The sequence below is a fragment of the Gavia stellata genome, chromosome 5 (genome assembly GCF_030936135.1).
Source record: "Gavia stellata isolate bGavSte3 chromosome 5, bGavSte3.hap2, whole genome shotgun sequence".
Classification (NCBI taxonomy): domain Eukaryota; kingdom Metazoa; phylum Chordata; class Aves; order Gaviiformes; family Gaviidae; genus Gavia; species Gavia stellata.
Genome location: NC_082598.1, coordinates 16,170,548 through 16,314,726, shown reverse-complemented (window position 1 = coordinate 16,314,726; position 144,179 = coordinate 16,170,548). Strand labels below are relative to the sequence as shown.

The following is a 144,179-nucleotide window of genomic DNA, read 5'->3' as shown; positions in this document are numbered from 1 at the left end:
AGTGGAGGTTGGTTTTTTCCACTGTTAAGACATCTATGATTTTATTTTAAATTTTTTTCTGACTTTTTTTCATACAAAGGCTTCAGATTTTTGTCCTGCAGTCAAGCTTTGCAGGTATACATTAGTTTGCCTTAGGCTGGCACTAACAGACCAAGGAGCCTCTTCAAGTGTAGCCAAGAAAGGAGAAAGGCAGCTGTGCCATATAACACATTCACAAAGCTTTACTGTTACAGACATAGTGCTAGTTTCATTTTTCTTGCATGAGCAAAACACTGTCCAGTTACCGTTACAACTTCGTAATAGATGTTCATGCAGTTTTATTGTATTTTCAGAACTGGGGAAGTTTTGCTTCTGAAAACAGCAATCGGATCAGTGTGTAAGTACTAAGTACTTAAAGTATAATTGGATAATTTTTGCTACTATGATTATATACCACAATGGCAATAATCCAAAATGGAATAATCCATCACAAGTGACACAAAGACAAGCAAACTTTACCACAGTACTGGATGTGGGGCTGTGTTGTACTGAGGCACTCTATGAGGCAGAGAAGGAAAATTCTTCCATTCCTTCATAGCTGCCTCCCTTTTAAGAAAATAATAAATTTATTTTCTTTTTATTTCACTTTTCTAAGTAAGTTCACCTATTTCTTCTCTTGGGATTTGTACATTTGATTTCTTAAAATAATGGGATTGTTCAAAGACAGTGAACACAGGGCATCCTTCCCAGATCTCATTCCTTTGCTCCTCTCCCTCTTTTCACACCTTTCTCAAATTTTCTCAGCTGTTATCACCTCTTTTCTTCTGTAAAAAAAAAGAAAGAATGGGAAAGTGACTGGCAGCTTTTAAAAAAGGGAAAGGAGTCCAGTTACTTTTGTTTTCACTCAAGGGCATCAAACTTGAAACAGTCCATCTGCACCAGCTCTTCAATGTTCATTGACCGAGGGAGAGAGATGGTGTGGAGCCAAAGCGCAACATATCCGTTGGACCAATATTTGCTCTGTGCTTGCCCAACAGCTAGAATATCGTGTCTTGGTCTGGTTGGGATCTGGCAAGGGCGAACATACTAAAATATAATGAGAAAAACTTTCAGCATGTTCCAATAACCTGTTAGGGGCCAGAATCATTACAAGCGAGAGGTGAAGGTCCTGGTGCTGCTGAACTCCTTCGAAGCGTTGCTGTTTTGCCAGTAAGGGAGCAAGCCTTTTCCCAGCAGGGCTGAGGTCTCACTCGGCTGGTTTTGAGACTTGCCCAGACTTCTTCTCCTGCAAAATCCACACCCAGACGGCAGGCGAGTAACTCCCCTGATTGCAAAGCGAGGCCAAACTCTGTGCGTGCTACAGAAAGGGAAGTCCATTCTCCATTATCAGACCCTCTGTTTCTGTGCAAGTCGCTCAGGAGGCTTTGGGGAACAAATAGTGCAATTCCTCCCTAGAAAAGCAATTGCTGGGTTGCAGGTTGGTTGGAAAAAAAATTGTTTTCTGCGCACAGATAGTCCTAAAATAGCCACTAGATGGCAACTGGTGCCTGCCAGGTAGCGCAGCGCGCACCGGGCACGCACACGCGCTCACGGCCCCGCTCCCGCCGCGGGCTGCCCCAGGGCCTGGGGGGGGCTTAGACCAGACCCAGGGCCTGGGGGGACATTAGACCAGACCCAGGGCCTGGGGGGGCTTAGACCAGACCCAGGGCCTGGGGGGACATTAGACCAGACCCAGGGCCTGGGGGGAGCTTAGACCAGACCCAGGGCCTGGGGGGGACCTTAGACCAGACCCAGGGCCTGGGGGGGACATTAGACCAGACCCAGGGCCTGGGGGGACATTAGACCAGACCCAGGGCCTGGGGGGGGCTTAGACCAGACCCAGGGCCTGGGGGGGGCTTAGACCAGACCCAGGGCCTGGGGGGACATTAGACCAGACCCAGGGCCTGGGGGGGCTTAGACCAGACCCAGGGCCTGGGGGGACATTAGACCAGACCCAGGGCCTGGGGGGAGCTTAGACCAGACCCAGGGCCTGGGGGGGACCTTAGACCAGACCCAGGGCCTGGGGGGGACATTAGACCAGACCCAGGGCCTGGGGGGACATTAGACCAGACCCAGGGCCTGGGGGGGGCTTAGACCAGACCCAGGGCCTGGGGGGGGCTTAGACCAGACCCAGGGCCTGGGGGGACATTAGACCAGACCCAGGGCCTGGGGGGGCTTAGACCAGACCCAGGGCCTGGGGGGACATTAGACCAGACCCAGGGCCTGGGGGGAGCTTAGACCAGACCCAGGGCCTGGGGGGGACCTTAGACCAGACCCAGGGCCTGGGGGGGACATTAGACCAGACCCAGGGCCTGGGGGGACATTAGACCAGACCCAGGGCCTGGGGGGGGCTTAGACCAGACCCAGGGCCTGGGGGGGGCTTAGACCAGACCCAGAGCCTGGGGGGGGCTTAGACCAGACCCAGAGCCTGGGGGGACCTTAGACCAGACCCAGGGCCTGGGGGGACCTTAGACCAGACCCAGGGCCTGGGGGGATATTAGACCAGACCCAGGGCCTGGGGGGATATTAGACCAGACCCAGGGTCTGGGGGGGGCTTAGACCAGACCCAGGGCCTGGGGGGGGCTTAGACCAGACCCAGGGCCTGGGGGGACATTAGACCAGACCCAGGGCCTGGGGGGGACATTAGACCAGACCCAGGGCCTGGGGGGGACATTAGACCAGACCCAGGGCCTGGGGGGGGCTTAGACCAGACCCAGGGCCTGGGGGAGCTTAGACAAGACCCAGGGCCTGGGGGGACATTAGACCAGACCCATAAGGGCACGACAGAGGCGCAAGGAGAGGCTGGCATGCGACGGTCCTGGGGCCACCGCTGCCTGGACACCCTGACCTGCCCTTCCACCAGCTCCTCCTGAGTCGCTGCGCTGCACAGATCAGCACAAGCAGCATGCCACCAGTTTCGGCAGGAATACGTCTTTCCAACTCTATATTCATGAATATTCTGTGTAGCATAGCATGCTTATGTCTAAATCCATCTAGTGTTATGTTTATAGATACAATATGTGCATATTAAATTCCATATAACATGGGTCTATGTTTATAGGCACATCAAACTTCTTGAGGAGCAAGATCTGGAGGTTTATTAGAAGCTATCCATTCCAGTCACAGGTACCTTGCCCAGACCTTCCCATTTCTCCCATTTTCCAGCCCCCTGTTCCTAGCACTTTGCCGATCTAATTCCCTCCATCTTCACTTCTCATCTGACCTGTCTTTCACTGCTCAGCGTCCATTTGTTCCCATCCTGTGCTCTCCAGTTCCCTCACAGGGTCCCTCTCAGCTCTCGGTTCTCCCTTCCTTTCCTCTCCCCCTTTACTTTTCCTTTCCCTCATCAGTTTGTGGCATACTCTTGGATCAGGTAGGCCCTGACCTCTCCCTCTGCCCGTGTCCTCCTTTTATTTCTTCAAAAGTCTTTCCTTCAGCTCCATTTTTCCTTCCTCTCGATCTTCTTGCCATGACCAAGAACTTTTGTGGATGGCAAAAGTACATGGACATACTGACATCCAAACAGGTTAGGCACAGGTTAAGGGGCCTTTACATATACTCTTACTAGCCACTGAGACTAAAGATGATAAAAGAAGTTATGAAAATATCAATTAGAGCAATTATAATCCCCTTTTCATTAGCCATCCTTATTCCTCATTTTTTGCAGTTAACTCTGATGTGACTGGAATTACCTTTCAGCCTCACAGGACCCAGCAAGCAAAAACTGGGACAGAGTCAACATCCAACACCAGCTGAGCCAGCAGGTGCGAAAATAAAGCCCATTCTTGAAGAAAATCATCAAACACTCTCTGCATCTTAGAGAAAATGCACAGGGGATTTCTAGATCTCAGCTGGGGCCCAGATGCTAGGGCGCATGATAAGGGACGTATATCAAAGCTAGCTACAGCCAATAATGTCCCAATATTTTCATAAGCCGGTCTTTTCATGAGGCTCAGAATCAACACTTTTTGAAAAGAAGTTTATTGAATGCAAGAGTATGGCACTGAGATGTTCATGAGAAATACCACTACCATATACCATGCCCAAAGGGTATTGAAACGAAGCAATGCACAGACTCCTGTCATGACATTGATTTGTGGATGACAGGCTACTTTTCAGCTACACAGGTGGTAGTCTTGTCTTCTCCTCACTGAAAGAATCTCACTATCTCATTATCCAGGTGTTCCGACATTTAATATGCCCTCCATAAAAGCAGCTGCTACCTTATACCAAAGCAGTTACATGACCTGCCCAGGCCTGCTTCTCTCAAGTCACCATGTGCTAGAAAGTAGCTCTAGGAGCTGTAACAGCATGCCTGGCCAAATGCAAACCAAGAAGTAAAGCGTTTGTGGTTGGAAGGTGGAAGTTCTTCCATGCCAGGCATTGCCATAGCCCCCATAGACTGCAGAGATATCAGCTCTTCTCTCCAAGGGTGCTGCTGCTCTTCCAGAGTCTGCCAGAAGTTCTCAGGGCTTCAGGGTCAACACACCTTATGGCTGCAGAGTTTTCCTACAGTTAACTCTCAAGGAGCCACTAAAATAGCTGAATTAAATCCTGTGAATGAAGTATTATTGTACGTGAAGGTCCTTTGCCTTTGGATGATTTTTGTCCCCTCCATGATAACTATGGGCAAAGTCAGAGATAGGAATATCAACAGGAGCACAACTGACCAATGTGCATATATACCATTCCTGGTTGGGATGGTCAGTCAAGCAGACAATCATCGTGTCAGTACAAGTTGATTAGACTACAAGGACTTTGTTGCATGTTTTGCGGAAGACTATACTGCAGACATCTTTTTGGAGCTATGAAGCATAACGCTTTGCTTTGTTAAGAGCTGTATTTCTTGATGAGGGAGCATATCTAATGCAAAATAGCACATTCTCCTGCACAATTTATCTCAAAAGGAGTCCCTTCGACACAGAGGTGTTGCACAGTGTATACTATGTGAAAAAAATACAGCCACATCAGAAGTCCTCCAGAGATATGGAAGGACAGTTGATAGCACCATTTTTGGCTGAAGACCGGGTTTTAGTTCTTCCTACAGGCAGCAGTCTACAGTGGTCCTATATGGCATTGGAATGCTGAGTGTATAGAGAAAAGGATGGGGTTTTTCATCAGCTCACATAAAATACGGACAATACTAAAAAGCACCAGAAGGCCACACCATACACTACCCTCTTTCCCAAGCAGGGAAAGCAGAAAGCTCTCATTCCTCCTGCCAACAATAATCTCATCCATAGTGCAGGAAATCACAACTTGCCATCTTGAAAGTATTACGAAAACGTCCTTCCAGCCAGCACTCCTTTGCCTTCCCTTTTTCACTCACAGGCAGATTTCTGCATCCTTTTGCTGTGAAAAACCTCCTGGAGAAATAAAAGGACTTTCTTGGTTTTGCAAGGGATTCATAACTGACATTTTGTCTACCCACATGTCACATCACAAGAGTTTTCCACTAAGTCACAGGAGTCCTTTAGTACCGGAGACTTCTTCAACCATCCCTTTTACTCTTGTTCACGTAATGAGTAGGGTGCAAACTGCTTTTGTCATATTACACATTTTTATTCTTTGTCATCTGTCTTAATATTTTTTTCTTCTGTTAGGTAAATCCCAAAATGTGTCTGGCTAATAAATTGTGGAAATAGCTATTCTATGACAGGAATACCCTGAGAACCCACTCAGGCTGTGTGTGGGTTAAATAAAAATGCTCGGGAGGAGACAACCTATAGCTCAGAATCTCTAAATTTAGGCGAAGGCAACGCTAATGAAGACGGGAATTCTGAGAGGAGAGAATGAGTGTCATAAGGACAAGACAGGGTGCGTATTTGCAGTCATCCATAATTGACATGTTCAAAGTCTCTGTTCTCTGAGATAGCCACAGAAAATATGAACAATATCTGTATTGCCTGCAGACAACTTGTGCCATGTTTGCTAATGTTCATGCAGCCAATTAAATTTACATGTGAACTGAACAAAACAGAGTCATTAATTTATTTGAGAGTTCATGTATTCGTATTCTCACTGAGCAAGCCAAAAGAATTAGTGATTTAATATAAAACCTGTGTTCAGGCGAAATGTACAGTCGCTGTACATACAAAATCATTGCCAGTGGAAACAACTCACACAGTGAACCTGCTAATTGCCCTAGCTTCTTAAACCCAACACTGGTCTCTGTGTTCAAACCGCTTGGCTTGGCTGCTCCACTGTGGGTTATCGGGCGTGGACTGCGGCAAGGCCAACACCATGGCCGTGTAAGGCAGCTGCAGGCATGGACTCCCCTGTCACGCAGCACGTAGAGCTGGGGACCTTGTTTGTTTTCCACCAAAGGTGTCAAAAAGCTCCCAGAGAGGCTGGGGTCCCTTCAGAGAACAGAGCTACCATGGAGCGAGTTGCTCGGTCTAACTTGCCTGGCATCCCTCTCTGCTCAGCGGAGCGATGGGTACGCTCCCGGGGACCAGACCAACCACCCTGTGCAATTACCCGGTGAACTCACACCTCTGATTTCTCTTCAGACATGTGAAGTTAATCGCATAGGCCTGGATCCAGAACCAGACAGACGTACCACGACTCTCATCTCTGCAACACATCATGTTTGAGGTACCTGAGTCCAGTATTGGAGCTCCTGAGTCGGATGTGCTTCTCTGAGCAGGGACCCCTGCAGCCGGCACTGGATGCTAGAGGCTGCCCAAGAAATGCACAGAAATGCCACGTCTGACCTCCACAGTTTAGGCTTCCTATTCAGTGTGAGGAGGATGTGAAAAAAATCAGTCCTTGATCTCAAATTCTGAAATTTTTGAGTAATTGTTGATCTGTGCAAATTTATAATGGATAAGTCCCAAACACTCCCAGGTATTGCCTTTGATGGGTGTCTACTCCTGATATGAATAATAAAGAGATAGAAAAATTAATATAAAATGACTGTTGACTTGCTATCAATAAAGATGTGACTCTTAGACAAAGATGTGAAATCAGTTTATAAATGTAAACAGTTCCGGTATCCTGAGAGGCCAGAAGGCTTACTTGATTTACCTAAGCATCAGAAGCAATAACAATATTTAAATCTTACCCCAGTGTAGCCATTGATTCAATTACCAAGTTAGTCCATCATACATGAAAAGTGAGCTCAACTATTTCAAACAAAAAGCAGGAAGGGTTATTACTTATTTATAGATTGAGGAGCAATGGTAAAGGAAACCTGGACTTCATATGGTGGTGTACCAAATAAACATCAAATCATTAATCTGTGCTATGAGTGTTCTTAAAAGCCTAGAGACCTGCACACAGCAAACGCATCTACTGTAATATGGTGAATATTCATTAAAATATTATAGTAAATAAGAAGGAAAAATTCAGAACAAGTAGATAGACCAGATACTGTATGGATAACTCACATATGTATGACTTTGGCATAAGTCATTCAATCTGTTTCTACTTCAATTCTTCTATCAGAGAGTGCAAATAAATAGACTAGCCCCCCCCCCCCCCTTTTAAAATTGCTTGAAACAGACAAAAAGCTAAATATAGGGGCTAAATATCACAATATTTATTTCACAGAAAAACTCAAAAGCTTTAATTAATGACTATGAGATTCATCCAGCCATTTGGATACGCTGGTTTGCTTTTTATTAGTAAATCAAGTTAATCTTGTCCAGGTTGTGTTTCTATCCTACAGATAAATACATCAGAAGATGAGGAATATATAGCCATTTACTGGGGTAGTAGAAAGCCTAGCATAAAAATAAGGAAAGAGTCAAGAAGAAGATTTATTTCAAAAGACGGTCTCGCCTGAGCAGAGTTGCAGGACAGGGCTCTCGGTGCGTACACAGCCAGTGGCCTCCTAGCACTAAGCAGAGGAAACAACCATATATCCTCACTCTTCCTTGGGAGTGTGATGATTAGATAGTCCGTATGTCTTTTCCTTTTCAGGGTCTTGCAAGGAGGAATAATTCAGGAGAAAGACTGCCATGCAGTGAAATGAAATGATGGTAGTTTTGTTTTCGTGCTTGGTACTCTGCATGCCAAACCTTCACTTTTTATAGTAAAGATGAAGCAAGAAGAGGGAGGTTTGGGTCAGCGTTCTCAGAAACAGCAGCTCTGAGCAATAAAACCGGGCCAAATCATGTCACCGTATATATGCAACCAGCAAGATTCAAGCGTTCCTTTCAGTTTGGTTGTAAACTCCTACAGGAGTGTTTGTGTTTGAGCCTCCCAGCCTTAAAGGACATGGGCTTTTCCCCATATAAGGAATATGAGCAGAGAAGGGGATTGCAAGCCAGCTATTAAAACCTACTGGGCTAATTTGCTAAGAGGTTTTCAAGTGAGTAAGGTTAAAGTTCTCATTGTCAGCATTGTATTTGCACATTCTCCAAGTTCAATATTCAGTTGGATTCTAAAAATAATTCAGATTTTTCTCTTAATTGTAGGCAATATATCCTTCTCTCACTGAAGTCTGGAAGCATCTTACAGCTGACACCTCGGCAACACAGGATCCTGACGTCAACTACAAAAAGCAATTTGAAGGCTGATAGTTGCAGCAGCTACTTACGTGAGGTCCTTCACAAAATGAATGGAGAAATCCTGCTAGGAACTTGTTTGAGAGATGCACAACTGTCACCTACCATGTAGCTATGGTTACATTTGCTTGGAAATAAATTGTTATAATTTAAGAAATAGAGTCAAAACCTGTTCAAAAGCAGATGACCTGAGATTTTCCTGCAAAACCAGCAAGTTGGCCAGGACACATTTATGTGCCTTTGCTGCACAGCCAGGGAGGAGCTCAGCCGAGGTAAAAACCATGAACCAAATCTTCCCCATCACCAACCGCGTCACAGAGGATTAAAATTCCTTGTAGGAGGAAGCACTGTTTGTACCATTGCCATCTTCCACCTAAGCTCCTGGAAGACCCAGCAGGAGACTCTGCAAGGATTTGCATCACTCTGTGTGTAGCGGGAGGCAAACTAGGAACAAGTCTGGGGAGACAGCTCCCGTCTAGGAAAAAAAATATCACCTCTAATTAGGTATGGCAAAGGTATTACCTACCACCGTGCAGGCTTTGGGAAGTGCTGCCAAGAGGGCTACAGTGCGGGGTAGCCCTGGGCCGTGAAACTCTTTGACCTGCCTCAGGGCTGAGAAGGGCTCAGGGGGCAGATAGTCGGGACAGCAGCGGGACTGAGCTAGTCTGGCTCTGCCTGAGAGCTGGCGCTTGGAGGCTGCATCATTAATTAATTTCCCATACTGGGCAAATCCTACCCTGAAGGAAAGGTTATAACATTTCCTTTTCCCAGTGCAAGCTACTCCCACCCAGGGGACCAGCTGGATCTTTTTATACAACATTATACATTGTATAAAATGTGTCTGCTCTTTACAAAGGCTTTTTTAAGGTTTTGCAGCCACCTTCGTGTGTGTGCGCGCTGCCTTTCACGTGTTTATCTGATGCTTTCATAAGCCGCCCATGAGCAGGACGCATCCTTCCCTGTTCCATCGCCCCATGCGCTACACGCAGCGCTTCTGTGAGCGACTTTCCTCGCACCTGGAAAGAAAACCGGCTCAGGTGACTGCAAGAAGCCACCTCACGCTGCAGCCAGGCGGGCTCCGCTCCCGCTTTCCCTGCCCGCGCCGCGGTTTGTCACTGGATACCGGGACGGGGCACTGGGGCTCTGCCTTTGCACCGGTGTCCCCACATGGGGTGGCCTTGCCCGCTCCTGCCCTGGCCCACCCCGGCCCCCGACGCCACCACGGACCGGCTGGGCGCCCAGGGCTGGGAAGCGCGGCCGAACCCCCCAGCCCCGAGGGGCGGCCGAGGCCGGGCAGTGCGGCGGGGACGCCTCTAGGTGGGGCAGCCCGTCTGCCGGCAGCGCCGGGCCGGCTCCGCCGCGGGGCCGGTCGGAAACGGGAGGGCGAGAGGCGGCGAGCCGGGCTCCCCGGCCGGGTCTCGGATGAAGAGCCGGGGGGTCTGCGGTGGGCGCAAGGGAGGGGCCGTCATGGGGCCCGGCGGGGTTTGGGGTTTCCCCGCTGCAGTGTGATACACGTCTGTAAAACGGCGGATCCGACACAATGTATGGGTTTTGGCTGGTTCCAAACCGCGCGGAATGGGGGGTGCGGAGCCTTTCTCGGGGGTGGGGGCAAGGTGGAAATCGTGACCCTGCCGACATCCCCGTTTCAGGCGCTGCCCTGCCCGCTCCGCTGCCTCCTCCCGTCCCCTCCGAGCCTCCTCCTGCGGGGAAGGTTTGCGCCCAGTTTCTCCGACACACGCTCGGAGGGGCCCTTGTGCCCGCCGCACGCCGTGGCCGGGGAGCCTTTGCCCTCCGGTGCTGCCCCGGCTGACGGCTCCCGGGAGCCGGCTGCGAGCTCTCCACCCGGGCGGTCAGTGCGGAGCAATGCCGGGCCGCCGCTCTCCCCCCCATCCCTCCCTCTTCCCTCCCGCCCGCTACCCGTCGCCCCCGGCGGGGCTGGAGGGCGGGCGCGGCGGGACCACCCAGCTGGCCCCCGGCCGCCGCAGCCCCGGGACCGCCGGCCCTGCCCGGCCTCCCTCCGCCGCTCCCCTGCGCCTTACCCCCGCCGCTGCTCGCTCTCCTCCCCAGGCATTTCCTCCCCCAAACAGTAGTTTTCTGGTCGGGAAGGGGGCGCGGAGATCGCCCCGGGAGGCGGGAGAGGGGGAGAGAACAAAAAAAAAAAAAGACGAAAGAAAAAAAGAAAAGGAGGCGGCAGGGAGGGAGCTGGGTAAATTAGCAAAGAATTACAGCCATTGTAAACTAACCGCAGGTATTTCCAAGAGCTTGGACGTGAAACCTTGTAAATCAGGGACTTCGCGGGCTGGAAACCGCCTGTGCCGGGGCTCGGAGGGAGGCTGCCCGGGGGAGAGCGCCTCTTCCTCCTCCCCGCCGCTTCCCCAGCCCCAAAGCAGCCGCCTGCTCTGCCTCCTGCTCGGCGGTCTGCCGCACCTGAGCAGAGCCCGATGAAAGAAGTGCACCCCAGAAAGCTGCCCCGGCCAGCCCTGCCCGGAGCTCCCCGTCTCCGCCGTGCCCAGAGCCCTTCTCCGGCCGTCAGCCCAAAACACGGCTCCCGCGACGCGCACCTCCAGCCTTTCCCCTTAGAAGCGCGGAGCCCTGCCTCTCTCCCCACGTCTCCATCCACGCATCTCCTCTGACACCCCAAATTTCATCTCTCGGCTGTTTAGCACCCCTTAAAATGCTCGCACAGGGCGCCCTTCCTACATCTCCTACGTACGTCCTCGTAAGTGGATTTCTCGCAGCTTCCCCAGATGCCTCTGATTTCCCTCCAGCTCTTAAAAAAATCCCTTTTGGATATTTCCTGAGTGTCTCGCGGCACCGAAGTCTTGGGTGGCAGAAGCGATGGCTTTCCCGGGAAATACCTGGGTGGGAAAAAGGGAAAATGAGTGAGTCGAAGCAAGGTTATTAAAACGGGCTGAACTTGTTCAGAAGGATAAAGCCTGTTCTCGTTCGGTCCCGCGAAGGTGCTCTCCGGCTTCATGCTGCGTATGAAAGCGGCATTACTTATTTTATTCATTTATTTTCCGGGTGAGAATGATGATGGAAAACATCTAATTCGTGCCAGAGTCGTTGATAATTAATTTCGGTGGCTGCGTGGTCTACTGCAAACAGGCGCTCGTCTCTGCGGGATCAAGTAAGGAAATGTCGGAGGTGGACGCAAGCCCGTGAAGAAGGAGGTTAACACCCTACGGCTTGGGCTCACCAAGCAAAGCCGAGTTTGGGGGTATCATTTTGACACGCTCTACCTCGTTACACCGCCGCGTCTCCCCAGCACCAAAAAATCACGGCCGGGAAGCGCTGGCATTTCATTTCTCGTGTACCTGCTTGATGCCCTCGCCGGGATATTTCTGTTAGCTCTGAGAATGCCAGTGATGTCTGAAATAAAGACGAGCATGATGCTTGGGGGCAGAGTGTTGTTTTGGCAACGAGTCGCATTTACACAATTCACGTGCGAGCAATAGTTTCCAAAAGCTTCTTGTTTAGGGCCATTTTCTTTCAGGGAAAGCATCGTTTCAGGGAAAACAGTCTTTAACCTGCGAGAAGTTGCCCTCCTAAAACGGTCTTTACAAGCCCCACGGGCCGAAGACCGACCCTAATATAAACCCGAGCACGCTTTTGAAAGAATGAACGGGTGAGAAGCCCACTTTCGAACAGCGGTCGAGGCGATTTTGCATTTCCACCCACAGCGGGGGTTTGGGCGCTCTCCCCGCCGCGCAGACGGCCCCGATCCCGGCGCGGCGCCGCGGTCCCCGACAGACCCTGAAATAAGCGATCTCCCGAGGCTCTTCCCCGAGCAGCACGCAGCAAATGCTTGCCGGCCTGTGGCGTTGTTCCCGTTCCCCCGCGACGTTCCCGCCGTGACCGGACCCTTCCCCGCCGCCGCGCTGCAGCGCTCATTGCCCGGCGCAGCCGAGGCGCGGGCGAGAGGGGCAACACCCTGAAACTGCCATCCCTCCCTCTCCGGGTGGAAGCCGCCGCTCTCCGCCGAGGAGAGGGACCCTCCCTCCGAGGGTCGCCTCCGCCACGGGCGGCACCGGCCGGCAGCGGGGCACCAGGGGCGGCCGGCGGGGCCGGGGAGCGGGGTGTGGTGAGGGGGGGAAGCCCCGCGGGCCGCAAGGGGTTAAGGCGCCGCGCGCCCCGCCGCGCGCCCCGCGGAGCCGCATCGTCCCGCGGCGGGGAGCCAATCGCCGGGCGGGCTGCGCGGGCGCTGCCCAATGGGAAGGCGCGGGGCCGGCGCTGTCAGCGGCGGTGAGGGATGACAGCGCCGCCGGGAGAAAAAGCGGAGGGCGGGCGCGGGGCGGGACAGAGCGGGGCGGAGGCAGCGCCCGCGCCGCCAGGGACCCGCGGCGGCGCCCGGCGGAGCGCGGCGCGGCGGCCCCGGCCCTATGGGCGGGCGGGCCGGCAGCGGCGCAGAGAGGCTGCCCCCGCTGGCGCCCGCCCTCCCGGCGGCAGAGAAGGGCCCGGCACCGGCGCGGCCGTGGCCGGCGATGCGGTCGCCCAGCTGAAGGCGCGGCGCGGTCCGCTGCTCGCCCGCGGGGCCGCCCGCCGCCGGGCCATGGCCGTCCGCGGCGGCAACGCCCTGACGCCTTTCTCCATCCAGGCCATCCTCAACAAGAAGGAGGAGCGCGCCCGCCACGCGGCGGGGCGGCCGCCGCCCCCGGGGGCGGCCGGCGGCTGGCGGCTGTGCGGAGCCGCCGAGGGCCCGCCGCTCCCCTCGCCCGCCGCCGCCGCCGCCCGCGCCCCGGCCCCGCGGACGCCGGCGGGCTGGGACTCGGACTCGGCGCTCAGCGAGGACCCCGAGGGCGAGCGGCGCTCCGAGGAGGAGGGCGCCGGTGGCAGCGCCCGCCCCGCCGAAGCCGCGGGCGGGGTGCGGCCGGCAGCGGCGGAGGAAGCGCAGCCCCCGGAGGCGGCGGAGCGGGACGCCGCCGGCCTCAGTGACAGCGAGATGTCGGCCGCCGTCTCAGGTAGGGGCGGCCCCGCCGGCGGCCCCTCCGCACCCGCGCGGGGAGGGCGGGAGGGTCCCGGGGGGGCTGAGAGCGGGAGCCGATCGGGGCTTTCGGCCGGGCCCGCGGGGCTGTGCAACGGGCCCGGCGTGTGCCGGGGGAAAAAGCCCCCGAAACTCGCCCCGCGGGGCGAGAGGGGCCGGAGCGGGGTGAGCCCTTTGCCAGGCCGAGCCCGCAGCCCGGGCGGGCGCCCGGCCCTTAGAGGAGAGCGAGAAGCCGCGGCTACTGTCCCGGCGGCGGGGTGGGCAGCGGCTCGGCGGGGCCCGCGCCCGCCCCGTCGCTGCGGGCTGGCCGCACGGAGCGCGCCCGGCCGCCTGCGCGGGTGCGGGCCCTCCGAGGAGCGGGGCGCGGGGGATGTGGGGGTCCCGGTGCCTGCCTGCCCTGACCGCCGTGCTCTCGCCCTGCCCGCAGATCGCAGCCCCCCGGAGGAGGACGGAGCGGGCAAGTGCGGGAAGCTCTTGCCGGGGGAGGAAGAGGCGGCGGCGCCGAAGCCGCGGAAGAAGCGCTCCCGCGCAGCCTTTTCCCACGCGCAGGTCTTCGAGCTGGAGCGGCGCTTCAACCACCAGCGGTACCTGTCGGGGCCCGAGCGGGCCGACCTGGCCGCCTCCCTGAAGCTCACCGAGACGCAGGTGAAGATCTGGTTCCAGAACCGGCGCTACAAGACCAAGCGGCGGCAGATGGCCGCCGACCTCCTGGCCGCCGCCCCCGCCGCCAAGAAGGTGGCCGTCAAGGTGCTGGTGCGCGACGACCAGAGACAGTACCACCCCGGCGAGGTGCTGCGGCCGCCCTCGCTGCTCTCCCTCCAGCCTTCCTACTACTACCCCTACTACTGCCTGCCCGGGTGGGCTCTGTCCACCTGCGCCGCAGCCGCCGGCACCCAGTGAGGGGCACACACACATCACCCCTCCCCAGCCCCCCCACCACACACACTGGCAGCCAGGAAACCCACCTCCCCTCTGCCACCCCCCTGTCCATCCATCCATCCATCCATCCGTCCATCCATCCGTCCATCCATCCATCTTCTCAAATCCAGAGCCCCAGCTGCAGCTCTCAGTGCCTCGGACAGTATTTATTATTATTTTATTGTTATTTTTATTATTAATATTATTTGGATGGTTCCTCACTCTCTCCTCTTCCAACGTAGGACTTCTTGGCCACCCCCGCCCCGATCCTCACCCCGTCCCCACCCCGCCAGCCGAGGACTCTCGCGATTCGGCACGACTAGTTCATGGTATCCATGTTGTCAGTGTATTTGGTGTAGACTTTTTGTTTGTTTGTCTTATTTCGCTTCGGATTGGTAGAGACTCGATCTTGTATGGGAGAGAGAAAGAGAGAGAAAAAAAGGAGAGGAAAGAAAACCTCAACCCTCAAAACCAAATGCAGCTCAAAAGAGGAGATCAAGGACTCCCTCGGTGGATTGTAAGGAAGATTATTTTTGACGTCTGTTTGAGTCCTTGGTCTTCCAACTCGTTGCAAACTGAGTGTGCCTTGTATGGTGCTGAATGTAAGGAAGCCTCTTTCAGATCCCCCTGCTCTTGTTGCCCATGTTATTCCTGTACTCCATGATCCCTGGCAAAGGATAAATAAGTCACAAAAGGGTGAGACTTATATCGAAACTCCAGACTTCTTCTTTTCCTTTTTTCCTGAGATCTTTCCGTGTTCGGGGAGGGAGGAGTTACGGATTTTTCGCACTTTCCAGTTGTATTAAAGTTGTTATTATTATTTTTATATTCAATGTGAATATTTCTAGGCAGGCTTTTTAAGAAATCGATGTAACGGGAAATTTAATACCATCAGTGCCTTTTACAGTTCTTCTGCAGACCTCTCCTTCAGGGGCGGGGATTTCTGATCTGCTCAGCAATGTAATTACAGTCTCTTTCTTTCAAGGTAACTCATTGCTTTTTTTTTTCCTTCTTTTTTTTTTTTTTTCTCCCTTTCTCTTTTAATGGCACTGTGCACTCAACTAGATTATTTACTTCAAATGAATTGTGAATGTTTGTAAGCTACCCGCTGTACTTTTTTTTTTTTTTTTTAATTTATAAACTTTAGTCTAACAGTTCGCTCTGCCGCATGTGTCGTTTCTGAGAGCGGACACGGGTGTCCCCAGCGACTTTTTCCCCGCAGCAGACTTCGGGCTGTAGCTCGGACCGCGTCCCTCCTTTTCCCACTCGCGCGGAGGATGGCGGTGGCTCCGGTGGGAAATGGCAGCTCCGGCGGTGGGGATCGCGGGGCCTGGCGGAGATCTCGCCCTCCGGTCCCAGCGCCGCTCTGCCCCTCTGCACCGTGCAGCGCCGGTGCCGGTTGCCTCCGTGGGAAGCGGAGGGGGCAAAGGGGCTCGGGCCGGGCGCCTTAAGGAGTTCTTCCATGACGCCTGTCCGGCATGGAGCGATCCCCCCTTCTGCCGGAGAGCCGGGATCGCTGGTTTAATTTGCAGCCGCCCGGGTCACGGTGAGGATGCGGTGCGGTCGGAGGAGCCCCGGCGGCATCAAATGGGTTTTCCCGTGCGAGGGCTGTCTCGCTGTGCGGGCTGGAGCGGGCGGCCCGGCAGTCGCCCGCTTCCCCGGGCCGTGTCGGTTTAAAACCTTGGCAGCTCCCGGGGCAAGTGCGTGGGCCGGCGGATTGTTTCCTCTCTGCCGGAGCCCGGCGGGGAGGCCGGGGCCGGGGGCCGCGGGCGGGCGGGCGGAGGCTCCGGCTGGGGCTGCAGGAGGGGGCTTCGCAGTCCTCGGCGACACGGCCGAGGCTGTTTGTATCCCGACACAACCGCGATAGCCGCTTGGGGCAGCCTCCCGCCTCGGACTGAATCCCCTCCAAGCCTCCGCGGCGAGCCCGAGCCCTCGGCACGGTGCTGGCAGCGCATCCCCGCCGCCGGCTGCCGTCCTCCGGCCTTCCCCGCCGGAGCTAGCGCTGCCAGACGGGGCGGGCAGCCTGCGCTGGGGCGCGCAGCTCCACCCGGGGGGCCGGGGCCGGGCAGTGGCGCGCAGATGGACCGGACCCGGTGGTGGCCGCGGTAGTTTCTCCACGCCGGTGGAGCCCTACCGCGGCCCGCTCACAGGCGGCCGCGTTGCCTGGGCGCCGCCGATTCTCCACCGCCGCCGGCTCCTTTCCCTCCCCGCTGGGTCGCACGGGCTTCCCTCCGGCTCCCGAGCAGGGAGTGGCGCGGAGGAAGCCCCTGTGCCCCATCGCCCCACGGCCGCGGTCCTTGCGAGCCGCCCCAAGAGGCGGCCGGGCTGTTTCCTCGTCAGCCCCCTCGCCCCGGCCCTCCCGGCTGTTATTTCGCGCTCCCCAGGCTCGGGCAACCGGCGCTGCGGGCGGGCTGCGTTTGCGCTGCGGGGGAGATGCACCCGGGCTGGCACCCCCCGCTGCCCTCGGCGGAGGGGAGAGGGGCGGCGGCGGCTCCCCGGGGTCTGCCCCGGCCCCAGCGCGGACTCGGGGCGAGCTCTCTGCCTCTAAAGCCCTTCTGGCACGGGGGGCATGCTTTGGGTTCGGTTTCGTTCCGCCGGGCGGGTCGGCAATCCTGTCGGCGAAAGGAGCGCTCCAGATGCAGCGGTCCTGGCGAGAAGCGTGCTCTGTAGAGCAGAGCTTGGCGGATGCGGGGGGACTGACATTTATTAGGCCCGATCCTGAAATCCTTTTTCTTTTTTTCTTTCTCCCCCCCCCCCCCCCAACTATTTCCTTCCGCCTTTCCCACCGCTTTCCCTCCTGGGAAAATGAAAGTTTTGGATGGCAGGAGCAGGGCCCCCGTCCACTTGGGAAGGTGAAGAGGAGGCCCCGCTGCCCCACAGACAGCTCAGTTTGCTCCTTTTCTTGCCCCCGGGGCTGTTTCTCTGCCTGCGTCCCCGTGTGAGGCTTGCAACCCCAGCGGCACCAACATCGGGTCGCTGACTCCGATGGCTTCGATGGGACCCTTTACACCAGCGGGGGCTTTGGCCCCGGCGGGCATGGGGGGGCAAGGCGGGGGGGGTGGCTTTCGGCGAAGCTGGTTATGGGTCCTACTGGGCTCCCTGTTGTGGAGGGAGGATTATTTCGAAGCCTTCTGTTTTCCCGTAGGACACCGTGGTTTATTATTTTGCTCCGTGCTCGCTGACGGATGTAGCGCTGTAGGAGACCGCCTGATAGGAAAAGAAAGCGTCGGTCATTGGAGCTTCCCCGGGGTTCCCCGGGGTGTCACACTGGATAAGGCGTCAAACTGTTCTTCTTTGAATCCCGTAAAACTAAGGTGCATTTCAGCGATTGCTGAAAAAGACGATCCGAGAGAAGTTATTTGGAATTTTAGGATTGTGTTTAATACCGAACATTTACGCATCGAGAGTGTCTTCGTTTGACGTTGACAAAACCCGATATTTGAGAAACGTCGGTATTTTGCATCGGGAAAATTTAATCGATAATTTAATAGGATTTTACGGGCGTTTCTATTCCTGTTTTTATGGACAATTTTACGATTTGAAATATAAAGCAAACGCTCTGAGTCTTTCTGGTGTTTCTTAATGACAAAATCCCTAGTAACCCGCCCGTAGCTATACCAAGGCCAAAGGAATTAGTCTGGATTTTCGGCGTTTAAGTCATCAGCAAAACCTGGGCTCTAACACACTCTCTCCATCCCCCCCGAACACTCGTGCAGCTCATCAGCACATCCACGGCTGCAGCATGAAAATAATCCCCCTAACGATACGTCCCAACTTCGGCCTCTCTCCCAAACCCCGAATCCGTACGGGAGCGGTGGGAATCATTTTCCATCCGGCCATGGACAAGCTCCAGTCTTAAAGAAGAGAAAACAGTCGCACTAGAAGGAGGGAGAGAGAGAGAAAAACTACCGCCGCTACAAGAAATTCGATTGTTGAAACGAAATGTAAATTGTGTATATCTTTGCGTGTGTCTCCATAGGCGCTCGTGGTTGTGCATTAAACACTCACACAGGCGCAGAGACCAACTCTGCAGCCGGGAGGCTGCCTATATTTAGATACCTCCCGCTCGCTCGCAGGGTAATAAAACAGGAAACCGCGCAGATTCCTTCTCCCCCCCCCCCCCCCCCCCCCCCCAACTTGTCAGGTAGAAATCAGCGACGCTTCCCGGGGAGGAGGAGAAGCAGCAGGAGATGCCGGCGCACAGGCTGCCCGCCCGGCAGCGCAGCACCTGCCCGGCCTCCCAGGGGCTCCCGGGAGCAGGGGGCAAAGGTGGCCCGGAGGTTAAGGGCCTCTCCCCGGCAGGCCTGGGGCTTCGGCAGGCACCTCTCCGCTCCGCTTCTCCTGTCAGTGGGAAGGCGACGCGCCCCGAGGGCGGCCCCGGGCCGGGGGCACGGACAAGCCCAGCTGCCCTCCCGGCGGCCTCCCCGGGTCTGCGGCACCAAACCGCCGGAGCAAGCAGCTCTGCTTGGAGGGCCCCGGCGCCCAAGGCCGGGATGCTCCCGCCGCAGCGGGCCGGGAGCCCTGCCGGAGCGGGGCTGACCCAGGCGGCCGAAAAGCCGGACCCCCGCGGCCAGGGCAGCCCTATGGAGGCGGCAGTGGCGGCTCCAGAGCGGAGCCTGTTTTTTCCCGAGGTGATGGGAAGAGCAGGTTTTTCTGCCCCGGCCACATCCTCGGGGATGCTGCCGCTCCTCGCCTGTCCGAAAGCTCCCCAAAAGCAGGGTCTGCCTTCGCGTTGTTCGCTGCTGCTGCTGCGGGCAACAACGCGATTAACCGGGGGGCGAGGTGAACCGGGGAGCAAATGAAACATTTCCCAGGCAGGTCGCACGGCGGCCAGCGCCGGGACCCCGCACCGCTCCGGGCCGGGGCAGCGCTCCCTCCTCCGAGGGCGAGCAGAGGCGCCGGTGGGCGAGGAGGCTGTGCCCGAGACTCCCGGCCCCGCCGGGGCCGTCGCCTGCGGGGCCCCGCGCACCGCCCTGCCCCCGGGAGCCGCGTTTCCCCCCGCACCGCGGCCGCTGCGCACGGCGGCTGGCCGGTGCCTTGCCGAGGGAGCGGGGGGACTCTCACCCGCAGGTGGGACTTGTCCTTTTTTTTTTTTTAATGTGGTTGGTATTCGGGTTTTTTTTATTTTTAAAGGGAAGGAGAGAATTTCGGCAATCCGCACGCAAACCCTCGCTCTCTCCAGAGGGATGGAGCGGGGCGGGAGGGCCAGCTCACGGGGTGAGGGCCGGCACCAGCCCGGGGCAGGCCAGGGGCGAGGGCTGCCCTCCTCCCGCCGCCACCGCTGACACCGCCTTGCCCAGCTCCCAGCCGGGTCCCACGGGCCCCAGCGGAAAGCCCTGGCCGGAGGATGAGGGTTTTGACGCCGCTGCCCGGAGCCCTTGGGGCGGCCGAAGAACCCTCCCCGCCTCTTTCCCCGGCTGTTTTCCCAGCCCTGTACCGGAGCTGGGAGAGGTGTTAGCCACAAGGCTGGTCCCAAGCGATGCTGGCGATGAGTGCAATTGTCGGGGCGCTCCTTGACAAAATAATTGCGGGGAGTGGTGGCTGCAGAGCCGCAGGTGACGCCGTTTTGGGGCTCTCAGGTGCGCCCGTGGCTTTCTGCCTACAATATGAGCCGGTAGTAACGAGGCCGGCGCTTGGGCTCCCGAAGGACACCGCTGGCAGCCAGCAACGGATCCTCCGCTGAAACAGAAATGCCGCTGAGCCAGGGAAGCCTCTCCTCCCCCGCGGCAGTAGCTCGGCTCCGGGAGGGCAGGCGAGGGGCGGCAGGGCGGCTGCCCCGCTGCTGGCCACGGGCGGAAGGCGTCCTGCAGGGACTACCTGCTGTCTCCAAAGGGCTGCAAGTTGCCCCCGGGACTGGTGACTGATGTCCTTCCCACCAGAGCAGGGACACGGTTATCAATAAATGTATGGATCTAGGTAATAGTGCTCGTAGGTATTTCAAACGTTTTTTCCCTTCTTTCTTAAAAGCAAGAAGAAAAAGGAAGCATGGGAGCTAAAAAGGCTACAGGCAGCCTTTTCACGCACGGCCGATTGACAACCAAAACAGTGCTTCCACACCGAGCAAGAATGGCCAGAAAACCATCAAACGCGTGGAAAGGCAAAGAAGGGGCTGATTTTCAGCCTCTCGGGGCTGGAGGGCATCAGCGTGCGAGCAGGGGCGCCGGCGGGCCGGGGCAGAGGGGCGGCGGGGGGGCGGGCGGTCGCCGGGCCGGGGCTGGGGCCGGGGCTGGGGCGAGCGCCCACGGGGCAGGAGCCGGCTGCTCGGGGGGGCGCGGGTTACTGCTTTGTTTCCTCAATTGCTCTGCGGGGAAAGCAAATCCTGCAAGCGGTGTTGGCTCAGAAAGGCACCGTCCCCCCTGCCCGCTGCTTCGGAGACCGACACCGTCTTTCGGCTCTGGCGGTCTGAGGACCCTGCTCGGCACCGCTGATCTGCTCCCCCTTAAAGCCGCCCGACGGCCGGACCCCCCCCGCTTTTCTCCCGGGTAGGGGTGGAACACTTCGCCCATGGATCTGCGCTGCCTTGCGCTTAAACCGGCCGGGGAAACCCGTTGTGTCGCAAAGGACTCGAGTGATAATTAGGGATGAAACGCGCGTGGAGAGGACTAATATTATTTTTGGCTTGCGCGGGAATAATACGGATTTGCAAACTGCACGAATAAAGCTGGGTAGGCTGGGAGGAGAGGAGGGGAGGCAGTTCTGCTGGCTGCCGGCAGCACTCGGGCTTGATGGCGAGGTTTGTGCCGGGCTCTTCTGCTCGGGACAGCGAAAACGAGGGACGGGTCCTGTCCGGGCTTCCCCTTTTGGCACTCGCGTGCGGTAACGGGCGGCGGCCGCGGGGTGCCCGGGGCGATGCGGGCGGCGGCGGGGCGGGGGGCGGGTGCGCAGCCCGAAAGGCACCGCCGAGAAGCCGCGGGGCCGTTTTCCTCCGTGGGGCCGTTTTCCTCCGTGGGGGATGTCGTGAGCGGATTTAACGAGGTGGCGGCGTCGCCGCTCTGTTCTGCACGGTGGCACAGTACTTCTAAATGGACATAGCAAACAAATATTTTTTACTTGGCTAATTAAAAAAAAAAAAACACCAAGATTCGCCTTTCCCTTCATTTAGTTAAGAATAAAAAAAATCGCAAACGGGGAACTTCTGCGGATATATTACATTTTCCCAGCGACTGCAACAAGAAACGACTATATGCGCTCATGCCCTCGTTACAAACACCGCTCTGCAGGGGTGCAGATCGTCATTTTGACAAGGGACTGTGGAGGTTCCTTTAATTTGTCTGAAATTTACTACTTTATCGGATTAAAAAAAAAAAAAAAAAGCCTGGAAGAAACAGACGATTTTCCTCGCTCTTAGGGAAAAGCTTTTGCGTGTTGCTTTAAAAAGTGCGGTCTGCGCCGTGGATTCGCGGACCCTGGGAGGTTGTGCTTAGATGTCCGTGTCAGGCTATGGCCCGGGGGATCACAATGGCATAGTTTTACCCAAAATACCTCCAAAAGATACTGAAATATCTGCTTCGTTTTTGCGAACGAATTATTTCGCTGAAGAGGGATCAGAAACGAAGGTGGAGAAAAAAAAAAATCTATCGCGAGCCCTCGCCATAAGGGGCGAACTTTAAAAGGAAAAACCGACATTTTATCTTAGAAAAAAATATACGCAACCCCTGCAACGTGGAAATTACTTGTAAACTGATCTCGCCTCGCGAAGAGTCTCGTTTTCAGAGCGGTGGCGAAGCCCTTTTGCCAGGCAGGCGCGGCGGGGGGGAGCTGGAGCTGGAGGCGCCGGCTGCGAGCCGGGGAGCGCGGCGGGGCCAGGGCGCGCCGCCCCCCCGCAGGAGCGGGGAACGCGGGTCCCCGGACGTCCCCTCCTGCCGAGGACTGGTGTAACTACGGCAGACGCAGACGCGTCCCTTGCAGAGGACATCTTCCGGAATCCCTCTCAGCAGGCTCCAAGCCCCATCATTTCCCTCCTGCCCTCTCTCCGGGAGGTGCCTGCTGGCTGCTCGGGACAAGGGCCCATGGCAGCCGCGTCCCGCCCGGCTCCCTGCCCCTCGCCTCCCCCTCCCTGCAAAACCGTCTCTGAAGGACCGAGCGCCTCTCCCCTGTCCCCCACCGTGAGCAGGGCCACGCAGGCTCTGGGCAGAGCCCTCTCCCCGGGCCACCGCGGGCAGCGGGGCGGGAGCGCCCGTCGGCCCGGCCCCGGCAGCGCGGTCGCCCCGGCGCCTCTCCCGCGCCCTGCCAGCGCCCTGCCGGGCTGCTCCCGGCCTCCCGCGGCCCAGCAGGGAGGGTCCCCTCAATGCCAGGCCTGTGTATTTGTAGTTTGATTTCGCACGTCAAGGATAATTTCTTCATACAACTTAATGGACGCGGCTTGACATCCATAATGATCGCTAATCATTCAAATTATTTTTGCTAGCGCCCAGACATGTTCCAGTTGTTGTGATAGATCGCGTTTCACCCATAATGACGGACAATTACCATTTCTAATTCGCCGGCTTTTGACACCTAAATCCACCCACCATATGTGGCTGAAATGCGCCGGGCTCGGCTGCGAGGCCCTGATGACATTTGCAGCAAGCCCCTCTCAGAGGAGAGGGGCACCTGGGATGCCACCCCCCTCCCCGGCACCCCCGGCCCTTCCCCAGGCCGCCGGAACTCGGCCGTTTGCCATTGCATGTCCCCGGACGGCAGCGCCGTGGCCGTGGGTGTGCGTGGGGCGAGCCGGCGGGGACAGAAGTGAGCCCGATGCGGAGCGGCCAGCCCCGCAGCTCACCTCCCCGCCGCCCTCCCGGGGCAGCCGAGCTGGGCTCGGCCTCGGGGCGGTTATACGCCTCGGAGAAAGCCCCGCTGGGAAAGCGGCTTGATGCGGGAGTCAGAGGCGTCTCTGCGGGCTGTTCCCTTCCCCGTCGCCTTCGTGGCTAGCGCGGCCAGGAAAGCCTGCGCATTTATTTGTGCACCGCGAAAGGAGACCGGCTCCCAGCGCAGGCAACAAGCTCCGCTTCTCCTCGACGGCGGGACGCATGGCCTTGAACCGTCCTATACGGGAGAGGCAGGAAAGGGTGGCGGGGAGGCTCAGCGGTAAAAAGGGCGCGGAGTGCTTTCCATCACATCCATCACGGGGCATTTGCCTCCGCGGTTCCCCTGGAAATCCGATGCGGCCCATGGCAGGTCTCTCTGCGGGATCCGACGCAGCCGATGGAAGCAGGACCGGCAGCTCCGCGCCTCTGCCGCCGCCCCAGCCCCGCTCGCCCGGCCCCCGCCGGCCGTCGGGGCACCCTCCCGCTGCGCGGGCAGACGCGCCCCGGTGCCCCCGGCCCCTCCGCGCCGGGCCACGTTTTGCCAAAAGCAAGGGGGTGAGGATTTGCCCTGGGTGATTCCTTTTGGGTTTGTTTTGAATGAATGAACGAATGAAGCCGTGGCGTTTGGTTTTAACCCCCGCAAGGCGGAAACGCGCCGCAACTGCCACGACACATCCACGGCACAACGTCCCTGCCGAGTGCTGCAAGGGCAGAAACCCCGCGTTTCTCTAGATGGGCAGGCATCGCTTGCTTTTTAAGCCCTAAATATTTCTGCTGCACTAACGTTTAAAGAGCCCCGTGAAGAATTTCTTTCGGCAGGACTAACTGACTCTGGCCACCCCAGTCACAGCTGCAAGGACGGGCAGAGAGGGAGCAAACAAGGTCAGATCCTGACGTTGTGCTACTCTGTCCCGCAGCGCAGTGCTCACCGAAGCAGCCCAAGGCCTATTCAGAGCGACAGAGAAGCACAGACAGGGTCACGCAAAGACACGCGTGTTTCCAGTGGGACAGGCAGATCCGTCCGAGGGCTGGCGATCACCGGTGTGAGGGCCACACGCCCGAGCATGCCGCGGCATTACCCGGGGCTTCTCAGTGCCCTCACCCCCTTGGTCTGTCCCCTGAGCGCCTCCACCAACCCACCCGTGAACTCGCGTCTCCCCGCACACAGCCGTTCCCCGCCGCTTCCGACGTCGCTCCCCTTCATCTCAAAAGCTTAAAACCCACCCAAACCCGACAGATCCAGTTTAATACCTTTTTTTAAAAAATTATTATGATTGTGTTTCTGCTGTTTCTTGGCTGGGCACCCGCGAGAAAGCAAGGCGGCTGCCGGGAGCCGCGAGCGGCGGCGGGGCGAGAGGACCGCCGTGTCCTCCCGCGGCCAAGCGGCGGGGGGATGCTGCCGGGATGCAGGCGGGGGGAGCCGCCGGGCGAGCGGTCGCCGCCGGACCCCAGCCCGGGGCGGCGAGAGGGAACTGTCATCGGCGGGAAAGTGCTGAATTTGGCCTGCCCGCCGCCCCGCCCCGGCCCCGCTCCTCTGCGGGAGGGAGACAGTCCTCACCCCCCCGCGGTGACCGCAGCGAAACGGCCCCGCAAAGAGGAAACACACCGTGGCCTGCCGTGGACAGCTGGGGGTGAGGAAATGTGGTCCTCATAGACTTTTTAAGGGAGAAAGTGGAAGGATTTCTCCGTCAATACGCTTTAAAATAAGGACTAGAGGGATTGCCGGTCTGAGGTTTCTCGGTTCCCGGTGAGGTATTTTGATTAGGAGGTTTATTTCTAGTTAAACTTCCACGGCATGTCTGAGATGTTATTGCAGTTTCCCCAAGAACTAAACAAAATACTTTCTCAGCCCTCGATTTCGAGGCCAGGACGATGGCAAAAACCACCAGCCCACTACATGCTAAAAATTAGGGCACTGCGAGTCAGCTAGTACCGGACTACTCGGAGCGAGGGCTTCTCTCCTGGGAAAGGAAGGCTGCTCTGAAGCGCCCCGGTCCTCAGGCAGACCCAAACACACCGCAGGGGAAGGCAACAGGGAGTTTGGGAGCGGGTCCCTCCTCCGTATCCTCGCTCTGCTCCCGGCATGGTGGACTCCAGCCCTGTGCCTTGGCCACCCGCCCTCCCCGGCTGCTTTCTCCCACCGGCCCTTATTTCTGCAGGGCCCCGGGTACCACTGAGCTCTCCCACCTGTGTCTGCACCACTGGGGTCCTCAAACATCTTCTCATCCTCCCTCCCCTCGCCCCCAAGGGATCTGCCTGGGTTTAGGTCAATGGGAGAAGTCATAGAATCGCAGAATATCTCAAGTTGGAAGGGCCCCATAAGGATCACGTGCTCGACTTGAGTGCCCTTGCTCATGTAATGATGCTCAGTGCAAGTTTTTCTTGGTTGCAACTGGGTGGTTGGGGGGTCCAGAACTGCATCATGCAAAGCGATAGACCCATGTCCCTCAGTGGGACCAGGATGCGGGCTCAGCCCCTCGGTAGTGCGAGGAAAGCCATCAAGGACACCCCAGTAAAAAGCCCCCAAACTCAGCAGAACAATAATTGTTAATGACCTTCAGTGGGTTTGGGCATACTGGTCTGAGTAAAGGGTCTTTAAAGTTTATTTCCCCACCGAGACTTTGCCAGGTGTCTGGACTCCAGATAGCTCCATTTTTGCCAGGTTTGATCTGCTTTTTTTTGACACGTTTTAGATCACGTTCACACCTTCTCCACTCTGACCTTCACATGCTCACCCTCATTGACTGTAGTGAGCTTCCTAAAATAAGCAACAAGACAAACCCATGGCATTTAAGAACTCATTAATAAATCTTCTTGTATGTCTTTGACGAAGATTAGGCTCTTACTATATATGTCGCTCTAGCCAGCTACAGAGGCTGGTGATATACGAATTCGGAAAAAAAAAAAGAATAACATCTATATCTCTATTCTCTGCTAGGATAACCCCAGGGAAAGAAAAGCAATGTTCCAGCGACAGAAAGTCCGTTTTCCTTTATAACTTTGCAGGATACATATTATTTTATGTGTTAATACAACATCTTAAACCTGGAGATCTCAGAGATCTGCATGGGAGCAAGACGTGTTCTGCAGAGAGTACTGTTTCTCTATTCTTTCTGCAGGGTATTTTTCTAAGTATTGTGGAAACACAGAGTGGGAACTCTGAGCTTCCTAGCAAGATTTCCACAAGGGTATCAAGGAAAGCATGAAGTCCTTGGTGCTGCTTGCTTCTGTCCCAATTCCCAAGAGACTCAGCTGAACCAGCCTGTAGTCCCCTGCTGCCTTGGTATGTGGGGTCTGACACTGCCATCCTGTGTTCTAGAGTTTCAGCTATTATTTACAAAACCAGAGTCTCTGCCACTAAGTTTCAATGAAAAGGTGTAATTTGCAAAGAAAAAGGTGTAGCTGAGCCTGCAGATGGTTTAACACATGCTCTCAAAGGGTGACAAGAGCCTGTTTTATTTAACACACTAAATTTCAACATTTTAGCTTCTAACTAAAGAGCAAAGTTTAAGCATAATTGAGCCTGCTGGCTCTTCTTGAAGGATGAGCAGGTTTTTCTGTGTCTATCGTGGTTCAACTCAGGCTTTGCTGATCTCTCGGTTCTCTCCGGCGGCACTTTTCCTCTAGCCATGTCTACCGTTCTCTAGGAAGAAACTAGCAGAGTTTATTTACCCTTTGTAGACACAAACATGAAGCTCATGTCAACAGCTTCCTGCATATTTTCTGCCTTTGCTACCACCACTGTAACCTCAAATACATCTCTACAGACTCTCCGTGAAGTTCTGGTGAATGGCTTCAATAGGTAAAACTGCGTGAAAAAGAAAAGCTAAGAACAATAATTCAAACGAGGCAAGACAAGAAGTTTTACCTGAGCTTAACCATTTGAACTGATTGGCAGAGACATCTGGACAGTGAGGACAGATGGAGGTGAACTGGGGTGATATACTTGTTTTATACCCACTACTACACATAGAAACAGTTCGGGGAGATGCAAAGGGAAGGGTAAAATGGGCAGAACAGAGACATCTCTGGAAATGCAGAAGGGCTGTGAAACCGTGTCTTTAGTTTCAAATTATCTATTTTTTCCTTACAGAGAAGGCCTGGTGGCATGTTAAAGAGAATGACCCAAAGTTTATTTAATGTTTCCTGACTTTTTTTTTGGTATGTTATGACCTAGATTACTTAAATACAGTTTTCTTTTTTAATTAAAATAAGTACAGATTGCAAATCGCCGTATCCTTTTAAAAGTATTAAAGTCATATAAGAATGGTGTAATTAGAGTAAGTGATGAAAACTTTCTGGTCAGGACTTCAAAACATGTCAAATTAATAATGAACAACTTGAGTAAGGTGTTGCAAATAATGTTAATTAAAAATGTCCACGTGCAGTCCCTTTGAGGGCATGTGAATAAATATGTAACAGTTTCTATCGGGGTCTCAGTTTATACTGAAAATGAGGAAGTCTTTATAATTCATAATTATTACGGAGCCTTTATGAATGGTCTTTCTCATATTTCCCACTGGAAACCATTAGATAATCTGTTTTTATTATACAGAGCCAAACATTTGGCTTAATATTTTTGTTTTAGAACAGACCACAGAATCGTGAGGATATTAGCCATCTCATAATTTTTAGGGGTGCCTTAAAACCATGTACATTTATTCCTGTCTTGAGAGTTTCTTAAAGTTACAATCTTTGATCCTTGTTCTCCTAAAAATGTTACCCAAGACACATATAAAACAGGCATTAAAGAAGTTTCCTACTCCATGTTTCTTCATTAACCATCTACCTTACCACCCACCAAAGCTGTGGATTTAAGAGTCTACATAATTGAGTCCGTAAATTAACAAAAAAAATCCAGACAGATGGAGCAACCAAGCAGTAGATGGTACATTGGCCTTAATGTTCTCATATTAGCACATTAAACAAGCAGAAAGGGAGCTTTTAATTATGTCTGATTTTTTTTTTAAATGGCAACAAGAGAGCATGTCTTTCCCTGACCTTCCTGCAAAGTCAATATATTTTTGGGGCCAAAGCTGAATTAAGAGAGATACCAAAAGTGCATAGATTGAAGGATTATTCTGAGTATCTGAGAAAGATTGTAAGTAGGAAGCAACGAACTTCAAGCGCAATCCAAACTGGTGTTCGGTGTTCTAAACTATGAGTTATTCAGCATTTCAAACTGACAGCTTGTAAATGTAAATTTTATTAAATGCAGAGCAATAAAATTTTACAAGTTTCTGTCATTTCGTATTTTAGTGGCTCAGATTGAAGCCTCCAGCCTTTTAAATCACAACTTGTATGAGCACAGTTCTAAAGCATTCACCATTCTGAAATGTGTGCTTTTCAAAGCCTTGTTATTGTCTTTGCTCACAAAATATTGTTGTCAGGATCCAGGTATGCATGTCTCAAGTCAATGATAGCGTGACAGGCTCATGCCCTCTGTTGTGTTTACACTGTATATTGTATAAAGCTTTCTTCTCTTCATTCTCACTAGGCAGAAAATAAAACAGGGTTAGCAGTGGTATCACCCTTCAGACCAGCCAGATTTTCTCCTTTGATTTCCCCAAAAATTCTCAACATGTGCATGGCAAGAGCCTGGCCCAAGGATCCTTGGTTAGCACTTGAGACAGACATCGAATCAGTCAGGACAAATGAAAACACACTAACACCTATCAGTTAAAGCTAAAATCTAGCAGGGAATATTTTGGAGAAGTTCTTGCATGACAAAGTGAGATCAGTGGAGATATCTGGTAACATTTTAATGGATTAACAGAGCTTAAGGAGAAGGAAGTTTTGTGTAGGCAAAGGATCTTGGCCAAACAGCTCAGACATTTATGAGAGCAATTTTATTCAGAAGATTACAGCTGCCACTGAAGCACCAAAGTGAAGTGACAGAATTGCACAGCATCCAACAGGTTTGTGATTGCCAGCGGGGATCTAAAATCCAGCCACTTCACTTGATGTGCTCCAGCAGTCACAGATATGTATGTTTGCATGTCTGTCTGTGGGTGTGAGTGTGAATTTGTCCATTTAAAGGAACATTATCAATTTGATATATCAAATTTCCTCCTAAAAACATGTACTCTAATTATAAGTAACCACAGCAAATCACTCCAAACATTTTAAATTGTGTTGCATGGTGAAAAAATTAAAGAGCCAGCACATCTAATTGTAAGTCTGAATCTCGGTTCTTGTAGTACTCTATATGTGTTTTTTCATAGTACTTCATCAGGTCCGTGTAATAATCTGGGCAAGCTCTTAATTCATTTAATATATTGCCAAACTGAACATGAATTTTATTCTCTAATTAACCAGCAAGAATTTTGCCTGAGTAAACTAAACTAGACTAAACTAAAGCCAATAGGATCTGATCCACTATTAGATGATAAAAGGATATGTGGTGGAATCCTCAAGACACTGAAAATAATACCTAATTTCTCATTAGTAACACTTGCATATTCTCAAAACCTTAATTTCAAGGTTTCATCCTGGTCTACTTGAGTACAGAATTAGATATGTAAATTCTGTCACAGCTGTTGCTTTTATTTTTCCTGGTGTGCTTTTCCTAACTATCTCTTCCTTACTATATCCACCTGGCTGCTAATACATCTTGTAGTTTGGCTAAACATAGATCTGAGATAATCATGCCATAAAGCTACTCCAGCTCCATCAAGAACGCCTACAGTTTTGGCAGCGGTAAATGAACCGTCCTCAAAGATGTAAAATTTCCTGGGAGGAAATTAGTTTGGAAGCACATAGACTAGCCTTGAACGAAAGCATTTTGGGTGAGTCATGACTATTGATACCACACCAGAAGAATATCAATACAAAGCAGGGTTTTGAAAATCAGTTACCCATGTATGTAATGTTGCTGGTCATACTCACTTATGGATTACTGGCAGTTAGTTCTGATTTTAGTTTGTTGTGCGCAATAAGAAAGGTGGACAGGAAAAGTATCTGAAATTCTAGCCCTTTGTCATTCCAGCTGCGACACATTACCTGTGAGCTGTGAGCTTTACTGTGTTAAAGAATATCAATAATATCCAAGAGAGTATGTTTATTAGAGCTACGACAGGCCAGCTGCTGAATCGGACTGTGATGCCCCGCTGCCCAGCCAGGACATCAGCTCTCCCGTTTGCTGGATGTCACAGTAGCTGAAGGGACAGCAGGAACTTGTGCCCAGCCTCACTGCTCATGTTATGGCTTAACTCACTGATGAAGATGAGTTCACGCCAAGGCATGAGGCTGTGGTGTGGGTGAGGTGTGGGTGCACGTTCATTGCTGCCAAATCTCTTGGTGTGGTGGTAACTGCGGGCAGAGGTGTGGTAGCAAATAACAGAGGGGGTGGCGATGATAACATCGTGGATTGCTGCAGCTGTTTGCTCTCTGATAGTGAGTCAGAGCCCCCTGCCACACTGGGTAGTGACACGAATGCCTGTCAGGCACAATCGACATTTCAAAGCTGATGAAGACATGTTACATTTAATTATTCAAACGGGGATCATTTTCTGGCAAAGTACACTGGGGTAGTTAGTGCTTCAGTCATCTTTGCCTTCATTCTCTGACATGTTGCACTGAAATGACACAGCTGATGAATGGCTGGATGGTTTGTGGAGGTAACACTAGGCTTCACCCTCTTTTGCCCTGTATCTTATATAGCAACTAACAGCAGTACATACCTGAGTAGGAGGCTGCTAAATGACACTTCACAGACATTTCAAATTAATTTTGGATTGGAATAGTTGCCTACTCAAGAAAATCAGGCTCAGGTGTCTGCAGGCAGTGCAATCCTACCTCTCCCATGAAAGTTTCTCAGGAAAGTGTGCATCCAGCTGAGTAATTCCAGACTGAAATGTAGACCTGACTGTATTGCTCATACATTCATAGCAGCTAAAATCTGTAGTCAGGCATGAGGATCTCAATTCACTAGGTGATGTACCCAGGTATAGCCAATAGAGCATATTTGTTCCTTAAAAATTGCAATCTAGGGATAAAGAAAGAAACATAAACTTGCCACAGTCATGGGGAAAAAACAAGAAAAAATGAGACAATTTTACTCAGTATGACAGACAACTGTACTGGATCATCAGTACCTTCCAGCTGCCAAGATATTTATAGACAAGGAGGTTGAGCAGTGAAGGAGCGGAGGAGTAGGCTCTCGTCTCTTCACATTGCAGTCCTTCTGTAATCAGACTGGTAAAGTTTTTTCCCATACAATATGGGAGCTTCTTAAAGAGCTATGCAGATGCACAACCAAAATAATTCGAAGTCTAGAGAGATCTTTTTCTGGAAGAAAGCTCCTGGAACAGGGATTCAAGTTTTGCCAAGTGGATCGCAACCCAGAATATTTTTCCATGCTATGTAGAGACTAGTAAAATAAAGCCTAGGAGCCTGGGGAACTAATTAGGTTTGAGCAGACAGAAAGCATGGTTGGTATGCGCTGCAGTGAACACAGAACTGCATGTTTAGGTATAACAGTCATGACTAACATCTGTAGTTTCGTGTTGGAGATAAATGTATTTTTGGAGAGGTTGAGGTAGGAAACACTGAGCTCTAATCTTGCCTTTGAGGCTGACATCATAAATGACTTTGAGCAGGTCAGTTAGACTTGGCAGAAAGCAGATTGCAGTGGGTTTCCCATGTCAAGATTCATTCAACTCATGTATGTGCAGTTCCTTGGATGGAGATCAATCGCGAATTATTATTGTTGGAGACGCTGTTCAGAAAAATGCTGAAAGGGATATATTCGTTATCATGGGATTCTTAAAAATAATTTGCAACTAATAATTTATTCAGAAAATTGAGTTTGTCTTCTTGTGAACTGTTCACAAGTAGATCATATCTTCACATATTGATAGATTATATAAAGGCATTTACTGATGTACTTCTCTTGGCATAAAGTTCAGTGTGAAAAAGAATAATTAATAAGGACCTCCAGGCAAGTGGAAAACAGGATACATTGCAACACAGGTTTACTTCATGTGTCTGATTAACATGACAGTTTTCTTTGCTGAAAGATTTTTTAGACAAGGGTGATATGGTAGATATCATCTATGTGGACTTCGATAAAGAAAGACTAGCTATTAATTATGTTAGAAAGGTGGAAATCAGTAGATCAAGTGAAGATGCGAGAACTAACTAAAGAGAAAATGATGATGGATATTACTGAAAGAAGCATCAGGTTGCAGGGGATGGGCTACCTCGACAATAAGCTTCAGATACAATCTTGTGTAATGCATTTTATAATTTGCTGCCCACAAAAAGCAGGACCGGGCTGATTAACCGGTGAGAGGATGTTGGGAAGCTATAGAGGAGGCTCAAGATATTGGGCCAAAAGAACTGGATAACTCTGTGGTCTGAAACACTTGATGTGGGGCAAGATTCAGCCATATAAAGTGCAAGGTCATATACTTGGAAACTAGTAACCAAATCTCCAGGAGAAGATAAGACATCATAGCTAACAATTTAAGAGGAGAATGAGAATTGGTCTATTGGAAATACGATTTATTTGGGAAAAAAGCAAATGCAATTGTAGTGCTCAGCAATAAAAGCTGGGGGAGAGGAGGAGAAAGGGGGGACATTTGAGGTTACGGCATTTGTCTTCCCAAGTAACCGTTACACATGCTGAGACTGCCTTCCAGGAAGCATCTAAACATCTACCTCCTGATGGGAAGTAGTGAATGAATTCCTTTTTTTGCTTTGCTGGTGCATGCACCTTTGTTTCACTTATTAAACTGTCATTATCTCAATCTTTATTTCTTGCTTTTGCCCTTCCGATTCTCTCCCCCATCCTGCTGCGGGAGAGTGAGCAAGTGACTGGGTGGAAGCTTATCTGCCAGGTGGGGTCAACCCACCACATGGAGTCAAACCCCTAGGGTCTAGAACAAGCTTCCAGCAAGAGCAGTGGGGGCAAATGACTTTCCTGCTTTTGTGATGGAACATGATGGTTTCCTTCAGGAATTCTACAACAGGACACCAGTGACTCAGGTGGGTTCTTCCAAACCTGCAGTCCTAGATGCTAGAAAATAATCCTAGAATTATTTTCCACGTTGTTATAAAAGGAAGAAAAAAATAATGACTTTTTATTGGACTGGTAACAGGTCAACACTGTGAGAAAGACTGCTTTCTCCATTATTCTAACAAGCACTGTGGTTTGGAGACAAGGAACTGGAGTTCCCAGTGATCCTCTGTGTTCAGGTGGGAAACTTCAAATTTGCGCAGCCCTCTCAGTAGAAGTTAGACATACCTTGTGTGAATTCCAGTTGCCTCTTCTACAAATTAGTTCTTGTTCTGAAGGTCTTTTTGACACCTTCTCTTTCTCTAACTGTTGTTGTTACTCAGCCTGGCTGTTGCTGGATTTTCTACTCTGAGTTGGCTAGCGTGCTCTCCTTCAACATTGAGAAAAAGTGTTTACTACACTGAAAATGTGGTGTGGCTTTACTAGCAAATTCGGCTAGTGGAAAGACCAGAGAACCTGTTTGTGCATTCACACAACTGGAGAGCTAGTTTCCAATGTGGGTTTTAATGTTAGCTGTGGCCAGAATTACTCTTCATGTCTTAAATACTAGCCAGGTGTCAGTCAGCTATTTCCTTTTCCACAATGCAGGGAAAATTTAGCACCTTATACAAAGAAAAAAAGCTACTACTTACTTTACTCTTCTCTCCCCAGCACAGACAGTGTAGAAGGAGGTATGTTGTTTGGGACCACATGCCTTGGTCACTTTTACAGGAGGGAGGATGCGGTTAGCCTTCTCTTAAACATTTAGCTTGGCCTCCATAGTCTCGTGCTTGGTGAACCTCACTGGTCCTGTTTTACTGGGTAGTTTGTGGGGAACAGCTGGCTAGCGGTTCTTCCCTGTTTTATTAGGCAATGTAGTTCATAAAAGTTGCGGCCTTCAGTTTAACCGTATTTCTGTGTGGAAAGTCTTGTTCACTGCAGTGGCTGGGCCAGAGACGTTTACATCACTGTAATCAACAAGCACTTAAAGCAGTTATTCCTTAAACGACCTTAGGTTAGCACGAAGCAAGATGGAAGCATGCCCTTCCAAAAGCAAGGATTTCCAACTTGACTAGGAACTGTTTTTTACGTGTATAAAAACAAGTGATTATTTACCATTTCCACTCAGTTGTCAGTCTAGTCAGCCGCATTAATCACCAAGTCTGACTCACGGCACCGTAATCAAGCAGTGCAGAAGAAAAGACTATCTGGTAAAGACATTAGAGATGATACTGATGAAGAAGAAACAGTTTGTTTTTTATTGGCAAATCTCTAGTGCAATTAAAAGTAACAGCTGCTTTCTACTCTGCCTCAGAGCAGAGTGGCAAAATCAACACAGTAACGCAAGTAAATCTGTTAAATTTTTTTTAATACACATTCCACTTTTTTTGCAACAGTTTTGCTTTTCAAGAAGGACGCTTTCCTCGTTCAGATGAAATTGCAATTTCCACCTTGAAGAAGATGAGGGTCTATGGATCCCAGCTAGAGATCTGAAATAGAAAAATTGATATGAATGAAACACAAAAGGAAATGCGTGTGTTTGTGTAAGCACAGGAAGAAATAGCAGAACAAAAGCTAAAAGAATGGCTTGTATTGGTAACAGAGGACACAGCTCCTGTCCATCACTCTGAGAAATGTGTTGTTTCCATCAAGCGCTGAAGAGGACAGCACAGATGACTCACTAGCTAACGACCCTGCATTCCTGACAAGGATGGCAAAAAGTTTGCAGGCTCTCACACATGCTGTTCCTTTTTCTGTCAGCCCAGAATTCCACCTCATTCAGCTTGATTTGTATCTTTCCCCCCAGAGCCTAGGAGAAGCATACGGCTCTGACACAGGGAAGGATGATGCAAACGATTCTTATTATAGCTATTTTCTATGCAGGTAGTGATTTTGGGCTCTTTTGTAGGTACTCATATGCAGGAAATGCAACCTTATACTATACTGTGAAAAACTCACACATTCACAAAAGTCCAGTTTGCATTTGTACAACATGCATTTGCAAAAATAGCATAACTGTGTATGCCACAATTACTTAGTCAGGGTAACTTAAGAACATGGGGCAAAGGAACCAAAACTGGAACTGTGCTATTTCTTCTTCAAACTGAAACTGATTACTAACAATTATTTTCTAATTAAATTGGAACAAAATGGTGGAAAGAAAGAGTATTTCTGATTGCCAGCTCAAAACAACAGCAGAAACGAAAAGCAATGGCTTGCACTAAAAAATGTGACCAGGAGGGTGTAGGGGAAGATGTGAGGGAGGGAAGTGGTGGCCTCCAAGAGGCACAGAAATAATCAGGTGTCAGGAAGGAAAGTTCCTTTTGACCCAAATGAGGAGTGAGCTGGGTATGTGGCCCTGTCTTCTGAGAGGGAGGAAGATGCTGTACAGGAAGGGTTGACTGGAGAGAGTGATTAATAAGAAGAGACTCCCACACTTGTCTCTGACCCTCAGAAATTCCTGCAGATCTTTCCCAGCACCAGCTTCCTACAACACCCACTCAACCCCTCCAGCCTCCCTTCCCTACCTACATAAAACCTCTGACTCCTCCCCTGCTGCCTGTCTCCTCTCCTAAACCTCTCTGGACGCTCCTGTCACTCTACATTACCTCTGTCCACCCAAACTCACTCAGCAGTTGTAGTGATCCCACTTAGGGAGAGCTGCCAAGCTCAAATACTCCAGCCTTTTCAGCCAAAACTGAACTGCAACAACTTCAGTGATAATCTGAAGAATGAAACCAAATGAAAACATTTATGAAACTCACTGCCCAGCTGATAAAGGTGGAAGATTTAGTAGCGGCATAGAGGAGCAGCAACAATTGGTCTTACAGACTCTTAAAAGTCCTCAAGTAACAGTGAAAGTCTAAGCCTTCTGGGTTTGTTTTTCTCAGCAACCTTCCATGGACTTCTGCAAGGTGTTTTCAAACACCCAAGGCTCCACTGATCAATAACTATTGGTTTAGGGAATTGAAACAAAGTCATATAGCTCTTCCCTCCTTTTTACTGAAGTAAAGAGGCAGGAAACTGTCTATACCATGTGGTTTCACATACTAAAAAAGTTGATTTAATTCAGTAGAAAATGGTCAAGCCAAATAATGGGCCAAAACTTGAGAGAGAATGGGGATACAATTACTTTCTTATTTGGAGCCTAAATGAAACATGGGAATTTTTAAATTGCTGCCATCTCACTTATCATTGACAATATTCTCCATTACCAGTGGATTACCAGTGAAAACTCTTCATAAAGAAGTAATATAAGGTATATAGAAAGTATACTGAAAAACAAATGAGCAAATATCAAAATACTGACTGAATGACCACTAAACAAGATATATTTAATTTCTGTGTCATTGGGCGAACCAGGAATTTTTCAGTGAAAGCTCTATTCAAAGGCACTGCAGAAGAAGAGTTTCAAATTATTTTCATACTGCCATCGATGAAAAAAAAAAAGAATTTTGACTGCAGTGTGTTTTGCCTGTTAATTCCAGTGCTTTTCAACATGCTTCATATATTTCCTTTACCTGTAAAGTATCAAGCAGTTCAAGACTAGCTTCCTCTCATCTATAAAATGTTGTTCATATTTAACAAATAACAAACTAGTTAAGATTGCAATGACAAAAACATTTCAATTTGAAAACCCTCCTAGAGGGGATGTGCTGGTACCAACAATCTGTAGCACTTCACATACAATAACCACACCGTGCCATTAATGTGCTTGCTCAACATCGACAGATAAGATGTATAAAGATTTGTAGTCTGATCGTTTGCTCCGTTACGCTAGTACGAAGTGAAATAATGGTAAACAACACTCTTCTGTAGTTTTATTGTTAATTAAAGCATTAACTCTACCGGGCAGCTTTAATCTTGTACACTGATTTTATATATAGTCAAAAAGGATTTTAGTACATCCCTGTCATCCGTACACTTAACAACTGCAAGGAGGCTCTTGGAGACTGAGTTGTTCGATTACGTTATTATGCTGTCTCCTGGGGTTGCTTCCATTCACCTTTCTTGGTAGTCAACAGCAAACATGCATGCTTATCCATATCAAGCATTCTTTGTATTTCCAGAATTATGCCATAATATATAAATGCTTATTTAAATAGGTCAGATACACAGCCTCAAGACAACTTTAAGCCCACGAATGCCATATTCAAGATGAAACAGTTCTTTCTATATTGTTCACTCATTTAGATGATGTTAACTTTTAATAAGCTTGGGTGATTTGTGGAAGAAAAATGAATATAATCTAAGAAGAAAATTAAGTTTGGGGATGTGTATTGTAACACACACATTTCTTTGTTGTATTTCAAATGATAATACACATAGCCTGCAGACCTGGAGCACCTTCCTCTCTGATCATCCTGCTTTTTTGCACATGCAGCCTGAACACCCCTAATTCTCATCTTGGGGGTTGAATAGAACCCTGCTTCTCCCCAAAAGTGCTGTGAAGCTTTGAATTCATCTTTTATGTCCTTTCTTACTATGACTGAGACAGAATTGGCAGGAACATGAACAGTTCCATCAACAGTGGTTTATCAATCACGTGTCTGCCTCAACGGGAGATGTGGAGCTTTTAAATGTCTAATGCCAATTGTACAACCATTCAGTATGTCAGAAATCATAAAGGAAAATTCCATGTTTGTCCCTGTTGCTCTTCCTTCCAAGAAATGCTGTTCAGCTGAGCCCTGATGCTGATCTTGCTGAAGTTCCTAGTTAAGAGAATTTGCAGTATAATTAGGCTAAAAGATGAAGTGGAAAATAGTCGATGAGTAACAAGCTTAATTTGTTTTGAAGTATGAAGAAAGTGACAAAGATGTGTGTCTGGTTTTCCATTAGAAATTAAGGTATTTTCTGCTTTTTTTTCCCCTTTTTTTCAGAATGTCATTGGGAAAGCATTTGGCCTCAATTCTGCAAACACTTGAATACATGAGTAATAAGAAATCTTCTTGATCCTGCTGAGGATTGAGTATGACAGTGTACTTGTAACATTGGAAATTTCTGACATGCATTTCAAAAAGAAAACCTGAAAGAGACTGAAACAGGGATGATTGCTATTCAGACATTACACAAAGTTGTTCTAAAATTTCTTAGCTTGATATTGAATCCATTGAAGTACATCTATACTTTAAACTGCTTTAGCTGGCTCTTTTGTTTCAGTTGTGTAAACTATGCTCAAAGAATTGTTAACACTTGTCATATTGGAAGGATATGTCAAACAGGGGCTTGCAGAAATCTGGTACTATCTGATATCTTTATTAATGACTTTGGAATAGAGAATATGATTCTTAAAGTTGCAGATATAACCAAGTTGGAAGGGATAGCATGCATTTTGGAGGACAAGATTATAAATAAAATTATATTGACAAATTGTGCAAGTAGCCTGAAATATAGGATGAAATTCAATGGGGACATAAAGAAAGCACTACAGTTAAACAGGAATAAAACCTCAGAGTGCATGAAATTCTGATAACAGGAGGGGATTCAGAGGTTTTTTAGTAAATCAAAACCAGTATGAGTCAGCAATGTCATACCGTGAAGAAAGCAAACATCATACTGGGATATATAAACAGGAGTCTCATATGTAAGACACATGAAGTAATACTTCCACTCTACTCGGTGCTCAGAAGGCCTCAACCAAAGTACTGTATCCAGTTTTTGGCACACCACTTCAAGAAAGTGGAGAGGGGCCAAAGGAAAGCAACAAGAATAATCAGAAGTCTAGAGAAGACAACCCAGGGAAAGACTGAACGAAGAGGAGTTGTTTAGTCTATAGAAAAGAAGACGGACTAAAAACACGCAAACTGTTTTCAAATATGTGAAAGACTGCTGCAAAAGAGGAGGTTAAAAACTGTTCTCCATGGCCATTGTGCATAATAAAACAATGGTTTAAAATTCCTTTAGACCGATGTAGACAAGTTTTCTTACTAGTTGCCTGTATGGACAGAAAAGTTCTGAGTAGATAGGCTAAGGGAACAGCGGTGTCCCTACCTGGCGTGTTTGGGAAAAGGTTAGGCAAAGGGCTGTCAAGAACGGCCAAGCTGGAATGTGGGGAAATTAGGCCAGACTTGGTGCGCTGCTTGCTGTCGTATTTGCTTTCTACGCTACCACATTTCTTTAAAAATATTAATATATCTCGTTGCTGTGCGGAAGCCCAGGCACGAAAGGGACTTGGCCACGCAGGCGGATGCAGCCAGAATGCAAAGGCAGCCCCTTGGCTGAAGCGGGCCACCTCCGCTAGGAAGCACGGCAGACGGCCGGTTTTCTGCTCTGAAAGGCAATCCCTCAGGCAACCACCCCGCTTTTACTTTCCCTGCCTGCCGGAGCTGCCCTTCCCTGCAGGCCTGCAGGCAACACCGTCAGGGGGGCCCTGCGGGGCGGGAGGGGCGGGCGTCCCGCTGCTCAGGCAACGCCGCACCCTGCGGCCTCTGACTCGGGATGGCGGAGCGCCCCTCCGCGCGCACGGCCGTTGGAGCCGCTAGCCCCGCCCCATGCCCCGCCCTCACCCCGTCCCTCCCGCGACCTCTGACCTCCACGTTCCTTAGTTACCGCGCGGGGCGTCACTTCGGGGCTAAACCACCGCTGCACGTAGCGGAGAGTCGGGCTGAACCATTCGCCCGGCCGCTGTGGGGGGGACGCGGAAGTGAGGGCGTCGCGGGCGCCCCCTGCTTGCGCCCGCAGCGGCTCTTGGACTTGTTGCTCTAGCTCCCGCCCGCGAGCTACCCTCTCCCCCTTCCCTCCGTTCTCTCGTTGGTTTCGTCCCGTGCGGGCCATAGCGACGGCGGGCGCGCTGAAGGAAGATGGCGGCTCCGGCCTCGGCACCGCTGCTGGCTCCGTGAGAGCGGCGCTCGCTCCTTTCCCCCTTCCCCTCCTCGCTCCCGCACCCCGTCCCTCCCTGCTGCCCTCCGCCTCTTCTCCTTCCCCGCCGGGGGCGTAGGGGCCATGTCGGACTCGGAGGAGGAGGAGAGTCCGGACCGCCAGCTCAAGCTAGTGGTGCTGGGGGACGGCACCACTGGCAAGGTCAGTGCCGGCCCCCGCCGGCAGCGCCCCGCTCCTCTTCGTCGCCGCGGTGCCCCGAGCCCCCTTCCTTCCTCCTCAGCGCTGCCCCCCCGGCAGCGGGAGCAGCCCGTGGCGGCTTCCAGTCTATCGCGCTGCCGTTGTCGCGATACCCGGCGGCGTGGCGCCGGCTGACTGCTCCCCCTTCACCCCCAGCCCTGCGTTTCTCCCTCACGGTTGTCTCTCCCGCGTGTGTGGGGCGGGGGCGTAGCGGAGAGCCGGGACGGGCCCCTGCTGCTGCCCGGCCGGCAGGCAGAGGCGGGCTCTTCGCCGGGGAGCTTCGCTCCGGGGCCGCCTGCGTCCCCTCCGTGCTCGGCAGCGAAACCCTCTGACGGGGTTTCCCTACCCTCGCGGCACCCAAAGAGGCTCGGCCAACAAACAGACGTATGTGACTTTAATCCAGTTTTCTTGAGCCTTAATAAAAGGAGCGGCTAATAACGTAATTACTATGGTGCTGCCTGGCATGGCGTTTCCCACCGTCTCCCGTGCCTTCAGCGCGCTGCAGACCGCGCACTGGTGACGGGTACTGGCTCGGCTGGAGTTGCTGGAATAGCCCGAAGTTCTCCTTGGTGGCTGGCAGTGCCCTGGAGGGGCTGGGGTCGGGGCCGAGCACGTGAATTCGCGATTCCCACCGAAACGACAGGCAGGGAAGGTTGCTTAGCTGGGTCTCCAGGCTCTCTTCGTTTTGGCTTCGGAGTCCATAACCTCCTGAGGTGGATAGAAGAGTTTGCATCTGAGTTACTGTTGCGGAGCTTGGGAAGACGTTTCTGGGTCAATGTAGTTTTTGTTTGTGACTTTTACATTTTTTCTTCCTATCTATAATCAACATAATGAAGTGCTATTTATAAGCAGTTTGTTTATAAACAAGTTATACTTGTCTTTTTAGAAGAGAAATTTTGACAAATAGAGACCAAAGAAGGCAAAAGGTGCTTTCTTACCCATGGAAATAGTCACTGATCTTTACTTACACCTGTGAACATATCTATTGCAATATGTAGCCTGAATCCTTTTTTTTGTGAGATACACGCTAAAATAGTAATTTTATTGCATGTTTGAAGAATACAATTTTTCCTCTGTCATTAACTTGAAAACATGGGGAGGCAGAAAGTCTGCCTGCCTCACAGTTCAGATGAAAAGTAGAAATATTCTTAGAGGTGGTTTGAATGAACTGCCTGCCATTAATAGAAATAAGCTCTTAGTGAAAGTACGTACATGGCTTTGCTTACTTATGCAGAGCTCTATGAAGAAACAAAACATTTCTTGTGTTCAGTTATTCTAAACCCAGTCTGAAGTGGTATTGTATTCATCTGAGTCAGTAGATGGGCAATTCCAAGCGTCTATGTGATGAGAGCATAATAAATGCACAGGATTGACAGCTGAAGTGCTGTTTCACTGGTAGCTTTCCCCAGGAGTTTTCCATTCAAACTGAGGAATCCTTTCACTACTGCTGTTCAGCACCTTGTGGCAAGACCTCTCGCCAAACATGGATTTTCAAGCATTCTTGAGTTTTGATGTATATTCCTGCTGGTTCCTACCTCTCGCATGGGAGCTGCCACTCACTGAATCTCCTGCTGGCTCTAGGAATCCTGTCCTTCAAGTGCAGTTTATTTTGCATGAGCGGCAGCTATGCTATGGTGGGTTGCTTTTCCTCCTGTCCCCCCTAGATGATGCTGTAATAGAGGCTTCTTCCAGCCATCCTGATGGTCTAGCAGCAAACACTTGCAATAATAGATTTATTGTAAGATCTTGTAAAAATAAAGAAGTGATTTGGTCATGGAATGGAAGGATAAAATGTACCTAGTGCTATTTCAAACACCTCAGAAGACTAAATCGTTGAGGTTCCTCTCCTTTGTTGGCTACTCGTTCCGCTTACTTGTTGAAACATGTGTATGTCTGTATGTTTTCAACTCTAAATAGCCTGCCTCTCACATCTGGTTCACAGCTGGTCTTTACACACATGCATACTTAGCCTCTCATTTACTCTGCAAGACATTGGTTTTTCTCTTTCCCTGTCACTGGGATCATTGGACAGGAGGAGTGTAGGAAATAATGGAATATATCTTTGAAATATTGCATCTCGTGTTTAGTGTGAGATGTTCACATTTGACTTCTTTCCATTGCTTCCCCCCTCCCCCCCCCAAAAAAAAAAAAAAGGAAAAAGAAAAGAAAAAAAAAAAGATTTTATTTCCTCCCTCTTGGCTGTCTGGGGCTGTCTGGTCGTCAGTTCTCCAGCTGGCTGAAGGTGAAAACTTCATTTCTTTTTCCTCACCCATTGTTTAGAAGCAATGTGATTCAGGTTCTGTGCAAGGGTTGGTAGCAGTTTAAAAGCAAATCAGTGTCAGTTCAAGCTAAGGGTAATGTTTGTGTTTCCACTAGCTAGGAATTGCTCTATCCATGAGGCAAGGGAGGGATGTTGTGCATCTATTCATTTGTTTGTGGTGGTTGAATGAATAATTGGATACTTAGAATTTTAAGGGTAGGGATAAGCACTGCTGGAGCAAGCTGTGAGGAGAGAAGAGTAAAAAGGGAAGAAGGAATGAGAGGAGTAAGAGAGTGAGACAGAGTAGAATCTGAAAAAGTATTAGGGTAAAATAGACAGTAAGGAAATGATAAATTATTGAAAAGAAAAATTGAGGAAGGCAAGATTGGTTAGTAAGAAGATAATAATAGAGAATTATTTTAATGAACTAAACAAACTAGGAAAACAATCCGAAAAGAAATTGGAAGTGGGGACAATGAGATGAAAATAAACAGCAATTATTAATATCAGTTGGCTCTTTGATTTGGATTACAGGAGGGAGCATATATACACACAGCAGCCTTATGAATCTAGGTTTTAAATCAATCCACTATTCCCAAGCCAAAATGATTTTCCATTAAAATAAACCAGCAGTACTAGTATGGATTGAAAAAAATGATGTTATAATCCAGATATTTCTACTCTTGCTATGCACAGATTGGCTTAATATTGAAATATATAATGATGCTGATTTGAGCTAGAACTAACTCTGGTTTGCTGCTGTTGAAAAAGGTTTTGGGCCTCTGGAAGCAAATCTTGGAGCTATTCATGGGAACGGAGGTCCTGAAAAATAGGTGTGCAGGAGGAGCACAGCAGCCGCGGTTCTGTCTTTCTGCCATCTGTTGCAAATGGGGCTAAAGTATGGTAGCAGAAACATCCTACCTTTTCCTTCTCCTCTTAACAATGGATGATGAAAATGAAAGAGTGAATGCTCGACCTGGTGTGGGAATTCGCAGGAGCTAAAACGTAGGCTGGAATACAGAGTGGTGTCCTGCTTGCTTTAGGATTTTTTAGGCTGCCAGATTTTTAAGCATTGTGCCAATTCTGGATCTTGTTGTTACACATGGGCTCAAAAACTTCATCAGTGTTGACAAAAACATTGTTATCACTGTTCAGTCTTGCAAATGGAAAATTGCATCAAATGTCCCATGCAGATTGGCCTAGCTTCAGAGATGCATGTCTAATGTCCAAAAATCTTGATAATTTTCTCTTTTGTAGAACAAAGTTTCATCAGTAGTTAGGAGTGGGGTGGAAAGACATTACCTTCACATGACAGAACTACTTCCTTTGTTTGCAAAATACTTTAGAAAAATAAAGCTAGACTGTTCTCTGTGACAAATTCTCCGTGTTGGACAGTTACGTGGTTTTATGCTAGTTAAAGCATTTTGTTATTTAGCCTAGTGTTTCTTTTCGTTTTGTCTGTGTTAAAATCCTTGCCAGTGGGGATAGGACATGACTAGGGGTGAATGTTGCTGTGCTTGGAGAATGGTATTGACATTCTAGCAGGGAGTGAGGGAAGGGATAGATACGTGTTGCTTTTTGGAAAGTGGATTCTTAATTGACAGGTAAAGTTGGTATGTGAATGGAAATTCATGATTTCAGAACTATTTGCTTGCATCCCATTGAATTTTGATTTTAGTTTTTCTTTCTTACATGATACTACACTTTGGCATCGCTTTCTGAAAGCTTTCTTCTATAGGATTTTACTGAAAGAATTGTCATTGTCAGGCCTTTCTCTACAAGTTTCCATGTTGTCCTGGTGAATACTCAGTGCCAGTTAGAACAAGCAATGATAGCCAGCTCTATTTGACTCATCTGCTACTATTTCATGAATATTGCTTGCTTTTTTTCCTATGTACTCAGTATGTAGGTATTTTGGAACAACCTGTCAGCAGTTTATACTGTGAGTTCTTGACACTGAAAAATAGAAGCAAGAAATTGTCTTGCCTCACCTGTGAGGTTTAACCGCATCTTTGCTTCCAAAAAACCTTCCCAAACATCCCATTGTATTTAGCACTTGAATACTGTAATTTTTATGTATTATTTTTTACTGCTGTGTTGATGGCTGTATGATAGAACTCAAAGACTTTTTTTTTTGTCTGAAAGGAAGGATTTTGTAACACCAACCTTCAATAGTGTATTGCTATTCAGAACAGCATATAAACATTTGCTTTGAAGTATTTAAGACAAATGTGTGAACCTGCCAAACTGGGTCTGAGGGAAAGTCTGCTATGGAAGTTGGTGGCCTGGTTGTCTTAGTAGAGATGTGAAGGAACAAGGCCTTCTTGATATCATACTATACTCTGATCTCTAGATTAATGGCTGAAATTTTGTGAATGGAGCATAACCTTTTTTTAAAAACGGCAACTGATCACTTATCTATTTTTACAGCTACAGTACTGCTGAACCATTATTTAACTTTGGGTTTTTTTTGCATAGATTGTACTCAACATATCCTTACAGGCAAAACTGTCATGCAGAATCTTTTATGGCAAGCATGGCATAGAACAATTTTAGGATTGAAGGGAGTATTTGCATTGTAGAGGTACTTGAACATGCGTTGACGTAACTTCTCCGTTTACTGTTGTAGAGAAGTTTGAACTGTTGCTCTTAGTATTTTGTGGATAAATGCTTGTTCTGTGAATAAATAGAGGACTCTAGTCTGGTAATCCAACACCTTCCTTGAGCTCTAACATTTATTAGAAAAAAAATTTAAAAAGGAGTTAGTCAATGATTTTCTGCTATAAATTCCTTTGCATTCAAGAGCACAGTAGAGAAAAACTGTTTAAGAGAACTTTGCCATGCTGTTGATTACTTGCTGCTCTTATTGGTTGGCTGTTAATTGAATGTATGTTGTTTATTTTTACTAACACCCCTAGAAGCCCTCAGGGAATATTGAGTGTCACAGAGTGATAAAGCTAATATTTACTGAGCCCTTAAAACAAGAAGGGAGTGGTTGCTTATTTAATGGGGATCTAAATTAGTGTATTGGAGAATACAGAATACTGTGATATAGTCAGATGATATTTTAACCTGTACTCTGAGTACAGGTTACTTTTCCGGAAAGGAAAATTTTAAGAAGACTGTATGGTGTATTCCTTCAATGTTCTTACTCTTATCTACATCTTTAAGGTCATGACAGATTAAAAATAATGCATTTGTAATCTTGACATGCTAACTATTGTGATTTGAAAGAATCAGTTCTACTGATTTTTTTAGTACTATAGTCTAAATCTGTATTGAATTTTACTTTGTGCATGTTGTTAGTATTAGTCACATAGCTGTAGCCAGAAGAATCTTCTCACGATTCATCCTCTGTGGTCTTCACCCTTTCCACAGTGTTATAAATACATAAGCATGCTTATGCTATTTCTAGTTTACTTGCTTTTTTCCCCCCATTTATTCATTTATTTTTAATCCTCTCGGGGCTTGAGTTCAGTGAAGTAAATGAAAATGTTGCCATAGTCTTTAATTGATTTTTTGGATTACTTCCTAAACATATCTTCTGATATCAAAATATCATTTATTCTATATATATGACAGTGATAGGAATATAAATGTGTTATAGAAACAAGAAAACAGTAAACATTGTGTTATTTACTTCACAGGTAGTTTAATAGTTGAATAAATGTTTGCCTGTTCATACTAGAGCTTTAATGCTGGAGCTCTGGTGATCATGTTTTCATGCAAAAAAAGAGTAAGTTACCTTTTCTTTCTGTGTATATTTGACATTATTAGCATAATTTAGATCTTTGTTATAACCATTCTATTCTTGTTTTTCAGAACTATTGGCATTATTTTGCTATTGCATTTTTAACCAAATGTGCTCTAACAGCAATTTCTAATAACAGTTGATGTGACTCATCTCTTCAGGTCTTGATGAACAGAAAGCTGGCAAAAAAATCCTTCTTGCCCATTTTGAGTTTTCTCAGGCAGTGTAGGGGTTTTGTGAGGCTGTTAGGCTTACCCCCCACCCCCCCCCCCCCCCCCCCACCCCGGAATATGTAATACATATTTAGATTTTTTTTCTGCAGTTACTTTGGTTTTATATTTTCAGATGTCATGTCAAACAGAGGTTTGTAAGTGTACACCACTAATTTGATGTAGGATATATTTTATCTATGTGCCATTAATTTTTAATACAGTATTTAATTTTTTCCACAATAAAAACTTTTGTATTCTTTATAATTGCACAAAATATAAATTGAAGAAATGTTTCCAAAGTTCTGCTTAAAGGAATGATTCTGCAAATGTGCATTCTTAACACAAGTTAAGTTTTTTTCTATGTACAAGAAGGTAGTCTTCCTATCTTAGACTTCATGTAATCCCTGATCCTGAAACTTTGATGTACAGTGACAGGAATCCTGCCACACCTTGGAGCCCCTGTGGGACTCTGCACTGTGCAGATCTCTGTTCCCTCCCAGAAAGTTTGTCTGGGATAATGGTGTTCTGTACCAGGGAAGGACCGTTGTTTTGGAAATGGACGCTTTTTAAAAATAATAAGCTCCTCAGGTATGGATAGTGTCACTTAGATTTGTGTCAATTTGAGTGTATTAATCATAACCTCATTCAAATCTGTGTAGTATTTTGTAATATGAATATCCTGGTATCTTTGAAATACAAAGGAAATAAGCGCCTTGCTGCTTTTTGCATAAATTAGTAGCCTTTGCCACCTCCTCTTCTTATGTTGAAGTTGGCTGGAATGCCTGTCAATCCAAATCCATGAATACTGTCAGCATGCATTGATTTAAAAGGTGCTTAACTGTATTTCATACTTCTGGTTTAACATCAAGTTTTTTTCTGTTTAAAATGACAACTTAATTTGATATTTTTCTGTTTTAGACATCTCTAGCCACACGTTTTGCCCAAGAGACATTTGGAAAACAGTACAAACAAACCATAGGACTGGACTTCTTCTTGAAAAGGATAATATTGCCAGGTAAGAGAATAAAAACTAACACTGAAAGGTTGGGTAGCAGTAAGACTTGCAGAAACAGATTCTTCAAAGTAATGTATACTAAATAAGCTTAGTACAGTGCTTTTTATGACAAAGTAAATTAGGTTATTCAGAGAAAATTTTCTTAGTATGTTCTTGCCAGGTGACAAAGGGTTATGCGTTTGCAACTTTTATATCTTTAAGTAAAACACCAAATTCAAATGAAAGGAATGCTATCGATATTCATTATTTTTATTATCTCTACTTGAGTGTACTCTCTGTCCATGCAGATAGTGTAACATACAACAATGACGTGGAACTTTAAGTATATTCATTGAAAAAGTATATGTGTTTTGAAAGAAATAGATTTTTTTTTTTTTTTTAAATGAAATACACAACTTGTATTTGAGTTGTGTGAGAGTAGCATAATGCAGCTATGGAATCGTAGCGCTCTAATATGTGAATGCCGTTTTATGCAAGGCAGCGTGAAATTGCTGGCATTTAATAGACCACTAAAATTTAGGGTCCCTCGGCACTCATAAAAATACAGTTTGAGCATTCAAGATGTTTCACTTCACGACGGCAAAGGAACTATTTAGATGCCAGTTGCAGCACACTGCATGGAAAATGCAAAGAAATAATTAAAAAAGAATAGTTGCTAGTAGAAGTTTGTCTCTAAACAATGGGGGGTTTGAAATAAGTCTCTTCATTGATTTGTGATTGCTAAATTTCTAAGTTTGAAAGTATTTCATTAAATGCATTTTCTTCTGGTTTCAGAAATCAGAAGTTGTTAGAAAAAGTATGTGTAATTATTTAAAGTTGTAGTGAGATTTTATAAAGTTGATGCAAGTTCTAGAGTTCTGCCTTTTTTTCCTTGTGGAGGACAGGGAGGGAAGCAAACCCAGAAATGAAGCATTTTAGCTATAACCTGAAGTTATAAGGAAATATATACAGTTCTTGGAACTTATTTTGTTAAAATTATATTGCCAATAATTTCTTGATTATGTTTATGTATTTTCTTAAGTGAAACAAAATAATCTTTTCAGACTATTCCTGCATTCACTATTTTGGTTTGGCCAATTTGCTGTACTTTTTTAGTATCTGGTGAGTGATAAAGTACCAAATTTCAGTGCTTATTCCTCCGTAAAATCAACAGAATAATTTTTTTATTGTCCTGCTCATGCCTCTAAAAATACCAGTATGCATAATACTTAACAGCAGTACTTGCAAGTGGAATGTGTACACAAATCATGCAGTGTGCATGCTGAGAACTTGTATTTTGCAAGTTTTTTTTCCAGCTGTTAAGCATACAGAAGCTATTAGTACATTACTGGGGTTCTAAATATTCTTGTTGAGTAGAAAGTTTGGAAAATTATCAACTATTGATTCATTCATGTTTTACTTTCTTCTAGTTTATTTTGTAATAAAATCAGAATGTAGATGAAAGTAGCACCAAAATAGCAACAAAGTCTGTACATCTATTTTCCTCATTTATCGTTATCAAAATAGTAACGTTTGTGGAATGTATTCATATTCATTTTTCTGAAGCATTTTTCTGTAGATTTTCATTCTGTTTTTGCTTATGTCTATATATGTGTTTAGGTATATATGAATTTCTGTGTTTTACAGGTAAGCTGAACTGGTGGTGGGGAGTGAGAGGGAAGGAAGAGAAGAGGGAGGGAGGTAAAATTTCTAAATACTGGAATGGGAAGCATTACTTAAGTAGGTGGATTTTTCTAATTTCTTGATTAGTTCTGGGTTTGCAGAGCTGCTATGTTTACTTGAAAGGTTAATTCATACCGTTGCACAGAAATTAGAATGTGTATATCAGTAGGGAAAAAAGCCTCAATTTCTCTTATTTAGTAGGAGAATTGATGAATAACTATGATTCAGTATTTTAAATTTTTTTTTTTCTTCTTTCAAAGTAAGCAAAGATTTCACAAGTTAAAATTACTGATTTCTAGAATTGCACAGAAGTTTACATTAGGCCACATTAGAAATGCATTTTAGCTTGTAAAATAGAGTACTGTTTTTGTGGTCTTTTTGGCTTTTTTAAAAATAAAAGCTCTATTTGTCTCCAGTTGTTTTAGTAACTCATGCAGTTTTGCAGTGAAAAAATTAAATATTTTACATGGTAAAACAATATGGTTTAATACAAATAGTAAATGCTTTGATTAATTTTCAAGAATATGACTTAGTGTTCAACTGTTGACAAATTCTCTTCATGCAGTTCATTCAAAATATTTTTTTCAAATGCAAATCAGTTTCTGTATATTTATTGATGCAGTATCTTGTATAGTCTGGATGCAACCACAGTGTAGATTTTATTGCTTAAATAGTGTGTCTGTTAGTCAGAGGGTCTGCCGATAGAGATTCTTAAGAGCCATAGTCAAATACTTTTAGGAAGGCTATGGGTACAGTCCAGTAAACAGGATACTTCTGTTAAAAGGATTTTTTAAAGTCATCAGTGCAAAAAGTGGGCAGACTCATGTTTTTAGTTCCATCTTCACTGTGTATCACTTTAAGTAAGGTTAACCAATGCACCAAGTATACTTCTGCAGGACCACTACTGAATCAGCCCAGTGGCTTCAGTTCATACCAGAAACGATCTAGATACCTGCATTGTGTTGCCTCAGTTATTTTAACTTTGCACTTGTGTGCATTTGCTACAGAGTAAAGAAGTGTTAGTGTTTTCTTGTTCCTTATCAGTGCATTACATATTATTTTTATGGGATTTTTCAGTTATTTTTATTGGTATTTTAACCTTGTTTCTAAGAACTGCCTTATTATGCATGGTTCCTTTTTGTTTTGCTGTCATTCTCCAGTTTATGCTCCTCTTAAGTCTATGAAAAAACAGAAGAAAGATTTCAAACTCTGCAGAAAACTTCATGTGCTACTATCATAGTTGTTAATTAAATATTTGCTAGGCAAATTGTTCGGAGATTTTCCTTCTCTCAGAATAATGCTAGCATCCTTCTTTTTCCCCCAAAGTCAATCTGAGCACAAAGCAAATATTACAGGACCTAATCGAAAAAAAGGGAAAATTAAGCATTTTGCACTGGAGGTGGTCAGCATGAATTTCACTAGTTAGTGAGGTCTTAATTAAGAACCACTTCACCTTAAATGAACATTCCGACCTTTTTTCCCCAGTTTCTTTTTTCTGTTGTTAGTGAAGGAAAGTAAGTAATTCATAATAATAGATTTTAAAGTTGAACAGCCACTGTTAGACCATTTAATTTAACTTCCTGCATTAAAATTTCTCAGATAATTTCATACAGTTATCCAGATACTAAGCGCAGTATGCTGTGCATGATTACTACTCTTAGGAGCAAAAATGAAGTTAGAAACTTTTTAAAGCATTTGAACACAAAATTAGGCATCTGAAAATTGCCGAGTTTGAAAGTCATAATATTTATAAAGCTTTTTTTCCAAATAGCTGGCATGAATGACACAGTAAATTTCCGGTAGAATACATACAAGCAAGTTAGGGGTAGACTACTGCAGCATGGTGAGTGTTTGAGCATGTTTAGTTTGTATACCCACTGAGGATGCGTAGTGATTTCAAACTGTGGATTCACCAGCTTATCCATGCCAGATGCTTTATGGAAGACTTTCCTGCATTGTTTACAGTCAGTTATGTTCTAAGCTTTAAAAATAATTAATACATAGTATATGCACTGTCAAAACAAATAAGCTTTTTATTCTATGAAAGGTTGCCTTTATTGAACTGGAGTGTTTGATGTATTTATTAAGCTCCATGTAGAAATTCTTTATCTTGGTATAAGATAAAACTCAGTGTAGCTTAAAAATACTGTGAATAGCTTGTCTCACATTCATCTCTATGTATTTGAGACCAAAGTAGCACTTTAGGAAATCTGCGCTTTTAACCAGATTAAAGCAAGATGCAGCATAAAAATATAATGTGGTATATTTTATACCACAAGTAGCATATATTCAGCTATATAGATCTAATTTGCTGTTTATATTCACCGAGTGCTGGGATATATTTCCATGGAGCACACTCCCTTGCATAACTAATGTGAGTGTGTTAGTTATAAATTGATGGCTGAATAGATCACACTGTGTAAAATAAGGTTGTTAATAACATAAAATAGTTGAATTAGGAGTATGTCTTTCTTAGCAGCCCAAAGCATTGTGTTCTTTTTCACTTGAGTCTCAATTGTTGTGATGTGGAATTTGTTGGAAATTTTTTTTTTAAATCTAGGAATAAAATTAATAGGCAGTTACGATTATTTATGAGTATGTAGAATTGTTAGTAACATGTAAGTCTGATGAGTTGTATGTAGATTAGAAAAAATTTTCATCAGACCTTAGTGTATTAGAGTTTGGTGCTTCCAGGTAATCAGTACAGTTTTGAAAACAGTTCTCACCATGCAAAATGAGCCAAATTATACTTTAATATGTTTGTATGTATGTGGTGACATACATTGTGTGTATATGTTTAGTCTGTGGGTTTCTGAGCTGTTAGCTTGCAGAATATGTGTGACTTGTAGGATATTAAATATTCTGTATTTACACTGATTTTTTGTTACTTTGTTTTTGAAAACCTGTTAACAGTTTCAACATAGCTTAAAGCCTATTTAGGATAGAAAGGAAGATCTATTCTTGGTGTAGATTCTTTGAATATGAACTTATGTAGATCATGTCCAATTTAGTTTCCTGCTTTGGGTTGGTGAGTGGAGGAAATAATCATAGTTTGCATCCTTAACTTAGGTATGTGTCAGTATTTCCATTTTTTAATCTGTCAGCTATATAATTCTTTAACTATATAGTACTAAGAGCATCACTACCAAAATGCAGTTACTGTGCAGATTTTCCCCACTTCTAGATTTGTAAAGAAAATTTGGAGGGGGGGTGGGGAAGGGACATAGAGTATGAAATAATGTGATTAAGTTGGCATTAATTGTGTTACCTTTCAGTTCCAAGTACTGTGCTATAGAACTCTCTGTAAAGTTTTACATGTTTCTTCAGTGAAGTATGTTATATAATTTCTAGTCAGGAATGTTATACTTTATGTAGTTCCAATTATTTTCTGTTAATATTAAATATGCTAATATCTAGCTATGGTTTTATTCCATCTTAATGACTTAGCTGTGCACAAGTGACTTTTTTCCAAACAAAACAGTCATCTTTGTGTTGAAATTTGTATATTTGTAGAAAGCTGTTGCTGTTGATATGCTAGAGCTGTATTACCTGCCATGATAATATATCTTTAATTTTATTTGTATCTAAATTTTCCAGGTTATACAATGTCTGTATAATTTTCTTTTTCAGGAAATTTGAATGTTACTCTCCAAGTGTGGGATGTAGGGGGGCAAACGATAGGAGGGAAAATGCTGGATAAATATATTTATGGAGCTCAGGTACAGTACAAATGATGATAATTGCATCTACAGTAATTATATAAAATTCATTGAAACTTTGTTCTTAAAATTATACATCTCTTATAGGTTGTTGTTTTGTAGGTCTCAAAAATGTTGAATCTATGTTTAACCTAAACTTAATTGATATTAATATGCAAGTCTAATTTTGGTATGTAGTTAATTTTTTAGAGCTGACTTAAAAAGCAAAGCAAGGGTGTGCATTTGTAGATCTGAATAACTCTCAAGAACAGATGTATGTTTTCATGCTTTGTGTCTTGAGTTAAGAAAAGCAATCATAGTAAATAGTAAAGGCTATTTGGATATCCACATGGTAGACATAGTGGCTGCTTTTAGAACAGATGCCTCCTGGGGGAAAAAAGTAGAAGGAGGAAATTAAGAGCAATCCTACACCATTAGACTCATACATGCAACTGGGGTTATAAGAGGGCAAACAAAAGGAGGCAACCAGGTAAGCTAAATATTTTTGCAGAACTCTTATCCAATGAAAATTATTTTTATCTTGAGGTTAACTAAGTGACTTAATGTGAATGGTAGGATTAAGTAAGAGCTAAATATTATAACAGTATCTTGAGTTATGAGATGATTTAGGAGGGTGTACTGTATGCCCAACTTCTTAACATAAGTGATCCTAAAATGTATTCTGTTCTTTAATTTGAAGTTTGTAATGAGAATAATAGACATAATTGTTTATTATATAATGTTATATTTATCTGAAAAGAAAACAAATGCACCTATTTTTCCCCCAATACTTTAAGCAATAGGAATATAGAAACCTTAAACTTTTATTGGTCAGAAACTTCATACTAATAAGTACAGCACAGGAATTGGCTAATTAAGGAGATTTATTAGTTAACAGGATAAAGACAAACTTGTCAATTTAACATTTTGTCACTTTCAAAAAATGTCTAAATGTTTTTAGCTTTTGCATCTGTTTTATAACATTTTCTTATTTTTTAATAAAAAACATTTTGCTGCCTTGTTAAAGATCTACCAAGCAACAGGAGAAAGTGGCGTCCATGACAGAGGGAATTTGATTAATCACAAATTGTTGCCATATGCCCAAAGTAAATTCAATGAAGGAAATAAAAGGCTATTAACTTTTTCTGTATTGAATTTGGTGATAAACTTAGGAGTTTCTTATCAGCAAAAGCAGGTCAAAAAGTTAATGCCAGTGCCCCAAAGTAGTGAAAAACTTGATATCAGTAAGCCTAAAGTTAAAAAAGTTTGGTCTTTAGTCTTTCTGAGCACATTAACAAAAAAATGTAGCAATCTCTTCTCTTTTAATCCTCCCCCAACCCTCACTGTAACTTTAATTTTTTTTAATGAACTAACGGCTATTCTCTCTCCCATTGTTGGCATGTATTGCCAATGTCTGTAATAGGCTTCTTATCATCAAAGCTGACTTGCAACATGGTTTTCTGTTAGCTTTGTAACAGCACCTGTTAAAGACACATAAAACTATCTTTATTTTCATGTATTCATGAAACACCATGAATAATTTGGAAAGGCACCACTTTCAGCTCATTTCTAGGTAGAAGCTTATTTCATGTTGAACATCTGTAGCTTTGTAGAAGAAAGATAAAGTAGAACAAGTAAGAGTATTTAGAAAGAAAAATCCTTTTAAGTATGTACAAAAATTCCTGTGAATGGACAGCAAAGCAGCAAGAAAGTAACTGGGAAGAGTTAGCATGGAATTAGTAAGGGTAAATTGGGCCCAACCAACTTGATTGTCTTTTGTGGTTAGATGATTGGCTCTGTGGAGAGGAGAGCAGTGGATGTTATTTTACCTTGACTTCAGCAAGGCCTTTGACATAATCTCCAGTAATATTATTACAGACAAAATGTAGAGATACAGACTGGATGGGTGGACCATAAGGTGACTGAAAAACTGAATGGACAGCTGGACTTAAAGGGAGATGGTCCATAGCTCAGTGCCTGGTTATAAGTCTTATTCGTTAGGGGTTGGTACTGGGGTCATGTCTTTTATTAATTCTTTCAACAATGGAACAAAACATTGTTTGTAAGTTCACAAATGACACCAGCTTGGGGAGGAATGGTCAATATGCTGGAGGGTAGGGGTGCTATTGAGAGAGACCATGACCAACTGAAGGAGTGGACCAACAGAAACCTTGTGAAGTTCACTGAAGGCAAATGCAAAGTCCTGCATTTGGGACGGAATAACTTTATGCAGTCTGGGAATCAACTGTCGAAGAATCAACTGGAGAGTGTCCAGCGAAGGGCCACAAAGCTGATTAATGGACTGGAGCATCTCTCCTATGAGGAAAGGCTGAGAGAGCTGGGACTGTTCAACCTGGAGAAGAGAAGCCTCAGAGGGATTTTATCAATGTATATAAATACCTCAAGGGAGGGTGTAAAGAAGGCGGAGCCAAGCTCTTTTCAGTGGTGTCCAGTAACAGGACCAGAGGCAGTGGGCACAAACTGAAACACAGGAGGTTCCCTCTGAACATCAGGAAACACTTTTTCACTGTGAGGGTGACCCAGCACTGGCACAGGTTGCCCAGAGAGGTTGTGGAGTCTCAATCCTCACAGATATTCAAAAGCCATCTGGACATGGTCCTGGGCAGCTGGCTTTAGATGATACTGCTTGAACAGGGACATTGGACTAAATGACTTCTAGAGGTCCCTTCCAGCCTCAGTCATTCTGTGAAATGGCTTTGGAGAAAAGAAGGTGGCGGTCCTACTGGAAAAAAACCCATCAGTTGAATGGGAGTCAGCAATGCACCCTTGCAACAGTAAAAGCTATTGAATACTGGGCTGCATTAGTAAGAATGAAGTAGGCGAAAACAAGGAAAGTGATTATCATCCTCTCTGACATATTTGAGGCTACATTTGGAGTACTGTGTTCAGTTTTGGGTTTCCCAGTAGAAGAAAGCCTTTAAAATATTGGAGCGATTCTAGTGAAGGTTGCTACAAAAGTATGTGTACCTATGGTGTGTTGCACTTGGTCAGTGTGCGTGGTGTAACTGGGATTTTAAACATCTTGTTTGTAAAGTACACAAGCTGTACACTTACACATAGAGTAGATGATTTGGATCGGTTGCAGAAATTGTGTTCATCTGCATGTATTCTCCAAATCTAAATAATTCAGATATAAAGTACATGTGTAGAATAGCTTGCAGCATGCCTATGGTATGCATCATACTTGCAGATGCCCATAGCTGTGTATAGACATCATCTGGTTGATCATCGTGAGATTCAGAAATCACAAGTGGCTGAATTCTTGGTTTTCTGCTCAGAAATCCAAATGTATGGTAGACCTATTTATAAAGTACTAAGACCAGCTGGAGATGGAAGTTTTGAGAATCTACAGCAACTGGAAAGGTTATCTTAATAATAAGTCTACAGCTCATTTGATCTCGGTTGAAATTAGATCAGGATACCAGGGGCAGTAAGTGGAGCATCCATCTATACTTTGCTGCAAACCTTGCCACTGGAGGTTTCCTTCTCTTTGAATGAGAGCTGAATCAATTCTCTAGGATAGATCTTTTGGTTAAGTTACTGTTAAGGTGCCATTTTTTGACTGAGGTCCCTAATTTCTTCTGCCATGTTTTAAAATAAAGTGCCAGATTTGAGCATGAGAACCTACTTAATTTGCTTGCGTGTTAGAGAAATTGCAATTCATTGGTGTCCTGAAGCAGTTGCTTCCCCCCGCTATTTTAATGATTTTTAAATAGCATTTTCTTTAGCTTTCTTTTATTGTGACAAATCTTGATATAAACTTGACACCTTTTAAATATTGATTGTCTAGTGTGAATATATTGCCTGGTTACAACACTTCCATAATAGCAGTTCTGCTGTATAATAGCATTGCTGCTGTTTTTGTGGTAAATATTTCGGAACCGCTCCCATCTTTTACCTGTAATTGCTGCCCCTACTCACATATCTACTTTAAAGTATCTTTAAGAGCTGGCATACGTTACCTCATAAATTGGCTTGTTAATAGAATAAGAGTACTGCAGACTCTACCTTCTCCAGAGACCAGCAAATAATTTCTGCAATATTCTCAGTTTCCAGTGACCTATTTTTGAAAATACTCTATAATTCTAAAACAAAAAGCACTCACATATGCACTAATATAGGCAAAATGTCTCTCTTACTAGAGTGCAATTATGCAAGCAGGGACTATTTGCCACGTTGCTGGAGACTAGAGAATTAACATGCTGTTCTCAGCATGTTGTCCTTCATATGTTTCAAACCTTTTTCATAGCAAGGAAATGCGCTACTTTTGTGTAAAAAGGCCAGTGTTAATTTTCCACCTTAATTCCTCATGCATAATAGGGAAATAATCGCTTTCATACTATCTACTCATTCTGTACTCCATATGCTGTAAGGTTGTGGAAAATGGGATGTATTTTTGTGAAAGCAATGATGGGGTTTCTATGTTAAAAAAAAAAAAGTGAAATAAATTTTAGCTATGGAGTTATGACTAGTCCTTTATTAATTATCTATATCATACTAAGTTGCTTATAGAGTGCTCCTGTGGCAAAAATCTAGGCAAGAAGTATTCTTTATGACCTGGATGCCATGCTGCTTTTTTTTTTTTATCTTTAAGATGTCATACCTGCCATCTTTGTTTCTTAAGTATAGCAAATATTGACAAGATGCAAAAAAAGAATGGTTAAGAAAAGAATATGCTTTAGAGGCAATGTTTTAAGATCACGGAGAAGGGGACCAAAAGGAAGTTAGGTGAGCTCTAGTTGTGAACTTTGTTCAATGATTTCTTTCACAGTAAATCTGCCGTGAGTACCCTTTCTTCCAAAGGTGTAGGTAGGCTACAGTTGGCTAAAGCACATGAATCACAGTAGCATTTTGATGAAGAATTAGTTAGAAACAGCGTTGTCCAACCTTAAATGCTCAGATTCTATTAACTTTATCTTGCATCTAACTCTGATTAAACTCTTCAGTGCTGAAGGTGGTTTAGATAGTCTGCTCTGCTTTTCTGCAAGCTGGTGAGAGAACTTGAGCACTGGTGAAAGAATCATGCCATGTGCACTTTCTCATTTACAACTTTCAGCCTTATGCCTGTTTTTTTTTTTTTTAACCTTTACAATACCTGTTCTTAAACTTGAGTTTCTTCTTTTCCACTGAGTATTTAATAATATCGGTATATCCTTCCTAGAGCAAGGCTTGTATTATGAAAGACAAATACGTACATGCACAGGCATTTGTGTAGTTACAAAAATAGTCAGGACAAATTAACTGAAACACAAGATATAAAGGAATAAATTGTACAAAAGTTGGAAGAGGGAAGTGGATTTGATTAACAAAGTAAAGGAGGAAAGATAGCAAGGGAAAAGATGGGTGTCATAATTCTTAATTTCCTTGGAGGAACTGGTGACAGCTGTTCCTCAGAAATTAATAGCAGCCATATAAATATAAGGAACAAGAACTCATTTTGTCAAGGAGTTGATGGCATCAAAGGAAAAGAGATGGATTTGTATTGCTGTCATAGGGAAATAGGAATCGAAGGGATCTCAATAGGATCTGTAGCCCTCCTTCAAAACTATACCTATATAATGTCTATTTCATTTTTGTCAGCCTTCAGAAATCCTCCAGTGTTGGTGACTCTGCTGTCCCTGAAGGTGGTGTATTTCAGAGCTTCACTATTCTTATTGTCTACATGTTTTTTTTCTAGTATGTGCCCTTGTTATAATCTTCTTGCTGTTAAGTTAAACCTATTGCTACATGTCGTATTGATCACAGGATCGTAAGAAAGTTCAGGGTGGAAGGGATCTCAGGAGGTCTCTGGCCAAACCTCCTGCTCAAAGTAGGGTCAGCTGTGAGATGGGACTAGGTTGCTCAAGGCTTTATCCAGTTCCTTCTTGTAAACCTCTAAGGATGGGGATTAAGCAACCTCTATGGGAAACCTATGCCACTGCTTGATTCTCCTCATGGTGAAAAAGCTTTTCTTGATATATAGTTTGAATTTCTCTTGTTTCAACTTATGCCCATTGTGTTTCATCCTCCTGCCATGCACTGTTGTGAAGAGCCTGGCTCTATGTCCTTCGTAACTTCCTCATGGGTATGGGAAAGCTGCTTTTAGGTTCTCCCAGCACCACCTCTTCTTCATGCTGAAGAATTCCAGTTCCCTCAGTTTTTCCTCACAGGACAAGTGCTCCAGCCTCTGATGATCTTGGTGGCCCTCTGCTGAACTTACTCCAGTTTACTGATGTCTTGAGGGGCCTAAGACTGGATGTATTACTTTAGATATGATCTAACAAGTGCTGAGTAGAGCAGAAAAGATCCCCTGGTCTAGTGGCTGGGCCACAGTCCAGGATTACATTGACCATCCTTGCTGCCTGGAAGCATTGCCAGCTTATATTTGGCTTGCTGTCTTCCAAAATCTGCAGGTCATTTTCAGTTGCTCCCCAGCCAGTCAGTCCCCCAGCCTGCATTGTTTATTCCTCCCCAGCTGCAGGGCTTTGTATTTGTCCTTGTTGAATATTGACAGGCTCCTGTTTGCCCATTCTTTGAGTTTGTCTACATACCTCTGAATGGTAGCCCTGCCCTCAGGCATATTGACTGGTCGTTCCAATTTGGTGTCATCTGCAAGCTATTTATAAGAGCATATAAAAAGAGAACTCCTGTTACCTTCTCTTGAAACTTTTACCAGCATCATCATGCCTGCCATCAGTCTTGGGTTTGTTGAAACAGCCCAGTTTTTTCAATTTTCTGATGTCAGTCATGGTTTCTAAACCTCTGATATTGTTACTGGTCTCTTCTAGTCTATCCTTTTCTTGACATTCAGTGTCCAAAGCTGGGTGCATTATTTCACCTGAAATGTTTCATGCCAGTGTGATATTTGCCTTTTTGCTACAAAATAAGCTTGACATACTCAACTGTGATCTACTATAACTCCTTGATCCTATTGTGTAGAACCTGCTACAAAGCCAGATGTTTCCTATCATGCAGTTGATTATTGCTTCCTTTGAACTTGTCATGGTACTTATTGAATTGTATCCTATTATTTTTAAATTGTTTCTCATCATATAATCTAAATTATCCTCCACCAGTTTGTTGTCATCTGTGAAATTGATTTCATAAACATGCCCTCTATTTTGTGATCTAAGACACTCCTCATGAAACTATCGAGTAAAGCTGGGCCCAGAAAAATGCCTGAAAAACTTGAGTTGAAAAATCTTTTCTATTGACAGTGGGTCATTGAACCAGCTAATTTTGTATGCATTGTATTGGGTTTTTTTAGAATATTTGTGAAAATTTCATGTGAGGAACAGTGTGCAGTTGCAGGGATTTTTTTTCCAGATGTGAACTCCATGAGAACAAGTGTCACAGAAACCAATCCTGACTTTATTCCTCATTTACAAGATACTTACTTTATTAGGGTGTAGTGGAAAGCAGGGATGGAAGACTCAATAATTGAGAGGAGAGTGATTTGTGAGAGCTGATCTTAGAATTATGGAGGGGAGAAGGTGGACATTTGGGCTGTTAATAGGCTGTGCTTTATAATATTGGATATTAGCTTTAAGGAATTCTCAGTAATGTCTGTTTTGAGGGTTTGTTACCGGTAGCCTGGCCCAAAACCTCTGAAATATATGGGACTCCCTTCTTTTTGACTTCTGACCACATCTTTAGTTTCTCCTTTGAAAGTCTAAAGCTTGCCAGTACTTCTTGCTTGTCTTCTACAACGGTGAAGGAAGGGATCTGGCCTTTCTCCCCGAACAAGAGCAGAGACGCAACAGTCAGGCAATGTGCAGAAATGTATGATCAAACTGCTTTTATTTTTCATTTTTTCAAAAAGGGAACAGTGAAACTAAAAATAATATTAGCTAAAACAAAACTCCTTCTCCAGTGTGATTTTTTCTTACTATTAGTGTGAAGTGCTTTTTGGGTTTTTCATAAAGCATAATGCAGTTTGGAATATTTCTGATACAACTAATTGTGCTCTTTACTGAATTGCCATTTTTTTTTCTGCCCTTGTAGTTCAGTTAGCATCTGAATTTGGAACACATGGGATGCAGGAGAAATATTGTAATAAAATGCGTTTATTTCAGAAGCTTCTAATTATTTTAATTATTCCTCAAAAGATACAGTGCCATTATTTGTTAATGCTCTATTTTATGATAATAATAATTTAGACTGATGCAAATTTTACTGTGTTAAAATATTTTTACAACCTGTAACATTTAAAATACATATTTTTATTTAGGGTATTCTCTTGGTTTATGATATTACCAACGGCCAGAGCTTTGAAAATTTAGAAGACTGGTATAATGTGGTAAAAAAAGTGAATGAAGAATCAGAAACACAGCCACTTGTGGCCTTGGTTGGAAATAAAAGTAAGTTATTCATACTCAAATATTTATTGAAATACCCTGGATGTTGCTCTCTATTGAAGAAATGGCACAGGGCATGTATCTTTAGTAAAATGAAACTACATACTGTGTTGTATGTTGTTTCTGTGAACAGATGACATGTTTGGGTGTACCTCATTATTCTGGTTCTGGGCAGTTAGGTTGAGGGACTTGCTGCATCATGCTTTGCCTAGCCTGCAGCCTCTCTGCCTGTGTTTTCTTTACTTGGAGAGCAGCACACAGGAGTAGAGAGATCTCTCTCACCCATGTTTGAATCTGATAGGGCTTCAGGATATAGCCATGGCATGCATCTAAAATGGAGAACTGGGAAGCATTCCTGGATCTAATAACAGGTATATTTCATGGTTCTGTATGTCAAGAGGCTGCTAAATTAAGTACTGGTACATATTATTTAAAATAACTACACTGCGCACTAGGCGTAATATTTACGAGTTGCTTATTAGGCTTTTTTGCATGCTATCTGTAGTTTTGCGCATGAGGTTACTTATTTCCTGTTGTTCTGGGATTTTTTTAACCTGTCCTCTTTTAGATCATGTAAGTATGATAAATTATTTTCTTCTGACCACCAAAATATGCCACTTTAAATAACTATCACAGTTAGTTTCCTAATTGGATGAATTCCATATTCCCCCATTTCCAGCTAAGAAATCTTACAGAAACATCCTTATTAGCGTATCTGAGGTCTTGATCCTGGCTCTCTTACCCTTTTTCTATTGAAGATGATAAAAGCCACATAAAGCAATTTTAGAAACAAACTGGTGGAAACAGATACAGAATTTTTTAACAATGTAAATATGCTTTTTTAATGACAAAAAAAAGATTTTTTTTTTTACTTTCCAAGTAGGATGTGTCCATTTCACATGAACATGTCCATACCATGAACAAACCTGAAAAAAAGATCTCATCCAGCAAGTTAGTATTGTTTAAAAGCATTTGAAAACAATGTAGAGACAACACTTTATTCACAACCATTAACTGTAGTGTTGCTACTGTGATGCTGTAACATTTTATGATATTAATTATGAAAGACTACTTATTTTCTGGGAAGAAAACAGAGAAGCTCTTAGAGTTACAATATATAAATAGCACTTCTGAAAGTATAACATAGACAGTGTTGTACTCTAGCAGACCAGAGTCAATAATACAGATTCTGTTGAAATTCAAATGAAAAATATTTTTCACTGATTTATATTTTGCCCCGAAATTGGACTTCCTAGCTGGAGTTCTGCAAATCTTACAAAGTATTTATGGTAAGATGCACTGTAACGTAGGATAAATAATGTTCTTTTGCTGGAATGACACCATAGAGGTAGAAAATCAGACACTGATTTCAATTTGAAGGAGTTTTATTTCTGTTATACACCTTAAGTGTGTGTGTGTATATATATATTTTATATACATGTCTGCAATTCTTTAAAATCCAAGTATTTCCTGGGGAGCATCTGCAAATAGAATATGGTTTTGTAGGTGAGTTTCCAGATAAAGGCTGACACTGACTAGTGAAAGGGCTTTCATTTTATGAAAATAGCAGCTGAAGGAACAGTCTGCTTGCTACCTTGTTTTCCTTCAGAAGCTCTGTATAAAGAAAAAAGCAAACTATTGCTTTCACATGATCCTAAGGATGTTTCTTCTTGTGCACATGTCGAGCATGCAGGTGGTGCTGCTTACAGAGGTCATTTTTTTTGCTTTATTTTTATTTCAGCATTATAAAAATTAAGCTTTTAGAAGCGTATTGCTTTTCTGAATTCTGTAACAGGAGAAGAATATCTAGGAGGGCTTCCACCCCAATACTTTAATGGCCTGTGAGAGGTAACTGTAGTCAGGCTCCTATTGTTACATAAATCGAAAACAAGATAAGTGTTTAAATAGAAGCATGGTGTTGACTCTTGCATATTATGAAAGGGTAAAGCTACCAGTACAAACAAGTTCTTCAGGTGATATCACTATGTTCAGAATAGCTCAACTTCTTTACTCAGTAAGTGATAAGACACTGACTGGTACACAATGCAAGAGCAATAATAGGTTTAAAGCCAAGAAAAGCCATTTGATGAATTGATGAACTTATTTGACCTCATGCATCATACAGGAGAAATACTGTCAGTCAGTAGTTTCTGTCTCAGGATTATACTTGGGTTTTGAGCTATATGTGTCTTTTAGGAAAATGTCCAGGTATGCTCAGTTAAAGACTAGAAACATCTATATCCACAGGCAAGTTATTCTAACACTTAACTGTCTTTCTGATAAAAGTTTTAAAAAATTGCCAAGAATGCAGTTATTTTCATTCATAGCTACTGGAAAGCATTGCATCAGTATTTAGATACCTAGATAAGAATTTGGAAGCCCAGCTGAAACCATCCATTTTGAAATCTTGGTTTAAATTTAGTGCTCTTTTAAGTATACTTAGCTTGGGCTTAGGCTCTCATTTCACCATTTTCACTTACTAATACTGTCTGAAAGGAATGTGTATTTTTCCGTTTTGGGGTAAATACACCTGGGATCTCTGCTGTAGTGCTTCGGAAATAGGAATAAAGCCATAGTTTAAAAAAAGAAAAGCTTGGAGAAAATGAAATATAGAAAACATGAATTCTATTAGATGAAAATAATTTCCTTGGGTAATTTTGTCATTGAAAGCAAATTACTTCAGGTATACCAGTATATGGTGCATAATTGTGTACTAGCTGTTATATTGTCCATAAAACTGCATGACTTATTAGTCTTTTGTTGTATCAATTTGTAGTCATTCTGTTAAATATGTTAAGTTTGCAGGAGTTTCTTCAGTATTCCACCAACTGAAATTTCTGCATACAAAGCTCCAGTCAGGCTCCAGTCTCTCATCCATCAGAAATTAATTTGAAAATAATATAGTATGAATTGAGATCTCCTAAATTCTCCCACCCCTCTTTTTTCTCCCCCTCCCTCCCCCCTTTTGTTTTTCTTCAGGACTAGCTAAAATGAAGGGCTGTCATTGCCCACTAATTTATTAAAAATAATTGGAAGAACAAGAGCTTCAGAGATGCAGTCCTCCTTTGTGAAAGCGGTGATGATTTATTTAAGGTGACTGTCTTCCTCCTGGGTGCTTAGTTTTATTTTTCATTCTTTCTTCCTTCCCATACATCTTTTTTCCATAGCCTGACCTACACATTTCGTCAGAGAGAGTAGAGAACTGATTTAAGTCAAGATCTTGCCCAGACCTGCTTCCTGCACTTATGTCTGATTATCAGTTAATTCTTTGTCTTTCCATAATTTTTGTCTGTGTGTTTGGTAAACAACAAAAAGAATTGTAAAATTTAATGTAGACTTTTTCATAGTAACCATAAGTCATAAGATCTTAATAATCCTAAAATTTACAGTTGCCGTTGAATCTTAAATTTGACTTCCTTCTAACTTACTTTGCAGTATTTCAATCTTATTTAATACAAAATATATTTGAAGTGTGCTTATTTCTGTGTTGCCACTTCATTTGCACCAGAAATAAGGGAGTAAACCTTACTGGCAAGATGAACAAATGCTTTTGAGTTTCAATGTAGTAACTTAAAACTTTTATAGATATGTTGCTGTAAAATACTTTGACTTATATTTTACAGTATAAATTAAACTATAGTTATCAAGTGAATGAATTGTGTTTTGTGCACTTAGGATCTTTGCTTAAATTTGGTGTTGACAAAGTTCAGTAATCGCAATGGATCTTCTAGTCGTTAGTGTGAATTAGAGAGGTTTTACTGTGTTTTGTATGACTGATGTGTTTCTTTCCTTTCTACCTTGACCACTTTTTATATTTTCCTCTGCACTAATCTATAAGCAGACTCCTCAAGTGTCGCAACAACATTTTCAGTGGATATATTGTAAACAAAAATTAACCCAGGTTGCATGGGAGCTACACTCATTTTGATTTATAGCTACCAAGATGGTCTTAGGCCGGTGGTTATCTGTAGCTTATATAGGGGGTAGGAATTATCAGGTACCAGTGTATAGCGGATGGATGAATGATTTCTATTCTTAGAGATATTAACCAGATCCACTCCTCAATAAAGACTAATAACTCAGATTTTTAAACAGTCTTCATGACAGATGAGGGCACAGAGGAGAATGTATCAACACTAATTAAGAATGTTGACCGTTTGTTCGTCTTAGCCATGATTAATTGATCTTGGAGTGCTATCTCTGAACAGGAAGTGGTATGCTGTTACATTGCGAAGTTTAAAGGTTACATTTTAGTGTACTCTTTAACTTGCATTTACATACAACATAAAATGTTTTACCTATCTTATCTGAGCACAGAAAGAAACATTTTTCAGCCCAGATACAAATGAATGTTTGGTGTACTGTGTACTAATGCGAATCTGGCTGGTAACAGGACATACCCAGTCTGCTTTTGGACTCTGTTACTGCCTTATACACTTAGTCTCCCCAGTTGTACTTAGAAAATTTCTTCATTAATACTAATTTTGAGATTCTGGCTTATAAAATTCAGAACTATGCATTCATTCTCTTGTCCCTCTCAACCTTTCCCAGCTGTTTTCTGTTCTTGTTTCCTGTGGACTTGCACTTGTTAGGTCCTTCACCTGTAATTAAGACAAGTGTTGAGCAGCGAATGCAAAGACCCCTGTTCTTTTGAGTCTTATGCCTGATTAAACTAAAGTTCCTGTATGCTTGACAGCAGGTCCAGTCACCTGAGCCTCACACATGCTCCTGGGATTGGAGGGTAAACTACTTACATGTAGAGACTCCCTTAAAAAGAAAACCTTGTCCTGTGCTACGGTCAGTTTACCAACTCATTTGAATAAATGTAGAATGCTACCCTGTTTTAAAATATGTATAGAATGTTTGTCTCAACAAACTCGTAAGATTAATAGAAAATTGCAGTCTTACGGATTTGTTTGTTTCAATGGTCGGGTAACTTGGTTTTTTAATTGTTTTTAACAAGAAACTTAAATTAATGAAAGTGAAAATCAGAGGTGAAAATGATTTTTTTTATTCACCATACTAATACATTTCCAACCCAGTGCCTGAATGTGCTCTGTATTACTTCAGGGATGGGAGCAATCTAGAAACATACACATTTTTGAGTGATAAAATTACCTTGTTTGTCTGAGAAAGCATCTATCTTGCGAGATTTTGATCCTAAATCATGCTTGGCATAATATTAATGGTGCTGGCTACCACCACTGCCAAAGTGATCTATTTAATTATGTCTGTTAAATTGCTATGTGGTCAAGGCTACTAGACTGTGATATATGCCACATAGAGATACATAGATGGAGCCTGAGCCTCAAGTGTGGTTCTTTAGAAAGTAGCTGAGTTCACAGAAAATTATACAGAACAAAAGAAGGAAAGTTTATTGCTGTTGTGTAGTATTTACTTAGACATATTCCATTGGCTGAGAGGGGAAAACACCTGGCAGGACAGATCACAAGGATCTGGGCATATTTACTCCATTCTGGCCCCAATCTCGATGTAACCTGCTGTGATAAATATATCTGTTGCATCTGGTTGCAAATCATCCATGTTTTACTTGGACCCTTCTTTCAGAATCCTTCATAAAATGATCTCTTGGATGGGAAGTCACGGTGGACACAGCAGCTGCTAAATTACCTGATTAAAGGCAGATTTTTAGACTTCTGGACTTTTTTCCAGTGCTGTACCATTACTGGAGCATGTATACAAGATAGGTTTTGATGATGGCTCTCAAAAGCCGAGAGGCCTGTGCCAGAGTGCTAACAAAGAAAATAGAGCAGAAAGAGGAAGTATTTTCTGTCATGCTGCTCAAAAGAGAATTAATGATAATTAATTAATCATAATTTTCTGCCCTGCCTTTCTTCAGACCAGTTTCTGATGTTCAACACAGAAAGGATTAGCTAGTAGTGAGCTTGCTTTTTGATTTATGTTCTGCTGCAGTATGGGATTCAGTACAGGGATGAAGCTGAATAATATATACATCTTGCACACAGAAGATACATTACTGTTATACCACTCATCTGACTTTGACATTTGTACAGCTAGACAGAGCCCTGATATAAACAGGTGTAATTCTATGAAAATCAATGAATTTGAATTCATTTGAACCAGGACAGATTAGATGTTGTACAAACCGTTTGCCAAAATTACTGTTTTCTCATTCAGATCATATGGTGCTTTAACATGAAAGTGAGGATAGTCGTGAGCTAGTCCAACTGACAGACTGTTCTTCTGTTACGCTTTTTTATTTTAGTAAGTATGAATAACCTTGCTGCTTCTTCCTGCACTTAAAGTCTTGAGGCTGTGCTTCAGTTTTTTATTTGTGCATATAAGTTTCGCCTGCTAAGACCAACCAAGAACTAAGACCAAGTTCAAGGACCTGGTAGAATATTGTTATAGTTGGAACTCAAACACCAGTGTGACAGAAGTGCCAGTAAATAATATATTCTCATTCACTAACAGTTATGCTTAAATTCAGAAATATCTTTAAAGACGTCATTGAAAAATGGAAATAGAAGTAAACCGTTTAAATACAAAGGTTAGAACAGTATATGTATTCTATTTTTATAATAATACACAAATGAAATGCTGAGAGATCTCTTACTGTTTCCATGGATTTTGTCTGTAGTTTATTTAGCAATGTAGACATACGTCTAATAAAAAAGATGCTGCATAAACCATAGTCCAGGCTGAATGTGCTTCTGTTTTTGGTTTAGGTAGAAATGTTTTTTCTGGCTGCGTCCTTCATACTTAGGTCTTCTTACAACAAATGGAAAGCTCTTAATTGTACCTAAGGGAATAGTTAATCTATGGTGGACATATGGTGGACAAAAGCTGAGTCTAGTAAATGAAAAAAATTATAAACAGAAAATGTGTGAATGTCTGCACAGTCTGAGAGTCATGGGAGATATTGTACTGTTGGATTGTAGCTTATGTTAAGTAAATTTGCTGTTCTTTTCTCTTAGTATATTAATGGAAGCCAGTGCAGCATAAAATGTGTAGTTTTAAAAACCAATCAATTCAATGTCTATTTTATTGGATTGAAAAAAACACCTGTTTTTAAGACAGGACAGAATTTCTTTTCTTTGCAAATTGTCCTGCTCCCACCTTTGCCATATGACACAAATGCAGTTTGATTTCATTAGTGGAGTGAAGCTCTCTGAAATTTTTAAAAGTTACAACATTTGATTGGGTGCAGTTAATCAGTGTTAACCCTGAGCAACTCTTGGGCTTTATAGATTCAAGCATTGTATGTGGTTGCACTGCTCCAGCAAAAGGTTAAGTATTAATGGAAAATGTTCACAGCTCTTTTACTCAAAGAAAACATGTTACTTGTAAGTTTTCTTTTGATTTTACTTTTACAGTTACATTGAATGTCTTCATTCATTTAGCCATCCATAAAGCAAATATTGTTGCACATGCAGTGGATAATAAGTCTTTTTAGGACTACTTGTGTGGTATGTCACAGATCATTAACTGCAAGTAACCACCTGACTTGAGGGAAGTCTGGAAGCATCATTACAGTGAAATAAGCTTTTATTTCTGTATCACTGCAGCACATTGATTTGTAGGAATGTCTCCATTAGCTACTGTGGAAATATATTCTCATATATTATTATTGAAGGAAGTTGATGAGAGAGGATAACCAAATTTCAAGTGTGAATAGGGCATTAGTATAAGGATTTTGGACAAAGTGGAAAAAAGACAAGTGCTATTGTAGCATTATTTTCCATTTAAAAACTAGATAAGTCAATAAACTAATCTTTTTGTAATGCTTCACAGTTTTATAATCAGACTAATAAAATATAGTAACAGTTGTACAGTATTTATGTGTACGCTGCAACTTCAACTCAAATGCATACAGTAATTGAGTATGTTTTCTACTCTGTACAGGCAGAAAGTGTGGAAGAGAAGTTTCTTCCTAATCAGCAGGGAAAACTTAAGCCTTTTCTATTTATTTCGATGAGCATAAGAATTTAAGATTTTTTTTTTTTTTTGGAAGTAACCATTAATTATTTCAGCTCAATTTAGAGGATGAAGGATAGCCTATGTTAATAGGGGGAATAATCATAATGGATAACCTCCATTAATGTGATTAATAGGAGTTTGTAGTATGAAAAATGCAATTCTGAAACATTGTCCTGAAAGTAGTTTAGAAAATTTTAAGATTTTACAGAGATTAAAATTAAGACAATAATTTAGGATTATCTTGCTATGTTCCTGTTTTTCAGAATAATTTGCTGTCAGATCCTTTAGGAGCAAAATACAATAGAAGACCAATAAATGAATAGAGTGTTCAAATCAGCTTCTCTTAGTCATATAGTATGAGCTATGTGCATGCAGAGTTAAGAATGAAGAAGAAAAATTATGGGGAATGCATTATATGTATATTTTACAATTGTATAATTGTCAGGACATTATCATGTTTATTAGGGATTTGCAAGAGAAGAAGCCGAAATGAATGGTACTATTTCAAGTTTAGTCCACAGTTACAGCTCCATACATTTGATATAATGAGACATCCTGAGTTTATGATGCCTATTTCAGTATAGGAGCATGTATACTCTGCTAAATGTGTGGCTTTTTTGATAGATCTTTAAGCATATTAATGCCTTCATGACCTTAGCACCTCTGGTTATGAATTCTTCATTGTTCCAGTATTTGAGATGGTATGTCCTGATGAGGTTTTGAATGAGCTTGCAATTTCTTTCTGCTATCTACTTCGGTTTATTTTACAGGTCAGGGTTTTTTGAGGAAAAAAAAGGTATTTGAAAAAAGGTATTTCATTACTTGTCTGTGTAATATGAGACTGTGAAGGTGTTACCATGGGAGTAACTGCTAAGCCAGTATCAAACGTTGTTTGATCTTACTAGTTCACTGAGATAAGCCAGCTGGTTTAAACACAGACAGCATTGTTGTTGTTATTGTTGTTATTTACACTCTGTGCTTCCAGCTCTCATGATATGGAGCATAATCTGAAAATACGTTTGTTGTTTTCACAGGAGAGATCTAAGATTCTGTAGTGCCAAAAAATCAGTTAAAAATCAGTTAAGATTTGCTAAAACGTGTTTATTAAGGAGATGGAGTACAGTGATGATGAATGGTAAATTAGAAATCTAGTTTGTTTATTTGAAATAAGGTCTTAAAAGAGGGGGGCTTTATGTACAATGTAGGTAGTTTCTGTTTAAAAAATGCTGAGTTTCCTATGAAATTTTCATGATATATTTTAGCATTTTTAACTATTTTTTTACAGAAGTAGTGCTTTCAAAGTTTTGTCTCCATTGCTTAATGATGCAACAGTGTATTTGTGAATATCACAAGGGAATTATAAACATGTAGCAGATATGTACCTTCTGCTGAACCTTTGAGAAGGCTTAATTTCATTCCATCCATGCATCCTTTGATGCTCTGAACACAAGGAGCAACCATCCCATCTCATCCAGATTAGTATTTTTAACACTTAAATTTTTTTACATCACATTTACTGCATTCTTTTGTTCAGTGTGGGGAATCACTGACCTTAAAATAAAAATGTTGGTTGTTTACATAAGTGTAAATTGAGAGCATGTTTAGTAACTTAAAATGAGCTGCTCCAAGTATACCCTGGTGTTTTTGTGACTAGCCCCTAGATTATAAAATTATTTTGGATTACTTTTTATATATATATACACACACCATGTGGTCTTTCTTTTGTGGTAAGTATTGTCCAATATGTTTACTTAATTATGTGTGAAAACAGGAATATATTATACTAGTATAACACTAGTATGTGATGGTAGAATTCATTGGTTTTGAAATATGTATACAGAAAGAGGAATAACATTACCTTTTTCTGACTTTGACTAGAGAACTTATTCCTAAGCATTCCTACATAATAGCATTTGAAAACTGCCACCAGGATTATTGCTCTTTTGTTTCAGATGCTAACCAAACACAAATTCAAAAAAAGCTACAGACTAAATAGTTGAGTGGAACACACAGAATAGTAAAATGTCTTAAGAAAGGCTTGCTTTTGAAAAATACTGGGATGTAATAATTATGTATATTGAGGGCAACTTTAACTTTAAAATGCTGGATTTTGCAATCTTAAGTATTTTTTGTGGTAGATAATTTAAAATGAAGGCCAGAAAAATAAGTTAAGATTTGTACAGATAGCACACCTTTGATACTGTTGAAAGAAAGAGAGACCCTCAGTTGCTAAAAACTTTATACATTTACAGGAGAAGTTTGAAAAGTCATTGCTGTAGGCATGCAGAAGGAAGAAAGCAGTGTACAGGAGTTGTTGGTCAAGCTGTTAAGTTGAACTGTTTCAAAAATATTTTTATGTTCTGCTGCCCACATAGAAAATTGTGGCATTTTGGAGTCTACTTATCAGTCCCCATTCAAAACCATTAAGGAAAGCTTGAAGTATTTTGGTTTGGAGATGCCACTGCCGTGTCTCATGGGAAATGTAGTGCTGATGCTTCTCGTCCCATTCTCCTACAGGCTATGCTTCTGACTCTATGGATATAAAGGCTGGTTTTGGTTTTGTTTTATTTTTCCCTTTATATCTTCCGTGATATATCACATCCCCTTAGGTGTGATAGGGCTTTGTGAGAGTAATGCCTCATGGATACTGTCCAACTGGCAAATCCAAACTTTGGAGAAAATAACAGTATAAGACAAAACCCTCCCTCTCATTAGGCATCATACTGATCTTTCTGAATCAAACTATTCTGTTCTCTTGGTTACAATTTTTTTAGGGAGTTAGTTTTATATGGAAAAAGGAACCTTTTTGAGCAGAAAAAGCAGTTTTCAGTGCAATAAAAAACCCCTGGTAGTTCCGACTGATAATTCTGGACTAGTCCAACTGTAGAGAGTTTCCAGAGTTTTTGATTTTGATCCATTGTTCAATTCTAGGAATATTGTTATGGTAGTTTGTTTTAATAACATTCCCCTGTACTTGCAGATAGTAGAGGGGGAAAAAAGCATAGTCTGGTTATATTGCAATTCTGTGAGGTTAAAAATGGTTCTGTGTGCAGAGTATTGACAGTTCTTTCACAGCAATATTCAGTAAACAATACTGTAAAGAAATTTTCTAGAAAGCACTGTATAAAGCAGTTGTAAAATATGGAATGCAAGTTCAGGCTGTAGAAAGGTTCTGGGTTTTCCTAGAAGTTACTTAATGCGTTCTTTACTCTGTTAGTTCTTGTCATCCTACAGTAACTTCATGCTACAGGAACTGTAACTTTCTACAACACTATGGATGTCTGTCAGGTACAGTTACTGAAAATGTCTGAACTTAATAATGTTTGAACTTGCATGTTTGGTTTGTTTTTTTGTTTTTTTTTTAATGTGGAGGGGTTTTATTCCTTAAGTTGTCTCAAGCTACACAGTAGAAGTAAAGGAAACAATGTAATGAAACAATAAAGAACAGTCATTGTAGAGATCTCTATTGCCAGCTAATATATTGCCTAATTAATAATTAGCAGTTTTCTTGGGCTGGCTTTTTAAAGTCCATATATTAAGATGACCTCCTCTTAAACCGTAAGTTTTGCAGTTTTATTTTAGGAATGGTGTATCCAAAAGGTTTTTAGAGAATAGTTACTGGTGTAGTTGCATGTTTAAGTGGTTGATCACTAGGGCAATAATGCTGGTTTCTGAGCACAGCCAGTACTTTTTCCAGCTGCTTTATAGTGATATCTTGAAGCTTAAAATGTAATCTATATGGGTAAGCCACAAAAGCCACTATATATTAAAGCAGACTCTGACAGTAAATCAAAATTGAACAGCTGGCAACACTACTAAAGTAATAAACTTATTTATTAAAAAAACTAAACAGAAGAATTATATTAAAAAGAGAGGAATATGTTCTACAGACCAGTGGATATAGCTTAAAACCTGGAAAGTGCTGCAGATTAAGGGCCCAATTTATGAACATCTGTTCTGGCAGTTTTTGTGAGATTCTCATGTTCTTTACAATAAAAGTGTGAAACATGTTTTTTCCCCCATACTAATCATGCTTTTCTGCAGTTCATAAAACTTGCATTGAGCCTTATGCAACTGGGCCTGTCTGCTTTACACACTTGCTAGAGTAATTACTATTCATGAAAGAGTAAGTACTATAGCAACGTCACAATCCCACAATATACACTTATCCTGACCTGTTCCAAGTGGTCTCATTTGCTTCAAAAGCAGTGAAAGAACACTGAAGTTTCCTTCATGTATTTAACCTTAGAGCGTGGCAATGAACTAATAATGGAAGCAGGTCACTAGAGAGCAAAATGGACAGAAAAATGTCTTGTACATGGCTTCTGTAAAAGTGAAACATACTTACAAGTCCGCTGGTTTGCTCTTTAACAGTCACCAAAACAACTGTTAACTCCTCTCATCTCTTAATTTTGAAATAAAGGATCATAGAATGATTATTTTAATGACGATGTTTACACTGAATAGTACCCTACATTTTTGTCATATTGACAGGTATGTGGGGATAAGCTTTAGGATATTCTTGATCTGCTTTGAGAGGGAACTGAAAAATCATAAATTCAAAAGTGAGTGTCTAGTTCCACTCACTGTCAGCGGTACTGTTTTGCCTTTAACGTCAGTGTGACCAAGACCAAGATTTGTTTTGGAGATTTTAGCCAGAAGCCCTATTTTATAATCAGACTTGATCTGCATGGCACAGGTCATGGTATTTTTTCTTTAACTCTAGCTTCGTGTCTAGTAATTCAGACTGAACTAGAATTGATCACTGTGAAAAGGCCATCAGTTTTTCTCTCAAGCAGTGCAGACTCTATTAACACCCCAAACCCTGCTGCCATTAGGAGACAAAGTCAGTCTTTCAACAAAATCAGAGATTAGGAAACCAAGGCGCAAAGGAAACACTGAGCCAACATGCAATAAACCCACTTTCCTTGTCCTGAGCAGATTATATCGCTTTATTGATGAAAATGGTTATGCTTTCTTTCCATTTGAATAGTTATGTTATGCCTTTATTTATTAGGTTGCAGAACCATGTGCTTTTATAGTTGTTTAACCTGAGGAGAACACTTCCAGGTAAGAATCCTCAAGACAGGAAAATCTCTGTGCTCCTTTTGGGACCTAGCTTCTCATACGTTTAGGGTCATACTGTCTGACAGGGGCGAAAAGACACAGTGTTTCTGGTATTCTTTGGATGAAGAAATACCTTGTGGGACCAAGGTATCTGCTGTTTCCATGCCATCCATTTTTGAGCATTTTATAGTGTGGGTGCATCTCTGTGGTCTTATTTGTAGTGTGTATCAATTTCTGAGATGGCTTGGCCAATTATTTTTCAGCTAACTTGTGGAATATTAAGGAATTGTATTTCTGCCGAATGTATATTGGTCATTGATAGTTCCTTTTGTCTTTTCATTGAGCGATACTTTTATAATTCATTTATGTATATTTGTAGTGCTGAGGGCAGTACTATTAGGCAACTAAACAAAAAGTGACTTATAACCACTTCATAGTTATGGAAGTTGAATTTTCTTTCTGCTCTGTCTAATATGAAACATGTTTTGTTAATTGGTGCACTATAAATCATTTTATCTGTCAGTGGTGTACAGTACATTAATCTCAGTTCTTAAAGCATGGTTTCATTTTTAGAAGGTTCAGAAACATTAGTGCTATATTTGCTTTATCAGTGTGTTTACCTGTGGTGAACTTTTATTTGTTATGTTTGATGTGTTAAAGGGCACAAATGTAATTTATATGCACCTGCATAAAATGTTTTACGTGTGACCTGGGTTTCATTTGTCAAACTGTGCCTTGAATTCAGCAAGGAACTAACCCAACAGAAATCACGGCTTCATATCATCAAAGACAGTATCAAGTTATGTCCCAGAGGAACCCTAGGCAGGGATCCAGGTTGTAGTGTTTTTTATTGGACATGACCAGAATATTCTGGATTCCTGGTTTTGGTTAGGTCAGATTTTATATTTGTTGTGAGTGCGTTATTTCTCATCCTTGAGTCTCTTGCATGTGGGTGGACAAGGGAGGCAAACAGATGAGTGCATCACTAAAATTTTCCACCTGCCTCCCTCTATTAGGCTCTGCTGTCCAGGCTGGATTGTATGTCTCTCTTCTTGCACTTTTTTATCCTCTCCATTCTCTTTACACCTAGTCTTGGTGCAAAGGGAATGCTCTTGATGTTGGTTTTCTTTTTTGTTTATAGATCTTCTGGGAGTGCTGCTTCATCAGCCCGATATGGACACCAGGTTTTTGTTCTTTTTATTTAAATAGTTATGTTTTGAGAAGTGTGGGTTACTTTGCATACTTTTGTAGTATATTAGACATCTTGTAAAAATTCTAGCAGCTTCTCTGGCTGAATAAGCTTGATGGATGAACTGCTAAGGTCTTTTGGTTTAAATAGTAGCTGTACTAGTCTAGTGCACTGGAAAAGAGTTCTTTTGGAGCTGTTACAGTCTACAGGGTGTATAATCCATGTGGATTAATGTGGTGTTTCCTTCATAATCCTGTGAACTTTCTGTCTTAAAAATACTGTTACGTTTTTCCTAAGAGTTTTAGTAGAAAAGACCCTTCAAATATGTGACGATAACTAGAATTAATATATTGTAATCGTGTGCTTTTGTACTTAAGGTGTACAAGTAGAAATAAAACGTGGCATTTTTATTCTCCTTTCTTTCTGTGAGTTTTTTGTTTGTTTTTTTGAATTTAGTATCTAGTGCTATGTATTAAGTAATTAAGCCAAGAGGGCAGAATTTTTGTGAATATGCCAGTGCTTAAAAATGTAGACTGCTGTCTGGTGGGATTTTCAAATGTGGTTAAACCATTGCTTAGTTGCACAGTGGTTGCTTTGGTACTTTAAATAAAGTCCACCTAGGAATACCTGCTTGCATCTTTCAGTATCTCAATACTGTTGCAAATCTAATTCTAAATGTTTATTTATTCCAAGAAGACATCTCAATGCAGGGGAAGTTAAATTGTTTTGAGAACCAAACCAATAAATATATGGCAGTATTAGTGAGCTAGTTCTGAGTTGTGTGTCTGAGTTTTCTGAGTTCCCAAATGTATTTGGGAATAATATTGGAATCTGTGAAGCCACTTCACTCTGGAATTAATTTTAGGATTGCTCTGAGGGAGAAGCATAGTAGATAGCCAAATTAAATTATATTTGCAAAATACAATTTAATTTAATTTTGGAAAACATTTCTCAAGAAACATAGAGTTAACTTCCCATTAGCTAATAAAATCACTTAAGTGTAGTGCGCACTTAGTTTCGTGAAACTTATTTTGTGTATTTACTCTACCTCACTTCTTGTTCTGGAATTCTTTTCCCTAGCATCAGCACAGCTGCATCATCCATTTCCACGGTCCTTTTAACCTCCACTTTTAATTAAAAAAAAATTAAATCAGATGCTGTTTAAAGCTTCCCATTTAGTTTTGGGAAAATAAAAGTTCACATCTAGCTTAGGCGTGTGTGAACAGCTGTTAAAAGCCACAAGCAAAACGATACTTATAAAAGTGGTGGGGGGAATTTTAAGAGCAAGCTGCCAGTTTGACTGTACTTTTCAATAGCTCTTCACTTTCAGCCAAATGGTTTTAACAATAATTTTCTTTGAAAAAAACTGTGTTTTATAGAAGCAGCAGCCCAAGCAGTTAGGCCAGTGGTAATAGGAGGCAACTTGCCATTTCTCTTTAACTTTTTATGAAATTTTCCTTTGAATCTGGGGAAATTGCTCATTAGAGAGGTTGGAGGGGCTGATGTCCACCCGTGCCCACCCACCATGTAGGTACATCTGTTCCCATCTAATTCTAATGAGGGATCTCGTTCATTGAAATTCCCGAGTTCCAAGACTAAGCGTAGAAGGATAATACTTCCCTTGTGCCATATTTTGCAGGCATTATAGTCCTGCTCATGACTTAAGCATTTTGAGGTAATCATAGGCTTTCTTTTTTGAGTCTGAGTTACCAGATTTGACTAATTGGTTGGACAGAAACATGCAGGGAATTTATCAGATGTTGAATATTTAAAAGAAAGAGGAAAGATTTAGACTGTTCCTTGTTCAATCCATCTTCTGTACTGTAAGGAGCTTTCAGAGAAAAAAAAAAAATAGTTCCTTCAAGAACATTTTGTCTTTACTGATGGGAGGGTGGGGCTAGAGTATAAAATGCTCTGCGACCTAATAACTCTGTATATGTATCTCTGGAATTTGTTTAGGCAATTGTCTTTGGGCCTGTCCTAGCTGGTCCATTCCATAAGCGAGACGTCATCGCTGCAGTGCCGTCCCAGATGTATGGTGGGAGTCTGTCTGAACAGGCGTGACCAGTCCCACTGTGCTAGGGGGACAGTAAGTTCGCTTAGCTCAAGCGTACTTGCACTAATTATTATGCACTAATACTCCTTCAGAGCATGCATCTGGATGTGGAACTGTCTTCATACAGTTTGGAAGCCTGGCAGATATATGGCTGTAGCACCGACCTGGGCTACATGTGGCATATAGATATAACCTTGTATGTGTGAGTGCGACAGAACAAGCTTTGCATGGTAACTTGTGCTGATCCACTGAGGTGAGATGTCCCTTGAGCCATGTGTTCTGATTAAGTCTTTTGACTTTTTTGTGGGGCAGCAGAATGATAATAATCATAAATGCTTTTGAAGTTTCTTCAAAGCTGCAATTTTTTTTTTTTAAATTGAGGTTGTTGAGGTGTCTGTTATCTTTTAATCTTAGCAGATTACACCCTGTGTTAACTGGTGCCGTCACTAAAATGGTCTGTCTTGGTATTTGTTGCTTTGTTACCCTTCTAACTGCTGTGTTGGGATTTCCACACCTTTGTTATGCCTTCAGTATCACTTTTGCCCCCAACAGTGTAGCCTGCAGTGTGCAACCTAATGTTTTGGGTTTGAAGGTTCGGTGTGGCTTTCATTTGACACATCTCTCTTTGCAATATGCCCATGTTTTGTTTGCATGGGCAGCTAGTGAAGATGAGTTGGGTAGCCATGTAAATTCTTTTAAAGTTATTTTGTCATTGTTTTCTGCTTATATGTGTAAGTATGTTTTGACTTCATATTATTAGCAAGCAAAAAAAGCTTGTTAATCACTTCCAATTTCTTGGATGTCTCATTTTTGCCTTGTTTAGTCAGAATTCCCTAAAAATTTTCCACTATCGTTTCTGAAAGGAGAAGACACACGTAGGACAAACAAAATGCCAAGTGAGTAATTTCCTTCTATCACAGTGTGTATCCCTGGTGCCAAACTGTAAAGCTCTTGTCTATGCTGGGATTAGAATTTTGAGTATAAATCACAGAGTTATCCTCAAGAATTGGGAAAAGTTTAGGTGGTCCCAGTCTACGCAGTGCATATGGGAGGGCAATAATGAGCAGAGGAATGAAAAAGCTTTTATATGAGGAGGGATGAAATAGATTGAGTTCCTCAGCAGTATGAAAAAGACAAACAGGTGTATAAAACCACGAGAAGAGACAATTATATAGCATCTTTTCAATACAAACCCAAGGAAATCTCATGCCGTTTTATTAAGCAGCAAGCTTAAAATAAACAGATGAAATTACTTTTTCACATTGTGAATAATGAAATTGTGGAAGTCCTATTCATTCACTGTTGTAGAAGCCAAAAGTGCACATGGGTTCAGAAAGGAACCGCAGACATTTGTGAAAGGCTGGTCCACCAGTGGCTATAAAACATTTCAGCTGTATTCCTAGCAACCTGGAGATGTAGTGTCAGGCTGAGGAGTGCAGATTTTCTGAAAGTGAGGTGTGTGTCAAGGAATGATCATTATAGTTGTACTGTTTCTTATTTTCCTGCCTCAATACCTGCTCTTGACTGCTCCTTGAGGCAGGTTACTGGCATGGATTATACCAGACCTTCAAATATCTGATTTAAAAAAAAATGAATTCATGACCTTAAGCTGTTACAATTCCTGCTGCTCCACTCCACCTTCCAAAAAACAGCCAGAACAGTGAACAAAACACTGCCCCCCCCCCTCCCCCCGCCCCATGCCATTTTGCCATCAGTGCCTTAGGTTATGTAGCTGTATTTATGTGTATTACTTCGTAGCTGGTTGGTTGGAACAGTGCAGGTGAGAGAATGTGACCTGGATTCTGGTGGTTGCTCCACAGTCTCTCATTTGTTTTTCGATACAACAGTCTTTGGATAAAGTAATTAAGGAGTCTGTGGGATAGAGAGAGGCACTGAGTATCTGGGTAATCCCTAGGGATTAATTTTAGGCCCTCAGGGTCTTTACAGTATCTGCTCTTAACAAATTCAGCTGTGTTAGCCACGCAGACTCTCCTGAAAACCCCAACTCTTGCCTAGACTATGTTAAAGAAGTTTGTTTTGCTGAAAAGTTCTGAAAATGTGTTCTAACTTGTTGTTTAATACATTTTTATAAATATGTTTTAAATGGAAGTATGATGGTGACACAATTTTTCAAAGAGTGCTCAATGATGGCCTAAATGAATGTTTAACCATTAACTAAAGTCTCTTTACTATCATAATTCTGAAAACTTCACCCACGGAAATTGTGCCTGCGGAAACTCCATGCCCTCTTAATGTATATTAGAAGAGGAGGAGTGTACTAAGTCACAAAGAAACTAGGTCATCATCAGGGCCATGCTAAAATTTTAGTAGATAATATCTTGGGGTTATTTACGAGGGACTTGTTAACTTTTTGACTCATATTCTCCCTTTCCTTTTCAAACCTAGCAAAGGAAGTGCTGCTTATCCTTGAGGACTCCTAACTATAAAAAGTAGAGTGGTTTTGTTTAACTGTTCGAGGTCATGACTGACCAAATGATCACTTTCTGCATCTAAATTCTGCTGAAGACAGATGTAGCTGATTTCTCTAACTTCAATAAAAATTGAGCAGAGCAGAAACTGTTAAAATAATCTTTGGGTTTAGGAAGATTTAGAAAAAAGTGTTAATAAGTTTATAAAAAGAAGTCCCAGCAAACCTTGTTTAATATTTTCAAATTAAAGTGAATCCTGACAAAGATTTTTAAGACTGCATACACACGTCCAAATTCAGCTGTTCTCAGTGTTGTATTCCCCACAACACTCAGCCCAGTCTGAGGAGGTGGTTTTGCAATTGACTTAACCCAGTCCCATTTTTGTCAACTGTAGTCATGGTAGCACTGCACAGAGAGGTGGTTCAGTTCACTGGTCCAACCTAAACTGAACAGAACAACGGGAGGAGTTCTTGTTTGAATGCAGTCATGGATTCCTTTTATTGTGCAGTGATACTATCACATAAGTTTTGGAAGTGCTTGGCCAGCAGCACAGGGAAAGCCAGGACCATCCATTTGATTTGCAATTATGTTAGCTTAAGCTAGTAAAGAAACTACAACTTTTCTAACTCTAGTTTCAGGCCAGCCTCTTCCACTGAACCATCTACTTTCTTGATAAAAGTTTTTTTTTGTGTAGGGTTTTTTGTTTTGTTTTGGTTGGGGTTTTTTGTTTTTTTTTTTTGTGTGTGTGTGTGAGAAAAGAAGAGGGAATTGGATTACTCTGCATAGCACATGGCCAGGTTAGCTCTCAGAAGAGTATGGACCCTGCTTTGTTAGATCTGTAACAATCAATTATGTACAAAGTACTTTTCTTATTCCTTTGGGTCCTTTATGCATTATATAGCTTTAAAGTCTTGGCCAAAGTTGTTAATGAATTTTGTTTAGTCCCTTGTAGCTAGCCTAAAGAGTTCGTTCTTGCTCATCTGAGACTCGTCAATGCTGTAAAGTTGCAATATTAGTATATTCTGTCTTTGTGTGTCCACTATTCAATGTTTTTAATTTGTTTGGAAAAATAGTAGATACAAATATTGTAGAAGAGCTTTTGTACCTTTTCCTCAGTATCTGACTCAATTATAGCTTTCTATTAAGTTAACGAAGTTTTGAACGAAAGTGTTCACACTATGATAGCTTGTTTCTTCCTGACATAAATGTCTATGTGCTCATTCTACTTGGAGACAAGAACAGTTCTTCAAAACAATGATGAATCAATGATTGATGTATTGATTGAAATTCAGGGGTTTTTTTGCCCAAGTGACTAGTTAGTGATAATGAAATATGTGAGTTGGCAAATGTGAAAGAGGTTTGTACAGTCCCACTTCTACTGTCTGGTTTGAAATCATCATATTGTTGAAATATAAATAGTTTGAATTCAGTTCTTTGTAGTCTTTGAAATGCTGTGGTTCAGTTTAAGAAATAGCTGATAAATTTACTATCAGTGATCTGAGTATGTTTGGTTTTCATTTCTCCTTTTATAGTTAATCAAAGTATGTTGTATTTCTTTACTAAGCAGTCTCACTTTTTTCTTATAAAAAGTAATTTAATATAAAGTTGAGTTGTACTATTAATTTTTTAACTGCCAGTTGAAAACAGTTTGGCTTGGTAATAATTAGTTACAAAAGCTTCCAAATGGAAGAAAAAACTGGGCTGCTGTCAAACAGGATTTGATACACATGGAACAGTTAAGCAGTAATAAATTGCCTAGTAACTGAGTAATTTCACTCAGATATGTGCCAATCTTGCCTCTACATTGAAAAAAATTTGGAAGAAGAACTGATGTTTAAATTGCTTAATGCTGGAGGTTTATTGTAATAACAATAATACTGACTTGGCCTGATCTTTGAACATTTAAGGCTTGTTTTTATATCCCAGTGAATGATTTCATGTTCATTTATAATTTTTGTTGTGGGAGAGCTCCCAGAGGGGTATGTAGGAGAAGCACTAAGTGTCTCCAACTCTTTATTACATCTGCTGGAAGCAACAATGGAATCAAGCATGGAAGGGCCCTGGAACTGACCTGGGTTGGCTCTGTTAGGAGCAAGTAATTCAAAGTATTGGATAAAAGCATCACACTTGAGAGGACAGCCAGTTTTTTAACATAGCTGTTTGGTGTGAAATCATCAGAAGGATACCTGTGGAAAGAGTCTGTATAGATGGGTGCAGCAGCAGCCATCAAGAATGCTGGAGTGGGTCCTGTGAGGAAGTGTTATTTATTAGGTAAATGCTTTTTATAGGAAGAAGTTTTGTATTAATAGTGCGTTTCCATGGCTTCATGAAATATATTATTCTGAGATATGTTCCTATGCATTATTTTGAGAACACTGTTTTGGGAACTGCTATGTAAGGATAAAGCTTTTCGCTTGATGTTATAGTATGTCCAGGTTTACTATTTTTGGAAGAAATTACTTGTACTACTGTACCTAGCTTACAAGGCACTGCAGAATGTTTGAATTATAGGCAGAACTGCAAATGTGCCTAAATGTGGGGGTTTGGTGGGGGGGGAAGGTAGGTGGGTTTTTTTTGTATTCTGTCTATAATTACAGACTGCAGCTAATCTCTTAATAAGGAGATATTTGCCTTTAATAACATGGAAAATTTAGTTCTTCATCTGCAATAGTGAGACTGACTTGGTTAACTTGCCTGCCCTTTTGAACACTGACAAGGAATTCAGCCCTTCAGAGCTCACGAAGGCTGCAGTTCCTTGGTCAGTTTGTTCTCCAGTGAAGCCGGTTTACAGCTTGAAGTTAGCACCACTGCCCCATGGGAAATCGGATCTGTGACTTGATCTGGGTTAACCAGAACATTGCAAAAAGGAATGGCTATTTTTAGCATGGATCAGCTCACTGAGCTTCATAAGCTCATATGAGTTGGCATGGCCTCCTAAGTAGGTGAGGAGAGAATAGTGCACTGTGACGTGAGGGTGGGAATGAACAACCAGGAGTGGGGCAGGTTGATGAGATTTTCTGAGCTTTGGTACTGGCATCAGTAGGTCTTGAAACTTTGGCCAGAAACTCTCGCTGTTGACTGCAAAAGGAGATAGATGTGAGTGATGGAAGGTAGAATCTAAGAAATGTTGTATGAGTTTTCATTAAGATCCCAAGACCTTGAGTTGATGAAATTATAATGAGCTTTATATTTTATGGCTGTCAATCCACTAAGTCTTTGTGAATTTTAGAATGATAAATCATTTAGTAGTGTTCTTATTTAACTGAAGATGACTGTACCTTGTCCTGGGATTGATAAATTCAGTGATGATGTAGTAGATACATCAAAATTAGAGAAAATATTTGAGAGGGATGAAAAAAAGCTGATCCATCCATGGCTTGCAGATATATTGGACTAGCACCATCTTCTGAATGTTTAGTACATTACAGCTTTATGTCTTCACTAAGGTATTAAAGAACATTAAAAAAATATTCAGTCAACTTTGAATTTCAGTAATCAAGTACTGTAATATCTTTTTTACACTCTATTGAGTTTATGAAATCATTAAATTAAACAAAAAAAAAATCTGTAGTTGAATTAGTGAGAAATTAAGATTCTTTTTTTACACTTTTTTAACCTCTGTCCTAAAAAGTAGATTTAATATTACAAGGAGGGAAATTATTTTGTGAAAAAAGCTATTGGACTCTAGCAATTGTCACTAGTAGCTCAGCTAAATGAATCAATTTAAGCAGTTTTTTATGTTGTTTCAGTAAACCTGATGATAAAAATCATTTCATGTTGAATCAAAGAAGGGTCTATTATTATTTTTCTGCCAGCAAGTTTTGTTTCAGAGGGCTTGGGCAGTCATTAAAGTTTGGTATAGGGAAATTTGGAAACTACTATCAAAAGTGGTAATGTGTAATCTAAAGAGAAATGGTTTTTTTTTGAAGTTAGGCTCATAGAAATTTATTTGTCCAGAGGAGTTCATATGAACATTTAAAAATATATATATTGCAGTCATCATAGTGTTAAAAATATTCTTACAAGATTATGAATCACGTAATTCTGTGTTTCTCACATGTTGCTCTGTAAAGGGTAGTGTTATACTGGTGAGAGAAAACGTAGATTCTAAATGGTATAACTTTTTTCTTGTTAGTGTTGCTAAAACATTGGCAATTAGAAAATGACATATCACTTGAAACTTGTTTTTTTCAATGTGTATGTTTAATTACTGTGTTTGTGAATGGTGCTGGATCCAAAAAGTGAAATATTGTATTTATTACTTGTAGAAACTGCTAAGAATGTGAGAAGAAGTGCTGCAGCTATAGTTGCAGAGGTACAAAATAATTATTAGATAGTTTTATGCTGTACTGTATTTGAGTTATGGTACTTAATTAACAGAATTGCCATTTCTCTGAGATAGTCACCCTAATGCTATTACTGTATCATTTATAACTTCATTAGACATTTCATTGTCTAATGCCAGTGTGTTAGAGTGCACCTCTGAGGACTGGAATTCCAGCTGTTGTTGGGCATCCTGGATTACGGTTTGTGTGAGTACAGGTTAGTTTGTTGTGTTTTGCTTTCTCAGTGTCGTTCAATAAATAAGCCTTTCCCAACTGTGTTCATGTGCTGTGCTCGTCACTGTGACTGCCCAGTGATTTTTATAATTGAATTAATATAGCAAGGAAAATCCAACTGGGGTGTTCTCCTGTGCCAGCCATTTTCTCATTTCTCCTTGTCTTCAGGAAATAGCTATTTATAAAGATGTTTGAGTCCAAATTAACAGCTTTAACTTAATAAGGAAGTCAAACTAATTGCTATCAAATTTCTCATTGGCACAAAGATTAGGAAGCCTGAACACAAGAAGATGAAAGATGCACAATGCAATAAATTGATGGCTCAGTGAAACTGTGTGATTTTAAGCAAGGCTTTAAATGTATCTTTTCATACATGTTTCATTTTTCCATTTGTAAAAATAAGAATAGTATTTGCCTAATTTACTGGGAAGAGGATTAGTCAGTGAATGATCTGTTAGTAATTGCAAAGTGCTAATAAACTGGTGATAAGGGCCATGCAAGAATATGACTGACTGGATAAAAAAGTGAACAAACTGTCTTCTTTCCAGGAGGAGCTTGTAATCTTAGGTCACATTGCTTTGTGGAAATTAAAAACTAATTAACCAAAGGTGTGAAATTAGAGAACATTAAAGTCCTGTGAGATGGTGTTTTTGAGAGAGAGTGCATTCATGCATTTGCTGAAGCTGGGCTGTTCACTCTCCATACCAGTATGCACAGAAGTGTTTCATGTTCTTTCATTCACACCACCACTTGATTTGTTAAGCTTACCCTAAGGGCGTGTTTATTTAGGTCTGTACATTACAGACAGTAAACAGATATGTGGTGAAATCATCTGCACAGAGGTCTGTGCTGCTATATCTAAACTCCTTGTACCCAGATTAATGCATTTCCAGTTAACTTGATCATCTCTTTGCCATGCCACTGTCTGCCATCTGGGTATGTCTTCAGTGTACTTGGTCACTTGAGTTGCAGGATGGGGAGATGGCAGTCGACACATACCTTTCATTCTCCTCTCTTGCTTTCTATGTCCTTATGGTACCCTTTTAAAAAGGCAAAAAAAGGTAGAATTGTTCCAATTATGTTTTAATCATAAGATAATACTACAAGGTGACTCGGTTGTGTATTTGTTTAATAATGTAATCTTTTTTAAATACTGGTTTCCAAAAATGTCTGTGTTAGGGGTAGGGATAAGGAGTATAGGTACCTAACAGAAGAGATCAGATTCTAACAGTCAGTGTAATCTTAGTCTGTTCAGTCAAATGATAAATGGTGGCAAGAATTTTTGCCAAGAATTTACTGAAAAATGAAAATGGGAAATGTCTAGCTGAGAAAAAAATATCCTTATTTTCTCTTTAACTGTCTCTTCAAGCTGTGTAAGCCAGTCATCTGTCATCTTAGTTTTGAAAAGAAACTTGGGTGCATTCTTTTTTTCTTCATAAGAAATTTTACTTTGGTATGAAAAGATGCCTGCTGTTTGTATTTGCAAAGGTTAACACATCTTCTTAAAAACGACCTGTCATCTACCAAACATTATACATGCTTGTTATTAGGCGAGAGTCCTGTCACATTGTGTCCTCCATAGTTAGCTGCACTTGGTGTGCTGAGATGGAGAAATTTGCTTCTGGCTGCTCTTCTCGCTTTTTATTGAAACCTATTTTAAATTTTGGAAATGTTAGTCTTTTTAACCTTTTGTCTTCCAAAGATGCACAAGAACCACTATGTTTTATAGCTTTAGAAAAAATGCTGTAAACCTTTATTATTTGACAGTATTTGAAAGTCTTACTTAATATGAGATGTTTTTATGTAGAAAACTTAATATAAAGACTACAGCTACTTCCATATATACAAATCAAAGAGAATTTGTTATGCTAAAAACATTCTTTCTTATTTTCTATGTTAGAACAAACTATTAGCATCATCAACCTGATTTTATTTTGTGAATTACCCTTATTCTAAGAAGCTCATCACAGATTTTCTGTCTTCCTTTGTCATTCTTTGAGAGGAAAGAGAATTCCACATAGGCTTTGTACAAATAAGTGGAGACCCATAAGAAAGGTATGCATAAGACCAGGCAAACCGCACTTCACAGGCAAGATGCCTTTCTGTTTTTAACTGGAAACCTAGGAATTGCTCACCTTTCATTTCCCATATTAGACATACGTTTTCTTGTCTTGTATCTGTAGGAATTTGTCTTTTGGTTTAGAAGGTGCTCAGATCATAGATTTGGCATTTAGAAAGTTATATTTTTCTTTAATAATTGACAAGCATATTTGCTGATGATTCTAATTTTTTTAGAGGAGGAAGTGTTACAGTATTTTGTGTAAATTACAAGAGTTTTTAAGCTATCCATTTTTTTTGCTTTCTGAAACCAGTAATTTCCTGTTGTAGCTGGAAATGTTAAGTATAGTTTTTTAAGTATTAAAGTGCAGCACCAGCTATTACTATTCTGCCTTAGCAAGTCTTCTAATACAACGTTTGATTTGTTACTATGTCTTCATAGGGAAGCATCAGCAGTAGAGTGTACATGACAGTGAGAAAGTAAACACATGCTTGCAATCAAATTAATGTATTTCATCTGTCTTCAACTAATAACAATCTGTCATGCTATCTATCTGAGAAGGGGCATAAACAGTTTATTTTGTGTTTGGAATAACTTCCTGGAGGTAGTTAATGTGACATGTAGTTTGTCTGACATGAGTATAACCAGATCAACACTCTAGATGTTTTCTTGATAACCTAAAAAAATTACTGAGAAAATCTGTACTGGAACTATATTTATATTTCGTTTTGAGCTTCTTTAAATCAGAGTAGTGGCATAGTTTTCAGGACTTCTATGAAAGTGTTTTCTTTTCTTGGCAGTTCTACAATTTTAGTGTGAGAAAAAGATTGAAAGTATTAATAAAAATTTAACTATAAAAAGCTGCAGTTTGCACTCCGACATTTAGGTTTGAATATTCAAGAAGTAGTATGTGCTGTAGTAATTTAAAAGTACCAAATCAAAACTGATTTTTAAAAAGCTAGGTAATACACAAAGTCTGATAGTACTGCAGACTTGGTACAATTTGATGTCAAATTAATTGATTATTATTTCTGCATAATTCTGGTTGGGTTATTATATCAGCTAATAATAATAGTTATTAATAACATCAGATATTTGTTATATCAGATGAATTTTTAATTTGCACAGAAATGTTGTGTCTAATTAAAAAATGAACGTGCACTTGCTTGAAGTTCTAAGTAACCCATTCAAATATTCTTTAAAAACTAAGGCATAATGAAATAGCTCCATCCTTTAGTGGGAAAGCAATAGGTCACTGGTAAGCTGAGCAATAAAAACCTAGGGAGGTTTTTTTTGTATCTTTTTTTTCTATTTTCTTTGGAGTGATGGCAGAATTAGAATTAAAACTGGGTAATACTGCTTATGGCAGAAGAGGCCTGAGAGGGGTTCCTTGTGGCCAGAGCTGTGGGACCTGCCAAGCTATGCTCTGCTGAGGTGCTGTGGGGCAGAGGTCTGGTAAACTGGGCAGTAAATCTTGTTACCCAGAAAGCTGCTCCCAGTATTCATCATGATTTCTGTTTTATTCTTTAGAATAGTGGATATTTGGGCACATCTTAGAGAAATCCCATTTTTATTCCCTTTTTCATGCACTTTTGCTTATGCATGGGAGAAGCAGAACCTTCACACTCTGAAATTTAAACTGACTGTTCTTGTTGAGCCGTGTATTACTGCATGAAGATATTACTGTATAACAGTATTGTCTTCATCACTCTGTTAGGTTTTCAGGTGCTCAAGCTAGGTTTTGTTCTTAAGAAATCAGTCTGGAATAATATCAAAAAATAGGATGAAAAAGAGTGTCATATACAGCCCCCTTTTTTTTATGAGTCTGGAGTATTTTCAGAAGAGAAAATATGTACATAATTTTAAGCACATGTAAATCAAATTAATAAATTATTAAAGCATTTTACTTGTCATGTCTGTGTGGGCTAATCGTGATAGCTCATTATTTAAACATTATGTAATTGTATACCTTGTGTGAACAGCTGCAAATACTTTGCAGAAAGATTTATATTTCTTTTTTCACAGCATACTATAAAAGAATATATTTTTGTGCAGTACCGTAGATTAATATAGATGTTTACTTGTAACTTTAAAACTATCCTTGATTATATTAAAATATGAAATAGTTATAATATGCATGCTAACTACAAAACTAGGTAGTTGTAAATTCATTTATGTGTTAATACCAATTTTAAAAGCAAATACAGTAATTATCAATAAAAGTTTAGCTTAACCAGGAGAACTGCCCCTTTGTAACAGATTCCCTCACAGTTATTACAATTGCAAGCTTTGAAAGTGAAAGATGGTTAGATTTGGGTGGAGAGGCATCCCTTTACCGAAATTCTCTGAACTGTCTCTTTCATGTTTCTTTTCATCCATATGCTTTAGAAAATGGTTAGGTTAGCTATCACTGGTATAATCATCTGAAATGACTGTATAGTGCCTCATAGTTTACAAGTGTAATCTCACAATCCAGGAGGAATGCCAACAAACTATTAAACATCCAGACTTGCTTAACATGCATTATGCATGCCACTCAGCTGTTTATGCCATTCTGAACAAGTACTGTCACTATTTTTTCAGCTGCCTGGAAGTACCTGTACAAGTTATATATTTGTGTTTCTTCCAGAATTACCTGAAAGGAAGATTCATGCAAAATGGATGTTTTCCGACTTTAAAAAACTGTAGTTTTACATGGATTTCTCCAGTGATGTTATGAAAGAAGAGACTGGCAGCCCTGTGGGAAAGGGCGATAAATAGCATGAGTCTTTAGCCTTTACATTTTGCATAAATGGTGTTCTGTTGTCTTTTTAGAGTATGTGCAGTTATTGGCTTGAGTGACAATATTTAAATAAAAATACACTATTATTACATTTTTGGCATTGTGAAAGATTTTAAAACCAGAACTTTCATAGTTCTTCTAACTGATGATACATATTTTAAAATACTGGCTTCATGTTTGTACCAGTGGTATTACTCTGGTAAATTCTTACACATATTTTTATGTAATTAATTTTAAGACAATACAGCCATGGGATTTGATACCACACTTTATTCCTTGAAGCAGACTCCGGCGAGATGATTATATTTGTTCTAGTTCATTTCAGTGAAGCAGGTGAGCTAAAGTAGTATTTAAGCTGCTCGACTCTTGGTTTTCCACATATGTATGGTGTAATGGAATGGAAATGCTCGTTTGTTCCCGCACTGTGGTGCTTCGTGGCTTGTTGTAAGCCTTTTTTTATCTTAAAGGAATGGTACATATATCTAAATAGTGTAAGAGGAAAAAAAATACAGCATTAATTCATTTACCATTAGTGGTTTCAGAGTCTCAAGTCAAAAATAGCAGAAATATTCAATCAAGAATGAATTGCTATTGAATGGCTCTGTCTGGGTAGATTGTAAAGCACCCATTTGTGTTTCATGTAGCACTTTCTAATGTTTTTCTATTCCCTTGCTATTACCCAATAGACTAAAATTTCAGTGACTAACTCTTAATTTCTCAAGTAAAGTTATATAGAGATTTGCCTTTGAATAACTATTTATACTGTCTCAAGTGTTTGCTCGGAATTTTTCTATCATTTGATATCTAGCCTTGCAGACAGTCATTTAAAATACTATTTACTTTTCCATTTTGAGTTTGCACTGCCTATCAGCTTTTCACTGCAAATAAGTGAGGTATAGCAGCAATTCAAAGGATAATGAAAATGTTGTTTGTATAAATCATCTGAAGATGTGATGTAATCCAATCTCTCTGGTCCTAACTTAAAATGACTGTTTTGTCCTTGTCTTCTTTGAAATGTCACTTGCTCTCCACAGAAGTGACCATGATGGTGTTTACATCTTTTTCCTTACATAGATTCTGCAGTTCTCTTCTTACCTGTTTTTTTTCTCACATCTTCAGGAATGCCTTGGAGGGGTTATCTTTGGGATTTCTGTGGGAGTTTCATACTTGTCTCCTAGATTCTGTTTTCTTTTTTCACCTTGCTAGATCTCTGTTTAGTCTCACCTACAAATCAAAATTGAACTCTCCAGAGTTCATGAGAAACAAGCGTTTTACTAAGCCTTACCTGCTTTTGCTACAGCAGACACTGATCTATGCTGGTTTCCTCTATGAGGTGAGATTTTTTTACTTGGATCTGTCTGGCTTGGTGGAAGTCATGTCTGAATTCCCGAAGTTCCTAATTTTTGTTCCTATTTTTGTTGTTCCAGTGTCTTTATGGGATACCTGTACATACAAACACGTATAGATCTGTTAGTTACGGAGCAGCAATTTGTCTTGCTAGCTTTAATTGAAATGAATCTTCACACCAGACAAACTTAAAGGTGAATGTTTGGTTTGATTCCAGAGAAACAGAAGGTTGAGCTCTTGACTACTTAGTTAGAAAAAGAGTTGCAGAAGACGACAACTAAGACAATGGAGAAAATTTTTGGAGAATATCTGGCAAGCATGGGGTTTTTTTTGTAGTTGTCACATGAGCTTTTTAGTGTGTATTTCAGGCATAAAAATGAGCCAATGGCAGCAGCCCATATTGTGGATGCTTTTTTCTTAGAAAGGGACTTCAAAATGACTTTTGGGGGCTGATGAGCCCCTTTTTCTGCCCTCATCAGGTCAATCAGGAAAACAATACTATGACCTATCTCTCTCTCTCCCATTGCTCGTGATGTCCCTCTGCTTCTCCTAATTTCACTTTTCATGTGGTTTATTTAAGTATTCCATTTAATGCAAATATACTAAGTGGTTCTTGTATAGTCAAGGAATTAGCAATGGTCTTGTACTCCTTTGACATTTTAACTATTGCTTTGCTGACTTCAACTGCAATTCCTGTTGGCCCTATTTTTACGACCTTTAGAATTTTAGAAATGATAGATCAAAGAAATGCTCTCACTGCGTTCTGTAAAATTTACACATCTCTGGGTTGCTTTAGCTTTTCATGATGAGAAGACATAATTTATTAATGTAGATAGCAGAGTTTGTATCCAAGCGGTTAATCCAAAGTACTGGTTTGTAACATTTGTGTGCTTTAGAGATTTACTGTTTGCAAATAGTTAAATCTCTTTTCACTTTTCAAACTAAAATCTTGTATGTCTCCTTTAGACATCCTATTGTGAATTTCTAGGCATCAATTTAAATGCTACTTGGTAAAAATGGACCTATTAATTCTCCCTTGCTGTTGTCTTTGTCATTCATTTCAGATGAGGAGGATGACTGTACCATCTGGCACGTAAACTTTGCTTTGGGCCTTACCCTAAATATTTGTATTTGATGTGTGTCCAAATCTTGAAGATTCTTTCTTTGAGACCTTTGTTAGATATGGCCTATTATAACCATTACCACAGTTAAAATGTTCTTATTTTGCATCTTAATTTCAGTAATTCCTTTTTCTTGGCCCATGTGATGTTATCTAGTAATTTAGAACATTCTGCAAGATCATTTTCCTGCTTTGTAAAATCAAACTATATTTATGTATCTGATTCTCTTTCTTTCTATCCAACACTTATTTGTTTTTGCCTTTAAACTTTTCATGGCTTAAGTGCATTCTAGTATCATCCTTCATCCCAAGATATCTATTCCTGCTGTTAATTGGCTCATCAAACCAGCCCACGTTGGCCAGCTGTTAGTTTTCTTTATAGAAAGTCCCTGAATTCCTTATAAACGTCTTTTTAGAAAATCATTTTTCTCCTCCAAATCCCTCCTTAAAGTCTTTTTGCTGTGATGTCTAAATAAAATCTGGACAAGACTTATCTCCTGGTGTGCTAAGAATTCTGCCTGTCGAGCTGACCAATGTCAGATGTTCAGAAAAAAGGACTGGAGTGTAACTATTCACTTTATTTTAGCTGATCTTCAGTAACTAACTATGATTGTGCCCTTAGCCTGTGGCAGTGCAAAGTAATATGAGTTAGCATAGTCGTCTTTCATTGACTGCAAACTGCAACTTTTTATAGTTAAATATTTATTAACGCTTGAATCCCTTTTCTTGTACTAAAACTGTACCCTCTTTCATTGACAGCTAATGTAACATGAATTGCCTTACATTTACTGTGGGCTGAGAGCATTCACATGGACAGTTACCTGGCAGTTATCTAGCATAACAGTAACCATACAGTTCGCAGCAGACTGCCCATAATTCAGAAGGCGCAAGGTGAAATATTTGTAAGTGGGGAGAGGGACTGAGAATTACACAACATTCAGAAACATAATTTCACCTTGATTTTCACTTCCAGTCTGTTAGATTCCAGGTTCTTGTGTGCTTTTAATTTCTCTACTGTAGAGAAAGTATATGCTTCACTGACCATATATTATTCTTGATGTTTCTTCAAATAGAAAAGAGGAGGCATTTGAGGATATGATTTCCAATATGGCAGTGGCATTTTATTCCTGAAAATTCATCAACCTTTTAGCATGCTGTTGTGTTCTTCCACTCCCTATTGTTTCCTTCCTGGGAAAAAGAGTTTGAGAGAGATTGTAACTTGTGAGCTTGTCTTTATGGACTTACATAAGCATGTTTTTTTTTAGGGATACAGTGTAAATGTTATCTATCTATCTATCTATTTATTTATTTTTATTGTAATCATGTGTAGTTTTTTGGAGTTGGGGTATAGTTGAATGAATACAATGAGTGATATTTGGAGGTGGGGTTAAGGTTCCTTTTAAGAGCGCATCGAATAAAAATAGAGAAAAAATATATTTATTTTTCCCAAAAGAGTAATCTCACTGTTGTGTTTTCCAAGCTGCACTTAAAGCTAATATGCAAAGAGTAAAAATAATAGTTAATAATTATGTGGTTTAGGCAGTATACTGTATTTTATTCTTAAAAGTGTTTCAGCAGAGGCTCTCTTCTGGTAGTTGTTTTTCAGACAAAAAAGTTAAGTAGCTGTTATGTAGACTGCATGAGTTTTTAACAAAATTGTTACCGACTTTGGGTTTTACCTTAGTCAATGTATTTGTTCTTCCTATTTTTTATGCAACTATATATTCTACGTTTAGTATTATGAAAAACTGTACTACAAACATTAGTGTTAATAGCTTAGTATTTTAGTCCTTCACAAATTAATGCCTGTGGTAACTGGATGATTTTTAGGCCCGTTCTTATAAACAAGGCCTTACTGATGTGCAAGGAACAGTAATATGTGGCAAAAACTCCACATTAACCAAGGTAAGCAGTATAAATGGGGTGTAGGAATCCCCTGTTAGACTAAAACTCTCTAAGAGAAAATCTCCAGAGCCTACAAATTAAAGACCTCCAATATCATTTTAAAATAAAGCCTTTTATGTAGTAGGGGAGCATTTTTTCAGCTGATAATCAAATGACACTATTATGCAGGCTTACTAGATTTGCAAATTTACAAGTTTTTACAAGTCAGTTGGGTCCCTTCCTCAGGAAATCAGTTTAAGTTTTTTTTTCCTGTATTGACTCAAAGAGCCTGGTTGTCCTTAAATCCTTCTGAATATATTTGCCTTATAATTTGACGGCATTGAGTCAACACCCTTATAGGAACTGTAATGCAATAAAAAGAGAAACTGTTCAATATAGTTTCCAGTTACCTTAGGATCAGATTTGGAGCAACTGGAATGTACACAATAAAACCTGTGCAAGACTTGAGTTCCATGTTGTTTTGGAAGCAACCAGTGCTTTTCAACGTAAAATACCATTTAAAAGCTTTGCTCTGCTTCCAATGATTGTAAAATGATAAAAATGAAAATGCGTATGACTCTCGAAACATACATTTTACTGTTTTTAATTTTCTGAACCATACCTTTGTGGGATTGAAAACTTCATATACAAGTAACTAAGCATCAATGTTTTTACTCAGTTCATTTTTTTTATTGTAGTGAATGTTTTTGCTCTACCATGTTCTGCAATAAAATTCTTTATAACTGATTTACATTTTTTTATTTAGAAAAAATATGTAGATTCAGATGTGCTTGGTGAACTCTATTTTGTAAAAGTTTAGATTACATTGGAATCTCCAATATGCATCATGCTTGCAAACAGAATGTGCAAAATTCAATTCTGGTTCAGGTTCTTGTATGTAGTTAGCAGTAAATTGTTACAAATTTCTTGTGTGTATCCAGAAATAAATTTGTCCTTTATTTCAGATATTAATTTGTTGCATTTGAGCATATCATTTTAATTGTGGTTTCATTTTAGTTTTGCAAATAAAATTAATCTGAGGTAATTAGTTATTTTTATTTTGGCAAATTATTATAAAAGGAAGGAAACTCGTATTTGCATATATATGTAAAGGAAAATGTTACATCTGATGTATTTCCGATGAATAATTTCTAAGGCAGGTAACTAAATTGGCTCCACTGTAGTAATTTTTCCCTTTTTTCAACTTATTTTTAGTTGACTTGGAGCATATGCGCACAGTGAAAGTTGACAAGCACCAACGATTTTGTCAGGAAAACAATTTCAGTAGCCATTTCGTGTCAGCCAAGACAGGAGATTCTGTAAGTAAGAAAAATAAAATCCTTGTAAATGTCTTTTTTTTTTTTTTTTTTTAAGAAAGCTGTTATTCTGGGATATGATGAAGCAGTTTTATCACATATCAAACCATTGAGAACTTTGGCTGCGGCAGGTCCTTTTTGCTTACCTACTTGCATGAAAAATAGATCTTTGTATAAGTATATATGTTTTGTATTAATTACAGTGGCTTCTCATCTGATTTGCAGTTTGAGGTATAGATTTTAATATGGAAATGGTCTAGCTTATATATCAGCATGAGAACTGAGACCGGCTGGATCTCTGCTGTCAGCCTGTAGTTAAATGTATTCCTTCAATCCAGGTGGGGTCCCATCTATAGACCATCAATATAGAAACTTTCAACATTTGATAATGTCACAAGACCCTATTGTGATCAAAGTTTTCAATATGGGTCCTGAGCCATGAGAGACACTTCCTCTGCAGGTCCATTGGAATTTGAACATTCTGGTATTTGTAATGCTTTGCAGAGCACATTTTTGAACAATCTTTTGACTCTGAGCTAACTGGGTTATTTGTTTTAGTTGGAAGCCTGTGGAAGAAAAGGTTCCTTTTCAGTTGACTGTATCAATCAAATTAAATCACACAGTATTGTTTTGCTTGATTTCTGTCACATGCCTAATGACTTTGTCATTCCCATAAACCAGTCCTGTGTCTGTCTCCTATTTATGACAACATAATTTACTTTATTTTTATGTTATTGAATGGTAAGACTATGTTCAATTATATGGAAGTATAATTCTGTAACACAAATGGAATCACATGTTTTAAGATCTTTGATGAAACTTCTACATTGGATTGCCTAATTTTATAAGATAATAGTTATTCTGTAAAGTCTAACAATACTGCTGTTACAAATGCAGTAAATCCTGATTCTCCTTATAGTTTGTGTTAAATCTTTGGCATAATTTTTTGTTTAAAGTGTGAACATTCAAGCTTTTTATGCTAGAAATGGAAGAAAAATTTTATTATACTTCGGTCAATGAAGCGTGCGTCTGATAAAATGTATTCCTTTCTCAAGGAAACAACATTTTTGTGGGATTTGGTAATAGGAAGAAAAAGCAGTTCTTTTTAGAAGGTTGATATATTTAACATTAAAAATTATGAAGGAATCTTTATTACATCTTTAATTGATTAATGAATTACAGCAGCATCCCGCTATATATACTAATTGTAGGTTTTTTTAACTTACGGTTTAAAAACAAAAGTAAATCTGAACATACCTAGAAAGCATTAACCAGAAATCTCTGTTTAAATATCTACTAACGAAAGAAGGTATGAGGTATAGTTTACAGTAGTTCATGTTTAGTTTCAATACAGATTTGAATTAACTCTTTCACTGATACTGCACACTGGCCTTTCAAAATCTTCATGTATTTGTGTAGTTGTGCAGGAAAGACACAGGTGTGTTTACCCTAGACAGTGATTTAAGAAGAGGCCATCCATTGCTACTGTGGATATAGGCTAGAGGAGTCTTAAATACTCAGTTAAGATAAATGAAGTGTTTTGTTTTGTTTGCCTGGGATCTTTCCAACAGACTTATTTGCAAAAGATAATTTTATGTACATAGAAAAGCCCAAAAGTCTCCTCAGGGGAGAAAAACTTTTATGAAAAATTTAGTATAGCTAACTGTCTCGTTGTCCATCAAATTGCATAACTAAAGCACTGAACTTATGCCTGATGCTTTGTGCACAAATGCTCATGGCAGGTGATCTAGCTCAGTACATCTGAGATCCTCATGTGAGTTAAAGTAGGTCTCTGGAAAAGGTAAGCCAGTTCAGGATTTCCTTTCTTGCTGTGTGAATGCTAGGAGAATAGACCAGTACTAGACCAAGTAGGTAGAGAAAGAGAAATTATTTTGGAAGCTACCGTGGCTTGTTGGTTGTGCCACTAATTTGTTACTGGTTTCCATGTCAGGTGTAAGAAGAGATTGTGTAAATGGTATTTTTTTTTGAATTTTCATTTAAAATTACTAAAAGCACTTACACAGGCCTTACCTTTTGGGGGTGGCAGCTGCATGATGAAAAGCAATGTTTGTTAGTAGTTTAGATTGTGAGCTCAGTCAAATAGCCTTGTAGATAAAATATAATGTGTAGCTTGATAATACAGTGTTCAGCAGCACTGCAAGCTTAAGCTGCTCCTCTTTAACATCTGTTGTGTTCTTTAATCCCATTTAAAATGCAGCTGCCTAACCAGTAAGATTGGTGGACTGGATTGAGATGAAGTAAAGGAGTTATTTAAGATAACATGGGGTAGCAATGCTATCTGTCAAACCATGTCCTAAGTCTAACTCTCTTAGGCTGGTGCATGCTGTACACCATCTTGCTTGTTTCCTAGATAACTTCTCTTCAGTATAACACTCAGTGTTTTGCAAGACTCTTCAGAACAAACATGTAATTACTTGGCTTTCATATTGCTAATGTTTTTTAAACGTATGCAGTAGAGATTTTGGTGATGTTGATGCATAGTTCTGTTGTTCTCAATTTCAGAAACCTACATATCTATTGCACAATACACTGGCACTATATTTTTGTGCTAAACATTAGTGAATACCCTTATTCATATTTTATAGCACTGAGAGTAGTATTTGAGAGGTGGGTTGTGTAAAAGCTTGTTTAAACTTAGGTCTCTGGAGGCAGAGTAGAAGTGTTGCTTAACAATCCAGCATACTGTTCATTTCTTGTACCATTGTCGAGTTATTTTCTCCAATTTTTAAACAAAATTGAATGTACCAGATGAAGTTATTTTCAGATCTGTTTTGCACAGGTCACAATTTTCTGTATCTCATTGTTTACAGTTCAAGAGTGGTTTGATATATTTGAAAGAACCTCAAGGATGTCTGTTTTTAATCATTTAAATGCAATTTATTTTTTTTCCATAGGTCTTCCTGTGTTTTCAGAGAATTGCTGCTGACATACTTGGCATCAAATTAAACAAAGCAGAATTGGAACAATCACAGGTGATTTTCCACAAATACATGTTTTTTCTTAGCATTTTATTTAGTATTAAAGAAATAATCTCATTGCAAATTAATAACTGTTCTTTAAAGCGAGCTGCATCTGTTGTTCTGAAGACAATTATTGACTTTCACAGTAGCTTTTTTTAATATAATAATTCTTTATTTAGCCATCATGATAAACTTGCTGAAACAAGAAAATGGATGTTCAAAAAATTAGGAAAAATCTTTAGTTTAAGAGTTGTTTGTTTAAAAACAGTACTAAAAATTGTTTTAGAAATTAAAACCTCCCTATATGTATACATATACAGGTATCATGGAAGACACTCATATATACATTACTGTATATTGATGTCAGATACAGTTTTTATGATAATTGTTCTTTTTTAATTCCTTACCTATTTAAAAGCAAATTTCATTTTAGAACACTACAGATTTAAGTGATAGAAGGCATAAGCTTCTGTGAGTGGAAATGTTCTAAATCAATCTTCATTGTAGTCATACAGGAAAAAGTATTATTTGTCAGTCACAGAGGCAGGAATTAACTATGTCAAATCCTGTGTTTGGTTAATCTCAGATTTTAGTTTTCATTGTGTGCCTGTATAATATAGGACAAGAAAACTTTCCTCAGTAGTGAGTGACTGCCTCGGGGAAGGAATGTTGACTTTTTAGTCACTATTTCCCATTTTATTCTGATATGCAGATGAGAAATTAATCCTATTCTAGTTCAGCAAACCCATTCTCAACAGCAGGCAGACCTGTGGAATCACGCGTTTAGGTAGCTATAGCGGCTCCCTGGCATCTGCAATTATTTTTCTCTCTGTACCAGTCCCAAATATCTCCCCCTAAAGGAGCTGTGTAGTTTCTGCCCTTGCATTTTGTGTTTAGTTCTTTGAGTTATGAGTGTTATCTTCGGGGTTTTCTGCCATTTCCTCTGCAGTAAGAAAGGGCTGAGAGAGAGAAGAATGTTTCCCAGCAATAGGTGGGAAGGTCATCAAGAAGTTTGTTCCCCATTCTCTTATATTGGTTAGCAGTGAGTTAGGGATGTGAATATAGTGATTTCACTGTGAACGTGTGGCAAAACCCTGCTGCATGTCGTGCTCTGAACTATAGCAGAGCTTTGTTGCAGTTCATGCTGTTCAGTAACTGATGTATGCAAAATAGCTCTATGAAAACATTGTTTCATGACCTTACGAATTATTGGGGAAAATATGTTTTCACCGTTTTTAAAAATTTGAACTATACCTATATTAATTAAAATGTGAGTACTTGCTTAACTGTATCTCCCAGAGTTAGAAGTCACTTAGTTTTTATCAGTGAATGTTAGGAGATCAAAAATGTGTTAGTTGTTCAAATAAACAATCAAGCAAGAGGTTTTCTACTATAACCCCTTTTCCCTTACCACCTCCTTCTTCCTAGTTCTGCTTCTAAAAATAATTTTCCTGCCAGGAAGACTGTGTGCAGAGGTTTAAACCAAAAAGATTTTATACAAACCCAGTTTTAGAAACCTCGAAAACAAAGATTATACTACAGAGGCAACCCTTACTATATAATGACATTTGAGATTACAATATGCTTATTTTAAATTTACTTATTGAACCAAAAGGTAGCTGTTCTAGTGGTGTGATATCATGGAACTGCTAATTACTACCAATGTTAAACAAGTGCCACAAAATAAATGAACAGGTTTGTTTACAAGAAAGGCAAAATATTTCTTATGTAAAGCTTGGTCTCCTGCTTTTTGAAATATACAATAAATATGTAATTTCTGAAATCGTTTTGCCACAGCAGTGTTTACAATCTGTGTTGAAGTGGTTGACTAGAAAACTGCATTGCAAACAGTAAAATGGTAAAATATATTTATAATGCATATCTAACAAGCAAAGCTGAGGAGCTTCGAAAAGCTGTAATTTATAGGTAGGGAAATACTGTGACTTTTCAATGATCTTTTACTACTAAGGCACCATCTGTCTATTGTTCTGCACTCTATGATTATTTGCATATAAATAATTGAGCACATAGAGTTCTTTATTTTTTCTTTGGTGGTTCAGCTTGCACTGGAACATCACTCTTAGACCTCTCTGTGCTGTGTGGTGTGTTCCGGTAACTCAGGTGTAAGCTTTCAGATAGGTACACAAATACCTTAATTTAAAAAGAGAATATGAGAAATGGGGTTATACAGAAAATTGTAGTTTTCTAAAGAAATCATCTATTTTTAGGTTGTTTTTAAAGTAAGACCCTCTACGTAGCCCTAACTCAAGAGTACATAACTTTATATGTCAAATTGGTATCAGCTTTAAGTAGGCTTCTTCCTACTTCAGTATTGTAATTATAATTTTTAATTTTGTTAAGCAGATCAATGGAATATGCAATATGTGGATCAGACAAAGTTGATATTACGCAAATGGCAGTAGCAATAGCCTATAAATAGATAATATGCATAAATTAAATACTCACTGTGGCCCACACATTACTGTTAACGTGAATCCAAATTATAGTGATAAAAAAGTAAAAAAAACCCCCGAAAACCCAAGAACAACAACAAAAAAACAACAACAAAAGCAGAAACAAAGCCAGTAAATGGAGGTGGACAGAAAAGAAACTTCATTGTTGCTGTTCAGGTACAGCAGAAGTCACTATATGGTGCTATGCTGTGCCTGTAGCTGAAGAGTGAGAGTTGGAAAGCAGCTGCCTGACTTCGCAAGGTTCTGCTATTCAAGCCTAGTTTCAATCTGTTCCAAACAAGCAATAGTTCTTTGTTACCAGTAAAATGTTTGCTTCCGTTCAGAGTGCTATTTTGCGTGGGCCGTAGGAATTGCCAAAATTTACGTCAGTGAGAAACCAATGGTAATTGTATTGGAGTGTCTGTCTGTTAGCTGTATGTTAAGGTTCATTGTTGCATGGAACTAAATACCATGGTCACTTTTTAAGACAGGAAAGGTAAAGTCTCTACATAAGATTGGAGAAGGAAAACTTTAACCTTCATATCCTCAGGAAGATGAATGAAGGACATTTCTTGAGAGAAATTTATTAGTCTGCAGTGGAAAAGACTAATTGAAGTAATGTGTTGATGCTGTTTCCCAAAAGCATGGAGCTGGTCTCTTGGCTGGAAGGAGGTGGTGTTAGATAATGTTGCCATTACTAGGTTTCTGGTTTACCACAGACTTTTTTTATCACAGGTACAGGTTCCTTAGTGTGGTGGTGGTTTTTTTTTTTTTTCCCACCATCTGTAAAATGAGCACAGGTCTTCCTTAAATAGTGGAACAGTTATGTGACTGTGTTCCTTAAAATTTTTAGGCATGTAATACTCTAGCTATTGGACTATAAAAGTAGATAGACAGATGGATGGATGGATGGATGCTAGATAAAAGCTATAAAAAACCAAATTAAAAAGTACAATAGTGTGACTCACCCTTAAATCAGTAAGTATGCAAGTGTTGACGTAGGTTTAACTTTTGACCAAAGAGTAAAATTAATTTTAGTTTTTAGAAATGTGCACTATTTACACACTGCATTGTATCTTTGAATTTTCCATATTTTGTGTAATGTGAGGTTTCCTCATTTTGAAAAATGAGAAGGTTGTTGCTTGAATATGTTTGTCAGAAAACATCAAATATCTTAATTCAATCTACAAAACAAAGAATAAGATTAAATACTGTCTGTGTAAAATGCCAGCAGTGAAACGTTATATGGGAATTATGTGTTATTATGCATTTCTTCATTATTACTGATTGTCTAATATTGGGAATACTCCTTAAAAATTGTTTCTTGCATTTTTGTTTTTATGACTGAAGAGAATATTTCTTGCGTTTAAAATAAGTTGTAATTGTCACAGTCACTAGGAAGATCTTAGAAGTGACTCACAGGTGGTTAGAAATAAGTAATAGGGATCCCAAACACATTATTTTAACTTGTATGAATTTGTGGGGCTTGACTTGTGACTTTTAAACTTTGATGACTGGCAGAACTGCAGAAGCTCTCGTGAAAAGAGGATGGGGTTCTTGGTCCCCTTCGAATTAACAGCAAAACTTCTGTTAATTCATCTCAAGAGCAAGCCTTAGAAATTGAATTATTTACCATGCATTGTTTTAGAAAACAGCTGCAGCAGTTTAAGATATTAATGCAACGCAAGCTATTTGTTACTGCCCTTTTGCTGGAATTTATCACTCCCACAGCAGAATCAGAAAATGGAAGGTGATCATGTGCCTTGGCCGCATCAGGGTGAAGTTGAGCAGCTTAGCTTAAACTGCTGCTGAAAGTTGTTTTTAAGTGAAGCTGCCAGACTTTGTGCTGAAGCGGATGAGGTGCAAGTACACGTTACATTCCACCAGCTCTCCTTTGGCAGCAGTGATCTCCAGCAGAGGAATAGGACAGACATTTGGGGGTGGTAAGTTTTTAAACTATCTCAGCTAGAGCTACTAAACCTTGTCTGTTAACATGCTGAGATGACTGTTAATCAAACCTTTATTTGGTCAAAACTGCGGTGAAACAAAGAACTAGATTACTCTTTATGCGTGACTGGAAAGTAGAGCATGTTTTTGAAGTGGAACAGTTCCAAAGTAAGAAAATTGCAGATTCTGACTTATTTTCAGTCCTCAAAATACTCTCCCTTTTAAATCGCAAGGGTCTGATGAAATTTGAGGAAATAGCTCCTTTACTAATCAAATGTTTTTCTTTCTATATTTTTTACTTTCAACCGTAGTGTAAAAACTGCATGGGGTACAGCTTTGTTTCTTGGCATTGGCAAGAGCTAGCATTTTTGTAAGTGGTGTGTAGTTTTTCTCTTTAACTAAATGCCAGTTCAGCAGACTAGGGTGTGTGTGCCAGCTTTGTGCAATAAAATGTTTGGCAGATAAGTCAGATCTGGAATTCGGAGCATCTGCACCAAGAAAGGTTATTTCTCATTATTGACAGTGGTTTGAACCACGGCAATGATATGCCTGACATAGAAACTGATACAAAGAAGCCCAAGTTTTTAATTACCAGGAAGTTAATAAAAGAAATGTTGCAGTGGTATTTTTTTAATCTTATTTAGATGAAATTCCTTTAGAAAATCCAAGTCATTTATGATAGTCAGTTTCTTTCTACAGCATGCCTAACTATGGGTCACTAACCTGCCTGTGTTTACAGGATGGGATTTAGACCAATATTTCGAGGAGCAATTAATTGCCTACTGATTGCAAGAGTATGGTGGTTTTTTTTTTTTTTGTTTCCTCAACTCTAATCAAAAGATTGGTATGAAGAAACTAGGTCCTGTGAGGTCAGATAACACTGTTTAATGCTAAAACTCCTACTACCACCTTACATGGGATTTGGCAACCTTTCTCTTGATAACATCAGGCCAGGAGTCCAGTAAATCATGAGTGTTGTCCACTAGATAAGATAATATGCATGTGATCAATTAAACTCAAGAAGAGTGCATCAGCAGCTAATAAATCCAGATCCCTTACCAGCCAATTCAATTATTGTTGCTTGTTTGACATATAGGTTTTATTTACAGAGGTAGTCTTTAACATATGCTGTTTATATATTCATATAAGCCAGTTTATATATTGTTTCCTTTAAAATAATAGTATTTTTAAGTTTATCCATTCATTTTAACCTTGAAAATATGGTGTGTAAAAGTTAAAGTATTTAAGAAAAAAATTATTAAACTGGTTTAGGGTATCTTTCATAGCAGACCTACCTCCTCTGTTAATTCTTTGCTGAAATTGTTCTATGAATTTTTCTCCCCTTTCCATGAACACTGTATTAATAGTGAGAAAACTTTCAACAGTTTTGTTTGTCTTTAAGGGGAAAAATGAGCGCCCTTTATTTTGCTAGGAAGTAAAGAAAAATCAAAGCTTTGCAGCACTTAGATGTGAGGTTGTTAATTTATGTCACTGTTTTTGATTATACATTTAGTTATAATGCGATAGTTATGTAATGGAAAAGATGCATGTGTACATCTAATGCACTTGATACAATTGTGGATAGGAAGCTGACTAATGTAATATTCAAGAACACTAGACTTAAAGAAATAGGCCATTGTCATCTTTTCTTCCACTGAATTGCCTTCCTTTTTATACTGTCCCTTCTCTTGCTTTAATACACTTTAGTTGATTGCATGTATGAATATTTCACTTTGGTGCTTTGAAAGGGCATGTCCTTGAAGAAGCTTGAGAAGCAGCCCTGATGCTCATAGTGACGCTTTCAGCTAGACATGTTGCTCTTCTATCAGCATAAGGCCTGAAAAGAAATGCACATTTGTTTTGCTTCTGCATAGTCTTTTTATGTCATTCATTCATTCTTTTCAACTACTGATCAATCTCTCAATTTTTTTCCTTCTCTTTTCTTTTTACATTCTTCTCCTTGCCCTCTATCCATTACGTTGATACATGATTAACAGCATGTTGTCAGGGCAGAACTAGTGAAATATCCTGAAGAAGATAACCAACGTCACAACACTTCCAACTGCCAGAGCAAAGTCTGCTCAATGCAGTAGTTCAGGTATTAATGGAAAACTTGGGGTTTTTTTTCAAGCTGCATTGCTTTTACATAAAGTAACAACTGTTACAGTAAGTTCTATTGGAAAAATATATTTTGTGTCTGTAAGCACTTGTAATACTTAACACATTAATTTGGAACTCTGTGTACAATTATATGGTCTTTCTAATAACCAGGTAGTTCACCGAAACTTTGAAATACTTCATATTACTGTATTAGGAAGGTCTGTCAGTGCTGTGTATTCAAAATGTTACATAGCTGCCTCAGATGGAAATGGACAGAAAATTGGAATCTCATTTTCCTCTCCTCATGTAGGAGAGACCAACTGTCTTATCAAATGCTTTGTAAATAGAATGGGTAATATCTGTTGGATCTGTATTAGAAAATAAATATTTATGGTATACAGAGGTTCTTTTTATGTTAATTTAGTCTTTAGTCAGTCTGCCTATCAAAGCTTTTTTGAAATATGGTTGTATTTGAAATTTGCTTTGAATTCTGTCCGTATTTTCCTGTGAAGTGCTTGGAGTAAAGACGGAAAGACAAATTTACGTACAATATCCAATTACAATTTAGGCAGTTATTCTTAAAGAATGCATGCCATAGTCTTTGTAAACAAATATGGCTTTATTATTTCCATACAAAACAATTTTCATGGAAGTAAAACTGTATTCACTGCTTTTGCAAAAAAAGTCATATTCCATTTGTAGTGTTGTGAAAACCTACCAAGGCACTTCCTTCTGCTTAGTGTGGATAAACTGGTATTTAGAATGAGAATTAGCACCTGATAAGACTTTCTGTAAGGTAATGAAAAAAACCCGTAAACAGCGTCTGTTTTACCTAACTATTTTCCCTTCATATCTCATCGTAAAATATCTGTTGAATGCTTTGCCAGCATGAAGATTATATTTTCTGATTGTTACTGTGTTTTCTTTTACGACAGAGGGTGGTGAAGGCAGATATTGTCAACTACAGTCAGGAGCCTGTGACAAGAACCGTTAATCCTGCTAGAAGCTCAATGTGTGCAGTTCAATGACCATGCTATTCTTCTCTGTTTTGATACCTTTGGCGGTCCTCCTACCTTGACACAGGCTCTGGGATTACCAGGGACTTTGTTTTAACAGTGTCCATTGCAACAATGCAATTAGAGGTTTCAAAAACATGTTGCACCATTGTGCGTTGAGAAGCAGCAGGCAGTTTTTTGACTGGCCGAAATTCAAACATGACACCCTACACTTTGAAAAATTAAGATCTATATTCTTTTAAATTATATTTAAATAAAGCAGTATAACTGCGTTTATATGTTTCCTCCTATCTATTTGACTGATACCGGAATAAAAATGGATGAAGTCCTTTTAAAGACAACACCATGGAAGGGTATTTTGCCAAAGCATTTTTAATTTTTTTTTCTCTTTTTTTTCTCCTGTGATCTGAACTAACACTCAGCAAAATGTAACTTGAAAAAGCTATTGCTGGAATAATTTTAAGCACGTAATATATTTTATCTAGGGGTAATTTGGAAACTATTCCATTAATATATATACATAGTACAAAATGTATAAATTGTATCCAGTAAGAAACAGTGCTTGAAATAAAGCTGTAATATAAAAATAGTTACTTTTCTGAAGTCTCAAGTTGTCTCCATGGATGCTCTGAAAAATGCTAGCGTTTTTGTGTATTTTTATTACCACATCAGCATTACTTCTTGCAGTAGTAGATATGCTCGTATGTCTTCATGAATATGGATGAACCTCAGTCAACAGTTTGGGCTGTAAATGTTGAGTGGTATATTCAGCATGCATTAGAAACTGTTGATAGATCAATTAGGATCAGTCATTTTTAATAACTAACTGAATGACTTTTGGCCTGGTACTCTTTTCCTGCTAGTTCAGAGTAAATGACAAATAAAAAGCTGTCTGCTCTGTGATCATCACATTTCTCCTCTCTTCCTTTTAATAGCAGTCCCTTTTAGACATGCAGTTCTCTGCTGGCACATCTGAATAGAAAGCTAAGGAGAGAAAAAAAAATTAAGCCAACTTGAGTCCAAACTAGAAATCTTTTCCTGTTTTAACTCTAGAATGTGTTTTCTTCTAAAGTACAACAAAACATTTTGAGATTTAGAAAATTAATGAGGCTGAGTGAAGGAAGCTTGTATATCACAAGTGGAAATGATAAGGTCCTTCAAGTGAGTGTTCCTATTAAGCTGTTCAAGCAAGTACTTAATAGCTTGAAATATTAAACCATTAATAGTTTAATAAAATAGTAAAAGTATTTTAACTATGTTAAAAAAAAAAGATTGCAGATGGCAAAAATGTGCTATTTGTTATTATTATGGTATATTCCAAGTTCATTGAAAAGATAAGTTCATTTTTAAAACATTCAGCGTGCAGCTTGATACATTAGTTTTATAACTACACAATAATGACTTAGTGTGTTAATATTTTATTATTCAAATGTGGGAAATTCTAAGAAACAAGCTGAGATATTGAGAAATTACTCTACCCTAAGGTAGCTGTGAATTTGCAGTAAATTATTTATTCTCTGGTTACAGTCTGCATTCTTGCTTCTGTCCCATGGAGTTTGTGTCACACTGCATAGCTTTACCTTGTAGTTAAATGCAACTGAAAGGTGAACTATCTTCCACTACCACCAGATGAGAACTTTGGTTGAAACAGTTTTTTCTGAAGTAGCTGGTAAGTTTACAAGTTTATGTGCTCCAAAGCACATGGTAAGTTTTTTTTGAACCCTCAGTTTTCTTGGTGTGTTTGCGTCCTGAACTCTGCCCGTATGCTCAAGTATTCACGAGAACTGCCTCCTCTCTGAGGAGCTGAGCACGACCTGGCTCAGCTAGATGGCTAGAGCCATCTTTCTCTAGTGCACGGGAGTCAACTTCCATAGTCCTGCTTCCCAAGTAATACGTAGCATGGTGTTAAAAAACAAACTGTTTTTTTCTTAAAGACTTCTGAAATCTTACTTTTCAGAAGAAAATGTTTTTCATAACTGGATGCACAAGGCCCATTATTACACTGAATAATAAAAAACTTTCGCTTTTACATTTGGGGTAATCCTGCAGTATGAAGGCTGTGATACAGGTTCCAGTCCAGTCTATTTTACAGATGGACTTTATGTCTCTGTCTCATCACAATCTTTTATTCTCAGTGCCTGTTTTTCTAGCTGTCTTTGACTTGTACATCCTTTTGTGTTTTATTCCCATTGATCTTTTCACCGTTTTCTATGTTAAAGCCCTACCTCCTCTGAAGATATTTTTGTTTACATTTCCAAGCTGTTCTCATTCTTCCTCCCTAACCTACATGTGTATTATTTATTCTAACCAGGAATCTCTTGTCTTCCGTGCCCTTAGCCCCTCCTTTTGCTGCCCCTCTTAACCTCCTCAGATTTTCTGTATTGTATACTGACTTCCACTCTCCCTGCCTTTCCCAACCCTTCCCGCCCCATTTAGATCCATTACCTGTCCACATTTTAATCCTTACAAATGAGCTTTGCTCTTTTTGCTCAGCCCTGGGGACCCCACCTTGAGCCTTCAGATTCCAGCTGCAGTCTAAATCCTTAGCTGTGGTAGCTGCCTTTGAAGTGCTACAGCAGCTGCGGTTGAAGATTCAGGGGTGCCTTTGCCATCAGTATGGCCCAAGTTCCACCAGGCTGAGCAGAAGGGACAGAGATAATTCTGGAGGATTAAGCAACATGGAGAGAGGGAATAGGCACTGTTCTGCAGGGAAGACAAGGGCTCTCTGGACACTGAAGGGAGAGAAACAAATTTAGTCAGAGAGGTGTGTAGGGGGAAGCAGGTGAGCCACCGCCCTGTGCCCGGCCTCCTTCCCTAAGTAATGTCCCACTACTGATCCACACGATTCACATACGGTGGAGTTTAAGCATGTGCCATATTAATGCACTTGAAATTTTTTTGCAAGGTGAGAACTGGCTGAAAGCAATTCAACAAACAGTAATGAAGTTAAATAATGCAACACTTTCCAAAAGTGAGGCAACATATGCTTAGTGTCCATTGACATGGGGAGCAGGCTGAGCCGGGGCGGAAGCATTTTTTCCTGAAACTGAGGCCAGATGAAGGGAAGAAATGTGTTCAGGCCCTGATCTTATACAGATCCATACTGGTGAAGTGATCTGCCTGCTCAGAGCTGTTGTAACCAAGCATCTCAGTAACAGCTCCGCCGGGAAAAATTGTTTCCAAGTTCAGTTCCTCACTAGGGTCAGCCTCATGTGATGTGGTGGATACCAATAGGTACATTGCGTCTGGCTGTATGTTAGATTGCCAGTGCTTTTAGAACATGTGTTTGAAGCGTTATTAGACTCATGGAACTTCTTTTGTGGTTCTAAAATTTGGTGGGGTCAAATTGAGTCTCTTTCACAAACAGCAGTGTGAAGATATTTTCCCTTACGACCAGCTGCTGTGAGTGCCAGAGCCTGCGACGAGTTCATGATCTCCTCTCTGAATACATCATTCTTTTGACAGTTCATAAAAGTTATGAAAACACATGAGGCTTCTTTTTAACCAGAATAACTTAAAAAAAAAAAAAGTTTTAAAGGACACATCCAAGGTCAATAGAAAAATTACATTAATTGTGCTCTTTTGAGGAATTTGAAAATTGTTGGTGCTCTCTGTCTGCATTATTAGGCATCTATTTACCAAAAAACCCTGTTCCATAAAGCACTGTTTGGGTTTCACTGGAACTAAAGGGCTTTTGGATCAGGCAGCTTCTTTTAAATGCAGAGCTAATTTGCTTGTCGGAGTAAACACTGGCAAGTTCACCTGATAATGAACCTGGTAGCCAAAATTTTATAGTTTTATAATGAAAAATATTGCAGTAGTATTTAAAGTTGGATATTCTTTTGCTTTTTGACAATGATGGCAATTTAAATAAGTCAAAATAATATTTTTCCTTTTTACATTTATTTTATGTTAGGAATATGGTTGCTTTTTCACAAAAGAAGGTTTGTAATCTTCGTTTCATCATGATCGTGACCTTGTTATACAAGTTGTAGTAGAAAGTACTGTTTAGAAGGTGTCCCTATTTCATGTATTGATCAGAGACCAAAGATTTAGGTGTCACTGGGAAAAGCAGGTGGCAGTGAAGCCTTGTGGCTATGTATCTGTGCCATGCTTGGATCACTGCTCTGAGGTGGCCCAACAGCTGTGACTGAAAGCAAAACAAAAACTCCCGTAACTTGTTGTCTTCAACGCTTTCAAAGTAAATCTTGGTGTATCTAACTAGACCTGTACTGTCCTATTTATGTTTTCTCATTGACAGAAGATTAAATTGCTGTTCCTTAACCTAATTAACAATTTTATAACAATAGGAAATTTTCTGCAGGAGAATTTTTCCTATTTAGAATAATTGCATTCATTTCTGGTGTAGCTTAAGAGCTTGTATGAGGGGCCTGATAGATGTTATTAAAGTGGAATTGACTTTTATAGAAATTATATTTACAAAGCTGACATGATTAACTACTTTTCCTTCTGGAATTTGAGCATTATTTCCCAAGCAAAGAGGTTATTCTACAATGTTGTATTCTTTTCTTTCTCAGTTTAAGTACTACTGCTTAGCATATCATCTGATTTCTTTAGGCTGTCTTTATTTAAAACCAACTCATAACCACTTAAAATGTCAAAATAGATGAATGCTGCTGAAAAGAAAAAGCTGAAATTTATCCATGTTTGCATAGGGGTAATGGCATACATATGAGATTAAAACTCCAGTCCGGATAATTATCTGTAGGAAGCAAATTTATACTCTGATTTCAGATGCTATGAATAGAATGTGATTAGAATTTAATGTGCTACAGTTTTATTTGCAAAATACACAGGTCCTGTATAAAACCTCTTTTTATAAAGTACTCTCTGGAAGCCTTGGGGATCCCTGTTTAACTTGCAAATGCCGAAGTCTGATCTTCCCCAAATAGAAGATAGTGAAGCTCCTGAGTTCCATGAACTGATTTCTATTTTCAGCTTGCCATAGAGAGCTGACTGTTCAGCCAATTTAAACTTTTTTTTCTACTCCACTTCATCTTCGTTCATTTTGGCACCATTTTGAACTGGAAAACTTCCAGTTAGCTAATTGGCCATTTGCCTTGTTTTATGTGGGAGTGATGTCAAGTGCTGAAATAACCAATTGACTGAAAGCAATCTTGTTTCAAAGGTTGGTCGGAACCAAACCTCAGAAGGTACCAATTTCAGGTTTGTTTTGTATTTAACTGCTACACAGCGTTCCTTATCCTAATGGATGAACCTCGGAGAAGAAATATAGATTTGAGGTCAAGAGCTTGTGTTTGCTCAGGTACCACATTTAGAGCACTGAATTCTGGAGGAAATAGGAATCCAGCTCTTTTTTTAATTCCGCTTTCAAGACTTTCTCTACCTCTACTCTCTAATGTCATATTGGCAATCAATGTTTTATAAAAATATTAATTCAAGTCCCCATTTAAAAAAAACAAAATGTGGTAATTATACTTTGGTTCAGGAAAGTTTTTCTTTTAAGGATGAGTGGAAAAACCTGCTTCTGTTCTATGAGGTATCACTGGCGTAGGTGAAGGTGTTTAATACACATTAATCATATTTACTTGTTATGATCTGCTAAATATCCTATATTCTGCTTTCTACTTTTCTGGTTTAAAATATTCTTTAGAATGATAATGATTGTAAATAAAAAATAAAATACCAAACTTTTTAACTAATTTGTGCCTCAGAAAACTGGTCCTGCAAACTGCTCCAGGCAAACATTTTTACTTTGCTAGCTAAACTCCATTTCTGTCCTTTGCTGGGCTGATCCATACCAGGTAGCTTGCAGGATCATGACCTACTAATCCTTTTTGATTTCTGGTGAGCTTTTAAAAACAAAGTAGACCAAGAAACATCAAAGGAGGATTTAAAAGACACACACCGTGCCCTGAGAAGCAAATGTTGCTTTGGAAAGCATTCTCTCCTTTACAAAGAGGTGAATGCTGTGGTTCAATACTATTCACCAAAAGCACTTAAGCATATGCTCAAAATTAAGCACGTATTTAAGTTCCCTTGAAGTCTACACGATTTAAGTACACACTTGAAGCTAAATACATTCTGGCATACTTTGCTGACACAGAAATTCTGGTTCCATTGAAATAAATGCCTTTGAGGCTAAAGTTCTTTCAGGAATTTCAGTGTTGTTTCTTAAATTTTCTACCCATTGTGAAGGGTATAAACTAAAGCCACTCCCAAGTTAAAAAGCAAAAAAAATGAAAAACGGTGTTTCTCATATATTCAGTTGCTTTTCTGATAATTTTGCCTAGCGTGGAGGATATGGAAGTTGCAAAAAAAAACCCCAAAAAAGTTGAAATGTGGTTCAGTTGTGTGATCAGAGCATATACTTTACATTGGGTGAGTTGCTGTTTTTGGAACAAATGCTCCTCAGATCCATAATGTATCAGAAACAGAGAAAAGAATCTGGAGACGCTTGGCAAGTCTCATTACAAACTGAATACTGACTGATAGTGCAGGAAAACATATCAAGCTCCCATTTGTAGTGTCTGAATTGCAGATCTGACATGGAGGATAAACAAGAGCCGGTACTTCTTGCTCAGATTTGGGGAGGTATTTGATCACCATCTTGGAAAAAATGAAGTGTGATTTCTGGATATATTCCAGTATTTGTCAAAGAATGGTGAGGCAATGTTTAACTGCATAATGGAAACTGGAGAGAAATTTTGACATCCCACTCATCAATCCAATTGCTTTTTTATCTCTCCACTGTCTTGGAAAGAGAGCAAAGTGTAAACCAACATTTGGCACAAATGGGCTGTCTGTGCCATTTAGCAGCAATTTGCATGTAATTGGTAACAATTATACAGACAACCCATTTATAACAGTGAGTGAGCTCACTACCTAGCATAAACTACAAGAAAACTGGTCATATCCCCCAGGAATCACACACTGATGTAAGAAAGGAAATGGAAGTCTTTCAGTTTAACCTCTTTCCTGGTTTTATCACCCAGACATTCAGGGGTGCAAATAAGCCTGTACTCAACAAGTTACACATTCTCACATTAAAAGCTCAAATTGTGTTTGTGCCAATTAAGCTTGAATATAATCAAGAGTCTTAAGAGAGTACTCCCTATCTTTTTTTCACTATGGTTCTGCTAATCTTTCTGACTAAACAGCCAACCTTTGAAAGTCTGAGTTTAACTCTGTCTCCATACAGTCAACAGTGGAGTTGATTAGATGGCTTTCCAATCTCCTCTGTCAAGAGGACCTGGTGGCCAGCCAGGTCCCCAGCAGCAGAGACTGAGACGACAGCCAGTGGTGATGCTGAAGTACGGTTGAGCATGCTTGGAGAAGGTTCAGCCAGATTTTGCAGTCATAGGAGTGTAAGTTAATTGACTGAGATACAATTAGTTTGATTTGTACACATCACCAGCAGTTGATTTTTTTCCATTGTCTTTTGGATAAGACACAAGCTTACTGGGTTTTTTAATTATTTTTTTTTTTTTAGGCATGTGTAAGTTTACTGTAGTTGTTTAGTTGTGACAACAGGTTGGATGTTTCTGCATCCTCCTGGGTGTGGGCATAGTCTTTTCCTCTTTGGCTGAGAAGCTTGTAGTGCAGACTCACTAAACATACTGATTCAGGCCGGACACTACCCAGCTTATGGAAGCCTGGAAATACCAGGTGAATGTTCCCATTCCACGTGCAGAGCAAATCCAGTTCCTTGCAGCTGTTATATAGGTACTTGCATGACACCTGTGCTGTTGTATTATACCTAATGCTGTCTGCTATTGTTGCTATCTGTGTATGTACTGCAAAAAGATGTATCAGAGTTCATATAATTTAGCCCTGTTAACAGAGTTGCACCAAAATAAATACAGGGGAAAAGCTCAGAGTGATTGATACGGGGGAGTGGGAAATCCATGCCCTCCAGAGACAAAATGGACTCAAGGAAAATGCAACAATTTCGAAATAAAGGTGGGTTTGTGAACATATGCTCATCTCCATAGTAGCATAAATCATGCACATGAAAGAAGGCTGTGGTCAGGATTCATGCAGGGTATTCTGTATCATGTAAGTCCTACACTGATCTGTGGAGTGGCCATTTGGAAAGGTAGAGAAATGCTAGACGGGATCAGCACAAGAATTGGGCTGTTATACGATAAAGTCCAATAACTCCTTTTGTACCCAGATACTTCAAAATTGCTATTTGTAAGTTATTACTACCCTCAGTGCACATGAACCTCCATTATTCAGTAGATGTTTCTCTCTTGGGCACATTTTGTGGCTTTTGTGAACAAAAGTTCAGGTTTTCTGAATCAGATTCTTAGTGTTTTCCAGTTTCCTAGGCTGGAGTAGCAAGGATGAGGCCAAACCTCACTCCAAAAGAGTAAAAGAATGTTGATTCCAATGTCTGTTGTTCATCTGAGGAGGCAATAGTGGTACCACACTCCAAGTATGTTTTGAGATTTTTGTCTGAACAAGTAAATACAACAACTTTCAACATTTTCTGAGAACTAACTGGAAACCAGTATAAGAGGCATAAATCTGCTAAATCATGGCACAGATATTTGCAATCATGGATTTGCCTATTCTGGCAAAACATTTATTCTGCCAACAGAAATATGGTAGATTATGGAAACTGTAGGGTCCGTGAAGATCCCCAAATCATTAACAATGATCTCCACTGGTAAAAATCCTCTTTGTCATTCAGCATATGAAAAATAACTTTCCTGTTGGGTTGTAGAGCGCTGTATGCAAGCTAAGTTCTTCGAAGCATCATTATTTGTTTCTGGGTATGAAGTTAATCAAAGCTGTGTGCTGTACCTGGTTTGAATCATCAGCAGGGAACTTAAATGGAAAGAAGGAGGGTAAAGGTGCTTGTCAGAGATCAGTTTACCTGTGGAAACTGCATTTTGAAGCTTATCTATATTTCTCTTTGGAATTTTATAGAGCCAGAGATCTGTTACCATGGCAGGTTTGTCAGACATTAACGATTTCCTGCAATAAAGAAGTGAATTATTCTCCAATATAAGAAGTATTCTGATCATGACCACTGAATCTGACTCAGTTTTGAGAAAGTTTGAATCCAGATCCTTGTGCAGGCATCGACCTCATTAGCCAGCTTTCTGAGTAATATGTTCAGTATGATGCTGCAATGTCCATTAAAAGAGGATAGTATAAGTAGCTGGTGGTAATTCTGATCTTTGTGATTGTTTCTCTATTCTCCACCCCCTCCCCTCCCCCCCCCCCGCATGGTGGAAGTGCGGGGCAAAAGAAATTGGTGAATTGCCAAATATTGGTGGGGTTTTTTTGTTGTTTTGTGGTTTGTTTTTTTTTTTCATGCTTATAGGACCTTACTAGTCTAATTGACATCTATTCACTAAGAAATTCAAATGATAATGTCTTTAAGATGAGATGATCTTTAAGACGATGGTGAATGAAGTCAAATCCAGTTGGCAGCCGGTCACAAGCGGAGTCCCCAGGGGTCAGTTTTGGGGCCGGTCTTAGTTAATATCTTTATCGATGATCTGGATGAGGGGGTTGAGTATTCCCTCAGTAAGTTTGCAGATGACCCCAAGTTGGGCAGGAGTGTTGATCTGCTCGAGGGTAGGAAGGCTCTGCAGAGGGATCTGGACAGGCTGGATTGATGGGTCGAGGCCAATTGTATGCGGTTCAAATTTCTTTACTGAGAGAGTGGTGAAGCACTGGAACAGGCTGCCCAGGGAGGTCGTGGAGTCACCATCACTGGAGGTGTTCAAGGAACGTGTGGACGTGGCGCTTCAGGGCTTGGTTTAGTGGGTGTGGTGGTGTTGGGTAGATGGTTGGACTTGATGATCTTACAGGTCTTTTCCAACCTTAGTGATTCTGTGATTAAGATTGTTTGGAACTGGTCATTGAAGATGGGTGTTTTCAATAGAAATTGGCAGAATGGCATCTCTGGCTCGCAGTTGAAGGAGCTGCAAATGCTTGCTGCATGCCTTTGTACAAACCACTTAAGCTGCCTGTGTCTTGGGACTCCTTGCAGGGTGACCATAATACTCCACCCAGCAGGACTGCCAGGGACATTTGTGGGAATGTCCTGTGCTTGCGTACTGTGGCAGAGTTGTAGTTTTGACTGATACCTTGTTCAGATATGGGAGGCATCAAGCAATATTATCTAGGATTCTTGTTAATGCTTCCACTGTGCAACTGTGCAGTCTGATGGTGTCCCTCTTACAGCCAAATACATGGGGTGGACCTGGACCAGGTGTATTTCAGGTAACAAATAGGTTCAAGTTTATAAAAGTTATCCCAGCAAGGTTAGCTGGCTGATTACATCATACAAGCCATAAACATTAAAAAATGATGTCCATTTCTGCTTAGAAGACACACAAATGACAGCTGAAGGCTAATGCAAGCGGTCACTGAGGTATTCTGGCAAAGCCTGGGGATGGATGAATGCTTTGCCTGACTGACTAGTCACGTAACTCAGTCTTGGGATTCTTTTGAATTAATGAAAGAAAGATTAGTCTTTTTACTGGTCTGTCCCTTTCCCTAATTATTCTAATAAAACCCAAAAAGTTACCAAAACCACCTTTTTTTTTGCTTTTTTTCCTTTAAATGTTCAACTCATTAGAGCAGTGGTTTCTGTTGTATACTTGACAGCTGCAGTCATCCTCAACAGCAACCATTCTGAGCATAACTGATTCTTCTATTGCTATGTACTTTAGTAGGACATTGTATTGCTCACACAGATGTATGTCTGTGTGTATATCTATATATATATAAGCCTGCACACACTTGTGCACATATATATGTCTTGGTAGTTGGTGCTAGCAAAATTTTAGATAGATGTACGGTTCTCTCCTCACTGTTTACTCTTTTAAGCCAAATACTTCAGCACTGCTAGAAGCACATATTGGATCACGTGGCTAAAACTTGGAAATACCTACATTAATGGTATATATTAAATATAGCTGTCTCTAGGCTATGTTGACTACATCGATACAGTAAATTAAGCAGGTCCAAGGAGCACTGCAGAGCACTGGAACGTTGTTGCTGACACTGCTGTGGTGCAGAAGTGACATGCCTGCCCAGAGCTCACCTTCTACTTCTAAGTACATGGTGCAATAAAAGCTGCAGTGGGAAGCAGGGAAATGGGAACATGGCTGGAGAATAGGTATGCAAAGCAGCTCTTGTCGTCATTTCACCAAAGCACTTGGACGTTCCCAGTAGTATCAGCCTACAGTACTTCAAATCCTCCCTCCACTCGACTGTCATTAAGGCAGCACAATTATTTATATGGCCATGTTATAATCTGGACTGGGAAAATGATCCAGCTTAAAAAATGTGGAAGAGGAGTGTAAGAGAATCAGTTTTTAATAGAAGACAGGATTGATGTGGCCTGGCACGCATTCTTTAAGCACAGCTGAGGTGACAGTGAGCTGGGGCACAGAAGCACAACTGGCCAGTGTTTCGGTGAAGACAGCTTCCCATGGAAACACAGACCTGGGAAAATGTATAGCTCTTTATGACCTGCATTCCTCAGGCTGTGCAAAAGTTCTAAAGAAAAGTGACCTTTTTCTCATCCTTCTCACCACTGTCTGATCTCCTCTTGACATCAATTCCACCTGCAGAAAGTCAGTCTGCAAACATGTCCTTTCCTGGGCTCCCAGGTACTCAATTCACATTGTTTTCCTTGCATGTCGCTATTAATGGCAGAAACACAGCAGATAATGATGATTTTTCAAGACTTTTCCCCTTTTTTTGCCAAGCCAGCTGCCTCATCAAAGAACATCTGGCACCAAAAGACAGATCTGACTGTGTTCCATATAGAGGATATTTCAGAGATGCCTAAAATGAGACTCTGAATACCTGAGCGTCTGATTGGAGGGCTAGGGTTACCCCAGGTTTTGAAAATTGATCTCTCTAACTTCTTTCTCTATAAAATCGTTTGTGGGGTTTTTTTGTCTTTTGTTTTGTTTTTTTTTTTTTTTTAAATTCAATGAAGAAAGATTATTACCTTAAGTACAAAATGACCTGCCCCTTTTCTGTACCTCTATAGTGGTTTCTCGCAACAGCAGAGGAAAGAGAGAGGAAATGCACAGGGATGCTCTTTCAGCCTATCTGAAATCTGTTGCAAATACTTTACACTCCTCCCTGGGTTTTCTGGCACTTCTTTCACAAGAGGAGCAGTTGCTGTTTTTAACATACCTGGCTTTTCTCTTCTTCCATCTGATGGTGAGTAAGTGACTTGAGGAAGGGAGTGTAACTTAATGGCAAAGATGGCTCCATACTTACCCAGAAGCTTTCTTGTGTAATTTTGCTCCTGGATCAAAAACTTCTCTGTGTGAGAAAAGTGTGTGTTTAGCATGTGGCTACAACTGATGCTAACTTAATTGTGCCTACGTGCACCAAAGCTGAAGCTGCCCCCTTGTATGGAAGCTACAATCCCTAGGCATAGCTTGTTAATTTATATTTGCAGTATAAGTATGTTATGTATGTAAATGCTTATGCCATGTAAATGATATGCATTTGGTCAAATCATTCAAATCTAAGCATTCCTCTCCCCTTTGTGGTTTGGGTTTTTTTTTTTTGCTAGGGGAAACATGGAAGAATATTTATTTGTTATCTTTATCAAAAAGTGCTAAAACCCCAACTATGAACTGGAATTTCTGAAGCTTGATGCAGAAACAAATGATGGCCTCGCCCCACAGAGCTACCATTGTAAGTAGGAGTCAGGAGCCAAACGTGGGTACGGAAAGATAAGGGTAAAATGAGGTACAGGTGCACCTTTAGAGGTGGAAATGAGAAGCTCTGTAGGTTGGGTTTTGACAAAGGCAACAGCCCACTCTTCTGCAAGATCTGTGATGCTTGGTGACACTGATTTTGCTCATTAAAATTACTCATCCAATTGGTAAAGGCTGAGTAGCCTTTCTGTTTCCACCTCTTAAGGTGGAGGCCAAGTGAGGCCTCCTGGATTCCCAGAGAGACCAAAGGGAGTCTGTCTTCAAGTTCCTACTGTTCAGAATGGTACATTCATATGTAGTATAAATAGTAATATCCACAATATATGTTCAATATGAAGGAGCTGCATGGTGATGTTGCAACACCTTCCAAGTAGGAGGCAAGAGCTGGGTACACGACTTGCACGTTTGATGACATCAACTGAGCCATCACTACTAGGATCAGAGAATGCATTAACTGTACAGGAACTTCTGTGTTATTGACCGAAAAATTTCCACTTCAGTGCCAAATGGTGACGTCTAGGCAGATCCCCAATCGGAAAGCAATTCTGGTTAAATGCTGTTGACCAGGCATTTAAAAAGAGAGCCACCTTCCATGGATGGAGCCCTCGGATCGGGGCCAGGAGACCTGGACTTCTCTCTCTGGTTCCGTTACAGACATGCAGTAACACCTCGGGAAATCCATACCTGTTGTGTGGCGAGATTACAAGGTTTCTTTTCCTTCAGGTCAATACTTCGCGAACTGAGGAGAGAGCTGGCAGCATAATAAGGAGGATTTACGTCCGTCACCTGAAGAGTGCCCATTTTAGAAAGTGATAAAACCAGGAGCAGTACAGTGCAAGTAATTATGGCAAAAAAGGAGAGAGGCTCCTTGATTCAAGGTTGTTTCTACACTAAGCTGGTGTGGCCTTCAAAACATTTGCTAAATTTTAACAAATAATGCATAAAGGACTAAGGGTTTGTCCATGCAGCTACACAGTACTTAATCTCCTACTTAATAGAGTCAGGAGATGGATTTCATAATAGTTGGACTCCTGCCCTTGATTACTAATTGGTTAACATTTACACTCACAGAGTCATTGACCTTTCAATTTGTAATTTATGAGAGAGTCTTACATCTGATGATACTTCAAAATATTTTAGATCTTACTTTTTATCCAGACCAGCTGAATAAATGTTCTAAAAAGTCACTGGGATTTGATAAAGCTGAAATAAAGCCAAGCCCATTATTTTTTTTGTCAGTGTGCTGCTAAGTTGTTTTTTTTTTTTTTTTAAAACTTGAGACATTTTACTTGGTCTTAAAGTTGTAAGTAGGAAAAATTCATCCGCCTTGTTGTCTGACATTAGGAGGTGGGGAGGCTTCCCATGAAGACTGAGTGCTCCTGGTTGCTGCGAGATCTTTAGAAGCTGATATTGCGGGAGGGATTCTTGTGTGAATTATTTAATAAAAGCTAATTTTGCCTCACACGTCCAACAGGGGTTTGCTACCAGAGCTGATACTGCACGATGGAAGGCCAGTACCTCTATGCTGTCATGGCACTGTTCGGTCTATGTAAACGAAACCGCTTTGATCATGTGAGCACTTACAAGGTGCTCAGCTGCACTGCTGTCCTGAGAAGGGGAGCTTCAAAGGGACAGCGGCGACTGAAGGAGTGCAGACAGGTCTCCAGCCTCAAGCATTTGGATCGAAGGCCACCAGTCCTGGCCCTGAGCGTCTCCACTCAGACTGTGAACTCTGAGCTGCAGAGACAGTGCCAGGATTTTCTTCACACTCCAAGGTTTAAAGTAACTCAGTGTTTGAGAGGCGTCTGTTCAGAGGCCAACAGAGAGCAGACCACTGGTTTTTAGGACAGTAAAGATTTAAATTAACATAGTATTCCCCCACTGCTCCACAGTTTCCTCTTAGGAGCTGGTGTAATCTGTGCTCAGAGATACTGCAGAAGAGACGCATTTGATCCAAGGCATGCCCGCACAGCTGATTTGTCTGGATTATCCAGATTGTGTCCTGTAATGCAGCTATGTTTGTCAGGCTGAGGAGAACCTGCAGACAGGGATGCAGAGAAACACAGCCTTTGTAAAGGGAATCTGGTTTTGTGTTTGTGAGTGACCAGCTTATCAACACAGGTTGTTCCTCGACAGGCAGGAGTGCATTGATTTGACCATCAAAATGTGTGTTAATGGGAGAAAACTTCCAAGAATATTTTTTCCATGTACTGTAGAGACAAGAAGTTTTAATGTTATGGTTAAGCTCAAAAAAACCCCCCAAAACAGTCTTGAACTGTAATTTTGTATTACTGTTATTTTTAAAAAACCTCAAATCTTCAAAGATAGCAAGAGTTAATTCAGAATATGTAATATATTTTGCTTTTTGAATTAGAAAATACACATAAACAACACTTTTCACTACAACTCTTAACATCGCCTGCTTTCCATAAAGCTACCTTTCTTTCCTGGGCTTGTTTTGCTGGGAACTGGCCCTTACAGTGGTCCAAAATGAAGCACTCCTAACCCTGAAAGTGGCTTTTGCAAGTGAGTGCTTCTCTCTATTCCAGGGGGTGTTTTAAACCCCATGTGCTTTTTCTTTCTTGGTTCAAATCCCTTTTTCCTAGAAGCTGGTGTCTTCTTTTATAAAAACTATTGGCAGAGCTGCTGCAACTTCTTCTGCAAAGATTTACCATGTCACATTATCCCTTCCAATTCGTTACATTCAGTAGGTAAAAACTTTGGCTGTTTGGGCTGGTGTTTCTCCTCTCAAGCAGGTCTGCAGCAGTCAGAGAGAAGCTTCATCAGAAGGGGTTCAAGGAAGTCAGGATTAAACCCCCCCACCTTTTAAATTTTTTTGCTGGAGTTATGACTTGGATGGAAACCTCGTTCTCTAGGTGTGGCTGAGACACGAGGAATTGGGTGACTGAGGCGTGAGAAACTGTGGAAGGCAGCAGCCTGCCAAAGGGACTGGGACCAAGCAGAGTGACGGAGGATGGAGACAGGGGTCTCGTGAAAATACGTGTGTGGTTGAAACACTCAGTTACTATGGGGATATGCAACACCAGATTCACCACTGAGGAAATGAATCCTGCCCTCACAGCAAGGCTTTCATGCAGTAAATAACAATGTGCCACACCTTTCTGGGTGAGGGAGGGAGAAAATATGCAATATCTGGGGAAGGGTTTCTTCAGGGAAAAGAGTAAGCAGTCATGTAATGGGAGACGGTGTCAAAATGTATACGCGTGAGCAGGCAGCGCTATGATGGAACAGAAAACTTGAACTCTGGCTTTTTGCTAACTTTTCAGTGTTTGGCTTTGGAGCATTAATGTTCTTCCACTGGGCTTTTTTTGAATATAATAAAATATACATTTAATATAATATAAATACATAAATAAATATCCTATGGTGGAGCCAAGGCTGCCATGTGATGTTTAGTAGACTTTAAAGCAAATTATCTTACATTTTAATTGGGTTTTCAGTTAGATTGAACCAGCAACATTGTAAAAAGGGACCTTTTCAGCTTCTTAAAATATATCCCTGAAGAATATTTCAAGTTACCACAAACGGATTGTGTTGGGAATGCGTTCGTGTTCTTAAAGTTCAATCAGTAATCTCCGTAAATTCATTTTAGTCTGTGGATATTTTTCTTATACTGGTTGCTGCAAGTTATTCATGCCATAGGATCATTTGTTGGTTTTGCACGCTATTCTTTTTGTTTCCTTATGGAAAGCTTAAGACTGAATAATGTACTATCTTGTTCTCTGCTTCCAAGTTGCTTAAGGATTTGTAATGGTTATTTCTATGCTGTGAAATAGGAGCTTTTTTTCCCTGTAAATGCAAAGCTTGACTGCATATACCCATGATTTGCATGAGATAGCTTTCGATCTATGCATAGTCCCACTGGCTGGCTCCATGTGAGCAGTAAGTTGTGAACACAAGCGCTGGCAGGATCCAAGGCCTAAGTAAACAAGCAGGGTGCAAATACCAGTGCAGTGAATCAGCAGAAGAAATAATCAACAAGGGAATAGTATTTGCAAATAAATTTTGGTGTATTTGCCTAGCACTATTAAATAAAAGATCTGGAAAAATTAACTGCTGTGATTATCTGACAGGCGAGCAAAATTGCCAATAGTCACTACCAGTTAAGCTCGGAATTAGTTAGTCATAGCAGACTGAAGGGTAAAAAAATAAAAGTACCAATATGAAATGCCAAAAATAACGGCAGATAAAACAGAATGTTAATAATTTTTTTGCTTTCTCTGGCCTCCTTGCCCCTCCCCATCTGGTATTAATTTTGATTTGATTTGATTTTAAATAATCTTTAAGACGTCAAGGGTGTTAGGGCTTCGTAGCTTTAGAGCACTAGATCTGCTTTTCACATTGAAGTGAAAAGAGCGTACCTTTGAAGTACACTCATGGTTCAGAAAGGAATACCCCCACCCCTTCTTTTAGAGCACAGTGAACCTCAGATGTTTTTAAATATTGGCTTGATATGTTACGTTTGAAAATGTTTTGGAGCAGTTTTGTTTCCTCTTGAGCTTTATATTAGCCTTGAGGGGGATGCTGCTGACTCAGAGACAGATGGAAAGATGTATTTAACAAGTGGAAGATTTAAGTGAAATTCTCGCTCCCACCCAATTCCACACTGCACAGTCTGGACTGCGCTGCATGTTGCTGGCTCCTTAATTGTCATCAAAGCTCCTATTATTTCTCAGAGTGCAGAATGATGAGGGTCACAACCAAGAGACTACGTTTTTATGACAAACTTTCTTGCTATGGCTTCTCACTTGTGGTGCTTTGAAGAGTAAGAAGGACTACTTCTCACTCAAAGGTACCTAATCTTAAAGCATACTGTGACAGCAGCATGGTAGCATGCTCTGCTAGTGAATAAGGTTTTATTTTAAAGGTTGCCTAAAGAGTGCACGGATTAGGCATTCCACTTAGACGTGGTACTCATTCTCATAACAGGCGAGATGCAAGTTTTACTCTTTCTTTTTGCTGAAGCCGTTTAAGCTGATCTGTAGGAAGATGCCATTACTCAGCTGATCAGCAACATCTCCGTACCAGGTAGCAGCTCTGGCCATCTCTACAAAGCCTGCAGAAACTCAGCTAGAACAGGAGCCCCTTCCTTGGTGAGGCCAGCAGTTTGTCAGGTGTCTCCCACCTCCGGGGGAGGATGGCAGGGCGTCCCTGTGGGTGCTGCAGCTCTGAACGTCCCTGTTTGCTGGGCCAAGTGGGCATATGGCGCTGCTGAGAGCAAGGCAGTGGTAACACGGCGACCTGCTGCAGACCGTCACACTTCAGCTACCGTGTATTTTGATTACTGGGGGGGGTGTGAAGCAGCGAGTTTACTTTTCCTTCTGAGGGCAGCTTGGGATGTCCAGGCTGGTCTAAACTGAAGGGCTTTCAGCCTATACACCCAGAGCCATCCTCAGAGAGCCGACTGTAGGTGTACGGAGCCCCAGTATCACGGTATCAACGCTCAAGAGACCATGGAGCAATACGGCTCGCTGGCCGCGGCTGCCAGGCGCTGCCTCCATGGGCAGGCAGTAGTGTGGTGCCATCTGTAACAGGGAGGGTCAGCAGTGACATAGTCTCCTGTACAGCGCAAATCATCTGTTGGAGCCTCTCCTAGAATAATACCACCACCTATGTTTTCATATCACGATTTTTTGCATTTTTTTTTTTTAATGTTAATGGAAAATATGAGATCAGGGAAGTGTCTCTGGTTTGACAGTGTGCTGTGATATCAGATGGTAACTGTGGTGTCTGCCTTTGGAGGAATGTCACTATTTGCTCATCAGTGTTAATGTGAAATAATTTGCAGAGTGCAGGACTATGAAATTCTTTACACGAATAAAAGAAAATGATTTAACAAGAATAACATATATTTTAAACCTACCCTTCTTTGTCATGGTTAAGAATGCTACATCATTAATATTTTCTATGTAGTAGATAGTTTTATGAGGAAGGGAGCTATTCTAAGTGTAAGATTTACAATTCTTTTTTCTAACTTTGTGAAACAATATTAATTTCTCAAGCTACTGCCTGAAAGAAAACATGTCACTATTGATTTATAGCCTTTGGTCAAATACTCACATAGAGTTTGATCCATCTGTTAGATTGTACAAATTTTTAGAAAGATTAATTGAAGCATGTAAATTACATCTTGTTGAGGTTTCTCCTTGTCTAACTATGCATCTGTCAAATAGATAATTACACTGATTAAATTTGTCAAAGAAAAGGAGTTCTAACCAGATGTATGAATAAATGTTTTGTGCTGTTATAGCAATTAAAATCTTCAGTTGAGGCAACAACTTAAGGAAGCATTGAATTTATTAGACTTAATAAAGAGGGGGTGTTTCTATGAAACCACCCATGAGATTTTACAGCCACGAAAATATTTAAGATATTTGTTACATTTCATTATGACAGTTTCATTTTTTTCTCTATGTTTCTTTCAGTGCTTATAGAAATACAGTGCTTTGAACAAAAACCTGTTCACCTGTTTTTGGTAATCACATGTTCAGATGGGTAATGTCAGACCTGTGGTATGAAATCTGTTATATAATGGTGACTTTATGGATTGCATTGCTGTATTTATTTAGGAAGCAATAAAGTCCTTAACTAATAGCAGAATATGAAACTATAGGAATCTCATAGGCTTTCACCCTATGGAAAGCAGATGCACCTCATAGTCTCTTTGCATAAAATCTTTCCATAAAGACTGATCTAAACTTCTCAGCAAGTGTTTAATATATCCTGAATTTTCTATGATGACATAATTTGCTCATCAGACAAATATTAGAGCATATTGGTTCCAAGTGAGGACGGACTAAGACCTCTTAAGTAAGATTCACAAAGGCTACAAACTTACGTGTATAATATTGTCATTTACAGAGTTGTACTGGGGAAATGCAGCACGGATGCGTTAAAACATAGGATTGTGGTAGGCGTGTGGAGAGTGAGAACAAGGACTTAATATGTGGGTTCTCAGAGCCTCATGAGCTAGCACCATGTGAATTTTACTTTTGTCTTCAGTAAGAGAAAATATCCTAGATCTGCTATTATGTCGTAAGTAGTACAATGGATAGGAGTTAAGATTGCTTTTGTTCGAACTTGTTGCTTTGTGCTGATCAGAAACACATCTTCACATTTACTTACTGTGGTCAAGAGCATCTTGCCAAAAGGAGTTTTATTTTATATATGCATATAATCAAAAAAGAGCAAAAGGTGATTCTGTTGAATAGTGAGAAGGTGAGAGAATAAAAGGTGCAATGATAATTGTCCTGACTTCTTCATACATGGATGTGAATAGTTCCAGTAATCGCAGTGAGACTGCTTACAGTAGTGAAGTGTTTGCCTGCACATTGTGGCTGTGTTCATTTATTCTGTTGCCATGCTTTTACAGCTATACGAGACACGGGAAATGTATAGTAGACACAGGAAGTGTAAAGCTATCCATGGTATATTCTCAATCTTCTGAGGTTGGTTGTTTTGGTTTTTTTTTTTCCCCCAATAAACTTGTATTGAAAAAGTGCCTTTAAGATTTTTAGCTGTAAAATTCTAGATTCACCATGAATACAGTTCAGCTAATTCAAAATCTGCGTTTCTCTAGAATGGATGTCTCTAGAAAGTGAGAACAAAACTATTGTCCTGAGCAGACATGAGAATCTCAGCGTAACCTAGCGATTTCTAAGAATCTAGAAGTATTTAATCTCCAAATTTTAGTGGGAATTAGCATAGAAATTTGGATATGAGCAGATAAACACACTTGTGGAATTGGCCCCAACTAAATTTCAGAGAGACAACTGAAACTGTGTGTGCAAACACAACAGATTGTTAGGTATCTTCAGCTGCGTACATGCATAGCACAAGAGCACAACAAAAACAGGCTTAGAAATAGATTATTCAGTTGGTTATTGTGATTTAAAAATAGTATGCATATGTTTCTGACTGTGTACACTAGCAGAATTTTAGATAACCGATCCAGACACTGTAACTCCTGAATCCTTCTAGAATAATACACGATCCTGCTGTTTGGATGCTCAGAAAACTGAGGAAAATATTTATTGCTTTTACTGTAATTCAGCACTGGTGATGGAATATTGTGTTCAGTCTTACAACTGGTTTTCATCAAAATGACTTAAAATCCTGTAGCTATATCCTTTAAAGGGAAGTGCTCTTTTTGGGGCTAGTTTTGCCAGAGTTTATTTCAGCATGGGGGTAACTCCACATTTAATAGTTTAATGATTTGTTGTAATCTATCTTCATCTTTTGAGCAAAATTAATCTTCATTGAAACTCCATAGCAGGGATATGTGTCACCCAATATTTATCTTATGTTTGTGTATGCGGGATAATAATAATTTTTAGCTATTTTATTATTATATAGAATTCAGGGGTTTGCAGTCCACTTGCTTGTAATTCATGGCATGGTGAAATTTAGTCTTGCTGAATAACCTCTCGCTGAATTGCTCAATGCTATTTCTGGATAGAAGAACAGAAGAATTGGAGTCAATTGGGTTTTTACAGTAAACTTGAGAAACACTCAGCTTCTAATAGAAGAGTAACTATAACTAGATTATTTCAATGTGCCTAACAGTACATTTAAGACAAATTAGTTATGTTTAGTCCTGTTTCTCATAAGGAATTTTACATGACAGCTGGCTGATGAGGCATAAATTGGCATTCTTCAGTGTAACTGAGACGACCCTTCCTTGCTTCCAGTCTTTGCAGTCCCTCTGCTAATCTGACAGCTCAACAAAGGTGACCGGTGTCTTTGGCTTTTAAAAGAGTCCAGGTGATCTAAGCCCAACAGCTGTGTGTTTTCTCGCATGAACATCTGGCACTCATTGTGGTATGTATTGTTGTATGTTTTGTTTTACATGTGCCAATACTGCCTTAAAGCTCGTAGAAGGCCAAAGTTTATTTTGGCTGAGTAGTCAACTATTTAGAATACACAATAATATAAAACTGCTCATTTCCCTCCAAACTCCTACAGCTGTTTTGGTAAGTTATAAAGTAAAGAGGAAAAACTAGACATGACTGGAACTATAAGATGGATTCTCTGGCGCATCTGCAGCGGGCTCACAGCTTGGGTGGTTGCAGGTCAGATACATAAAGGAAAAGGGATCGTTTCTCACTGGTATCCATCATTAGTAGTAACTTAGGACAAATATTAATATTAGTGAAATCAAAGCTCCTTGAGTTTTCAATAGGCTAGTTACATGTAATAAACTACTTAAAACATGATGAATAGCTTTACAATTGTAGCCTCTTCAGCAATTAAATGTTCATTAAATAAATTTCTGGATGTTTTTAATCACCAGAATGAATTATTTAAAATTCAGTATATTAAGATGAAACCACTGATGGCAGTAAGGGTAAACCTGCCACTGGTTAAAATGTGGAAGGTTTTCCTGAGCAATGCGTGTGTGACAGAAAGATGATTCTGAGGTATTCTTTTATTATAATGACTCCTAAATAATTTGTGACTGTAATAGCTTCTCTAATAGGGGAAGAAAAGATAATTTTTTAAAACAAGTAAGATTCTCCACCAAAGTCATAAATGTGTGCACCTTTAATCAATGAGTTAAACCTTCAGTCTAAATATGATTCCTGAAAGAAAAAGGTTAAGTCACAAAAGGTCTGTTAGTGGGTCAAGAAGGCGAAACTATTCCACTTTGTTCTGCAGAAATTCATATTTAATGTTTCGGTACTAATTTTCTCAGTGGTCTGCAATGGAAACTTCAGGTGGTGCGTCCCCTTGTTCACTTTCACATATTCATCACAAATTACAGAACTGCTCAATTCTGTGTGAGACACAAAATGGAAACAGTCCCTTGCTCATTGAGTTTAGTGCCTAAAGGTGGAAAAAGAATATGCACTGGGAAGCCCACTGGAAGGATTAATTTTCAAGTTATATTTTTAGGCAGAAGAAGATGGAATTAATTCAGAAGTGAAGGTGGCATCATATTTATCATAAACTCCAGTTTTGTTTCTCTTTTATGAAATGTGTCAAGCTGTCTGTTGGACCAGCCATTTCGGAGTGATGGGCCCTATAGGACCTGCCATCTTTGGGTATACTCTAAGATAAAAAAAGGCAATTTAGCATAGCGCAGAAACCTGCTAGCAATTATATGTAGCAAGGAGAAGTTAGTTTGGGACAGAAGTATTTTTAAGGGGATTCTGTCCTGTCTAAGTGGAAGTTCCATTAACCTTATGGTAGTGTGGAAAAAAGCCACAGGGGCAGCTAGAAGATACTGCTGTCTGGGCAAAGGAATGAGACGATTGTTAAGTGGTGCCTTGAAGGTAAAGACAAGCTCTCTTTTTTGCTGGAAATGCTTAACATGAAGGTGTTAGGAGAAAACAGTAGTGGGTGTTTGTGTTAAATGGATTGCAAGGGAGAGGCATGGGAAAGTTGGGTGTGTTGTAAGTGTTTCTACATTGTACTTACACTTTCAAAGCTGTTATCCTGCCTCTTGGGTAAATAATATTTAGAAAATATTTATAACATATACAGGCAGCTTGATGTTTAGGTCTTTCAGAGCGTTGGAAAAAAAAAGGAAGTAGCGGTAGTGTTAACATAGTCCAACCCTTGTGTACTTAAATTGTAAACTCATGGAGGAAGACTTGTACAGGGATATGTTTGCACAGTGCTTGATACAGTGGGTTCCTGGCTTCTGTATCTTATTATACTACAAATAGCCGACAAGAAACATAACAACATTACAGTCACTGTATTTTAGAATTATAGTTCAGACAGTAGTGATCAAACCAGTGGTAAAATGGGATTTCAGTCTGTTTTTGCACATGTATAATTTGAAATTAAATCCTCAAATAAGCCAGGAGAACTATAGCTGTAGGGGGAGCAGATGATCGGAGTTCAGAGGCCAGATAGTTAGTGGAAGGAAAAATGGGCTCTGGGGTTTCCTTTGTTTCACCCATATATATCCCTATACAGCTGCAAAATTGCCTTAGTTTGGCCAACTGCTGCCTCCTTCTTCTCTCCGCTCTCTCAACACATGGCTTCTTTCTACTCATACAAACTACAGCTGTAGAGCAAGTAGCATGCAACACTAAAGCTAGTGTTACATTAGCCTTGTCATTCTTATGCTTATTCTCTTCACTACCTGCATGTAGCCTTCATTCCTGGAAGTAAAGGCTTTTCCTAAAGCCTTATCCATTTTTAAATGCTTTTGGGTGCTGTTCTTAACACATACCTGAGATATTATATTGAAAGACACCGTACAGTATCTTTCCTTATCCAGTAAAAATGTTGTGTGTCGTTTGTTTGTTTTTTAATGATAAAATGAGCAGATAAAATCGTGGTGAGGTAGCACAGTCAAGCTATGAGATTTGTTCACAGGCTTTTCCTGTTCTTCCATGTATATGACTAGAACAGGGGTACTTGCATTTTTGATGCTGGAGGGAGGTGAATGTTTCAATGATAATATCCATTCTGGTCTTCCTGGGCAGCCTTGTTAAAATCCAACTTCATCTCCTCAGGAATCACAGAGATCTCATCTCTGCTATTCTGCCTGCTCCGCTCAATTGGGAATCCCACTGGCTCTGCCCACAGGAGGAGAGCAAACAGCAGCAGAGATGAAACCCAGTGTGCATGTGAAAGAGGAGAATTTTGCTTAAGGCATCTGAAGTATCGTGGGAGGCTTAAGATAAAAGTTGTTTTTGTGTTTGGAGTGCAGCTGTGGAAGATCTGACCTCAGGCTCAATAGCTACCAGGGACTTTTAGCTTCATCATTGATGGTATAAAGTTTCAAGAACCTTGATTCTGCACTGCTAACATTTTAGATGCAGTGGAAGCTGCCTCTAGTTCTTTAGCTGAATTTGCCGGAGGGCATGAACTCAAGAATTTTGCTCCTTGTTTTATTGGGTAGGGGAGACTGACACTAGCTTTACATGCAGATGAATTTTAAGTATTGCTTCTTAAAATTCTGTTTTTCCACAAAGCCTACAAAAAGAGTAGCAGGCACTTGGCAAGCTGAGACTGCTGCACTTCGACATGACTTGTTCAGTTTTCTTCATACTTTCCCATCTGCATTTGTCTGTATCTTCTTGTCTGATACTGGAACTGGAATATTTCTGTCGCAGGGGTTGTTATTCTGCTCAGGGTCAGGCTACGCTTAACATGCTGATGTCCATGTCCAGCACTCGTTTTCCCTGCAGCTAATTCAAATATGAACAAAAATGGGTTTAACAACACTTCAGGAACTGCAGTCAGCACTTCTCACTCTGCAGATGCCTGTGATTGCTGTTGCTTACATGTGCAGGCTAAATCCTCAAGGTGTAATTCCTCTTGTATGCATATTTATGCTCATATCACTCTCACCACAATGCTTCACATTACTGGAGACTTGGGACTACCTTCTTTTCAGAAGACAGCAAGAAGATATTCCCTGTCTCAGCGGGATGCACAGCCTGAAAAGAGATATTTTGGCAGATCAGGTGAAACTGCAAAAATGGTGCTTGTGGTATTTTGTCTGTGGCTTCGCTTTGCTTTTTTATAGCTGCCATGCAGGGATGATATTAGCTGTTAGACTCATTGCTTAAAAAAATGGCTATATTCTCTAAGAGTCCCAGATGAAGAATGAGCTCTGTACGAGGTCTCTCAACACTGGACACTTTCTCTGCAGTAGGGTACAAAATCCTTCTGCAATGACTCAGTATCCCAAACACTGGACACATTGCTTGTAAAAACATTCTGTGCTGTTTGAAAACGTAAGTCTGTCCCCATATCTCTGTAAACAGGTTGACATCTTTTCCCAAGCAACTGAATGAAGGAAGGGAGAACTCGTTTTGTCTAATGTCAAACCCACTCAGATATCATTGCTTTCAAGGTTTAGCTCAAGCTTGAATGTTACTAGGTTCATGTCTCATTTCAAGATTGTGGTAAAGGGGCAGGGAAAAAAATCAGTGAAAATATAAAGCAAAAAAGGTAATGGAGTGATAAAGAAACAGGACTAGGAAGGGCAGAAATTCGTATGAAAATGCCAGCACTCTCTGTACTGTATGAGCCAGTCACTGTGCTGGGTTTCCTTATCCATGAAGAACAAGTTTCCATTTAAAGGCGCAGCTAAAAGAATAAATTGCCCCTAACATAATAAAAAAGGTTTAAAGAGGGAAGAAATAAAAATTTTGAATACTTTGATCCCTCTTACTACCAGCGTTCACCAGGAAGGTTTTTCACAAACTTTTCGGCTTGGGAAAACTTGTCCATCTCTTCTCATCATTTTTTCTTTTTCTTCAATGTTCCAACTGAACAGTTACTGCATGTCCAAGTCTGGTTGGCTAAGGTGGGATAGTACTAGCTTTCAACACTTACTTTAGAGTCTATCTCTTTTGCCTATTTCTCAGCCCTCCTCACTGCATAATGTGATATATGGCAACTCAAGTGCTACTTGTTAAATTTCCTTGGTAAAAAAAATAATTTGCAAATATGTTTTGCTTGCTCGCTTGTTTTCTTGCAATACGTTTACTTGCAAAAATTATGTCATGACTTATTACTTATGCTGTCTACAGTGCAGCTAAATCCAAAGGACTGGCTGGGAACAACTGAAGGCTGGAAAATTTGTTCTGCTTTCAGCTGAGCTTTTCTCTGAACTTTGCTTTGTCTCACATTGTGGGATCCCTCTTCTGTTCAGCTGCGCAGCCAGGGGAATGTGGAGTGTGGAACCTCTTGGAAAGAAGACTGGGAAATCCAGGGATCGATACTTAAATGAATGCACTCGCTTCTCTCCAAAAAATTATCATTTCTGGACCTTAATATTTTCTCCATTTGGTAGACCAAATTAGTTGGGCAGGATTGTAATTTTGTGTCTACATCTACTGATTCTGTACGTGTGTCAGCCGGGTGGGACAGTTGACAATAACCATGCTTTTTGACTCCCAGTGTCAAAATCTCATAAGATTTGTTAATCTTTTCATTCCACACCTCTAGATTTTACTTTCATGATATATTTTAACCAACTTGTAATATAACAGCACCCCTCTCTCTGTATGGACCCTGATACTATAATCCTGTAATGGTATTTAGGGGCAATGGTGTTCTGATTAGCTTCCAGTGGTGATTAATCCTTTTTTTCCCCCAAATGGCAGTTGTTTATATCATTGGTAGCACTCTCAATTCTGACCAGTCTTTTCTTATCAGTCAAGTCCTTTTTCAACACCTGGACCTGGCAATGGATTTCATGTGTTAATGCCTAAGAGCTATTTTGGAGACATTAACCACACCAGTGCTTACAAATATAAATGTTACACTCTCCAAGCAGCATTCTGCTTCCCATTCCCCATATTCCTCTTTCTTTCCCTCCTCTCTCTGTCCCTATCCCCTCAAATTATTTTAAAGTAACGCTGTGTTTCAGACTAGCCTGGGATCTTCTGCAGTCTGTCCTGCCTTTCCAATTTCCAACCATACATTGACTTCCAGTAGGAAAAAAAAAAAGGAAAGAAAAAGGGTTTTTACTTTATTGAGGCTGGCTTAAACATCTGCCTACTCTTGGCACTGTCTCAACCTGGAAATTTAACAATGCTGTGCTCTGAGTTGGCCAGCAGGTGTCAAAATAACCTGTCATTTGAACAAGTGCAGTCTGTTACTGATGGGAAACTGATAGTCTTTTTGTCTTATCTAGGGTTTATGAAGAGCTGGGCTCAGCGAGTGTCTTGTGTCCTTACCCAAGAATAGAGCTGATGCTGCGGCAACTTATTGAGAGTTTGGCACTGCTGTAAATAATAGTATTATAGATGCCATCTCAAATCTAGCGAACCCAGTAGATACTGGAAGTTTACCCAGGCTAGTCATGCTGTGGAAAGCCATACACTTCTCTGAGTACCTTTCCCTCTCCCCCAGTAATACTTAGCAAACTGGACATATGCTTTCTAATAGTCTGAACGTAGTGCTGCCATAAATTGAGATGAACACTTCATTTTGCTGGTCTTGTTGGCTTTGTTTTCAGTCCTTTTGTCCCACCACATTTGACCTTAAACCTGATTTTTCTGAATGTCTTGTACCTGAAAGCAGACCTGACATGATGAGTTTTGCCCTCAGGGGTGAAGGTGGCTCTTGCTGACCTGCTGACTTTAGCACTCAACGTGACCCTATGAAGTGAAATAGTTTAGCCATTGCATTCGGTGTCTCACTGAAAAGTTAGGGAGCCCCTGTGTGTGCTCAGGGCATTTGGATTATGAACAATTCTCATGTTCTTAGAAGACAGAGAAATAATTGATGTTTTTGCACTGTCTTCAAAATCAACAGCTTGCATAACATTCACGTATGTGTTTATTCTTTTCAGCCTGAAATGTTCCTACTTGTTAATGCATATGGGTACATACTGCGATCTCAGTTTACCAGGATGAAAGCAGGCACAGGTTTGCTGCCCTAAAACTTCACATGCCTGTACAATTCTAGTTTGGTATTGTGAAGGCAAAAGTTTACCTGGGTCTATAATTGTAGATTTTATAAACCAATTTTTTGTGTCTCAGTTTACTGATAAAACAGAGTAAAAACAAAAACAATGAACAGAGATTTAACCTGTCTCCTTTGGGAATGGAGTTTTATCTGATTTTCTGGTTTCCTCAAAATGCTGTATGTGAGTCTGTATATGGATGGGTGCTGTTATTGATAATTTCAGTTTATTTCAAGTTTGGTCACCCACATGTGGCAAAACAGGCAGCCCTTTGGCTTCAGTGAGGATTCCAGGCACAGGTCTGGCTGGAAGCTTGCTCTCCTGAAAATCAGCCCCCTGCCTCTGTTCATGATGGTGATGCATTGAATTAGCTACAGTAAGTGAGAGAACTAATGACTTAGCAGAGGCTTCACTGTGAAAAAAATTCTGCTTTTACCTGGAGTTTTCACTGAAAAAGAAATTAAAAGCTGAGAACTGCAGTGACATGAACAACAGGCAGATATAGTTTGGTCATAAAAATGCAGTCAGGCTGGAAATGAGAAGGTTCCCACCCCTCAGAGCAGTGAATTTCTGAAACAGTCTTCTAACAAAATGAATAGGAGAAACAAAACCCATGAAAACAAAGCAAGCCACAGATTATTTGAGGCAAATTATATAAAAACAATTACCTGAATTCGTGCTTGTGAGAGCCAGGGCTGGATCTGATGACCTGAAGGATCCTTGCAAGCCTGTTTCCCTTGAAAACAATACTTGAAGCTGTGTGTTCCCTCTGATGCTACAAAAGAGCCTGCGTTCATGTCACAGGATTTCCTGGTGCTGGGTACCATGTGGGCTTAGATGAGCAATTGGTTGAGATCTGTTAGTTCCTCTCTCAGTCAGAGTGTGTCACACTGGCAGAAAAGTGACACTGAAACATCTCACCCAACAGTGGGCAACTTGTCAAAAATAGGGCTGTTTATTGTTGGTATGACCTGTGCCAACTCTTCAGCTTATGTATTCATGGCTTGTCACAGTGTGGGTTCCTCCTTACTGCCTTATGTTCATGGATGATTGTGGTGGGAAATTTGTTTTCAGTTAGTACGAGACCAAAACCAGTAGAAAATATTAAACTATGGGGGAAAAATCAACCCTAAATGAGTCCAGAAACTGCCTTGGGTAGGAGGTGAACGAAGGCACAAAGGACAGTCAAAGTGAGTCTCTTCAACTGAGCAGAGTGATCAGGCAGGATTTGGTTTGAACCGGAGAGCTCAACTGATGTGATCTTAGAAGATGTCACACATCTCGGGGACCTGTTGGTTCCTTGACCTGGTAAGTAAATATAATTTATTTTAGTAAGATTTTAAATTGAAATACAATGTAAATTGACTCCTGCCCTTTCAGCTTTCACTTATTTCAGATGAGTTTCTGATCCTTAATGCCACACTACAGTAACAATAAAAAAAAGTCTTTTTAATACCTTATAGTAGCTGCCAGTAATAATACTGGTTTATAATGAAGCCAACAAATACTGAAATTTGAACAATTTGTGAAGTCAGTAGAAAATGTGTAACCACATACTCAGGCAAATAGGCTTTTCTTATATAATAATCACCCTACTCTTACAAAAAGCAGATGCAATTTCAAAGCAATAGAAAATATGTGTGCTGCGTATTGGAATACTCTTGTTTAAGAAATCATCTCTTAAAAAGTCCATGCCTTCATGTTTACTGTCTCTGCCTCCTCCTTTTTCTCAGTGAGATTGTTTTCTGGTCCCCCCCCCCTCACCCCCATTGAAGGTGCACACCACCCACCACGATCATGCTCTGTTAAGCTCTTGTGCTAAACAAAAATGTTCTATGGAGCTTTCATTCATCAACCTTTCCCCAAAGTGCTTTATGCATTTCATCAGGGATTTGCAAAACTATTCACAGCTTTGGAAGCACAGCATTGGAGGGCCATGATCGATGGGAGAGGAATTCAATAACCACCCAATGCTGTTGAGCAATCCTGGGTAGTGGTTTGGGACAGGAAGTGAACGAGCAGAAGATAATGAGCTGAGGTAGTTGATTAGGTCCTCGTTTGAAATGGATTGGGATTTTTAAGTGCTTGGCAGTTGGAGCCTCACTTTTAACTCTCATTCAAAGAATGTTATTTTTGAGAAAAACATAATTTAACATGCTGCTGGGTATTGGTTCAGGCCTGTCCCAAGCACGTATTTTACCTTGCAAAAGGTGTGAAGTGCAAAAATATTCCATTATCACAAAATATCTCATTAATTTATATACACTGATTTTATAAAAGTGATGTTCCACTGATGGGCAGTGATAAATACACATGTAAAATCGTGCACAAGGTGGATAGTACCGCTTCAAGACAGAACTGTGCCCTGTAAGCACAAAGCCTTGTTATCTGGATTTATCTTAGTGCTCTCCATCCAAATACAGTCGCAGCTTAGCACTGCTTATCTTAGCTATCCTATTAATTAAAATAGAAATGCCTTCACAGGCAAGATTTCCCCTTCTCTCCTTCAGAGCCAGGACTGGTGTAGTGTAGTGTGATATTTCAGTCCTGGAATAAGAGGGTTTGCTCTTGCAAACAGCTTTGGAGTGTGTCAGTCTGAGCTCCTTTATTCTGCATTGTAGATGTCTGGAAAATTGCTGTGTCTCCTCAGCTGGGTATTCTCATAGCTTAGCACATTCCCTGCAGCCCCTGACAAGAACGTTACTGTGGGAACAGGGGAATGTCCAAAGCACACGATGTTCTGGCAAATCCCAGCTGGCAGGCAGCCCTCTGGGGTCACAGCTAGCCAGATGTGACGTGGGCTGCTCTAAATCAGACCATTGGCAAGCTTGAAGGACCAAGAAATTTTTTGCTACATCCACTTACCCCCAGCAGATACTGGGGCAGCTGAGGTTAGAGGCTAACATAGTGCTTCTTAGCAATTTTGAGGTGGAACATTGCTCGCTGGTTTCCATGAAGAATTAAATGGTACATTCAGTTTATTGACATGAGAGGCTATATAAAAACATGTTCTCTCGTACACGAGAGAGAAAATTATGATGCTTAAAGCATTCACTTAATTCACAGTTTCTATCACAAAAACAAGGGGCTGACAGCAATGTTGTTTACAGTTCTATTTAATTGGGAGTTAAATGGGACTGTTCTTGTGGCTGGCCATAAATAATGGTGAAGTCACTATAATTAGAAGTTGAATTATTTCTGAATCTCATAACCAGGATTGGGGTCCTGTTGTGCTAAGTTATTTATAAACAGGGAATAGGAAATTCTTTCTGAGCATTTAATGCCAAAAAAGAACAAGACATGACATGGACATATAACCAAATAAAAAGTGGAATAACTAAGTGGAAGTAGTCATATGAATGAAGGAGATGATCCTCTCAGCCCTATGTTAATACTTTTTTTCACGATCATAGGTGAAATCGTAATTACTATGAACAATCCATAGCTGGTTTTTAAAATGGCTATATGTTGTATTTAAACAAAATTCTGTTGCAATGAAGACTCTGCAGAATTTTATTAAATTTCCTTCATTACGGTTTGTTAATTCTTATGCAGACAATATTTGTTTTATGTTATAAATAGTTATTTGTCATATATTATCTCATCTCATTAAAGCAGCCATGATTTTTAATGTCTTTTAACTTTCTTAGAGTTTACTTTAGTTGTGTTTTAATCACAACCCTAGGCAAGTGGTGAAGAATAAATTGTAGATAACAATGATGAATGAAGTTGAGTATCACAGAAAATAGGTGTCTGATCCAGCTTCTGCTGAAATCCAGGGATAGATTACTATTGACCATAGTGAAAACAAACGGAGAAATGATCTTTTGATTCAAGTTGCAAACTTTATGATAGTCTGCATAGTTAAACCCACATAAACCTTCAGCCATGAGGCACAATAGTACTATAATTTTTAGATCTGAAAGGGGTTATTAGTTGAAAAGCAGTTTTATTTGTCTGAGAATAAAAGAGTTGTCCTTTTATGTTATTGATCATGGGTAATTTAGGAAGACCTGGGTGGTGTTATGAAGGACAAAATAAATTATGACAGAGTATAAGTATGTGTAGATGAGGTATAACTGTATGGCATACCATATAACAGTGACATATAACAGTGAATCATATATTGCTTTTTTTACTTATTGCTTAAAAATACTGTAACAGCTCTCAGACGATAATTTTATATGATAAGAGAACAAGAACAGAAAGGAAAAAAAAGAATGGTTCTGTGTCTTTCTGTGCAGTCTAGGAGTGTTGCTTATTTACAGAATGTAATGCTACTTATTTTGAATGTTGATGAGTTTGCCTCTTTCATATGCAGCTGATAAAATCATTCTGCTCAAGAACTTTGTCTGGATTGCAACTGTAACTCTAGTTGCATTCTTCTGTTTCCTGAAAGAGATGTAATTTAATGCTAAATTGTTTTTTTTCTGACCAATCTCTCTGAAACACTTCTATTTCTAGCTGGGAGACACAGTATCTTCCTGCATATATCTATTGGCTATACAAAACTCTTGAAACTCAGTCTGATAGAAAGCAGAATTTATATATAACTGACATGTTTTCAAACTGAAGACTGCACCAAGTCCAGGAGAGAAGTTGAGGTAAGTGTTGACCAAAGGCTCTTTGACAAGTGGCAAAAAATTAGTGGAAACAGCAAAGACATGAAAAACAAAGACATGAAGTGATGGACACTTGAAGAAAGCTCTTGATGAATCAAAAACCAAATAATATTTTGATGATATAAGAAGAAAACAAGAAGAATACTTTAGACACATACATTAGATCTACAACCTGGCCACAGACAAAGTTACTCCTACAAACAAGTGGAGGACATGGAAATTTGATAAAGATAATAGATTGTGCTAAACGTATGATTCCCCACACAGAGGAAGGCCATCCAATATGTGTTTTTGGACAGCTGAAGGCAACTCTGTAATGGGACTGTAGACTGGAGAGAAAGTGGAGATAAAAATCACAGATAAAAATAGGTATGGAAGCTGAAGGAGAAAAGGCATAGGCAGAGGATGAAGTCTTGGGATCCTTTGTTGAAAGTGGGAAAGAAAAGGAAGGAGAGATGTTGAATAACACGTTGAATGCCTAATCAAAAGGCAAAAATCAAAGGAAGGCTGGATGTAAAGATGAGAAGCACAACAAATCGTTTGTAAAAGCAGATGAAAGTTGAGGGACAGTGAAGGTGGAGCAAGAACATCTGGATTCAGGTAGAAGGTGTACTTCGCTGTGTCTGGAAGGATGTAACTTCAAGGGAGGAGATAGACTGGACTGAGTGAAGGATGAGGTCAGTTGAGGAAGAATTCAGTATGACTGTTGATGGCAACTGTTGAAAAGGCAGGATAAAAGGATGGAAGCCAAAGAGGTTTTTGTGCCTTTCTTCTTCACACAGTGTAGGAGAGTAAGGCACATTTCTGCCAAAAGTGTGAGGAAACTAATGGGACGTAAAGGAAAGGAGGGAGAGTAACAGGACAGCAGGGAGGATGGACTGGCGCACTGTCTGATGGTGGGAGTTAGAGGGGTAGTAACAAGTCCCGCAGTTACTGTGGCAGAGTGAAGGAGGAATAAATTTAATATTAATAGCTCTCCCTTCAAATGTGCTCTCATTTCTCTAATGGGTTTGCTTTATAACCTTGCTGATAGCCTCCTGACTCTCCCTGATGTCACAGACAAACCTATGCACAGGCCATAGGCTCTTCTCCCGTTACGTGTACAATGCAGACTGTGTTCCACTGTTGTGTCCAACACTAATGTTAAAGGAAGGCTCTGCTTTTTATTTTCAAGGACTTGGGCTTTCAAGGCTTTGCATTGAGTGCCAAAAACAATTCATCAGGAACGCTTTACAACTCAGCAATACAAAACCTGTTAGGATACAGATCACCCACAAGACAGAGTTTGGGGAGGAAATATGTAAAGCACTGGTTGACCTCAGCATGATTAATGGTTTTTAACACATTGAACTCTGTTGCTTACGATGTGAATTTTACGCTGGCTCACCCATGGTTGTTTATTTTTATTTTTTGAAGGAGGGGGAACCTCCATTTGTGAAACTTTCATTCATATAGAAGTTAATGACAGTCCATGTATAACAGCAAAATATTTATATTGAGACACAACTGTCCCAGCTGATTCTACTTCTCCTCAGCAGTTTGTTCCCTTCAAAAAGAGCCTTTAAAAATTACAGACCTCGCAGCATTTGTGTCAATCAATCACCTCTGTCGTGAAAGGATCATTTATGGGATGTGAAGCTCATTTACGGGACTAGAGCAATGAATGAGATCTCTTCTACAACTACCAAGCCACCCAGTCCCAACTCCTTGGGTTAAAAATACCCTGGGTTGGAAGGAACTCCTGAGGACCATCACCTCCAAGTCCTGTCTCCACATAGGGCAACCTAAAAATTAAACCATATATCTAAGAGTGTTGTCCAAACGCTTCATGAACACTGACAGGCTTGGGACCTTGACCACTTCCCTGGGGATCTTTTTCCAGTGCTTCACCACCCTCTCAGTGAAGAACTTTTTCCTAAAGAAGACAAAGTAATTTTGATTTCCCAGGCTAGCACAGGCCAAGCAATGGTCAGTAGGCCTGATTAGACCAGTGGGACTCATATAGTCCTTTATTTGTGCCTCAGAAAGTGAAAAAAACAGTTATTAAAGTTGCATTTGGTGCCCTACATCTGAATGACATCTAGTGTACCTGTATGTTGCCAGGTGCTCATAGCGATTGGGCTACATCTATTTTATGTAGTGAGTGAATTCACCCCTCCTCCTGAGCCTGCTTACACCCAGGAGCTTGGTCCTGTCAACTGCTATATTCACATGGCCTGCAAGAAGTCACCAAACAGCAGCAAGTGCTCCATGATGAAGAGACTCGCCATTTCACCTAATCCAATCATTCCTTGTACTCAGTGTTGCCGAGTCTTGACACATGGGACATCATTTCCAAGTACAGACAGAGCACTTCCTTCTGGTTGCAGCAGGTCCTGCATTCAGAGGCACTTGGTCACCTGCACGTAGTGCATGGGATTTGCTCGTGATGTGCTGTAGCTGAAATGAACAGGGCTGAGCCTATTTCTGCTGACAGTGGATGGGATCCTGCTTTTCCTATGTCACACAGAATCACAGAATCACTAAGGTTGGAAAAGACCTGTAAGATCATCAAGTCCAACCATCAACCAACACCACCATGCCCACTAAACCATGTCCCACAATGCCACGTCCACACATTCCTTGAACACCTCCATCCTTCTGGGATGAGGCTGTGCAGCAGCTGGCAGAAAGAAAGCTTCCAGCCTGTGAGTCCAGCACTCCAAACGTGTCCTGGACTGTGCACCGGCCATGTGCTCAGGTGTCTTGGTGCTGGGCACACCAGGCCTGGACACACTGCATAGTGGAGGGAGTGCCGTTACTTACGCCTTCTAAGCTGATTCATCATCTTTTTGACAGGACTTATGAACTTTCAAAGCCAAAGGACTCCTTGCCTTGTCCTAGTTTCAAGGAGACCAAAGAGATTATAATTCTTTCTGGGCTTAGCTGCGAAGGGGATGTGCTCTCTTTTTTTATCAATACTGAGAAGGGAGAATAACCCAGGGGACTGTGGTTAGCCATGAATCACGTATGCAGTCAGCTGGGGGGCTGGTTCTCTTCCAGAGGTTTCTGCACCAGGTTAAAGAATTAGGGCTTCGTCCTCCTTCAAGTCACTTCAGCGTCACAGCAGTGAAAACCAGCAGCAGACAAAAACCTACTGTGTTAGAAATGCTCCGGTACTAGGTGAAAAGCTGGAAGGTGGCACCTGTTTCATAGGTATGTACCTTTAGCCTACAGCTACAGCTTTTGTCTGGTTGACCCCTTATATAAGCAAAAAGTCCAGACCCATTTCTGTAAACTCGTATTATCCATTCATCTCCCAGTAAGACAGTCTCCATATTTCACCCTTGCTCTGACTAGAGTTACTTGTTAATCCTGAGCTAAGTTTAGAAGAGTGAACATACTACACAAGGCTTATATCAGCTAGTTCAAGTCCTTTAGCAGCTGGTTACTTTGTCAATTCACTTAATGAAAGAGGAAAAAAAGAAATTTTGACTCTCCTTCCTACTTTTTTCTTCTTACAAGTGTTAGACTCGAACACTTTACTTTTCTTCATATATGCATCAACATTTTTCATAATTGCTCAAATTCAAGTTCAAAAGTTACATGTTTAAGCACCTTAGAAGCAAAGACATTTTTAGAAACATTACCTAACATTTTGGAGGGTTTATTGCCTGCTTTTTTTCTTATGGAAGTCATGCAGTTGGAATCTGAAAAGTGGTTATCCACAGGAGTATCCACTTGCTATTTTGAGGTGGTAATTCCGAGTCATGCCATTATGACACAGTATTGAAAAATATTAAAATTAATATAGAAAAAATTACTGATAGTTTTTCAAGTAGTTAATACTGCCATCATCATTGTAGCATTTCATACCTGTTTTCTACACAAGCCATCCAAATCATGTGATCTACATTTTAAATATCAGGCATAATCTAGAAAGAAATGATATTATACAGAAATATTTATATGCTCTTATCTGGCCAAGGCCAAAGAATAATACAGTGTCTCATCAGACCTACAGCAAATTGTTTTCCCTAGCAGCAAGATGAAGCATGCAAGAGTCCCCAAACTCCTGAGTTTTACCACGTCTTCCGCCTTTCTTTCTGAAGGTTTCCCTGGACTGCATGTTCATGCACAAACGTGGGGTTAATGTCTAAAGAAAACATGGAGCATGCCCATGGACACAAGGGGAATTGGTGAGAAATGTAAATTTCAGCAAGCAAAGAAGATAATGGAGGTGCTGAAATGAAAGGTCATGTTTCAGATGAGGTAATTGCCTTGTGATGTTAGTGTGCAATGGGATGGTTTTAGGGAGGGTAGGGAAGAGAGAGAGAGGACAGTGCAGGGGTGATGCCTTGAGGCTCATTTCAGGAGTTAGCAGTTGGTGAAGGCAAGTCACTGCTCTGTTGAGCTCTGACACCAAACAAATATCTAGGTTCTTCTCTTACTATCTCTGGAAATGATAATTACAGCTCATTAGATATATTCTGATTACACATTTATTGTTGGGAAACAATAGAATAGAATGAAAAGCAAATGAGCTTATCTAAAGAACAGGGTTACTTTGAGTAGTACAATTGAAAAAAAAAATATAAATTTTCCTGTTTAACCATTTTCCAAATGAAAGGGTTTTCTTTTGCTTCCAATGCAAAGTAGGTTTGTTTTGAAACTTTAGTTGAATTGTGAGGGGAAAAAACCCCAGATATTTAACAGGTCAAATGGCAAACAGCATGAACCATTCAGTTGACCTGTATGCTATTTCATGTTTATTAATGTTTTCAACATCATGGCTTTTCATCCTATTTTGGTCTGGCTAGCCATTTTGTTGTCTATGCGGAGCACGTTAAGAAGATCAATGACTATTTAGAGAGGTTCTGTTCTACTTGTGCTTAGAGCGCCTGACTTTTTATATATTTGCTGCTTTCTGAAGCAAAGTAAATGAGAAAGTTAAACTTTTTCTTTGGGTTACCTGCTCTGAATGGGATAGAGATGCGGCAGGTATTATAGGTGACTGGACATTTTGAATTCCGGAATATCCATTGTTTTTTGTTTCAGCCATCAGAATACATAAGACCATAGTTTGGTTTCTGGTGTCCACTTGTAAACAGAGAGGGTGGATACAGTGGCATAATAAAGATAACATTTCTTTAGAGTTAACAGAATGCCATGGTGACACCTGATACAAATCCTGTCTACTTCTGGTTCAAACATGGCACTGAAACAAGAGTAAGAGCAATGCCGTATGTCTGTTCCCCTCCTCCCTCCGTGTTTCATAGTCTGAAGTCACCCAAATTCAGGGTCTGGGGACTGCTGAACCCTTGCAAAAGAGGTAGGTTACTGGTTGATGCCAGACTCAAAATACTGGGCTTTCTTCCCTTGTAAGTAAGTCTCCCATCTTAAGGTAGATCACTTTAACTATTAATTAAAAATTAAACTCTCGCCCACTAGGTCTGCTTCTGGAAAAGGGAAGGAAAAAGGAAAATAACTGAAACCTCAAATAGAGGATTCACTTCCATCATTAAATTTTATAAGGTGATATGTGACATATAAAAGCCTGTATTGGTAGCTTGGGATCACATGCTTGTGTTTCTGCTCTCTCTCGTCTGGAATGAGCTTGGACTATCTGTGTTATGGTTTGGACTGGAGATGGTTTTTCCCTTTCTCTTAAATTGGTGACTACAGGATGTGGCAGTTCTGATTATACTGAAAATTGCTATAATTGTTATCAGGCAATAAACATTCAATATATTTTTGTAAGATGTAGAGCTTAGTGGAAGTTTTCCAGTATTTGAGAAAATAACTGGAAGCAAAATGGTAAGGATACAAATTGAATTGGGACTTTGAATACTGAGAAAGTTGGCTGCCTTATTCTGTTATGAAACTGAGGATTACTGTAACACTCACAGCAATGCAAGACATGTTCTCAGCTAAGAATGAATATGAATGTCTTTTTCGTATAAAACCACATTGT

The 144,179-nt window shown here is 41.1% G+C and overlaps 2 protein-coding genes across 3 annotated transcripts; both read left to right on the top strand.

Annotated features, from left to right (window-relative positions):
- The first annotated feature begins 13,083 nt into the window (after nucleotides 1-13,083).
- Nucleotides 13,084-14,415, top strand: NKX3-2 (NK3 homeobox 2). Its single transcript, XM_059818150.1, has 2 exons — nucleotides 13,084-13,492; nucleotides 13,943-14,415. The coding sequence occupies exons 1-2, from the start codon at nucleotides 13,084-13,086 to the stop codon at nucleotides 14,413-14,415; spliced, it is 882 nt and encodes a 293-aa protein (XP_059674133.1).
- A 25,622-nt stretch (nucleotides 14,416-40,037) lies between these two features.
- On the top strand, nucleotides 40,038-106,164 carry RAB28 (RAB28, member RAS oncogene family). 2 transcript variants are annotated; one of them, XM_059817953.1, is made up of 7 exons: nucleotides 40,038-40,242; nucleotides 47,420-47,516; nucleotides 52,809-52,897; nucleotides 61,107-61,236; nucleotides 94,903-95,006; nucleotides 97,919-97,996; nucleotides 105,420-106,164. In XM_059817953.1, exons 1-7 carry the CDS (start codon nucleotides 40,165-40,167, stop codon nucleotides 105,510-105,512), a joined length of 669 nt encoding a protein of 222 aa, XP_059673936.1. In that variant the 5' UTR covers nucleotides 40,038-40,164; the 3' UTR covers nucleotides 105,513-106,164. The 2 variants fall into 2 exon arrangements, with proteins under 2 accessions (XP_059673936.1, XP_059673937.1); XM_059817954.1 differs by lacking the exon at nucleotides 105,420-106,164 and adding an exon at nucleotides 102,696-102,758.
- The last annotated feature ends 38,015 nt before the right edge of the window (nucleotides 106,165-144,179 follow it).

Excerpts from the sequence above, each read along its gene's own strand:
- RAB28 (XM_059817953.1), top strand. The coding sequence starts at position 40,165 with ATGTCGGACTCGGAGGAGGAGGAGAGTCCGGACCGCCAGCTCAAGCTA. Across the intron at positions 52,898-61,106 it reads AATATATTTATGGAGCTCAG|GGTATTCTCTTGGTTTATGA; the intron begins GTACAGTACAAA and ends ATTTTTATTTAG. Across the intron at positions 61,237-94,902 it reads GGCCTTGGTTGGAAATAAAA|TTGACTTGGAGCATATGCGC; the intron begins GTAAGTTATTCA and ends ACTTATTTTTAG.
- NKX3-2 (XM_059818150.1), top strand. The coding sequence starts at position 13,084 with ATGGCCGTCCGCGGCGGCAACGCCCTGACGCCTTTCTCCATCCAGGCC. Across the intron at positions 13,493-13,942 it reads GATGTCGGCCGCCGTCTCAG|ATCGCAGCCCCCCGGAGGAG; the intron begins GTAGGGGCGGCC and ends CCCTGCCCGCAG.